This window comes from Festucalex cinctus, chromosome 1, assembly GCF_051991245.1.
Source record: "Festucalex cinctus isolate MCC-2025b chromosome 1, RoL_Fcin_1.0, whole genome shotgun sequence".
Taxonomy (NCBI): Eukaryota; Metazoa; Chordata; class Actinopteri; order Syngnathiformes; family Syngnathidae; genus Festucalex; species Festucalex cinctus.
In genome coordinates, this window is record NC_135411.1 from 63,067,893 (window position 1) to 63,212,071 (window position 144,179).

Genomic DNA, 144,179 nt, shown 5'->3' on the forward strand with positions numbered 1-144,179 from the left:
GTGTGTTTTGAAAAGTATTCTCTATACATGTTATGTCAATGGAAAGACTCCCTCTTGGATGATGACCCATTTGCCAAGAAGGTGCAATAATCAGTGTGGCCTAGCCTACAGGCTGTTTACCATATGTTGCGTCCAGCAGCATGTCATGCCAGCATTTTAAGATGATTGAAGGATTTGCAAGAGACGGGACCTTAAAGTAAAGAAGATTATTGTTTGTGTTTGAACTAAATGACCCGTTTGTGCAAGTCACATTTTATGTTGAATATCCGGCTCCTTGCATCATTGTGTGGCCTACACAAGCAAACAAAGTGTTTAAGTTCAAGTTTTCTGTTAGATAGCTTTGTTATTATTATTATTATTATTATTATTATTATTATTATTATTATTATTATTATTATTATTATTATTGGCAGAAAATCTGTATGGAAATTACCTTTTTTCACGTCACTTTTAACAGTTACAACTACAACACAATTATTATTTTTTTTACCTATCCTTTTTCTCATCCTTGTTTTACATTTTCAATAGTTGTTTGTTCTTTACATTCATGTAGTGTTGTCTTTTTGGTTATAACAAATTTTACTTGATTTCTAAGTTTGTGTGCTTTGTGATCCATCCTTCAGCTGTTTTCAAAAATCATGGATGGAGCTGGCAGACTTGAGTTTTTGCAATTAATGGTGTTCCCATTTGTGTGTCAGTCCCAGAGGTGTGCAATGCTAAAGTGTGAACGCAGCTGTGTTATTTGCTGTTGTGTCTTTACTGTTCTCTCAGTTTAGCTCTTATTTTTCAGCCCTGGTTAGTGCTGTTAATCATAAAAGTCAACAGTGAGCTGAAGTTTAACCCTTAGCTACTCTCCCTTGTAATAATATATTAAATCAAAACTAACATCAAATCATAACTAACTATATGTTAATTATTTGGTTTTGCGCTTCCCAGCCACAATGTCACTTATTCATATTTATGAAAGAATTGTATTTTCATTACGTTCAGTAATGTACATTCATTCATCTAGTTCTTAATCCTGACGACAAAGATCAAGCAGGTAAATGTTATTTTTGTTTTTGTTTTTGCAGCTTGCTGTCAATCGGGCGAATGTAGCATACCCAACAAGACGTTCCAGGGTCCCTTGAAAGGTACTATATAAATTCAAGTTATTATCATGTTTTGTATGTGGTGATGATGCTGTATTGTAGGGACTGTACTATCGTCGAATAAAACAAAAGAGAACAACAACAGAGAATAAATAGGCCTACATGCTAATTATTTGATGTAATGTAATGTAACCTAAATACGACGTCTATGCAGAGTAGACAAAATGACATTTTCGAAAACGTGTGCAACTGCTCTGTTGTTCTTGTCTTCCAGATGACGGCTTGTTTTTTTTTCTTCTGGGTTGTACGTAATTGGACTGCCACCTGCTGGTCCTATATTGTATGTGATACAACAACATCAGGCTAGTCTAGTGCGTATATCTTCTTCTTTCAGCTTTTCCCTTCAGGGGTCGCAACAGTGAATCAGTTGCCTCCATCTAACCCTGTCCTCTGCATCCTCTGCTCTCACATCAACTACCTTCATGTCCTCTTGAACTACATCCATAAACCTCCTCTTTGGTCTTCCTCTCAATCTTCTGCCTGGCATTTGGAAACTCAGCATCCTTCTGCCAATATAGTCACTATCTCTCCTCTGGACATGTCCAAACCATCTCAGTCTGGCCTCTCTGACTTTATCTCCAAAGCTTCTAACATGTGCTGTCCCTCTGATTTACTCATTCCTGATCCTATCCAACCTGGTCACTCCCAAAGAGAACCTCAGCATCTTCATCTCTGCCACCTCCAGCTCTGCCTCCTGTCTTTTGCTCAGTGGCACTGTCTCCAGACCAAACAACATCGCTGGTCTCACCACAGTTTTATAAACCTTTCCTTTCATTTTAGCCGAAAGTCTTCTATCACACATCACACCTGACACTTTTCTCCACCCGTTCCAGCCTGCCTGCTTCTTCACTTCTTTTCCACACTCCCCATTGCTCTGGACTGTTGACCCTAAATACTTAAACTCCTCCACCTTCTTGGTCTCTTCTCCCTGTAACCTCACTCTTTCACTTGGGTCCCTCTCATTCACGCACAGATACTCCGTCTTGCTACGGCTAATCTTCATTCCCCTCCTTTCCAGGGCAAACCTCCACGCCTCGAGCTTCCCCTCCACCTGTTCCCTGCTTTCACTACAGATCACTATGTCATCTGCAAACATCATAGTCCATGGGGATTCCTGTCTAACCTCGTCTGTCATCCTGTCCATTAGCATAGCGAACAAGAAGGGGCTCAGAGCTGATCCCTGATGTACCTCCTCCACCTTGAACTCCTCCGTCACACCTATAGCACACCTCACCACTGTCTTACAGTCCTCATACGTCCTGCACCACTTGAAACATACTTCTACGTCACTCCAGACTTCCTCAATATATATATAAACACATAGTAGCCTATGTGATTTAATATTGCAAATACAGTATTACAAATACGATATTTGTCTTTTGACCATTTGATGTTCCGATGCTAAATGTGCGAAGTGAAGCGATACATTTTTTGTGTTATAATGTGCAAACTTGCACTGGTAAAGTAAATAAATTACCATTATTACAAATACAAACTGATTAACAAATTGTGTTTTGTTTTGTTTTTTCCTCAAGTAGCTTATTTGTGGAATTTCACATTATGAAACACTGCAATCAATGGTGGTCCTTGCTTGAATGACAGACCACATTTGAGTTGACTTTTTTAGTATGTGTTGAAATACAAAAAAAATAAAAAATACACTTGAGATACAGTAGGCAGTAAACACAACTTTTGTATAATTTTATTACCCTCAAAATAAAATATTTTAAATGATAAATAGCTGGGAGTTTCCAATCCATCTGTGACTGAGCAAATGGATTGGCAATATATTTATCACATTATCCATCCATCCATTTTCTTGACCGCTTATTCCTCACAAGGGTCGCGGGGGTGCTGGCGCCTATCTCAGCTGGCTCTGGGCAGTAGGCGGGGGACACCCTGGACTGGTTGCCAACCAATCGCAGGGCACACAGAGATGAACAACCATCCACACTCACACGCACACCTAGGGACAATTCGGAGCGCCCAATTAACCTGCCATGCATGTATTTGGAATGTGGGAGGAGACCGGCGTACCCGGAGAAGACCCACGCGGGCACGGGGAGAACATGCAAACTCCACCCAGGAAGGTCCGAGCCTGGACTCGAACCGGAGACCTCAGAACTGGGAAGCGGACGTGCTAACCACTCGACTACCGTGCCACCCTTATCACATTATATTTTACTTAAATTGGATTAAATGTGGCGGTACGGTGGATGACTGGTTAGCACGTCTGCCTCCCAGTTCTGAGGACTCTGGTTCGAGTCCAGGCTCCGACCTGCCTGGGTAGAGTTTGTATGTTCTCCCTGTGCCTGCTGGGTCTTCTCCGGCTACTCCGGTCTCCTCCCACATTCCAAAGACATGCATGGCAGGTTAATTGGGTGCTCCGAATTGTCCCAAGGTGTGCTTGTGAGTGTGGATGTTTGTTTGTCTCTGTGTGCCCTGCGATTGGCTGGCAACCAGTTTAGTGTATACCTTGGGCCCTGGCATTTTGACTTAGGCCCGTTGGCCCAGCCCAATTTTTGACCAATCTTGGCTACCACATAGCTCTACCATTGATGTTTATTGGTTCAGTTTGCACTCTATATTGTAAATGGTTTAATGGGCTGTTCCCTCTAAGCTGTGAGCCGGTCGCTGGGTAAAATGGAGGAAAATAATAATTGAATAGCACCACATCAGCCCCAAAAGACACCGGCCCGCCGGGCATCTGCCCTGTATGCCAGATGGCCAGTCCAGCCCTGGGTGTATCTTGCCTACTGTCCGAAACCAGCTACGATAGGCTCCAGCACCCCTGCGACCCTTGTGAGGAGTAAGCGGTTAAGAAAATGGATGGATGGATTAAATGTGCCATTTGTACCATCTTTCTTTGTTGTTTGGTTGTATACAAAGTGACACGTTTTGTGTATATGTTATATAACTCAACTCAACTCAACTCAACTTTGTTTATAAAGCGCTTTAAGAACAGGCATTGCTGTATACAAAGTGCTGTACATAAACATCGGTTGTGCAATAAAGAAGGTAATAAAACAAGAACAAAGCAAACATTTCAAAGTGCGTATATAAGTTTGTTTTTAATTTTATTTTATTTACAAGTAAATTTCACATCAGTAAATTAATAAGTAGGCCGGTGAATAAATAAAAAATAAATAAATAAATAAATAAAAAATAAATAAATGCATTATTAAGTAGACTAAGCATCAAACTCATATACACCACAAAACATCAAGAACAAGTCTCATGGTGCGCCAAAAACCAAAGAATACAGATGTGTTTTAAGACGTGTTTAAAAAAAAAAAAAAAAAGAGGATAAAAAGGAGGATTGCCTATTATTTAGTGGAAGGTCATTCCAAAGGGAGGGACTGGCAAGACCAAAGGCTCAATCTCCTCTAAACCTCCGCTTTGCCCTTGGTACCTCCAATTGAGTCTGGTCTGCTGACCTGAGGCACCGGGCAGGCGTGCAGGGGTGCAAGAGCTCAGCGAGATAAGGTGGGGCAAGACCATTGAGAGATTTGAAAACAAATAGAAGAATCTTAAAGTGGACTCTAAATTTCACGGGCAGCCAGTGAAGAGTGGCCAGAATAGGGGTTACGTGTTCCCCCTTACGGGCACCGGTAAAGAGACGAGCAGCAGAAGGGAGGACTGGCTGATTCCAAAATAAAGTGCATTAGCCGAGATGTAACAAAGGCATGGATTACAAAATTAATAGAAAAAAAGAGGAAAAACAAATTAAAAATGACATAAGTTGACGTGTAAAAATAGTACTACTAATAATAAAACAATTGTTTTTTCCCCCCCTCCTCGTTTGTTGTTACCACTAGGGAGCTAGTAACTGTACCACGTGACCCGAGTGGTAGGGGCCTGTAGTGTTTGTTGAGCCAGAGACAGAGAGGCAGAAAAGAAAAATGGCGGCTCTTGGCGAACCCGAACGGGACGCCGGGCTAACATTTTGAGCTTTCACACCCGAGGAAACGCACAGGGTTGCGGGCTTGCATGCTCGGTGCTAACCCCGACCGCTGTGGTGCTGCTGGGGGACCGCTTTTCAATCGCTTCCTCGTCGGCTAAGCGGACACAATCACTGGGATTGTAAACGAGTAGCTTTCGCCTATCATGAGAGGGAAAAGGGGCAGGCCGCCCAAACCGCTAGCAACCGAGGAGCAATCGCCAGCTCCGGCTTCCACCAGGGGCTTGCGGCCGAGGAGGAATATCAAGCCCCGCTTCCGAGACAGCGGGGACGAGGACGCGGAAAGTGTCGTTCGGGAAGCAGCCAAGCCGGTCAAGAAAAAGAAAGCTGGATCTGTCATCTCGACGCGAGGCAGGGGACGAGGCAGCGGTGGCCGCGGAGGAAGAGGGGGTCGCGCAGGCAGGAAGACGCCTGGCCACAAAACGGTGGTGTACGACGACCACGAGAGCGACGAGGACGACGACGCTGTCAGTTTGAGGTCGGAGGAGGAAGAGCCGGTCGAGGAGGACCCTCGGTCCGACGAGGACGAGGCCTTCAAGGAGGACTTGGACTGCCTTGATGATGTGCTCGACGAGCAACAGCAGGAGGAGGAGGAGGTGGAGGAGGATGCCAGCTACTGCACGGAAAGTAGCTTTCGGAGTCAGAGTACACACGCCAGCACTCCGGGTAAATTAACTACAAACGTAACCATTATGCGCAAACATGGGCGACGTGCCTCGTAATCCCAACACAAGATCAACAAGCACTGTGCATAGTTTTACACGAAGCAGTAAGGTTATTGTTCAAAATGGAGAATGCACAGTACGGCACACAGGCCGCAGTCTGTGCTTCGTTATCGTAGGCAGGTGGATTGTAAAGTTAACACACTGGAGGGTTCACGTTGCATATTTACATTCCGAACGTGTATCTTGTCTGACCTAATTCAAACCTAATTGTTTTAGGGCATTGTGTTTTCCTCAGGTGAGTGGTAGCTTTGAATGCTAATGTTAGCAAGCACAATTAGCCCATACAAACAAGTTGTTGTCAACCAGAGGTTGCAAAAGTAAGTATTCGCGTTCAACACTTAATTAAAAGTACAGATACCTATGTGTTTATTTATTTATTTAAAAAAAAAAAGGCAATAAAACTGTTCAGTAGACCATTCCACTCGTGTACTTGAGGAAACGAAAAATACACTGAATGATACTGAAGTACAAAAGTGAAATTAGTTTTTACTGTTAGTTATTTATATTACCCATGTTGATAACTTAAAAAAATAAAAAATAATTCTAATGCACACATGCAAGTTTAATAACTATTATTAACGTACACAGTGCTTGTACTAAGAAGAAAAAACAACAATATTTTGCTGTGACGACTCTGAAGCGCAACTCTCCTGTAGTGAATATTTATAGAATAGTTTAATCTATCAGTTATTTAAATCGTTTAATTGACTAATCGGATTAATTTTAATTTTGCATTAAAGTGTATTACAAAAGCATTTTTCCCCTGACTTTATTAACCAGTGATTGGTGTTTATTTTGTACTTTGTAGTAGAGATAGACCGATATGCTTTTTTCAGGGCCGATACCGATTCCGATTATCGGTAGTCAAGGAGGCAGATAACCGATATTTGAAGCCGATATTCATTTGCAGTAAAAGTTAAAATGTTGGCACCAAATTTTTGAATAATGCAAACCCTAACCGTTCTTTACAATGGATTCTCACACTGCACTTTTCATTTTACATCCTTCCATCTGCAATAAGACGTTGGTGGCGGGGGGAGTTAAATGTGGGGGCCAACATGACATTAACTTTTATAGCATTTGGGATACTTGTAGTTTTATTATATAAATGTTATATTTTTATATTTTAAAGTAATAGGAGGAACCCTGTCATTCAAAATGTGCATCAGCTGTGGCATTACTTATTACTACAGCAAAAAAAAAAAAAAAAAATTCCATGAGAAAAATTATTCATCCCTGAACACATACAGTTCTTGTAGACCTTATTATGATTATTGTTATTGTTACCATATAGACAGTATTGATAAGCTTAGGATCTTAAATCGAGAACAGCAATATCATGCTACTCCTCTCTACAAGAGAACTGTCAAAAGACAGCTTCAGGATACAACACACTTCATCATGTAGTTTACTGCCACTTAGGATGCCCCAATCAACGCAGAAAAAGGTCGAGTAAAATAACTTGGTTATAATAATAGTAAGAATAACTTGGTTAAACAGACATCGTTGCGGTGGACCGCTGCCAGTTTCTGCTGTTTAATGTGTTTTACACTTATAGACACGTGTGTGTATATGGGCACACTTTTCTCTCACTACTGTACTGTACTGTATCACTTAATGGCACAGATAACTGGGCTGCAACATTGCTAATTCATATTAACAAGCACTATCTTAGCTGTCCACATGAATAGTTACTAACACACGAGAAAGTTATACAACACACCAAACATGAGCTCATTATTCAAAGTATGATGCACGTAACGAAATTACATCACTGAACATTAATTGCAGCCGACTACGGCCGTAGATGTTACATATTAGTGGCATCCATTGAGAGGATAATGTCCCAACTGACGGCAGACATGACGTGAAAAGAGAGACAAAACGAGCAAATAAGCACACTATACTTTAGTGCACTTCTCTACTAATGCCTAACATACGGAAGAGAACACGTTCGTGTAGTTAAACGGTGTTTGAGACACTTAATTTGTTACGGAGCGGACTTTAACGAGGTGCACAACAAGCTGTCAATCGAATCGACGTAGAAGCTTAAGGCACACAATGGCAAACCAGTGCGACAAATAAACACAATATAAAGTAACTAAACGCTATTTAGTATTTAGTGTCACTGTGGCATCTAACCGCATAATAATCGCTATGCAACAAGTAGTGGACGTGACCCAGAATGCAATGTGTGCGTCACGAGAGGTAAATATAATGACATTACTCTACTCTTAACATGGAACTAGACAATATAATAATGACAACTGTTAATATTTGGAACCTTTCTAACAAACATTGTTTTCTTAATTAAGTGAAAATGTGTGTGATTTCCTCCCCGAGTAGTTCAAGTAGCGAATTAGCTACTGGGTGTTAGCCTACATTCTAAGCTGAACACACCACTGTTAGCTAGCGGGGATTCAATGCAAGGCAATGCAGCTCCATTCATATAGTGCATTTAATACACAACATAATTCAATGTGTTTAGCTTATCATGGTGAAAAGTTCGGCGGAGTCTATTCTCTTTTAACTTACCTTCGAAGCATGTGTCTCGCGTTGTGTCCGTGGGTGCGTGTGACCGGCTACTGTGATACACGGCATACACTACTGATTGGTTCTGGCTCTTGCACGGCTAACCAATCAAATGCTGCTGTGGGCGTTACGTTGCTGGAGTTGGACTCCATAACAGACAGAGACGCTCTGGGCTGCATTCGAAGCAAAAAGACGGAGTTTTAAATGGATCGCTTATATCGGCCGTCAGATTAATAAAACAGGCCGATACCGATATGTACCAATATGTCAAATATCGGCCCCGATTATCGGCCCGGCCGATTATCGGTCTATCTCTACTTTGTAGTCGTATAGTGATTAAAAAAGTGGGGGAGATTGATGTACTATGTTACTATGTACTATGTACTGTTACTGTTTTACAAAGTTAAAAACAAAAACAAAAACAGATATTTGCAATTGTCTTATTTTAATTAAACACCATAGATAATCAGTCTTCTTTCATAACAGACTACAGAAATCAGTGAACAATTAGTGTTGATATGCTGAAATCAGACGATTTGGACAACTTTAAATTAAAAAAAAAATTGGTTCCAAACAATTACTCGATTACTAAAATATTTGTCGATTAGTTTTGCTAATCAATTAATTGATTAATTTTGACAACTCTACTCTCCTGCTAGCCCTATTTTACCATTAACGGCTCTGATTGGTCAATCGCTGGACCGAGTCATGCACTGGGCGTGGTTCAGTCTCGCATCACCCCCTTCAGTGTGTTTTCACAAAGTTTTCATTCCATTTTGCCACCAAAGATGCTGCCATCGGTAGTACCAGCCAAACATAACCCTCAGATTCAGGCTGTTGTCAAGAAACTGGAGTAAGAATAAAAAAAATTAAATAAAAAATGTATTGAGCAGGATTCAAACCCAAATCCAAATTCGAACACTTCACACTTGGGTGACCGATCAAAGTGCACAGAAGCTTCCACCCATGCGAAATATCAATTTCTGGGTTGTAAGACTTAGTCATTTGTGTGGCATGGCCCTTGAATTGACTATTATTTTATTAATGTAATCATATTTGTGTGAGTTAACTAGCTTGATAACTTATCTATGCTAATGTGCCAGAAACTGCCACTACATTAGCTTATTGCATCTTGTAGAAATACTGTCAAACTCTTTTCAAATGTACAAATGAGCGGGTTTAGTTGGATAACTAGCTTTAGGAAGTCAAATATTGCATTTGAACTGTTGGTTATACCAAGATGGCAGTTGGTGATAATGGTAATGATACTGCCTGGAAGTAGCAGTTATATTTTTACCTCTACGTAACCTATCCAAGATGTCCATAAGGTCTATTGACAATTTACAAATTTATCATAAAATGAAAATTAATTGGTGAAATGGAAAGGCATGCTGATAATACACAGCAAAATCACCAGTGTTAAATCTTACACTATAAAAGTGTTTATACTGTATGTGTCAACACAAATGAATATAAATCTGACACTTTTCATTGTGTTACTTTTTTCACCCATAACCAGTGTTACTCAAACACTGTAAAAATCTACACTGGCAAACATAGTGTTGAACGTACGCTACACTAGTGTCAATGTTAAACATTTAACTCAAAACTACACTTTATTTTGGTAAATGGTACTTCATATAGCGTTTTTCATCCTTAGAAGGCCCTCAAAGCGCTTTATATTTTGACTACTGATGGCACAACATCAGGACCAACTGGGAGTTCAGTATCTTGCTCAAGGAATACTTTGACATAGTCACACTAGCCTGGGATCGAACCCACGCTCTCAGGGTCAGGAGATGACCACCCCAATAATAACATTTACTGTGACAGTGTAACTTTTTATCCTAGCAGTGTTAAAATAACACCGCTTACTACATATTTGATTGAACACTAACAATTTAACTGACCGATTTGCTGTGTCCCACCGTGTGTCCAACAGGGAAGAAACGGGCCCTGGCCCCCCGACCTCGCACCCCCATCCTGGAGGAGAAAAACATTCCCCCCCTTGAGCTCCCCGGATCTTCGGAGGATCTCCTGGTGCCAAGCGAAGAGCTGCTAAACGCCACCTCCATCTACGAGGTGCTTCGGAACTTCAGCACGGTGCTGCGACTGTCCCCCTTCCGCTTTGAGGACTTTTGCGCGGCGCTCATCGGCCAGGAACAATGCACTTTAATCGCCGAGACCCACATTTCTCTGCTGAAGGCCATCCTGCATGAAGAGGAAACGTCCAACACTAGCTTTGGACCTGCTGACCTCAAGGACAGCGTCAACTCCACTCTGTACTTCATTGACGGCATGACGTGGCCTGAGGTGTTGCGTGCTTACTGTGAGAGTGACACCGAGTACCACTACGTCCTGCCCTATCAAGAACTCGATGACTATCCTTACGGTCCTGTTGAAAGTAAAATCAAGGTGCTTCAGTTCTTGGTGAACCAGTTTCTTACCACCAACGTCGCTCGTGAAGAGCTGATGTCGGACGGCGTCATGCAGTATGACGACCACTGTCGTGTGTGTCACCGCCTGGGTGACCTGCTCTGCTGCGAGACCTGCGCCGCAGTTTACCACTTGGAGTGCGTGAAGCCACCACTCAAGGAGGTTCCGGAAGACGAGTGGCAATGTGAGATCTGTGTGGCGCATAAAGTACCCGGCGTGACGGACTGTGTGACGGAAGCGCAGAAGAGCCGGCCCTACATACGCCAGGAGCCCATTGGGTATGACCGCCACCAGAGGAAATACTGGTTTCTCAGCAGAAGGATTATTGTGTAAGTCACGACCTCTCTAGTCAAAAGTTTGGACGGTTACTGGCATTTAATGCTACACTGTGGTGTCTTGAAGTGTTTGATTCGTGCCTTGACCCTGCTCATAACTCAAAACGCACTCAAATCATCATTTGCCACTGAAATTACATGTCAATAGTCTGTTCCAGTCTCTCAAATTTTTTTTTAATCTGCAATAGGGGTGTGAATTGCCTAGTATCCGGCGATTTGATCTATATCACGATTCATAGGTCATGATTCGATTCGATACTCATTAATCCCGATACGAGTCTATATGTCGATTATTGTGATTTTTTTTTAAAATATTTTTTTTTTTTTACTCAAATTTAGAAAATTCTAATCAGTAGGGGTGTTAAAAAAATTGATTCGGCAATATATTGCGATATTACAGCACGCAATTCTCGAATCGATTCAATAGGCGGCCGAATTGATTTTGTGTCGTTGGGGCGTCGTAATAAACAGCCTGAAAGAAGGTAGTGACTTAAGTTATATATATATATATATATATATATATATATATGACGTTGTTAAAGCAACGCTAAGGAACTTTCAGTTTACGTTGATTATGGCTGAACCATATGGACAAAAACAAAAGAGGCAATGTTATGTCTGAAGGAAGACCACATTTCCCATAAGGACAAGTGCATTGCATTGTTTTTTAGCTCATGCCAGCGAGTGAAAGTCGGGCCAGTGTTGATCCTTCACTGTCCTTTTAGCCAGGTAGCTTTAGCTTCCCTTTTTCGTTTTTCTTTTTTGTCTCCTCAGACAAAACTTTTCAGTCGTTTTGCAGCTTCTGCCAGGAAAGCAGTAATCATGTGTTGATATTCAAATTGACTTCCGTCTTTGTAACTAATGGGGAAATGGGGAAGTGATGTATGCCATAAAGCAGTCGGCACATTTGTAGTTTTTTATGTGGCAGTGTTCCTACCATCCTCCTCAAAGTTGTTTAGTGCTGGTAAAAATGATATTCTGTCTTTTTCTCCATTTCAAAAGGAAAGGAATTGTCTTGCAAACCTGATAAAAGGACATCAAAGTTTATTGAAAAAATAAAAATAAAAAATAATAGCAACTGTCAGTGAATAGGGCGATCAAACATTGCCAACAGCCTCTCAAAGTGTTCACGTTCTTTCCTATATTGTAGCCTCCATCCTGTCCTTTCTGTGGGCTGCAGTATTTCCGTTATAGTGCACTGATAGATGTCTGGTGCGAAATCGCTTGGTGTGTTGCACACACTGGTCCATTTCAGACACGTTTGACAACGTTGCTCAGTTTGGGGTGGCTCTAAAAAAAAAATCTATAGTCTTTACAAGTCACCTTGATTTGACAATCTCTAAATGCAAAATTGTCACATGACCAACTGTTGAATGCTTCAGTACTTTTTCTACAACTTGTTACCTAATAAGAAGATGTAGCTGAACTGCAAAATTCATAACAGGAATTTGTCGTAGCACTGTGAGAGAAGTGGTTTGCACATCTGATCAACAGTTGAGGTCCCGAGTTTGCATGCCGGGTTAGGCCCTCTTGTGTTTGCCAGGTTTAACGTGGCGCTCTGGCTTCCTCCACCATTCCGTAAACATGTTGGCTTTACTGAACATTCGAAATTGTCCATACGCCGTAGGTCTTTGACTTTGAATAGTTATTTGTATTTATGTGCTATCCAATTGGCTGGTGACTAGCGACACATGTACTGTTAATAGTTAATCATTCACCTGTATTGGTTTGCATTTATATTTACCAGCCCATCTCATGTCATTTCCTTGCCAGCGAAGAGGATGGAGAACACGAGAAGAAAAAGATCTGGTACTATAGCAGCAGAGTCCAGTTTGAAGAACTCCTTGAGTGTCTGGATAAGGAGTACTGGGAGATGGACCTTTGTGCCAGTCTGGAGGAGATGAAGGAGGAAGTTCAAACTCACATGGACATCACAGAGGACCTTACCAATAAAGCTCGTGGAAACAATAAAGCCTTCCTCACTGCTGCCAACGGTACGGAATTGATATGAAGTGTAACCATGGATAGACATGTGCCTATTGATTATTTAGTGAAGGCGACTTGGTCAACAAGTTGTGTTGTGTTAATATGATGTGTTTGCACTATGCTCCATTTGTCTGAACCTCTGAGCTGAGTTATGATGGAATGTTGAAATACTGACTCATAGTCAGCTTTATTTTTTAAATGACAGAAGCTCAAAATCATTATACATCCTCATGCTGGGGCTGCGTTAATAGTAGGGATGTTACGATAAGGGCAATATCGTGATATTGTGATATTAAAACTGCCATAATATCGTCGTCGTCGTGTTCACAATATTTAAAAGGACCACATCTGTTAAAAAAAGTCAGGTTGATTTCCATTTGTGAAGTTCTAGCACCCTGTAGTGGCTAGTTTATTAGTGCAATTTAAATTTCATTAGGAATGTTTTGGCCTTCTATGTTTAAAATCTATGCTAATTGTCAAATGAAGGGGAACCTAATTTGCTTGTGAAGCGATCAATGTGTGCTTGCATTAGCAAGTAAGTGCCTCAATATTGTTATTAGAGATTGTAGGTGGTTTATATTCATTGCTGTAATGTACAAAAGCACAATATTGTACTTTTTTTTTAGTATGAGCTTTTTTTTTTTTTTTTAAACCATATGGTGATCTTTTTTAAATATCACCAACCCCCCCACACAATATCGTGATAATTATCGTATCGTGACCTTCATATCGTGATAATATCAGATCGTGATGTTTGGATATCGTTACATCCCAAGTTAATAGTAGAGAAGGCCTTAATAATTGAGAATTCTATCTGCAATTGGGTCAAGGTGAAGTACACGACAGTATTTGGTTACTACCTGCACAGGTGCTACAAATTCAGTTGTATCAGATGTACTGTCTAGTCTAACAAAGAACAACCAGCATGAAGTCAAAATTTAGTCTTAACTACCGTGTGCACCAAAGAAAAAAATTTGGGCACACTTGTGCAACCAGGGTGAAAAGTTGGTCTAAAGCCCTGGTATGTAGGCTTTACCCAACGATTGCTGTTTACAGGCCAAAATACACACAAACACAATAGACTAAGACTATTAAGATTGATTCTCAAGCTTGTATAAAAATGAATTCTCACTGAATTCACTCTTTATTTTTAGGACTCAATATTCTGATTGTTTACACGTGTCCAAATAGTTCAATCACATATCGATTTGTCTGTGCCCGTTTTATGATAGAGACGGTCACGGAGCGTTTAAAGATCAGACGGGAAGCACGGAAAGCAAAGAAGCAAGCAGAGGAAGTGAATCCGGCAGAAGAAACCAGTTGTGAGCAGACAGTGGGGGATTCTGCCGAAGTCGCTTCACAGCTTGGCGATGGAGAGCACAAAGACACTGAGCCCAAGGAGGCCATTACTTCATCAGGTAAACTGAATCATTGTATGCACATCACTTTGTTTACTCACTCAGGTGCAGTCTATGGAAAGAACACGTTTTATATACGGTATATAAAAACCCGTACATATATTCTTACGTGCGGCAGCAGCCATCATTCCAGTTGATGTCCGGGAGAGCTGCATGTCTGATTCTAAGTCCAGCTCAGCCCCCCAGGACTCAACTGAATTTCCTGATTCAAACATAGAAGCCAAGGAGAGAGGGGAATCCCCTCCAGGGGCAAAGCAGGAAAGGACAGGTACTCTCCAGTCAAAGATTGACTTGTGTGGCTATCTGCTGCATCTTCAGCCTTTCAGAGCATTTCCTCCACCTACACAAATCACTGGAGACATACCCGACAGCTCACCTGGCTGATGTAGGGCATCACCTGCCAACTAAACCCTTCCCAATTCATAATCTTAGCAACTTACCCCATTAAGCTTATTCTACACTGTTGATTACACTGCTAACAGGACTGTCTGCACATCGGTACACTAAACATACCCGAGCCTTTTCATTCACCTGTCAGCTCATTCAACCATATTCTAACCCACTCATCAGCCATACCTCACTGTACCCTATCATCAATCCTCCCCTTCCCTGCTCATCAGTCCATATGCTGTCTTGCTTATCAGCCACCTTAATGCTAACCATTGCCATCATTGCTCAATAGTCTTGGGCGAGAGAGAGTTTTTTTTTTCTTTTACAGATTTCACAAGACATTTTTTTTGCTCAGTGTACTTTTTCAAATCAGCGGTGTTTTGTGGTATTATATGTTATTACTGTAATTTATGTGATTAGGTCTAAAACGTGTCTAACTCAAAATGAACCACACCTGACTCAAGATGCTACAATTGTGTAATTTACTCTCAAAGTTACACATTAGCCACTGGAAATATTGTCGAACTTTCATCAACGAACAAATTGGTTTACAAACAAAATTTTTGGACAATTATTGCCACATTTTGCAAACAGTCACAACATCCCCATGGAATATTGGGTCTTCTGATACAATGTGAACATCATTCTCATATACTAATGCATACAGATATACATTTCCTTTTGTTTCTAAATTAGCCCTTAGTATATCAATAAAGTGAAAAGCACCATTGATTGTGCTATTAGGACGTACTGGAAAGTGTCGCGCTTCTGGCTTCTCCGAAGAGCTCTCGTTTGAGAGCCTGAACGTGTGTGGCAGTTGGAGGAACAGCCACCAGAGCTGCATTGTGGGAGGGTTGTCAGGCAGCTCATTGCTAGCGTCCGGGCATCTGTGCCCGCTGTGTGTGTAAGCAACGTTGTTCTGTATCTGATTATTTACTTCCATTCATTTTACCGGTAATTGGAAAAAGTACTTTGGTTTGTGGTAGGGCTGTGCAATTAATCGAAATGCAATTACAATTTCAATTATTACACTCTACAATTACAAAATCAGCATACACGTAAGGAAAGATTATTAATACAAATTTTTGAGTTTTTTAAAATTCATCTTTGCAACTTCTTAAATTTTAAAATAACTAATTTAATAAATGTTGTTGATTATAGTGTTTCACATAATGTTGTCTTTATATTTTTTATTTTTTATTTGTTATTTACATTTAAACATTTTCTTGTTTTGTACCAAAACATAAATGATCGTCCTACTGCACGGTGCACATGCTGTACTCCAACTTCAAGTTTTTGCCAACATAAATAAATAAATAAATATTATTAATATAATTATATATAAATTCTGTTTGGTCCAAAAGGAACTTAAATAATTACAGTGTTTCTATTTATTTATTTATTTTTTTTTTAATTGGCCTTAACTCTTTTAGTGCCCCAAAAAAACTTTAATATGACAAGGGCTTTGATTATTTATGTCATCATTGAAAACGTTCTATTGCATCAGATTTCGTCATGTTTCATTGTAATTTCATACACCGGCATCCCATTGAAAAGAGAATACTGCCATCTGCTGACCATAGTTAGTAAGTGTTTTTGATTCCACAACCCATGGACCAGGCAGCGGTGCACTTAGACCAGGGGTCTCCAAAGTTTTTCCTCTGAGAGCCCACATGCAGAAAGCTGCAAGGGCCACTTTGATTTTTATTTTATTTTTTAGTTATGTATTAAACATGGTAAAAATCAATGAAGCAATTATAAATTAATTTTAAAAAAAAAACAATCACAAGGCAAATAGTGACCCCTGTGTGCCACTATAATAGATATGCCTCGCCACTGAATCCCAACTCGACATTCTCAACCACAACAACAACAATTCATTTAATGTGTTGTTTTCACAAATCTGACCTTGACACGAAGCAACAAGTGGATAAAAACATTTTTATTTCTGAAACCGAATTACTAGCTGTAATAAATAAATAAAATAAATAAATAAAATGTGTGTGTCTTTGCTTGAAACATTTAATCCACTTTTGTTTCTTTTTTTTTTTTTTTTTACAGCATTGAAAAATTATTTTTAGTATATGCCGTGGGCCGTAGTTTGGACACCACTGACTTAGATGTTTCACTGCCCATTGATTTAAAAAGGGGAAAAATAAAATAAAATAGTTGACGTCATTTAACGTTTATGGCGGCATACATCATGATTTTACTCATCATTATTAAATATTTTTGGCGGTCAAAGAGTTCATATTTTTAAATGTTTTGTACCATAAAAAAAAATTGTTTGCAAAATCAGGATTTCAAATATTGCAAAAATAATAGTGATTATTAATTTTTCCATAATTGAGCACCCCTAGTTTGAGGCTCTTAACAAATTAAATTTTTCCACACACACTGGATCTTAGTCAAAAGGCTGAGAAGCGATACAAATTGAGTTTTTTCACTGAGATTACCCTGTAGTTGAAACTGGTGTTTTGTTTTGTTTTTAAATTTTTTAGTGCATGATTCCTGTCATGTTGTACAAATTATCTGCGGCGTTGCCGTTTACCATCTTGAAAAAGACGTTAATCAATGGAGACCAATAAGCACAATTGTAGCTCAGTAGAGTACTTTTGGTCACATAAAAGCATGTTTTGATGCCCTACCTGCTTCCTGCTTGCTAAAAGTGGCCTTGTGGCAAGTGCACAGCAAAACACCATCAAATCTTGTTGTCATTATGTACAGTAGTCCTTTCTTTTGCGATAAGTTCTTCTATTATATTGAGCTTTGCACCAGTAATACTTGACTGTAGCTCACTTTACATATTATTTGACTTTATTTTTCAAGATGAGAATACAAAAACCAAGTGGAGCAGTGAATCCATGCAAGCACAAACCCTTGACGAGCAACCAGAAGCAGGTGGTCGGGTCTCCGACAGCGGGACTCCCAGGAAACCAGAGCAGCCGGACCTCTTTGAGAGGTCCTCTCGGTCTTCTTTTACCAGCCAAGATGGGACGGGTAAGTGAAGGAGGAAACCTTTTATGACAAGTCATTTTCACTTTCTGCTGCAGTATTTAAATTTTTTTTTTGTAAGTAAGGGATGGTTTTGGTTTGTTTTTTGCACTAAAGTAATGCAATCTGCTCTCTGATTGACAGAAGAGTATAATGAAAAGCGCAACAGAGCAACTGGATCAGTGCTGGAATCTATTAATCAAATTTCCAGGAAAAGCAAAGAGGTAATGCAAGTGTGGAGAAAAAAAAACTCTTGAAAACAGACAATAGTTGTGTTGTTTTTTTTTTTTAGTGTGTTTCTCAGTTTTGTACTTAGCTTAACATTTTTTTACACAAACACCAAAGCTGCTGCTACTAATGATTAAATCAAATAGAGTATTTGTGACATTATTTAGCCAACAAAAACTTCTCCTGCTGTGTTTCAGTCATCCCCCGTGCACTCTGATGGAGAAACCTCACATTCCAGCTTTTTCAAAAGTGACCTTGCATTGAATTTGAACAACTTGTTCAAACTGGGTCAGGAAGGTAAATATAGGGGTTACCACAACCAGTACAGCACCAACGTCCTGGCTCTCAACAAGCATCAGCACCGGGAGGACCACGACAAAAGGCGCCACCTCTCCCACAAGTTCAGCTTGACGCCTGCGTCTGAGTTCAAGTGGAACGGTGCCATCTATGGATCCCGTAGCCTGACTATCACCACCCTGCGTTTCAACATCATCCAGCTGGAAAGCAACGTGCCACCACCATTTATGCACCTTAACTGGGCATCACACAGGTTAGGCTTGGATGATTTTACATTTGCTTGCTTATAAAAACTAAGTAGGCAAACAAAAACAAGAATTTGAGAAGATGACATTGTATGTGGATACATATTGATGTTCTTCATCAAAGAAGATCGAACTAGCTCTGTTAATCATGAACCATTCGATGAGCTGATCAGCACACACATGGTACATTAAGATAGTCCAACCTTCATGTGAAGCTTTCAGCTGTTGTCTGTATGATTCTTTTTGACAAAATCAGTAAGTGCATGAACAAAACTGTGCTGTTATTCTTTTCTAGAACCAACTGGAACAAAGCAGTGCAAATGTGCAGCAAAGCGAGGGAATTTGCTCTGGCTTTGGCCATACTGGAGTGTGCCATTAAACCAGTTGTCATGCTGCCTGTTTGGAAAGAGTCTCTCGGACACACAAGGTTACATGTGTATTGTTACTACAGGAACTGTGTAACACTCAAATAGTACTACATAATCTGTGACTTGGACTTATTGAGATTTTAAACAGGAACTTCTCCTGTCTCAGGCTACACCGCATGACCGCCATGGAGCGTGAAGAGAAAGAGAAAGTGAAGAAGCGGGAGAAAAAATTGGAGGATGAGGAGTCACTGCAGCAGGCCACGTGGGTGAAGTACAGCGTTAACATCAAACACCAGGTAAGATGGAAACTACTAAAGCATTTTATGCAGTAAATCAAAAGTAAAATTATTATCACCACCTTGTTATATGGCAAAAGGGTCCTTATTTGTCAAAAAGTTGATATATTTGAATTCTGCACTTAATTCCCTTTAAAATTATATATAATACATGGACATACAAAATTGACAAAGTTACAGCAGTTGTAATGTTGCCAGGTTGAAATCCCTAGTTTTGAGAAAATCGAGTTTAAAGTTTTGGTCCTCGCATCTTTCAAATGTCCAGAGCAACCAATGCCTTAAGAAAAATATATGAACCTGAAATTTTCAGGAACTGTTAAAATCAGTGGAAAGTCATTTCCAAACGCAGATAAGGCCATCGTCTGAGATTTGAACCCTTTCCAACAGAACTCAACTCAACTTTGTTTATAAAACGCTTTAAGAACAGGCATTGCTGTATACAAAGTGCTGTACATAAACATAAATATCAGTAAAGAATAAGGTAACAAAACAAGAACATAGCAAGCATTTTGAAGTGCGTATACAAGTTTTTTATTTTTTTTATTTTTTATTTTTTTTATTTTTTATTTTTTTTATTTTTTTTTATAGGTAAATACATTTTACATCAGTAAATGAATAAGAAGTGGGCGAGTGAATAAATAAATAAATACATGCATAAATAAGTAGACTAAACATCAAATGCATACACACCACAAAACACCAAAATAAGTCTCATGTTGCGCCAAAATCCAAAGAATACAGATGTGTTTTAAGATGCGTTTTAAAAGAGGATAAAGAGGGGGATTGCCTAGTATTTTGATACCCAAGTCTGGTACTCGAGAGCCCCTATCCAGTCTTTTTTCCATGTCTCTCGCCTCCAAAGCAGATGAATCTAATAATTATCTCATCAGCAAGCTCTGGAGAGGCTTGATAATGACCCTGATCATGAATCAGGTGTGTTGGTGGAGAGAAACATGGAACCAGGCTGGATAGGGGCTCTCGAGGACCGGACTTGAGCAATCCTGCTTTAAATCTTTAGAGAGTTTGACCTCTCAACAGATGACATCAGCCTCAACTTTGAATATCACATTATGCTTACAACTCATCTTCTGAGGCCAACGTTTGGTTATTTTATGTTTGGTCCTTGTAGTATTTTCTTGCGTAAATGAGGTCATATTACCGCAGTGGAAAATATGATTTAATAATTTTATGTCAATTAAAATTATTTGCCATTGTTGTGGCCTGGGACTTTGTTGATAACTTACTATGGAAGTAGGAGTTGGTGATATGGCCTAACAATTATATTACGATATTTCAAAGAAATTTGCGGTGACGATATTTTTGACCATATTGGTAATAATTACTGAACAATAGATTTGTGATTGGCACTTCGGAATAATAGCACTTTTTATTGCAGCAACAATATTTAAGCCAACCTTTTTGCCCCACAATTGAAATATAAACAAAGTGCAAATATAGCAACTGTAATGGAATAAAATCTAAATAAAAACAGGCCAGATAGTGTTTACACTGCGAATTGTAATATAATTGCTGAAAGCACATTTACTTAGCAAATACAATGAAAGCACATACCTTCAGAAGTCAGTGGCAAATTGCATGAGTCAAAAAAGTCCATTATTTTCTCCTGTGTGGTTGAGCCTCGTGTTGTAGGAAGGGATCGCCAATGATGCGGTAGCAGCTAGTTTGTGGTGTTATGCTTTGTACACCGCAGGCAAGTGTATTGTTAAAAAATGTTTTCCCTCTTTGATTCTTTTGGCAGTGGTTATTTTTTGCCGCAACCGGCATCCCTCCTGCGAGCGTTATTTTGTCGTGAATGTCTCTGATTGGTTAATCAGAGGAGCGATAAAATGCCGTGATTGCTTGTAGACATTACTACTAGCGGGTCTAAAAAACACAAATGTGCATGTTTACGCCACTGTGCGACAGCATCGCACATGCTGTCTCATTGAGAGTACGCTAGCTTAGTGGTCAGTTAGCATCACAAACTCACGTGAACTAGCTGGCGAGTTACCGGTCACAGTAAAATAAACACCGCGGATTGTTTGTCTTGGCCAAATAATATGCGACCGCTTCAATATTAAGCAACCACCGTCTGTTTTTTTTTTTTGTTTTTGTTTTTTTATTTATTTATTTATTTATTTATTTAGGTATTTATTTTTCCTTAAGGAGTGTGTTTAATCGAGTGCTCCAGTAATTAATGAACTTTTGTTCACCCCCAACACCATGAGCTGCTTCTATGTCATCCTCGTCTTTAGTCTCCGCATACTCTTAACTTTACGGCAACAGTTTTCCTGCACAATTTACAAATGATTGTTTTTTTTTTTTTGTTTTTTTTATGTATTTATTTATTATTATTATTATTATTATTAGCATTATATCTGACCTCTTGTAGCAAAACGAACGGCGTGTGTACTTCCAAATTGACACAAAGATGCATTATGTCATCACCTCAATTTCGCGATATTTCAAATTCTTATAACCCAAAAAAATACACCGGTAATATCGTAGACGATATGATATGGAACACCCCTAATGGATGTTATATTTCAAATGCTTTTGGTCACATAAAGAAAATGAAAATGTTATGATGGTTCAACAGTTTTTGTTGTTGTTTTGTTTTCACATTATGGTGTCTTTCAACTTCTTTGGTTGCTCCATCCATCCATCCATCCATCCATCCATCCAACCAGTATCAGAACCGCATATCCAAAAACATTTCTATAAATCATTTTTGAATGACGTTGGAGCCGAGGAAATCCATGTTGTTTTTAATAAACAGGTTCTCAAGACGTGGCGCTAGCTAGCAGCTAGGCTAAAAACACTCCCTAGTTACGATGCATACTGTCTAATAATTGCTTATTTTCATACACTTCTATTACAATTTTAACTTTTGTGCTGCTGGGAAATAAAACTAGAGACCTCAACGAGGCTATAATCTCAAGATCAACATTTATGTCCAATAACTCAAAATTAATCCTTCCGACATGCGGACCCATATGTGTGGTAATCTAGTTTCCACTGTGAAAGAAAAAGAAATGGCTGGATGAATGTCTCTGTATCGTTTTCATCTGTGATGTCCGAATGATCCTAATGGATGTCTATACATATTCAAATTATATTTGCACACAATAAACATATGCTTCATCATAGTATTTTGTACTATTGTTGTTCTGATTAGGTGTGGAAGCAGAAGGGTGAGGAGTACAGAGTGACTGGGTATGGTGGCTGGAGCTGGGTCAGTAAGACTCGCGTAACACGTTTTGTTCCTAAATTACCAGGAAACACAAATGCAAACTACAGAAAAGAACTGAAAGGTAAGGAATGAAATGAAGTGTTCTTATGAAAAACAACAGTACTGTGTGCCCTACAGATGCCAGTTGCATATCTAATTCTGTCTTCACAACAGCCAAAATAAGCAAGGAAAGGAAAAAATCAGAAGATGAAATGGAGACCACTCAAAGCACGGCAGAGGTCAAGCAGCAGGTTGCCATTAGTATGCCAGCTCAAAATACCTCACCAGAACAAGAACAGGCATCAAAAGAGGAAGTAAAGTCTGCAGAAGAGGAGGAAGAAAATGAAGAAGACAGCAAAATGGAGGTTGAACCCAGTTTGAATGCTGCAGCTGCAGCTTCAGATGAAGAAAAAGGTAAGCGTCTAATTTGACCAATTTCAACACCCTTGTCATTTGAAGAGGAAGATTGAAGAGTGTTTTGTGGTTTTAACGTATTATTACAGTGGTTATCTTATTTTTACACTTGTATGGGCATTAAGTTGTCAGGATGTTGTTCAAAAAAATTGCCTTGGATTAAATTCCCCTATACTATTTTGTAAAACATTATCACTCTTCAGACATTACATTATCTTACTGTCCTGTTTATTCTAGAAAATGTTGTAAACGAAGGCTCTTCCTCACCTACTGTGCAACCTGTGAAAACGGAGCCAATCCAGAAAGCTGACTTCCCCAATGAGGAGACAACTGCACTGAATCCTTCATATGACGTTGTCAATGTCAGCGAAGGATTTCATTTGCGAACAGCTTATAAACAGAAGGTAAGGCCTTCCAAACTGGATGGACTCTTGGAGCGGCGTGTCAAACAGTTCACTTTGGAGGAGAAGGAGAGACTGGAGCGGTTGAGACAGGCAGCCTTGCTGTCAAAAATGGCTTCCGCAAGGTCCACTTCAGTAGTCAAGACTGAAGCTAAACAACTGCCTGCTGTGGGTACGTGTGTGAAAGTTGAAGAAAAGGAAGGTGGCATGCAGGGGAAGGACCCCGTCGTTAAAAAACTTGACTTTGATCAGGAAAATAATGAGCTTAAATTAAACTCGGAAATCAGATTGGACTCCACAGCAGTCAATCACAGCATGCAGAGAGAAGGCAGTCATGCTCATGAGAGTAGCGGATGTGCTGCAGCGCACAACAAATTGAATGGAGGATCCGCAGGCAGCACTGGGCGCAATGGTAAAAATAATTTTAAATCCAAAGCAATAGAAAGCCAGGAAAAATCTGAGAAGCAAGAGGTGGCACCAGTGGGAGAGAACACAAAGAAACGTAGCTATGAGGAAATGGAGCAAAGCAGTAGGCAGACTGATGGGGCCATCATGGAAGCTGAGCAAAGCAAGACCCATCCAGAGCAGGTGAATGGAGAAACTGTTCCTTCAAATTCAAATATCAACTCAAACCTAAGCAATCCAGTCCAAGTTGATGACAAAGAGCCTGTCAAGCCGCTAATGAATGGAAGTCTGTCCCAAAATGATGCTTCCTATGACGCTCATCCACCTCCCCCAAAGATCCCCAAATTAGAAAATCATGCCACTGATACAGGGGAGCCTCAAAATGCTGTAAATAATGATGCACTCGTAGGTTTTAAAACTTCAACCGCCTCTTGTCTTAGTACTGACAACGGCAGTAGTACAGATGATGTAAAGACATCCACGCAAAATGTCTTACAGTCTCAAAATGCCCAAACTTCTGCAGCAAATAACATAGTCGCTCCCACTCCAACCCCCACCAATAAACCAGTGTCGGAAGTCACCCAAAGGTCAAAGCCTGTCAGTGCAGATGTTACTAGTACAAAGCTGGCCACCGCAGCCTCACCCACAAGCAGTTCCATGAAGATAAGCACAGAGTATACCACCAGCGACAGAGTCAGTCTTCTCAAGTTCACCAAATGTAAGAAGGCACGATCAGGCACAGCCCTGCCATCCTATCGCAAATTTGTCACCAAAAGCAGCAAAAAGAGCATCTTTGTCCTGCCTAATGATGACCTGAAGAGGCTGGCGAGGCGAGGAGGCTTCCGAGAGGTTCCCATCTTCAACTACAATGCCAAGCCAGCACCGGATATTTGGCCCTACCCTTCACCTCGGCCTACATTTGGAATCTCATGGAGGTTGGCATCACAGCAACATCTTTTTCTTCTTCATTTTGACATTTGAGATGTTTACAGTGTTCCCTCGCTATGACGCGGTTAGTTTTTCGCGGCAGATTATTTCTTTTTGGTGCAATTTTACACGCTTTTTTTTTATTTATTTTTTTAACAGTAATATATATAATGCGTTGTTGTTGTTGTTGTTATTATCATCATTATTATTATCATTATTATCATTATTACATGCCCCGATAAGTGTATAAACTGTGTGGTGAGGGGTTTTAGAGCCTTAAAACATATATGATAAATGTAAATCATTATACTAACTACTTCGCGGATTTCATTTATTGCGGGTATGTTTTGGAATATAACCCCAGAGGAAAACGAGGGAACACTATATCGCAATGCATATTCTCTAAGGCTATAAATATAAATGTATTTTATATTTATAGTCTCTTAAATATGCAGATTCTCCTAATTGTTCCCTGTTTAGGTACCGTCTTCAGACTGTGAGATCGCTGGCAGGAGTTAGCCTGATGCTCAGGTTACTCTGGGCCTGTCTAAGGTGGGACGACATGGCTGTGAAGCCCTCTGTTGCTGTTGGACTAACACGCAAAGGTGGGAAGTCAACCCCGGTTTATCTTTATTTGAGAATGGCTCATTTGTTTTTCCTTTCAAGGTTGGATTGTGGTCAGCATGCCTGCCTCAAAATTGACAGAGAGGACAAGTGCTATATATGGATGGATGGATACTGTGTTGCAATGTATTTATGCTCCTTTTTTTTTTTTTTTCCCCTCCCCCCAGAAACTACAGACACAGATGTCACCACAACAGAGATCATAAAACGCAGAGATGTGGGGCCTTACGGCATCTACTCAGAATACTGTATCAGGAAGATTATCTGTCCGCTTGGAAACAAGGACACTCCAAAAGGTAACATTTAGAGTAGATGCAGCCCGTTGCACACCAAGCAATGAAAATGAACTGTGGCACACTGCTTGGGGTGCTGCAATTTGTTTTCATGGCCGGTCCACCAGCTTCAGCTGTTTTTGCTGGTGTGTGTTGCTAATTTGTTCGCGTAAACCTCGTTCGGCCATGTTGCTTGGTGTGCTGAAGATGTAGTGAAGGCCAGGATTTGTTATAGTTTTAACAACCCTTTATGAACGTTTTCCCTATCATATCAGCCGAAACTCCGACTCCACAAAGGAAAGGCCTACGATCAAGTGCCTTGAGGCCCAAGAAACAGGAGGCAATCAAGCCAACTGGTCCGATTGCCGTGGAGACGTGGATTCCTGAAGAGGATCTGGAGCTTTGGGAGATCAGAGCCTTTGCTGAAAAGTGAGCGTCAGAGATAAACTTACACAGTTTGGGATACAATTATGGAACAGCATTTTACAAATGTAGCACAATTTACCCTTTTCCTTGTGCTTATAGAATGGAGAAGGAGAAATCACAGGGACTAGATTCCCCTAAGACGGTCAGTACCCTGAAGAGTGCGGAGGATGTCAAAGCGCATTTGGAGAATCAGCTTAAACAGACTAGAATGGCTGCACAGCAGGTGAGAAGACAGCACAAGTCAGCAGTTGGCTTCTTTTGAGCGGTTTTAGAAAACCTTGATCAGATTGGTAGTAAAATATAAAAGTAAAGTTTCACTCCATGTGTCGTTTTAGAAACGCTTTGAGCACCATGCCATTACCACAGCTGCAACAGCAGCAACAACAAGCATCACAACCACCACGACCTCATCATCCAGCACTTCATGTTCTGTTAGTACACCTATGTCCACGGGCCAGAGAACCGGTCAGGTCACATCAGGAACCAAGATGGTTTTGGCCTCCAAATTGAGCTCTCCAGTCTCTTTGCAGCAAGACAAGAACTTCCACCAGTCTTTTGCCACCTGGGTCAGACAGGGGCAGACCAGTAGTAATAAAGGTAAACTTGTGTATACAACCCATCTATCAAAAATGCCAATTGCGAGACTATTTGATTAAAATGTAAAATTACAATTGTTTTTGCATTTCTGACCAGTTTTAGTAGTTTAATACTGACTCTTGGTTTCTTACTGGAAGTCTGTTAAGCTTAAAATTTAACCATTAGATTTTTTCCCCTCTTTAGGAATGCAAGTAAATAAATGTAATATCTAATCGTAATGAGGATTTTTTATTTATTTATTTATTTATTTTAATAAACAAACTGGAAAAAATAATCACAAATAATCATAATATTTGAGTTATATTTTAACTGTTTTATATATGTAATTTTGGTTGGAATCAAAACCATGCATTTAAGTATGTTGCGTTGATATACTATACATACTTATTTCACGTCGTTATTTTTTTAACAGCAACTTAAAATCAAATACATGAGTATAATTTGCAAGTTATTTATTCTCTCACTTTGCAGTGCACCACTGTTCATGTCATTTCTATTGACAGATGAGCAGAAATGTACAAGCATATTCCCATCTGGGCCACCCGCAAACTTGAGGACATACAGTACACTCCATCCTACAACTGGCAATATCAACCTTAGAGCTACCAACTCTGCTTCATCTGCGCAACAACAGGTATTTTGTCTTCTACACTTGAACCTTGTTCAAGCTTACCTAATGCAAGACATGCACAATGATTACTATTGTTTTTGCTCCAGATGATGAAAGCAGGAAGTCAAACACAACCTGGAGCAAGCCCTAAATTGGCTCCACAAAGTATTCTTTCAATTTGAAATCACACTTAGCCATTGGGGCTCATGCCTTAAAAAATAAAATCTGTTTTTATTTCCTCTCGATTAGGCCATTCCCAACAGGTCCAGATGGGTCAAGGTCAAGTTGGATATGCAGCGGTGTCTGGCTCTACTCCCGTGCAGACAACGGAAGCTCTGAGAGCTGCAGTTCCTGCGCCTTGCGCAACCACCACAGCGCCTGGGCAGCGTCCTGTGACTCCTTCTCAGCCCAGTAGACCACAGCAGGGCCAAGTCAAGCTCACGATGGCGCAGCTCATGCAGTTAACACAGAGTGCTGAGGTGAGTGCGGGGCCCGTTTTAAAACGCTGAAAGTTCTACAATGGCACAAATTGATTTACGAATATTTTTGAATAAATATTGTTTAAGTTTATGAACACATACGGTATCCACTAGGGGTGTCACGATTCGCCAACTCCACGATTCGATTTAAATTTCGATTTTGGGGTCACGATTCGATTTTTTTTTCGATTTTTTTTTCGATTTTTTTTTTTTTTTTTTTTTTTTCGCTCCCCCACTTTATAACACAGAGGCATATGCTTCTGTAGGCTAAGGCTAGTCTATGATCATTGGTTCTATTCATTGTACAGTAAATCTTATTTCAAAAGATCGGCTACATATAGGTGATGCAATTTCCATATTATTTTTGTGTAAATTTATGTAATATATGATAATTGACATTAGGCAGGAATGATCAAATTCAAAGAATTTATTTACAATATAAAGTTAACCGTCTTGTTCTTACTGAAGTGTAAAATAAAAAATAAAAAAACAAAAACAAAAAGTCACAGTGGGTGCCTGCCATCTATTGACTGTTTTTGGTTACAACAGTGTGCTGTGCGTTCCTCTTAAAATAATGTGCAATGTGCAACAACAACAAAAAATATATTGTATCCAAAGTCATGGAACAAATACAGCCTGAACAAACTATATCCCAACATTTACAGTTGCTGGGCATACTGTAGCGTGGTTCAAGTACACTAATTAAATGTTTGAATCCAGCGTTTTCCAAGGTTGCAGGTCTGCTGCTATAAATAGACCTATGGATCTGGCGTTTCGCGCGAGCTGAAGTGTGTGGAAGTTTCACTGTAAATGAGGATGAAATAGTTGGTTGGACCGTTGTTTTCCCACTTCTAGTTGAATTTGATAAATCTAAATCTTTGTGATGCCTGCGTAAATGTCCCGCCGCCGGCTCCGCTCCCCTAGTATGTATGTGTGTGTTTGTGTCGGCTGGTGCCCGTATAATGGTACTTCAGTTTGAATGCGCCAGCGCGACACTCTGATTGGAGGACTGTGCCAGCGCGACACTCCGATTGGACGACTGTGCCAGCGCGACACTCCGATTGGACGACTGTGCCAGCGCGACGCTATTGTGTATCCGTGTATTATACCCCTATTGGTTAGTGTTGTTTCTCCTCCGTTCTGTCAGTTCTGTCAAATGCGGTTATTATTTGTTCACCTTCCACTTTCACTCCCTTGTCAAACCCCTGCCTGAAATTTCAATTAAAACTACTCAGATGTTAAAGTCGACCCGTGTTTATCTACTCTATATTTTCTGTTATTGTGTTACTTCCCTTCCCCTTGACGAGCCGGGCGTAACACCGTGGCCGAGTACAGTACGCGCACATAGCATATCTTGCAACTGTGGTCTTTTTATCGACAACGTGAACGTTGTCGACATAACTCACCGGGAACGCAAAATGTTTCCAAACTGGTGACGAGAGAAGCGGGAGCGGCTTGAAGCACCATTGCTGTGTCTGTCCGCGCTTGCCATCATGACTGCAGGAGAAGTCAGCTAACAAGTGCCGTTAGCTAGTAGCTGAATGGCTGCGTCTCATTTGCTTTCCTGGGAGGTGGCGGTGGCGGCGGTGGCGGCGGGCGCGGGGGGGGCATCGAATCGTGTGTCCTCTCTTCTATTTCGATGCTCGAAATCGTGACGTAATTTCGATCGATTTCGATAAAAAATCGAAATCGTGACACCCTTAGTATCCACGTGGAACACTCTGTTCTACTTTGTTTTGCACAGTCGAGTATTTTGCAACGGAAATTTGCTTTTTAAATGTATGAGTTTCAGAACGAAATCTCAGAATGAATTAAGTTTGGGAACGGAGGTTCACACACACTAGCTTCTTTCATTTACCCCATATTTTAAGAACCTCTTAGAATGTCTCAAAGATTGCATTTTGATGTACACATGCCAAGGGAGTTTACCCACCTTGCGTATAATGTGATATTTTATTTGTTCACCATCTCAGGAAGGAAATCCCGGTCTGACGGTGGTGATCCAGGGTCAAGGCCAGACCGAGGGCCAACTGCAAATTGTCCCACAGGGTGTAACCGTCATCCCTTCCCCTGGTCAGCAACTGATGCAGGCGGCTATGCCCAATGGCCAAGTCCATCGCTTCCTCTTCACGCCCATGTCGGCGTCTTCAGTTTCAACTTCAGCGCCCGCTGCAGCTGTTCCCACAAAGCCTGCTGCACCACAGAGCCCGCAAACCCAAATATCAACTACTGCTATGTCTAATGTCCAAACGACTCCTTCAACCTTGACCCAGACGCAAATGGTAGCCCCTATTCCTGCTCCAACGCAACCCATTTCACCTCTTTCTTCAAAACCTAGTCCAGATTTGGTTTCAACACCAGCCTCTGTCCCTATACATCCCCAACCGACAGCTTCTGTTCCTACAACAGTGCAAGTTCCTCCACAAGCTCCAGTACAACCCCACATTGTAGCGCCACCATCACAATTATCCCCTGTTGCAGCCCAGGCTTTGTCACAAACACTAGTTTCATCCTCCTTAATAGTCTCGACCCCAGCACAACCTGAAGTGGCAAAGTCTGTGCCTGCCTCCCAACATAATGCAGGGCAAACTATGATCCAAACCCAAATATCAGACCAAAATCGAACGGTAATGTCTGTAGCTGTCGCAGGACAAGTTGCACCCCAGTCCCAGGTCCCACCACAAACTTTGACTACTTCCTCAACCTTCACATCAACTCCAGTCCAGATGCATGTTACTGCCCCTGCCTCTGCTTTTGTCCCTCTCTCAGGCGCTTCTGCTGTCCAGTATGGTAGCGCGACCCAAATGCAATGTGTTTCTACATCTCGCCCCTCACCTGTTCAACAACAAGTTCCAACATCTGCTGTCACTCCCACCTCTGGTCCTGTCATCGCTGGGGCATCCAATCAAATTGGCATCCTGTCCCCCGCTAAAGCACTAACCCAAATTCAAGCCGTAGCTCCTCCTCCTCCTCCTCTTCATGCTGCCGCAGGAAATGCTGTGGTCACACCAGTCACGGCCACGTATACAACACCTTCAGTGCCAGGTAATAAGCCTGCAACGTTGTGGCACCACAATCTGCATTTTTTTTGATTAACTCATTTGCTCCCAAAAATATATAAATACATTCTATTTTAAATGATTTAAGTGTCCCAAATATGCAGCCACTCAACTGCAGAGAATGTGTGAAAGAAATGGTAATAATCACAAAAACGGCCAGCAGGTGGCAGCAAAGTATAAGAGATCAACCAGGGCCATGATGAAAACAAGCTGTTTCCCCACAATTCTAAGCAGATTTGGGAATAATGATGAAACATCTATATTCTAATGCTAAGTGCTGCAAAACGGAAACAGATAGAAATATACTTTTTTGTGATGAAAGAAGAGATTCTAATCTTTATTTTCGTAGGTTCCATGTTTTTATAGCAATAAAACACAATGTTCTGTTGGCCTTCCAAATCAATCAAAATCCAGTAAAACAGCCGGGAGCAAAGGGGATTGCTTCATTGAAAATGGCTGGGAGTGAATGAGTTCACGTTATTGACTTGAATATTTTGTACATTAATTTGTTCATCTTTTTTTCCTGTCCTGCTGTAGCGCTAATAGAGCAGAGGGCTGCTCAGCCCCAGGTTTGGAAACCAGCTTCATGTGAAGCCCAGATTCCAGTTCATTCTGTTCAACAGGCAACCATTCCCAGTCCACCTGCCCTAACTGCGGTTCCTGCCTGCACCCTGGCATCAGGTTCCACACCCGTTTCCCCACTGCCTCAGGCGTCTCTTTCCTTGCAGTCTCAAGTCCAACACCCAGCAGTAGTGTCTGTGCAGCAGGTGTCTCAGATTCCTCTCTCTGCTGTGCAGCTTCAAATGAAGGCATTGCCAGTCTCCTCTGTCGTGACTACAGTTAGACAACCCCAAGCATTCAATCAACTGCAGCCCCGCCCGCAAACCCAAATCTGTGCACAGATTCAAGTCCAGCCTTGTGGCCAAGTCCAAAAAATGCAACACATTCAGTCGCCATCTCATCTCCAGGCGCAGGCGCAAATACACCCCCAGATCCGAGTTCAGTTTCAGCCACAATCTCAGCCAGCGTCCCAACCCCAAGTGCAGCAGCTTCCTCAAATTCAACCCCAGGTGCAGTTTCAGTCCCCAAAGCCAACATTGGCACAGGTTCAGGTACAACACCAACCAAGAGTCCAACCCCAGTTCCAGTCCCAGGTACAAGGTGCACTTCAAACACAAATGCAAACTCAGGCTCAGCAACAGCCTCAGACTCCAATCCAGATCCAAACCCATTTGCATCCCCAGGTTCAGGTTCAGTTCCAGCAACAGAACCAGATTCAGCCTCAACCTCAGATTCAGAGTCACTCACCAATTAAAAGTCAAATTCCAACCCAAACTCAATTCAAAGCGCAGTCGCAAACCCAAGTTTCAGTACAGACTCAACCACAATTACAAGCGCAGGTTCAAGTCCAGTTCCAATCTCCAAACCAAACCCATGTTCAAGCTCAGCCTCAGCTTCATGTCCAGCCCTCAATCAGGCATCAGCTTATCACTGTTCCTGGAATTCAGCAGCCAGTCCAACTGCTGTCAGCGCTTCCAGCTCATGTCGCGGCCCAAATCCAAGCTCAGATCCAAGCACAGGCACAACAGCAAGGTGGTGCGGTTCCCCAGCAGATCAAACTGCAACTGCCTATCCAGATCCAGCAGACTGGGGGTCAAATTCAGGCCCACCAAATCCAAAATATGGTGACGATACAGGCACCAACGAGCCTGCAGGACCAACTTCAGAGGATGCAGCAACACAGAGACCAGCAGCAACAACATCAACAACAACAACAGCAGCCACAGCAACAACCACCACCAAAGAAGAAAAAACACCAAGAGAATAAAAAGGAGCATAAGGATCATAATCAGTTGGCTGGGAGCCCAGGAGATGGTTTTCATAAACAGGTGAGACTGTCAAACAATGACTGGTCTGTTACAGCACATTTCAGCACTGATGGTGTTTTTATGGCGCTCTCAGGTTGGAGCGAAGCAGAGCGTTACAGCGGAACAGCTCAAACAGAGGAAAACTCAAGCTGCTGCTGAGCGAGAGGAGAACCAGAGGTTTGGGACTTTGTCATCATCATCATCATCATTATTCTTGTGTTAAATATTGTTTCTGGTGAACAGCTGTGCTCACGACCTTCTTAATTGTTGTTTAAAAACAGTCTTTCACTTCACAGCCGCTGCAAAACTTCTCCAAGTGTACCAAAATAATCTGGTCTTGTCTACTTTCTCCAGAATGATCGTATGCAACCAGGTAATGAAGTACATTCTCGATAAGATTGAGAAGGACGAGAAGCAGGCGGCTAAGAAGAGAAAGAAAGACGAGGTGGTGGAGCAGAAACGCTCCAAGCAGAATGCCACCAAGCTGACGGCACTGTTGTACAAGCACAAAGAACACCTGAAGGCTGAGATTCTAAAAAAGAGGGCTCTGCTGGACAAGGACCTTCAGCTGCAAGTGCAGGTTAGCATGCATTCAACTCGTTTCAAAGTAAGCTGAATGAATGGGTCAAAATAAAGAGACTTCTGGCCTTAAATATTACAGGAATTGCTAATGGAAGGAAAACATTTTGTTCTTATAATCAACTTGTGCCAAATTGTACTTTGCTGCACTACGTTACTGCTACATTGCAATAAGCAGAATTACAGCATCTATGAATGGAGGACCAAAACTACCAAAATAAAAAATAAATAAATGATTAAATAAATAAATCAAAGTGAACTAAAAACGATATTAAAATATAATTTAAAAAATGTAATACAAAAAATAAATATGACTGGAAATAAAAATAACAAAAATAAATACAAAAATAAAAAACAAGCTTCTAAAAATATAAAAATAAATGTTGAAATAAATACAAAAAAATATATAAAAACGCAAAATATCAATCAATAAATGAACGCACTGCTCTCACATTTATTTATTTCATGCTGCAGACGCTGTCAGGTCGAAATATTATTCAAATGAGGCAGCGATCCTTACCATGTCTTGCCTTGGGCTTCGCCGTTGCAAACTGCCTATCAGTGATAGTCGTCCATTGCAGAGCTCTCCATGCAAGCCGGCGAGACTTCCTTGTTCACCGACCCGCTCACTCAGGCAGTTTGCAACAGCAGAGCCCAAGGCAAGACACTCTTAGGACCGCCCCCTCATTTCAATAATATTTCGACCTGATGCTGAGTTCCCACCAAAACCGAAAAGGTGACCTGAAACGCTTACTTCGCGAGCGTTTCACCGCGTATAATTTTTTTTTGAACGATTGCCGCTCATTCGTGCTTTCGCGCGCACTGGAGCGGAGGAGGCGTGTCCCTTCGTGAACAACGACCGTAGAGCACTTTAGCGAGTCAACAAAAAGTGAGCACTGCCAGCTATTTCCACTTCTTTCCTGGGACTGCACAGCCGTGGCACTATTTTCTCCATTTTTGAGGTACGTTAGAGCACTTTCGCTTTTTTAGTGGCAATCTGGCGGCTGGCAATTGCGCTAAAAATAGCTTTTGCATGGATGATAAACACTGCTGCTGCTTCGGTACAATTCAACAGCAAGTAAATACACTTACCAGCACTTGTATACTACTTCCTTGCTCACCATTCTTTCCCGGCTGGCCGTGATGTTGCGCTCGGGGTGACAACAGAGAGGATGCTGTGTGTGACGTAGCCAGTACTCAAATCTTATTGGCTACCGCGAGGTGAAATGCGAAAAAAAGTTGTTGTTTTTTTGTTTTTTTTGTTTTTTTTTACTTTGGCGAATATGCGAGTGTGCGGATTTTCGCTGCTGCGCACCAATCACGTCCTCTGCGCCGCCCCACGCACTTTCACGCCGCCGAAACGCCTTTCTCCACTTTTGGTGTGAATACAGCATGACAATGACTGCAGCACTAAATAAATATATGTGAGAGCAAAGCGTTTATTTATTGATCGATATTTAATTCTATTTTTATATATTTCTTTTTGTATTTATTTAAACATTTATTGTTATATTCATTTTTTAAGCTTGTTTTTTATATTTATTTTATTTTATTTCCATTTATATTTAGTTTTTGTATTTAATTTTTTAATTGTATTTTATGTCCCTTTTTATTTTCACTTTTATTTATTTAGTCATTTTTATTTATTGATTGTTATGTAATTCTATTTATATACTTATTTTTGTTTATTTCGACATGTTATTTAATTTTTAATCTTTTTTTTTAGTTTTATATTTTTAGTATTGTATTTTTATTTAAGGATGGATATATATATATATATATATATATATATATATATATATATATATATATATATATATATATATATATATATATATATATATATATATATATATATATATATAGAGAGAGAGATTGATTTATAATTGGTTTATTTCATTAAATTTTTGAATTATATTTTATATATGTTTTTATTTTCACTTTTATTCATTCAGTTATTTATTTATTTAGTCATTTATTTATTTTTTAATTTTGGTCCTCCATATCTGTGGTCAATTGGATGCTCCTTGTAAAGCTGGCTCATTAAAATGAAGGGGAACCAAATTTCCAAATGCAATTATGGACGGACTAATTCTCTGTCATATCATGATGGTTCTTCTCATTACACTCAGGAGGAGCTCAGGCGGGACATTGCCAGGCTACAGAAAGAAAAGGAGAAAGCCCGAGCTGCCATCGCCCAGGCCGCGGCTGCGGCGGTCAAGTCGTCCTCCCACTCCTCCCACTCTTCCCACTCCTCACATTCTTCTCAACCCTCTCGCTCAACACATTCCTCTCACAGCAACCGCACAGCAGGACCCCCTTGCTCATCCCATAAACGAAAGCGCGAAGAGGAGCGAGACAGAGACAGAAACAGGGATAAGGAGCGGCATCATGACAAGAAACGGGAACGAGAACGGGACAAAGACCGGGATCGGTACAAAGACCGAGAACGTGATCGAGACAAGGAGAGGATGAGAGAACAAGAGCATTCTCAACCTCAGGACAGGGAGAAGGGCAGAGAAAGGGACAGAGACAAGGACAGAGAGCTCTTCTCGTTAAAACACAAGAAAAAGAAGAAGCTCTCCTCTACCTCAAAGGATCACAAGAAGGACAATAAACTGTACTGTATCTGTAAAACACCCTACGATGAGTCCAAGTAAGCTCTACTGTACATCAGACCAAGCGACATTGAAAGCTCATGTTTATTTAATTCCGGTGTTGTCGAGACAAATCTGTCTTTGCTCTCAGATTTTACATAGGGTGTGACCTGTGCTCCAACTGGTTCCATGGCGCCTGTGTGGGCATCACTGAGAAGGAAGCCAAGAAGTTGGAGGACTTTGTGTGTAATGATTGTAAACGGGGCCATGAAGGAGCAAACAAGGAGGAGCTCTACTGCATCTGCCGGACGCCATATGACGAATCACAGTACGGTCTTTTACACGCTCTACCTGTCCGATGTTAATGAACAATTCCTGATTTTTTTTTTTTACCCCCAAACGACCCCCATTCAGGTTTTACATCGGCTGTGACCGTTGCCAAAACTGGTACCACGGGCGCTGTGTGGGCATCCTGCAGAGTGAGGCCAATCACATCGACGTGTACGTTTGCCCGCAGTGTCAGTCGACAGAAGACGCCATGACTGTTCTCACGCCACTAACTGACAAAGACTACGAGGGCTTGAAAAGAATTTTACGTTCCTTACAGGTATGCAGCCTACTCTATGCTCACGACAAACAAGATGAAAAAGGGAACAAATGAATCACAGTCAAAGTAGGCCTGCTCGATTCTGAAGAAAATATTAATCATGATTATTTTGGTAATAATTGAAATCATGATTACTGGAGAGCTCCAGCAATGGACGACTATCTTGTCCACTGTCACATTAACTTGCAACTTGAGTTGAGCTCGACAACAAGTGAGAGCAGACAGTGGACAATATAGTCGTCCGTTGCTGGAGCTCTCTGTTGCAAGCCGGCGAGACTTCCTTGTTCGCCGAGCTGCTCACTCGACCAATGACAGGCAGTTTGCAACGGTGGAGTCCAACCCAAGATACGCTTAGGACCGCCCCCTCATTTGAATAACATTTCAACTTGGCAGTACAGCCCATAACTGCCAAAATTTAAAATAAGTAAATGACTAAATAATTAAATAAATAAATGACAAGAAGTGAAAATAAAAACTGATATAAAAAATATAATTCAAAAATTAAATACAAATGTATTTATGTATATATTTTTTGCTCTTTTTATTTCCATTTATATTTATTTTTAGGGATATAATTTTCGAATTATATTCGTTTTATATCCATTTTTATTTTCACTTTTAGTCATGTATTTATTTATTTATTTAGTCATTTATTTATTTTGAATTTTGGCAGTTTTGGTCCACCATAGTGCTCCCCCTATAGCGGCCCACCTAGTAATTGCTCATTAAGTAATGAACAATGGAGCCGTTATAGTGGCTGTATATTAACTACACATATCTCGATACTTGCTTAGGCCTATCAATAATCTATGGGGAGACAAAATATCACGATTTATCACAATATTGCTATATCATCACACTCCTATTAGAATGGCTGGTTAATTTTTCATATGTCTTGTGTTCCTTTCAGGAAAAAAAAAAAACCAAAATACACATATGTTTAAAAAAAAAAAAGTCACATTCTTGCGTTCTTATGGGCGTAGCTACAGTCTGTAATTTGCAGTGGAATGCGTGACATGACGTCACACTTGATCCACATCCATGTCAACTTGGCAACTCCTGTAGGCATTATTATTCTGTTGATTACGGTGAACCTTCACGTTTTCGACAACCACCCCCATCCACCACCTCTCCATGGTTCCAGTCACAAAACACATTTGTGTGACTTTGTATCATATTCCCATTGTAACAGTCTCACAAGATGGCGTGGCCTTTCCTCGAACCAGTGGATCCGCATGATGCACCTGATTATTATCGCGTCATCAAGGAACCAATGGGTAAGAACAAGTGCGCCCACCGATCGTGTTTTTGGCATCCAATTTGGCCCGTGTGAAACACGCCCAATGGCTGATCTAATCCTTCTCCCTCGCAGACTTTTCCACAATGGAAAGCCGTTTACACAAGCGCCATTACCACAAGGTCACAGAGTTTGTGGCCGACGTGACCAAAATATTTGACAACTGCCGCTACTACAACCCCAACGACACGCCCTTCTTCCAGTGTGCGGAGGTGCTTGAAGGCTTCTTTGTACAGAAGCTCAAATGTTTCAAAGCTGGCAGGTAAGCCCACGTTGTGTTTTTGTTTTTGCACCATTCGTTTGCTTGCTGTAATGTGTTGGTCCGACCACTTGCTTTCTTCTATTGCATCAGTTTCACTCATGTTTGCAATTGTATGATTGGCTTGCATGAATTCACAGTAGGAGATGCTTTCCTTGCTGCGTTTGGCTTGGATGAAGAACTAACTGAGATAAACAAAAAAAAAAAAGTTGACATGATGCTCACGATGTGCTCGTTTACAACATCCACCATGTCTGGGTTTGTTCACCTTTGCTGCATGCCTTTGATTTATGCCATCCCATTTTCTTCTGTCTTGCAGATTGTCAGATTCTTAAATGGGCCAGTCTAGCTGGAGTCTGGACTGGATGCTTGACTCTAATAATCATGGCAAGAATGTTCAATAATCACCATAACGTGGCAGCCATGTTGACATTACTCCATCAGTTCAATGATGACAATGCATTTTGTCCAACCCGCATTAAGTTATTAGTCTTAATCAACACGCGGTGGTTCGCGTTTTTGCGGGGGATTTTAATTACGTTTTACCCATTTTATGTTCATTCCTGATGTGTACTGTACATTTTGGTTGAATAAGATTGGGTTTGAGTCAGCATATTGTCTGCATATTTTATTCGACTTATTTATGAGAAGTATCATTTGGCTCCACCTCTTTGGTTTGATCAGTGTTTAAGGTTAATGTATATTGTTGTACAGTTGGTTGTAATATATTGTTTTTAAGCAAATGTTTATATGAGAGTAAATGTTAGCAACATCAGTCGTCATTCTGTTCTGCTGCGTCCCAAAAATAATCGTTGGCAAAAAAGTTGTCATCAAGGAAAAAGGCATTAGCAGTACATAACATCCAACATGGCTGTAGGATCATCTTCCAAGGGAGGCCTTTTTGTGTGTTTGTGTGTGCACGTGATCATTGTCCACATTTTACAGCAACTGAGAACATGTGAAGGCCTCTCAACTTCGCCCTCTCTCCACATGTTGTAGGTCTCATAACAACAAGCTACAGTCTTCATCCTCTTAGAGAGCGTGGCACAATGGTGAAACGCTGAAAAGCAAAATGCACTTGCCAAGACGTTTGAGTTTTCTCAACTGGCTCTCTGTGACGCACGTCCTGTGTTGGGGATGCGCTCACAAAAGTGCGCAACCAAGTACTGTTCCTTTCACAGAGTTGGTCAGGTGCACCATTTCAGCTTCAAGGGACCGTTTTTGGACCTGTTTTCATGAGCGGAACTGTACGGACGAGTTGGCATTTCACAAGAAACTTTACCTCGGAGAAAAGACTCAATGAGCGCTTCTGTTTCCATGTACTTTTTTTTTTTTTTTTTTTTTTTTTTTTTTTAAATCATGTTTGGCTCTTTTTCTTTGTACTTGTTAAAGTCTCTCTGGCCATGCAAATGGTCGCCTTGTTCAATGAGAAGTAGGAAATTGAAGATAATGGCTGAGTTTTACTGAGCATACTAAAATATTTTGTGTCTACATCCTTTTTGTATTCCATTGTTCAGGCTGAAGTGGCATCATGGCATGAGAAGACAGTTCAGTACTACGTGTCTGGACAACAGTAGATGCTCTTTAGGCTTCTTACCATGCTCTGCAATAGTGACTGACTTAAGAATGATGAGTCTGTGTATTTGAAGTTTACTGTTCTGTTTGTAAAAAAAAAAAAACAAAAAAAAAAGTTGTCACATTTTGACTTGATTTTTTTTGTATTACAGCCGAGGAAATATGGATGTATATGGAAGTTAATAAAATGCAGAAATATTGTCATTCCTATTTTTGATGATAGCTGTCAATAAGCTATAGCAGCATCTGGCAAATAATTCTGTAATCTGGCCCCTTGAGCGTTTACATTGTCAAAAGTTGTGTAATGTCTTGCATTAGTTCCACTTATTTGTTTTTATTTATTTTTATGCTGAAGTTTGTTAGTTAAAATGTTTTTTTTTCTTTTTTCTATTTTAACAAATGTCTTTTAAAAATAAAAGAATGTTACATACAGATTTAACATTGATACCTTAAATACTTGGTTCATTATAACTTTGAACGAGCACAAAAGTTTGCCCATTTTTGGTCTGTCAAAATGTTGAAGGTTACAGTAATTAAGAAAAACTTGCCACTAGGTGGCGCTATCAGTAGGTGAAATATAAGTTCGTAGATGTCTTAAGGACTGGACTCTCATCAAATGTGTAAAATTTTGAGAAGATAGGATCATCTGGGTCAAGTTAAAGCAGCTTTTATTGTCACGAAAAATCATCAGACTTTGCGGCACCGTAACGGCCAATAGGATCATCTGGGTCAAGTTAAAGCAGCTTTTATTGTCACGAAAAATCATCAGACTTTGCGGCACCGTAACGGCCACGCCCCTTGGCGAAAAGTTACAATATTTGGTATGGGGCATGATCAACATCTTTAACATCTTAAGGTTTTCTGACCAATTTTCAACTGGATCCCTTCAACGAGCTTGGCGCAGTAGCTAAAAACGTAAAAGTATGACATTTAAGTGACTATTAAGTTGCATGAGAAGTTTGAGATTTTTTGAAGCTTGAACATGGGAGTTATTAAGCATTTGCTCTTTCTGGACAAAATGAAATTTTAAAGGCAATATTTGACCCCCCAACCCCCAACCCCCGTCATATAGCATTTCTCTAAGTCAAGATTTTTTTGCCCAGTTATCTCAGGTCTTGAGATGATACATGCCAAGTTTGAAGTCAATTGGATGAAAAATGTTTGCAAAGGGGAAAAAAAGCATGACCACCTGGAAGTAGAAAATCTTGCACCGGACGTGCAGCGGAGGACTCTTGCTGCAGTTTTCGTACAGTGTATTTCATCTGATTGTTTTAACATTACATTATGTAATCTAGGGATAGGCAAAGTATGACCATTTTTTTTCCAACGGCAACATATATTTGCTTTCATTTTACAGTTGTACATAATTTTTTAATTTATATACAAGGGTCAGATTATATTGTTGTAGCATTTAAAGTAGGTTTGCGCTTAAAATTAGTTGCGCTTGACAAATATAATGTAATAAATGTTGAATCGTTGCTTCCATAACTATGGACGCCATGGCCACATGGATGGACTGAAGATAGCGGCCACTTTCACAAATCTCGCGATAATTGAGGCGGTGGTGCGATAACAGCTTCCGGTGCGCTTGCTGTTTCTTTTCAAACTGTCCAATGACGGGAGGCGGCTGGATGCTTGTGCTCAAACTGTCCAATCAGAACGCTTTGCTCCAGGAATTTAAAGGTCTGTGCAGCGTTTTTCGCACAGTTTGATCCATTTCGTAAGAAGCAGGTAAGCTCGTACTCCATTCTCCTGACATTATTAAAAATTTGAGTTTTATTTTATTAGTTGTTATCCCCCTCATTGGTTTATTTTTAGCTTCATATGTTCGATATTATTATTGTTTAATCGGTCAATGAAATGTTAATGTTTAATACGTGTTCTGTCGTCATGCTAAAGTGTCACGAGGCGTCGCTAAGCGGGTATGACTTAACAAATTTTGTACGACAGGAACTCCACAAAACAACTTTTTCTCACTGCCGCCCAGTTTTATTGACGTAAAATGTCCGAGAACGTCGCCCGTCTGAACAAGTTCAAGAACAAAGGCAAGGATGCGAATGTAAGTGGTCATGTCAAAAGTAAAGTCGAGCACTCTCTTATTTTTTTTATTTTTATTTATTATTATTTTTTTGGACAATGGTGAATTCGTGACACTTTTATGTGTACAAAACGCACACAGGAGCTTCGACGCAGGCGAGTGGAGGTGAACGTCGAGCTCCGCAAAGCCAAGAAAGATGATCAGATGTTCAAAAGAAGGAACGTGGCTGCATTTCCCGAGGTGCCCACCTCTCCTCTACAAGAGAAAAATCAAAACGGCCAGGTAAGCAAATTGTATTTTTTTTTTTGTTTTAACGTGCCCCCATTCAACGTTAGCAGATGTGCTGGGCCAACGTCGTTATCGGTACTTTTTAATTAACTGCGAAACGTCACGTGCGATTGACAACTTTATGGCGAGTTATAGAGTTGTGGTTTTCTTACCAAATCTTGCTCTTTAGAAGTCTCAAAATAAAGATCAACGCAATTTTGACGTCTCTTGCGTAAAAGGACTTTTACGGTGGCCACCAGACAACGTAAATGCGAAACAAAATGAAAACTTTGTGAAGGGACACGTGTTGCAAATTAAGAATGGACTTAAAATACATATGTATATATATATTTTTTTTTTACTCTGAATAAAATGGAGCCCATTGTTGAAATTAGTTGGTGTGTGTAAAAGTTCTAAATATTGTAGATGTGCACTTGAAAGCCATTTATAAATAAAGAGACCTGACATTTGGTTAAGTTACACTTTATCACGTTTAGATTTGGGGCCATATATTCATTATGACAAATTACAGGGAAACCTGTTACAATACATTCACTGGTACCATGAAAAATTGGCTTTATTAAGTAACATGCAGGAGATAAAGCAAATACATGTAACCAGATCTTATTTGAACGTGTGTTGCATATGAACACACTGAAACATTTCCAGCATTCACAGCGTTGAAAGTCAAAATCCATGTACAATAAAAATATACCATATACTGCACTAGTAATAGACTGTATCATACACGCAGTGTTACTCCTTATATTATCAACTTGTCAAATACAGCAAAGATAAAATAAAGGCCATTAAAAAAACAACAAAAAACCTTTACACCTAATTTGTGAAAGAAATGTTGTGCGCTCATGCGCATGTTTGCGCGCACGGCCCCCCCCTGTGGCTGAGGGTAACATGCCGTCTGTGTTTTCATTTGGCCAGACTCTATATACAGCTCTGACATCAATGATCTGAATTCTTAGCCGCTTATCCGTAATACCTCAAAATGAAAATTTTGAATGGGTTTATTTTTGTGAAAAAAAAAGTTGTTGCACATAATGTGGTTTAAATTTTGTTTTCCTTGAGTAGTTTTTTTTTCTTTTCTTTTTTTTATGCAAGAGTCCTCTGCAACTTGTGTATTAAAAAAAAAAAAAAAAAGTATATTTATCATCCATCCATTTTCTGAACCGCCTACTCACAAGGGTCGCCGGGGTGCTGGAGCCTATCCCAGCTGGCTATGGGCAGTAGGCAGGGAACACCCTGAACTGGTCTCCAGCCAATCGCAGATTAATCACAGAATGACAATAAAAAGACAGTTATTTTGTTTCAAAATCTCTCTTTGGGTTGGCTTGGTGTATCTGTTATGCATACAGTGAGAAATATCAAATTAAATATGCTCTATTTTGTCCATATATAAACTTTTTTTTTTTTTTTGCCATACAACTGGTTAGAAAAATGTGTTCCTTGGTAGCAGATTTAAAAATAAACAAAAATTAAATTGACCTCCTCCAGCATTGAAGTTGCTGTTATGACAATATGCAAAAAAAATATTGCAAGTTTTCAGTTAGGGGAATAAACTGAATGTCTAATTTGGCAAAACCCTGGTACAGTGTTATAATGAATTCAACATTTATTAAAGAAATAAACAAGTCTGGGGGGGAAAAATATGTGAAGGGGTGGATTTTATTTATTTTTTTAATTTGGTCTTACTCCACCCTTTTCAGATACTGTCCTGTCTACATAAATTTCTTAATCTATACTTAGAGCTTTTACTATTTTACAAACTTTCATCAACAGGGTACCTGAAGTGTACAATGAATAAATAAAAAATTAGTCGCTGAGCATGTTGACCAAATTTGATTTTTGCTTTTTGTGTGTGTGTGTGTGGTTTTTTTTCTTTTTTTTTTTTCTTTAAATAAAGATGCATTGTGCACCTTGTATGTTTTGGTGGCTCACTGTGAGATTCCTATTTCCCAAAAATATAAGCCTTGATAGTGTCTTGGATGTAATGTATCTATGTTGTCAATTTTAGACTTCCAGCCAATGGACAGTTGCAGAGATTCTCACTGGGGTTAACAGTGGTAACATTGAGTCCCAGCTGCAGGCAACTCAGGCAGCACGGTACGTATAACATTTACATGTAATCTAATATTTGGTGTTAAAATCTTTGCTCTGCTGGGGTTTGTGTTGCATTGTCTTTGGATGCTTCCTTCCATGTTCCAAAATGTGGGTTAAGGCTCTAAAATGTTCATAGGCTCCAGCACAAGTGCTATAGAAAATGGATGGATGAGTATTCTCTTGACTATTTGTGTATTCTGAATACAGGAAACTGCTATCCCGAGAGAGGCATCCCCCCATTGACCACATCATCAGTGCTGGTCTGATCCCCAAATTTGTGGCCTTCTTGGGACTGTCCGACTGCCCTCCCATCCAGTTTGAGGCATCTTGGGCATTGACCAACATCGCCTCGGGGACATCTGATCAGACGGACGCTGTGGTCCAGGGCGGGGCCATTCCTTCCTTTATTCGGTTGGTCACGTCCCCCCACCAGCACATCAGCGAGCAAGCTGTCTGGGCTCTTGGAAACATTGCTGGTAATGAACACATTGTTTTGTATGATAAACCGATGATTTGCATTGGTAATGTGACGTGACTTCCCCCCCCCCCCCCCCCCCAATTCTGTTTTTGAGGTGATGGATCGGCTCTGAGGGACAAGGTGATCAAGCATGGAGCTGTGGCCGCCCTGCTCAATCTCCTCACAGTGGAACTCTCTGTATTACCCGTGAGTACCTATTAAGGCCAGCCTAGAATGTTGTTCATACAAATCTACTTTAATTAGGATTCCTCCCCCCACCACCATGACATATGATCATGATTGACTGTTGTTGTACCTCTTATAGCCACTATGGGGCAGCCCAACTGCAAATTAAGTATAATTTATTTGTATTAATTTTTTCTTCACAGCCTGGTTTCCTGAGAAACTTGACCTGGACTGTGTCCAACCTCTGTCGCAACAAGAACCCCTCGCCGCCTCTAAGTGCCGTGGAGCAGCTCCTACCTGCTCTCATACGACTCATTTACCACCACGACAAAGAAGTGGTGGCAGATGCCTGTTGGGGGGTTTCGTACCTGACTGACGGTTCGAATGATCGCATCGAAGTGGTGGTGCAGGCGGGCCTGGTGCCTCGCCTGGTCGAACTTCTCTGCAGCCCAGAACTGTCAGTGTTGGTAAGTTTTTGGCGCACCCAGAATAATGTCAATTACCGTAATTGATTGATTTGGTCATTTTTTTCCTTTCGGACAGCATTGTGCCAATCAAACATTTCATCATACAATTTCAACATATAACCGAAAAGAAAAACGGCTGGCAGGAAGAAGTATGAAGCTTATAAATTCCCGCCCCCATACTATACTAGGCCGCAGAAAATCAAACGACTAATAGTTAAAAGTCAGCAGGGATATTAAATGTTCACTCAGTTCATAATTTCCATGATATTAGTTATCCAGTTGATTGCGTTCGGAGTCTTTTAGTTCATGCAAATAGATTATTAAAAGTTCAGTCAGCTCATCTTCACCAATGATTTAATCTCATATAGTTTGCGTTCCAAACAGTAAATTCGTTCCAATAGCTTGTAGATTGACTCCGTCCAGTAGCTTTAGATAACTGAGCATAATGAAAGCCATGTGTCGGACCACACCTTCAGTCAGATCCATCTTCATCATGATTCCGGTTCATCGCAGTTTCCAGTCCAGCTTTTCTCTCCAAGTCAAGCAACCTTGTGGCCATGTCTCTCCTCATTCTGTTCATGGCAAGGTTAAGTGCTGCAAGGTTGTTTTTCACCAGAGAAGTGTTGTCACAGGCCTTATTTCGGTCAGCTTGCACGCCAGTGATGGCGCGCAGAATGGCCGCAGCCATTTCCTCTGCATTCTTCTGACGATCAGACAATTGCTGGACTATAAGGCGCACCTGATTATAAGCCGCACCCACTACATTTCTAAAGGAAAAAGCATTTTGGGTATACATAAGCCGCACCTGACTATAAGCCGCATGTTTCCCACATTGAAAATGAGATATTTACAAAGAAAGATGGTACTATGTAAGTGAGGACCAGTGACCACTTTGATTATTGTAAGCAGAAAATCTCGCTTACCCACTTTCAACTCGCAGAATGCAGGCAAGTAATTATTCCCTGTCATGTACAATCACGGTGTCACGGCAAAATTAAATCACCATGTAGCAACAAACTAGAAAGCACTAACAAAACCCATACAACTAGACCACTAACTAGCAGAATAATTAACACAGAACATGCATTTTAAACGCCCTTTCAATTGCCAGTGCCACAAAGCATGATGGGAGCGCCTCCCAGCGATACTACACATGGTAGCATGCCATTAGCAGTACGCTAAAACATGCGCTAGCACATGTTTTTAAAAAGGCAGAGCAATAACAATGTACTCGCGTTGCTTTTGATCAATCACAAATCCCTCAAAGTCCTCGTCTTCTGTATCCGAAACGAACTGGGCAGGATCTCCATCAAACACACCAGGCTGAGGCGCCGTCTCATTGTCAGTCAGTCTCATTGACGTGCGCTCCTCAGAAATCATGCCAGCTTTTGCGTTCGCCCAAGCATTCACGATCCATTGATAAATTGTGGCGTAACTCTCACGGCACTGCCTCCCAGTCTTGGTAAAGCTGTGTTCGCCATGTCATCCAGACCAATTTGAACACCTTGTTGACACGATGTCCAGCGGCTGAAGAAAAGTTCCTTCCTCGTTGAAAGTCACGGACACAGCGGCCCCCCCCTCTCTCTCTCTCTCTCTCTCTTCCTCCCCATGTTCGCTGATAGTCATCCTAGCATATTAGTGTCAATCAAACATTAACTTTAAGTGGCTCGTTAAGTTCTAAAACAAGCAAAAAAACAACAAAAACCAAACATGCTCATTGAACATGCACGCTTTAGATCCATGGCAGACGTTGCTAGTACACAATCACGGAGAGGAGAAAACACCTCCCTTCTTTTCATGTATCCTTCCGCCAATGGCCTTATTCACATTACAAAATAGATGCCCAAAGATATCAATGTGAAAATAAATCAATTTGTCAGTGGGAAATCCTCCCACAGAGAGAGAAAAAGATGAAATATTCTTTCGCTTCCAGTATTAATTTTATGACTACAAATGCTTGTTACGGTTCAGGATGAAAAATTGATATATAAGCCGCAGGGTTGAAAGTGTGGGGGGTGGAGTCGCGGCTTATAGTCAATCAATTACGGTAAGTTGTTTATAAAATGTGCTCTAGAAATGGTGTATTGGATTTGTGTACCCTCAGACCCCCTGTCTGCGCGCCGTCGGTAACATTGTGACTGGCACCGACGAGCAGACTCAGACAGTGCTTGACGCTGGGGCCCTGAGCATGTTCGCCCGTTTACTGTGCCACAACAAGACCAACATTCAGAAGGAGGCCGCCTGGACTTTGTCCAACATCACGGCGGGAAGAGACACCCAGATCCAGGAAGTCATCAACGCTGGCCTTGTTCCACATTTGGTCAATGTGCTTGTGAGGGTATGCCATCGTTTGTTTGTGCCCTTTTCAAAGATTGATTCCAGGGATGTGCTGAGCTCCACTCATTCGCTGGCTTTCGTGGCCTCTTTACAGGGCGACTACAAAACCCAGAAGGAGGCTGTATGGGCTGTGACAAACTTCACCAGCGGGGGCACTGTGGAGCAAGTGGTGTACCTGGTGCAGTGCAACGTGGTCGAACCTCTTCTTAATCTTCTGTCCTCAAAGGACAGCAAAACTGTTCTTGTCATCTTGGATGCCATCACCAACATATTTTTGGTTGGTGCAATACATTTTTCAATTACCTAAAAAGGAATTGGTGTGGTTGTGACTTAGTTTCTTCCCACTTCCTTTTTTTAGGCTGGTGACAAAATCGGGGAGTCACACAAGTTGGCCCTGATGATTGAAGAATGTGGTGGTCTGGATCGGATTGAATCGCTACAGTCTCATGAGAATGAGACAGTCTACAAAGCGGCTCTCAACCTGATTGAGAAGTACTTCTCTGAAGAGGTAATGGCCTTTTTGAAGCGGGGGGGAAGATCTATCTCCAACATTCTCACGTTTTGTCTCCATTTGAATTCCTAGAATGAGGAGTTGGAGTGCATTGCCCCCGAAGCAATGGCTGATGGTTATGAATTCCAAATCAGTGAGAGCCAGAGCACTTTCAGTTTCTAACACTTGGCTCTACTGTATCCTTACTACTATGGTTTGTCCTTGTCCTTGTTCATGTCAATGGTCTATTCTATGATCTGTTTGTTGTATGTAGTGTACATACAGTTTTAAACACTTGATGAACCACTCATGTAAATAAAGCTTATACACTGTGTATGCGTGTGGGGAATTATTTTTTCTAACTGCTATTATGTATTTGAAGATTAACTTAATGGATGGCTGCCTGTAATCCTGGTGTTTCTTTTTAAAATTCTGAAAGAGGCTCCCAGTAGAGTAGATCATGCACAAACTAATCTGAGTATGACGGTAGGTGATAATTCAATGTAAGTGCAGTTGCTTCACCCATTCTGCCTTTTGACACTCTTGGATGTGTTTTGCCATTTTAATAACAGCTACAGTATCAAAGTATGTCCAATTGTAAGTTAGAAACAAAGTAATTAACATTGTAAAATTAATGATTGGACAATGGCATCTTTTCCTGCATTCATGAATGAGAACTGAAAACAAACAGGATAGCAACCTGAGCAGCCAAATTCTTGAGGGAACTTGTTGCTTCCACGCATGGGCAAAAAACAAACAAAAAAAACAAACTCCACACTCCCTTCTCACGAACATGCCACAGTGTGGGAACTTCAACCCTGAAACCTATTGGCCAGAGGCTTGTGGGAGCACTAATTGTGAATAGATGTTGAGTCATAAATGGTCAAATGAGAAGGCTGTTGTAATATTTTTGGACAAATTAAGGTAGGCTTCCAAGTACTAACGATGGAGAAAATGCTAACAGATGACAAATTGACTAAAGCACCAAGACGTGCATGAGAATTTTACACGAAGTCCAATGCTTTTTAGTGATTGAGAGCTCCTTTTCACCGCGTAAGCCCCCCATTTTGACTCGTGACGTAAGCTCGGAATTGGAATTGCTATAGTAATTTTTTGAGCACCACTGCTTTCTCATGGTCTCCCTAGTTGGAATGAGTATGATCTACAGCTGCTAAAATATCACAAGCAACGATTAAAGGCGTTTGATAAAGGTTTACAACTTGCCATTCTTGTAAATGCCTATTTGGAATGAGTGTACAGTAATGATGAAATGCACACATTCGTTTATAAACGAAAGGGGGCGTGAAGTGAGCTCTTAAAGAGCCAGTAAATCAGGAATCACCAATCTTGAGGACACGCTGAAGGGGCGTTCGTGCGAGCGCGAGAAGGTTGGAGGTGCTGTGCCACATGTGAGGGGAAATGTTTAGAGAGTCGTCACTGGTCAGCTCCCCGCAGCCCAGGCAGAGGCAGAGACAGGGGCAGCCTCAAGTGGGCTACATGCCGGAGGACTCCGCACTTCAACTCCCCGCCAGAGGATAGGAGAGTACTGCTCCCAGGATGTAACACCGCCTTGAGGAGAACGCGTCTCTTTAAACCAAACAGCGCTCCATTCACGAATTTTCAAATTGATTTATTTTTCTTTTCCCTTTTTTTTCAATGGCAGTCCTGTGCACATCCGGGCCACAATGCCTTGACTCCATTAATGTGTAAAACTGGCGGAGAGACTGATAAATCTTGTTCTTTCCCCCCCACCTAACGACTCCTTTTGTACGCGCCGTGAAGGCTGGAACAAAGAGGGGATGTCAAACCAAGGAGTTCGGCGGAATGGACCCGTGAAGCTGCGATTAACAGGTAGCTAGCGATGTTGTTCTAAGCCCCCGCAAAGTAATGCTTGTATTCCGTCGCACACTGGCTCAGTGTATTTCCTGGATTGAAGGAACAGTTCCCATGGGCCACGGAGTTGGCTCGTCGCCGCTGCACTCTTCCTTCAGTATTTTCTACCACTGCCCTTTACATTTTATATCTAAAATACATTTTAAACCACACCATTCGTCCCACTCCTCTGACATTCGCGGACCTTCTTTGCCTGTCGATACATTGTGCTGAAAGTGCTGGTAATTGTTCATGGAAATTGTGATTGTCGCCTCTTAAAATTAACCAGCCATAAGTCGGGTCCCTCCGGAGTAAAGCTATGATTGTGTTGTCACTCTAATTAAGTCAGTCGTTATTTGGCGAACCGTGTATATGTGACAATATAAATTTGAATTAACACCCCTACTTGACACATTATTCTCTTGTCCAGCCAGGCCAGCCGACTATCATCACAATCGCGCTGTCAGACGAGCTCATTTAAAGTTGACTAGCCGGCGTTAGCTCGCTAGTTAGCCCTTCAACGGATCAGTCTTGATAGGTTTCTACATGACATTTAAAAACAGACTTTTGTCACCCTGGAACCCGCATTTTCATAGTGTTGCAAAGTTGCAACCCGTTATATATCGAAGTTATGATTAGGAATAATAAAGAAAAATAGCTAAGGAAACGAATACCATTTTTAAACCAAACTAACTTAACTAGTTTAAATTATTATAAGCCCACAAGTCTAAACTCGGCATTCTGAGTAATATTGTGTTTGTGGAGTAAAGGGATTCTTGATTCATTGAGCCATATTCAACAGTAGAAGATATTTTGTCAATAATTAATGTTATAACTTAAGTATTTTTCATGAAAATTCATATCTTTGAAAGCACACTTTCCATTTGCTGTAGACTGAATATGACGTGCTGAGGAATCAGGTAACGACCAATCATGGCTCACCTGTTTTCTGGGATTGGTCAGCAAACTGAGCCATAATTGGCCGTTACTTCTTTCCTCAGCACGCTATATTCAGTCAACAGCAGGTGGAAAAATATGTTTTAAAGCTATTAATTGTACATGGAAAAATAATGAAGTTAACAAATTACTTCTCGACAAAATTATAACTGTTTACTGGTGAAAATGGCTCAATGAGTCAAGTATCACTTTAAGCAGCAAAATCCACCACTTTTTATCCATCTCGGGGGATGGCCATTTTGCCTCTTGCTGTTGACCAAAAATGACATCACAGTTGCTCAAGGGTCGGGTCATGACCAGTCACAGCTCTGCTTGGATATATCACATGACCAAACTCAGAAAACAGGTGAGCAGTGATTGGTGGTTGCCTGATCCCTCAGCATGTGCGTTATCATTTTCGGTCGATAGCAAGTGACAAAATGTCTTTTGGATTGACTTCTCCTTTAAGAACTGAGGATAAACGTGAACACAACTTTTCACTTATCTTGGCATTGATCTCTTCTTTTTAAGAAAGTGCAACATAACAAATTGTTTGTCCTTTTTTTTTTTTTTTTTTTTTTTTTTAATTATTATTAGTATTTTTTTTTGTAATTAATCCATTAGATGCTTTTGGCTAGCTCTTGTGATTGTTTTGCCTTTTTTAGATTTTTTTTTTTTTACTGAGTAAAAAAAAATCAAAACATTTTCCCCCATATTTCCTAATTGAACACAATGTAAGCTTAAATAAATGTTAACATGCTTATCTATTTTAATTACCGGTATTCTTAGTCACTGGTGAGCTATTTTTAGAACATACCTGTGGGCTACTCATGTTGTCCTTGAGGCTAACCTGCACCCACTGGCAATTTTTTTTTATGTTTAATTTTTTTTAAATTTATTTATTTATTTTTAGGACAGTGTATTTTAATCAACACCAGAGCAAAAAAAACACACAAAAAACACACCTGTGTTTGCTTAGTGTCTCTTTCGTATTGCTTCCTGCCTTCACACTTACAGTGACTGCTGGTATTAGCTTTTATTGAAACCTTGATTTAAAAAAAAAAAAAAAAAAAAAAGTATTTAATTGTACAACTTAGACGCACAGTTGTTTTCCTCTAAGATGTCATGACGCCATGCACTTCCACTCACAACACTCTTGATTACCAAATAACCAAAATGTTGAGACTTTTCAGCTTGCTGTTGATGTTGTTGTAATTCCCCCTGCACGCTTTCCCTAAGCTGTTTGGTTTGTGCCGTTTCAACACAAACAGCAATGAGTTTACATGAGAGCTCGGTGTTTTGACTGTGAGAAGGGGGCTGACGGCCTGCCCTTTTTTTGATCTACTTCCAGAATCTGACCTGCATCACATTCCCAGGGAACTGTGTGTATATGCGTGCAAGTGCCAAGTGAAATATTTAAGCGATGGTGTTTTCTGATAGGCGTAAGTGGAGACAACAAGGGCTGATTTTAATGAGGTGGATTAATGACCTGCACGCGTTTGATTGCCAAGTTAACTGCAAGCTTTCACAGATGTTTATGGTTGTCATAAATCACACATGCATATCGAGAGAGGTAACTCAAGTATTTGTCACATAATAAGTAGTTTGGACTCAATGCCTTGTTGTGTTGATACAGTAGAACGTCGAGTAAGGAAATTAATATGAAAATAATCTATTCCAGGGTGGAGCGGTCTCCATCAAAAAACCCTAAAACTCACTTTGCTAGTTTGCTATATTATGTTTATTGTTTTAAAGGCTGGGTTTACACTACATGGTTGAAGTGGCACAATTTGGAGGTGTGTCATTGGTAGTGTTTAAAAAACAACAACAACAACAACAACAAAAAACTGGTGGGAGTCATTGTCACATTGGACTGAGGCCTCTTGCAAATCTGGAACAAAATGTGTCAAATACCTAGATAAATGGCATATATAGTGTGATATATATTGTCAAGGCAAGCTTGATGTCATCAAAATACACTGATTGACATATTCAAATCCAAACCTTTGTTGAAATCTTGTGTGATTGATAATGTGTATGCAGTAGTGTGTTTTTAAGTTGTCACACAGCTGAGAGAATAAGTTGGCACTGTTAAGAATCGCTATGTGGTGTTTAGTGTTGCTCCGATACCAATACCAGTATCAGGGGAGGCCCTGATACTGCATTGAAACAGTGGTATCGGCAAGTACTAACAAGTAATGAGCCGATACCGTTATTTCCGACACTAATATAGGACTTTGGATGCAGCATCTTGCGTTTTGCTTGTGCACGACATTCACTGATGTGTGACGTGCTCACTGCATGCCGATCTAACCCCGGGTTTACACCGGATGCGGTTGCGGTGCGGTTGCGGTGCGGTCCGGCGACGCAAGCAATTAGATTCCATTCATTCGAATGGTGCAGTTTACACCGCTTGCGGGTGCGTTGCGTGTCGACTGCGGAAGGCCTGCGGCGTGCTGCAAGCCTTCCGCAAGGATAGACCTATTTTCTATTTTTGCCGGACGCCGCAGCGGTAGGCCTCCGGCAAATGGCAAGCTTGCACAAAACACATCGAGCGGGACAGGAAGACCGAGGCAGTTTCAAAATAAATTTCCGGTTACCTTTCAGAATAAAACACTCGCCAGCTCCTATTTCGCAAGTTTTTCAGCAAAACGTGACGTGGGCGTCGCCGGGCCATGTGCTCATTCACGGTTTAGACACCAGCGAACATGGACGAGGAGAGGTTTATATTGGAGGTGGAAAACCACAAAATAATATATGACACGGCACATCCTTTTTATAAGGACTGTAATGTATTGTGAGTTTGATGTTCGCGATTGCTTGTTGTGCCCGTCTCGCTTGCCGTACTGAGCGGCAGCCGGACCCGGAAGACAGAAATAAAGAGTGGACCCGCACTGACCCGACTCTCGTTATTAATATACTTTACAAGGACAACCAAAAAAAGGATGCTGCATGGAATCTCATATCTTTCTGCTTCTCTGTTGAGCAGACTTTCTGTATGTTTGTCGTTGTGAAATGCCACATGATCGCGCGCGCGCGGTACCGCGAGACACGTTGGGAAGTGGGCGGCGACGGAGCTGCCGGACCGCAGCTGTGCGGAGCCGGTGTGGATTGACAAAAAAATTGACCCGTCCGGAGCACGCAGTCAAGACGCACCGCACCGCAACCGCCCCCCAACCGCATCCGGTGAAAACCCGGGGTAAGATATCCCCTTGGCTCTTGAATGCTCTGAACCAATGACAGGGCATCTTTTTCATGTTTAAAAAACAAACTAGTGTATCGGTACAGTATCGGCCGATACTGCAAAGCTGGGTATCCAGGGCCAAAAAAAAATGGTATCGGACTAACACTAGTGGTATTGAATGTTCATTGATCTTGACTTAAAGCAAACTGCAGTGTGCTATTTGACTGCAACCAGCACAGATGCTGTTGATTGTGTCTCACCTGTCACATCATCAGTGTGATCTGCATCCATGCAGACCTCTTCTATGGCAACATGTGGCTTTTTTGTTCATGTGGAAATGCCGTTTTGGTGACTAGGCGATATGATTTTGTTTGACATATTTCTGGTTCTGCACGCAGAAAGTAATCCATAGTTCAGTACTGTTTCCTTTTGTATTGTGGTGTCACTTTCAGGCACTTCAGCACAATATTCCAGCCGTATTTTAGCCATTTTACAAGTCTATTAGACTGTGAATTAGTTTGTCACCATGGTTGGAGACTGCAGTGGTCTCCTGGAATGTCAGGAATGTGAGCCCGCTGTGGAAAATGGAGCGAGCCGGACTTTATAGACCAGCTCTCATCCTTTTCCTCTTCGTAACGCTGAGTAACACTGTACACGCCGTCACTCTGAAAGCAACAATAGCAACTCAATCAACCGAGTCCTTTCTCCTTTGATAAGTCTTTTTCCTGCCCCGGTCCGTGTCATGCCAATGGTGAGCAGCGTGTTGCCTCTGTGTAGAAATGCAGTGCAGGTAAGGAAGCGCAGTAGGACACCGGTGCTATAACCCAAACCTTCACTGCACACTGTCATTATGTGTGTCTTTGTTTAGTGCTGCACAGCTGTGTATATACAGGCTGGATCACACTTATGCGATGCTTCACATGCAGTCATGGGCCTCGTAGAGTGTCACTGGGGCATTGTGGCTGAATGTTGATGACTCACACGGACCTGAATTTGTTTCCAGCCCTCTTGTGAAGGATGTCTTGCTCCATCCAAACAAGCCCGGAGCTATGTGCGCTGGAGGCGTCCCTCCTTGTTGACAACCACCTCCCACGTGTCCATTTCAGCCAGATGTGTCAGATGCTTGTCAACTATTAAAGTGGGGTAATATGGCAGGCAAGCTGCTAAGGCTACACTTGGGGTGGGAATTGCCCCTTGAACACACGCCTGCCGAATGTAATGGATATAAAAACCTGTATAGTCCACTGAGTCAAATGTGATAACTCTTCATGAACCATTGGCTTCTTTTACAGTTGTGCCACAGGTTTTAGCCAGGAATTAACAGTATTTGTGAAGGATAAATGGTTTACAGATGGTTTAGGAAACAAAATGTAGCAGAAGTGCACATGTATGTATCCTGTGCAGCCCATACAATATTGTCAAGTGATAACAAGACCTTTATAAGCGATGTGCGCGTCTTGAATTCAAGGTGCATTATGGGTAGTAGCGTGGTGCAGTGTGGTTAGGCGAAATATACCAAACGGTCATTGAAAATGAATTGGATCCAATGGAATCTGCTCTGAAAGAAACGTTTCAGCCGCTGGAAAGTTGCTGTTTTTTATGAACATGCATAGCATGTGGTTTACTGATCACGGGGAAGTTGACTTGCAAGCTTTAAAGTGTACAGTTACGCAAAGATTGTCACCACTCTAATCTCCACCATTTAAATTGATAGGGTAGTTGGTAGCCTCGTTTTTTTTCCCCCACATATGCGCAAACTTAATGCGCACATCGCTTATTGTTTAATTTTGAGGTTTTCCACACGTTTGGAAAAATTTGTTGCGATCCGATGAGACCAAGATAGAACTTTTTAGTCCTAATTCCAAAAGGTATCTTTGTCGTAAACACATCCATCCATCCATCCATCCATTTTCTGAACCGCTTGCTCCTCACAAGACTCCAGCTCAACTGGAGACAGGAGGGATGTAACTTTTTTTTTTTTTTTTTTTTTTTTTGTCTGCGCAGCCGTATCTCACGAACCCTACGACTGACCAGCGGACATACGGGCATCTGTGGATTCGTCTCTGTGGATTCGTCTTTTTAGCGGTGTCTGTCCCGTCGCTCCACGACATTGCATTTTGGAGATAGAAAACCTTATACTGTGCTTTTAATGGGGGAAAAATGACTGTAGATGGAGGAAAGAAAAACATAAATGAAAAAAACGTATATAATAAATGAAATTAAATATACTCTGCTTCATAATAAGTAATTAAAAAAAATACTTTTGTTGGGAAAACAAATGTAAATGATAAAAGAACATATGTGATGAATGAAAAAGCATTTATAATAAAGTATAAATCATACCAAAATGAAAAAAAAACATATATAATAAAATAGAGCTGTCAAACGATTCAAATTTTTAATCAGATTAATCACATCTTAGAATTTTGATTAGTCATGACTGGCTAAATTTAAAAGGCTTTTAATCAACATTTTTGCCCGCCAAATTTAAATTCTTGTGTTAATTTTTTCGGCATTTAATGTTAAGAAGAGGACGTTGTCAATTTGTTTGTTTTTTGATCCACTAAACATGCTCATCCTCCTCTTTTTCTAATCAGTTAATTACTTGCATAAATTAAGTGGGAAAAAAAATGACCCCAACAGTTTGACCTGAACAAATATTTTAAATGTCACAGGCAAACATTTATTAAATGCTTCACTTAATGCATGTTACCTTTATTGTTCAAACACAACCTGTGCTACCTTTAACATAGCCATAAAGGATCATCTGCAGTCAAAATTAATAGTGCGATTAATCTGCGTTAATACATGATTAATGCAATAATTTTTTGTGATTAATTAATTAGTTAACGCTTTAACTTTGACAGCACTAATAATAAATGGCAAAAAAATATAGAATTAATGGGCTTTTTTTTTTTTTTTTTGGTTAAAACGTGGCTTTCCATTATCGCAGATAGCTTATGGAACGTAACACCCGTGATAGACGAGGGAACACTGTAATTGCATTTCTTTATTTTGAAGGATGACATTTTCCGCTGATTCAATATTTGTCTGTTAGCGAGGAATAACCACGTGACTTGTCGGCATATGTTTTGCTCATCTGAATTCTTTGGTGTGGTGTGGATGAGCGCGCAGGGCTCGAATCTCAGTGGGATTCCCTCGTATTCTCCACTCGCATTCCCACCTCTTCCTCTCTGAGTCACTCCTGTTCTTTCCGATTCCAGGCTTCTCCCCTCCTCTGACCACGTCCAAAGCGCTTTTCCCACCCACCCGCGTCACAAATGTCTAAACTGCTGCAAGAATGTCCAAGTTGGTTTTACGTGGTTTCACTCGGTGCTTGGTACGTTCATGTGCTCTCAGTCACAGTTGCTTGGAAGTGGTTTGGGTTTATCATCTGGTTGTTCAGTCAGGGTACATGTGCAATGACTGCACTGAGCTGGCAAACATTTCCACATTTGGCTTTAACAAGTGTATTGTGCGTGAGATGAAAAAGGCGAAAAGAGCGGAATAATAAAACGGGACAGTAATGAGCGCTTATTGCCCGCCATTTGTAAACATTTTCCCTCTTCCTGCTGAGACTCCCATAACTTTTAACATTGTTCCGTCAATTAATTGACTTGCTTTCCTGTTGGTTCAGCTACTGCTCAGTGAGGACAAAAGCCTCCTGCCTTTGCTTTCCCCTCAAATGTGGCCGGCAGGAGCCCAGAGGTGGCCAGATGTCGCAGTAGGAAGCAAGCGGGCAAGCCGTCAGAGAGGAAATGCAACCTGGACCCTAACGCTTATCCAAACGTCACCCCTCGCAGGTGGGGAGCAAGAACAGTAAGCCCCCACCACAGTCAACACCGACCCCTCTTGAGGTTCCCCTGTCATAATAAAGTCGAGCCTTGCATTCATATTATTCAGCAGGCTGCTCAATAACCTGAGACTGTCCTTCGACACCAAGTACCACCTAAAAAAAAATCACTGAGCGCTCCAAGTACCACCATCATGACCAACATTGAAATACAATGTCGTAGTAGCTGTAAATAGTTTATTGAAAGTCACGTCACTCACATCATAACAAAGTTTGAACATTAACACCAAAATGTGAAAACAAATCTAATACAAAGCTAAATACAACTGAACTGTGCTAGGTCAGTGATTCTTTCATGGAACAAGTATCATAAGTGGTATTTGTACCACATTGCCCTAATAGTCCATAATTTGTGGATTTTCTGCACTTTCAATTTGAAATCATGTCCTGTTTTGAATAATGGGATGGGGTTTAAAAATGCTTATTATAAATAATGACAGATTCATCGATTATTGAAAAGATTGTTAGTTCCAGTCGTACTATTTATTTATTTTTTTAATGGGGTAGAAAGGGTGACATACAAGCCATCATCTTCACACGACTGTTGCCGAATGATGTAAACTCCTGCACTCAAACTACAGTTGCCCTCTAATGTGCCCATTTTTATTATACATATATTGACCCAGAGTGCTTATAAACTCCTTTAATTACAGCCTACAAAGAATGTAAATGAGTAATGGTACAGTGAGTCAAAGAAGAGTAGTTATATCTCTGTTTAATGGTTGACTGCTGATTTACTTGCTGTCACACAGTGAGGGGAAGGAAGTAAAATATTTTCTTTTTTTAATATCAGTTGAGTTTTTGAGTTGATGATTTTATCGCTTCTGGGGTGTATTTCACAAAGGAGGTTCAACACATTGTGAGATGAACCCTGAACAACGAGTTGACATACCCTCAGATAGGAAATTCTGCGTTGGTTCCAGTCCAGATGATTTCAGTGAGTTATATCAACACTTGAGTAGTCTCACCTGGACTTTAAAAGACCGCCTCAATGGAGCCCCGATTCGTCGAGTCACCATGGCAACGGGGAAGCCGAGCACAGCGCCACCCTCTGCTTCTGTGTTGCTTTTGTATTTTTTTGCCCCTTTCAACCAAAAATCTTAATGTGACCATATGTCGAATTTGAACATGTCTTTCTGTAAAAAAGAAAAAAGAAAAAGAAAAAGTGAAACACTACAACGGCTCCCCATAGAGGAAGGCGGCGTGGGAGAACATTTGCTGCTCGGTTCAATGCGTAAATTTAAATGTATAGTCCTTTGCGATCACCATATTACATTCAATATTATTGAATGATAGCTCATTAATTCATTTCATTTAGGTGCAATCCTGCAAGGGAGAAGCGCACTTGATGTAAGATGAAATATAAAAAAAATACATGCTGCGATGTGAGTGCATATGACTACGTCTAATAATGTTGCAAATGACGGATTAAGTTGTGCATGTAGATGATGGACTGTGATGTGAAACTGTACCGCTCAAAAAGGTAACTGTGCGGAAATGCCAGATATACGCTGTCTGATAACATTCTCGCAACAAATATTTAATTCCCTGCACAATTAATCGGCACCTTCATCAATAGGTTCATTGTCCAAATGACATGCCATTTTCGTGACAAAAGTGGACTTTATGCTATAGACTACAGGCGTATTTACGCAAAAAGTCGCCGCAGCCGAATGTATGAATGAGGAAATGAATTGTCGTGTGTGGCTGAAAGGAGGGGGGTACAGGGGACAAACCTGCTACCGACCAGGTTAGGTTGATGGACCATGTTACTATGCTAACTGACCCAGAGCTGAAATGACCTCTTTTCATGAAACAGGCTAGAGTTCCCTCTTATCCTCTGGTTTCAGTTACCGCACTTTCTGAAACGAGTTTCCCACTTTTCAGGGTTTCTTTACCCAGGTTTCTCACTAAACCTGCTTTGTGAAATACACACCCGGGCTGCAACTAGAACAGTTTCATCTAGCTTGCCGTCTAAAGAAGCACAACATGGTGTCACTGTGAGAGGGAAGAAGCTTGTTGGTAACTGCCTGTGGAGAGCTAATCGATTGAAATTCTTTTTTACATCAGGTGTATTTCATTAATGCAGACATTTGCCTGTCACCGTTGACCAGTGATTAATTCCTTCCTTTGTGTGTACAGACACATCTGATTATTGTTATCTCTTCGCACTGTTCTCATTAGTCTAGCTAGGTTGTTTCAGGAACTGTAACTCGTTGGCAATATAGGTGGGAACTGGGCAGGGTTTCAGTTTGCCAGAGTCCACTTTGACGAAGGAGTGAAACGTGATATAAATACTTTAGTGTGCCAGCGCGGCCTCAAATCTGCACAGACAGAGATTGATACAATTAACTCTGACTTGAGTCAAGCAGACGGGGGTCTCCCACGTCTCCAGTGTTACTTACTGGAAAGTGTGTTCGCGTACGTGTGTGTAGTTGGCACGGAAGCCGCAAAAACGCCAACAGCTGACTGGAGACGTCTGTCTATGTCTGGGCCCGACGTTTGAGCCCCTTCAGTCGCCAAAGGAGACGGGATCAGAAGAGACTTGTTTATATTCACACCAGATCACCTTTCAAATGGCATCTGCGCTCAAGTTGAACAAATACACCAGCGGATTCCTGCGCACACAGGCAAACGTTACAAGCCCAGGTCTTTTTGCTCCAGATGTGCAAGAATCACAAATAAGCACCGCAACTCCTTGCTCGCTACTCTTGATGAATATGAGGACTGACTTGACACTGTCTCATTCAATGTGCTTCGCTTCTCGGGAAGTTCAGAGACTGTAAGTTGTTTGGTGACACGCATGTTTTTTCTGCTATAAAACACATCTTGCAGGGGGAAAAAAACCTCTGGTGAGAATGATTTCGTACCAAAAATCTAATATTGTCATGACTGTTTTGTTTGGGTCAAGTGTCTGATTTGAACTGATGCAGTCAGCATGTAACCAGCAACTAGTTTCAACTGGTCAGAAAGCTATGTGAAGTCAGAAGCTATGTGATGTCAGGAATCTTTAATCTCTTTATCTGGTCAGAAGCCAATCAGAGAAATCCATGTCAGTCCTGTTGTCAGCAACCTATTAGGGTTACCCACATGTCTGGCCACAGCCAATCTGATCCATTCGCTGTCTATATAGGTCTGACAGAGAAGTGTGTTTTCGCCGGATTATTCTTCTGTTCCTCTGTGCACCTCCACAACCCAAATTAGGTGTCTCTTGATTCTTGATACATTCTCGTTGTTTCTGGTCTCGTCGTGAATGCGTTCCGCGTATACAAGGATTGTTATGCGAATAAAGTGTTAAAATCTTATTTGTGTCTGCGTTTTTGGGATCCAATTCCAGAGCCTAACAAATATCGTCATTTATTTTGCCAAAAATATATATTTTTGCTTTAATCATCTCCTCATCATGCAAATGGTTCAATTTTTTGTGTGTTTCCTGATAAATCAGAAAAAAACATGACTTGTACAGTTATTTTAAGAAGGCGTCGATATCGAAGTGTTTTGAACCCCAAAACCGCAGATATGTCAAACTTTCCAATTTCAGTATAGCACGTCTGTCATTATGATAGCTCGTTCTGATTTAGAAAATAAATGTGCCCTCTCACCTCACGCAACATTTCTCGCGGCTACACCAACACCTGCCATGTGAGGTGATAAGTGTGCACATTAATTGACAATTTACACTAGCATAGTTATCAGCGCATACAAGCAGGCTGTAGAAGCATACCTTGTGATATTACTTGGTTATGTGAAGCCTTATAGCACAAATACATGCTATAGCCAGTAAATTTAAATTGCTATTTAAATTGCCTTTTGTGCCATATAGTCATAAATTGTATTTCATTGTTTTCTAAATCTAAATAATTTAAGACTATATGCGCTTGATGATGAATAAATAGGACCGTGAAATCTGATGGTTGACCTCTGCCCAGGCCTGCAATCCCAATTGCTTTTCAAATGCCCATCCTGAGTATTCCTAAATGTTTGGAATACACCAAAATGTACGGCGATCTTAATTGGCCCACGCCACAATATTCCACCATGTTTTTAGAAAATGATTGTAGTAACTTATTGCTCAACCAACAAACGACAATGCTCATCTTCGCAATCAGCACGTTGTGTGCTTGAACCCAGGATCAGTGGAAGTCATACCGCGCTTTGAGGACCCATGCCAAGGGATGATGTCATTGTTGTTTGGTCAGTTAGAGCACATGCATGATGTCATGTCTTGTAGCTGTGTGCAGTCTGCTCCTTCACGCATGGCTGAAAAAGACGCTCATGATGTGCACCTGCACACTGTAGCGCCACCAGTGAGACGTCAACTCCTAACTGATGTTGACTGCTGCTGATGAACCCCTCTCACGTCACACAATGACAGGAAGGCGCAATGGACAAAGTCGTCCAGGCGTTCGCTCCCCGTGCCATTTGTTTCTTCATCCATTTTCCATTTGAAGGATTTCTGAAGCTTTCATCTACGATTATGACATAACTGTCCTGATTCTTAAAGTCTAACACATTCGATGTTGATTGTAGGAAAGGTGGGGGGAAATGGAATGATGTAACTTTAGTTGCTTGAAGCTGTGAAATCATTCTTCGAAACCTAAACTTCCCAGCACTGGCTCCAGACAGGGCAGTGGCGTGCTCCTCAGCTTCTGTGCGAGCCACCCTGGCTCCATGACATCAGCGGGGGCAGCGGAGCCAAGAGGCGAGGAGAGGAGAGCCGTGCAGCCACTCGGCTTGGGCCCCCAACCAGTAGCAGTGCGAGCTTGCAGAAGCCCTCAGCCCGGCTTGCTTCTGCTCAATGTTTTGACTTCTCACTTTAGCGGCAGCGCTGACGCCACTGTGGAAGACTTTACTCGCCTGGCTGACTCCCTGTTAGGCACGTTGTCGCGCGCAGAGTGGAAAGAGAGATTGATGTACTCTGCAGGGCCAAAAAGAATGCTTCTTCAATTTGCCAATGTGGCATGCTTTCCCACTATTTGGAGCTGAAAATAGTTGGGGCGGACTCCTCGGTTATGCAATTGCACAGGACTGAATCACAGAGGGAAAAGGTGACGTGAGACGGGTGAAATGTTCTCACACTAAAAATGTTGCCAGTCTCGACTCCTCTCGCGCATGTGTGTGTGGTGAATTTCCTCATGTCGTCAAACTGGTTCCTGTTGAACTCCTCAAATGCCACCGTTGTTATACTTGTTTCACTAATGCACCACTTTGAAAACGGGTTTTCTTAGAACGACATATTTACCAAAAGGAATGTCATGAAAATGTAACAGCTTCCCGATAATGTTAGAAACTGTAGGTATAATTCTAAATAATAATGAAAAAATATCCACCTTAAGCTGGACAAAATTGCTTTTCAATGAAGTGAAACTTTTTGTTTTGTGACCTAGAACAATATCTAGAACTGTTTACTATGTGGAAAATTGTAATTTGAAAAAATGTAAGGTTTGTCAGCGGAGTAAGTTTGAATTGAGATTCGGGATAAGCGAATACTGATACCGACCTTATTTTAAGTTAGCGGGTACTCGTAGAGGCTGGCGATACCAAGCCAACCACTGATACTCTGTCGGCAGTAGTTGATGCTATACTGCATTAGAAGGAAAATTGTTCACTATTTTTCATCATTGTGTTAAATGGATAGTATGTACAGTATTATTTAGCACCATATAGTGGTGAACTACTAATTCATTGATTTTAAAAACGACAGTTACGAATGTAACTACGGTTCTATTTCGTCCCTCCTGAACCGTCAAGTGGCGGTGCTGAAACAGCATGGAAATCCCCTACGTGCATGCGTCACTCGAGAACGAATGCGTAAAAGTACATGTAGTCCATAGTTCCGGTTAATGACATCCCCATGTATAAGAGGGAAAGGGAACCGGAACACGGTCTCTCAGAACCTTATTGCGCAAAAAGCACGAGGGGTCTTGAGTTGCAAGAAATGTTGGCGGTCGTTCAGGACCCATAGAACCGTAGTTCGTAACTGTCGTTCTATTTCATCGCTCCTGACCGCCTGGTGGCGGTGCTGAATCAGCATGGAATGCTGAATACCAGCGATGTCACGAGGACCCTGGAAACCAAACCTCACAGAGGAACCTCCAAAGGGCCGAGAACCACATCCAGTGGACGAGGAGAGGTGACATCAAGGTGTAGAATTTGGAGAACGTGCAAAGTGACGACCAGGAAGCAGCAGCACAGACGTCCTTCAAGGGCATGTCTTTCAACATGGACCATGACGTGGAAACAGTCCTGGTAGAGTGACTTAGTATAAAAGGAGGCGGATGACCACAGACCCGGTACAACTGCCGAATCACATCCCAGATCCACTGAGAGAGGCGTAGCTTGGATAAATAGCAGTACCTCTCGCCAGGCCTTTGTAAGACACAAAGAGTTGGGTGGATTTATGGAAACACACCGTAGCATCCAAAGAAAAGCACAGCGCCCGTACAGGACAACAAAGACATGGAGCGACATCCCCGTCCATCGACGGAGGATCAAAACGAGCGAGACGACTAGTGGGGTCGGCTTGAGAGCCAGACAAAACCTTGGGGAAAAAAAAGTGGCATTTGACCACATTGTGACCCCCACCCCGACGGGGTGCCAATGAAGCCACGTGAGGCTAACAGAGAGTGGAGCTCCTCCATCCGCTTAGCGGATGTGATCGCCAATAGAAACTCCATCTCACGAGACAACCAACGAAGTTCCACTCCGGTCGACGGCTCGAAAGGGAACCTGCACAGAGAAGATCCCAGGCGGGGCCACGAGGTGGGTTCTTGGAACGAAGCCGAATGGTCCCTCTGAGGAAGGAGGCCACAAGGCTATGGCATCCTACAGACCTGCCATCTACAGCAACATGGCGGACCGAAATGGCCACCACGTAAACCTTGAGCGTAGAAGGGGTACGCCCCTTAACTAAATCAGATTGAAGGAATTCTAAAACGTAGGAATTGGGCACATTATGGGATCCACTCCACAGCCGGCACACCACTCTGAAAACAACCTCCACCTGTTAGCATACAGCAACCAAGTGGAAAGATCCCTGGCATTAAGGATCGTATGCCTGAAAATAAATTTGTATCACATCAGTATTCATATTTTTATATAATCGTAGGTCTAGTAATCCCTAATAATATTACATAAGTCGCACCGTGACTTATAGGATGCATGTTTCGCCGATCTTTCTGCTACCGATATCTGAAAGAGAAGAACTTTGCGACCGTAGTTAGCCTCTAGTGGTGCATGCAGCTAGTGTCGGACCCAATGGGTCGACCACTTACCTTCCACAGCTGGGGCTACAGGTGGTTGTTGCTGAATCTCGTGATTTGGTCTCCCACCACTTGTTTCCCTCACGAGCTTCTCCAAGCTTCTTCCTGATGACGTAGCTTCTAGGCGACACTCAGTAGGGCAACTACCGTCCATTAACCAAGCGATTTAAAACAACATCAATGTTCATTGTTACACGCAGGGTTGGGGAATCCAGATCCAGAAAGTCAAACCATGAAATAGTTTGACTTTAACCAGTGGTGCTTCTACTCAACAGGTGTAGATGAGTTTGTTTACCTGCCAGTTGAGTAGAGGCATCTGTGGCTAAAACCAATCTGTGGCAGGATTTGTACTTTCTGGACCTGGATTCCCCAACCTTGTTTACATAGCCAGGAAACAGTTCAAGTAAATGTAACACAATTTACAGCAGATGGCAAAAATTGTGGTCAAATCAGTTGCAGTGGGCCTGCTGCAACTAGTGAACATCTCGGGACAGGTGTCATGTCTGCTGTTTGGAAGTATTTTAATTAGGAAAGCGATGGCAGTGCAACAGTAACTTGTAATGTGCCTCAGGTTTCTGTTGTTAATTTCAATTTTACACTAGTTGGTCTATATTCTGCATTACTCTGAAATGGGTTTTTATTGGTGTCTTAATGTGAAGCTACCTCTTAGAATTAGAGTTAAGTGCTCTAGTTTTACTTATACAATGTTGCGCAATTCAAGAAGATCTTTATTTTGTTTCTGCACTAAATGGAGCTAATATTTTATGGGTTTTTTTGTTCTTGTTTTTAAGACAGGATATTTAAACGTAATTTCTGCATTGATACGTTGTGATGCACCACTGATGTCCTATAAAAACATTTTATTTGTTTACTTGGTTTGAACCACTGCAGCACTAGACTTTGTAAAACGGTATCAGGTTTTACTCTTCTGCATGTATTTGTTTAATCAATGGAAATTCCAACAATTTCTCTTCATACCTCAATGTATTGCTTGAGGTGTCAGATCGTGTCAAGGTATCAGCAGATGCTCAAAATCAGGTAACTTGGATTCAGCCTCGATTGAAAAAAATAAAATGTGATAAAAACATCCTTAGTTTACTAAAATTTAGACTTTTATACTGTACTGAGGTAGGGTGGGGCGGTAGACTACCATGGACTCTGACTTCCACATTTGTGTTATGCTGCCGCGGTTGGAACAGACCTCTGTCGTAAACCTTTTGTATATTCTGAATGATGGATGAACTGAAACAAAATCTCGACGTGGGATCAAGCTTTCTCTCGTCAGTTGTTTTCCTCCACACGAACTGCAGCGTCTTCTACTCGATTCACAGACGCAGATCTCATCCCCCCCCCCCCCCCCCTGTTTTTGAGGGACTCTCCACAGAACTGCTGAATGACAGGAAGTGAGGCCCACAAACCATCAAAACAACTGCGTTTATCGGCAATAGCCACCAAAAATAACCACAGAAAATGGAGAACTTTTAATTGTGGAGCTATGTCGTAGCTGTTTGACCATCAAGTTATTATTATGAGCATTTCGGTTGACATTTGAAACTTGATTAAAAATAAATAAATAAATAGCAGCACCACGACTGCACAATAGACATTAGAATTAACTTCTGTCTGATGTGCAAGTATGTGACTGGATGTGCTTCCAGAGGTCTTTCACCACTCCAGCAGGTGCAGAGTATAATGGATGATGATTTATGGCTTCCCTGAGTCATGGCCTTTTGCCCTTTATCCTGATGAGAAGCAATGTGAGGATATGATATGTTTTTTTTTCTGCATGACTAGTCACTCTGCTTGTGCTGCAGTTGTCTTTTACCCAAGTGTGTGGTTTAAAAAAAAAAAAATCTGTTGCATTGCCAAATTCGATACACATCACCAAATCTCTTCTGCTTTCTTATTCATACCTGGTTTTTCGACAGAATAGTTTTTTTCCTCTGTCATGCTGGTGTTCCCTTACATCAGTCTCGGAACGTGTGAGATAAAGCCGGAGCGCGGCTTTGAATACCTAAGTAATTGTTTGAAACTCAAGATAGTTTCCTTTCATTTAAAAATGATTCTCCCTGTTTTCCTCTTTGAACAAAATGATGCATTGGAAGAGTGTGTTACTGTTTCCTACCTAAATCTTGGAAATGGCTGATTTTTAGAGGCATTAGACAAGTTTCCTGGCACTTTAAAGTTCCATGATGACTTGTTATATACTGTGTATATGCTGGGACCAAAGCAGATCTTATCAGAGTTGCACATTTACATAAGAGGATCTGTGAAGAAAGCTAGGTTATTTCCCAGTTTGCCACAACCACATTTCTACAGTCCAGTAAAAATCTGGACAAAGTTCTTGAAATTCTACCCTGTGTCCTTATGCTCAGCCCGTTAAATGCAGACAGAATAGCATAAGTGGTGTAGGCAGGTCTTTAAAAAGCAACCCACTTTTGTCATGAGCAGTGAGTGCACTTAGTCAACGGGTGGTGTGCTAACCTCAGTGGCACTTGGACTGGACTGCACCACCAGTCTTTTTAGGTCGGTCAGTCATGATATTGTGATGCATGTAGAAATGTCATGTACATGCAGTAGATAAACCTTTTTAGTATTAATCAGTCACATTTACATTAAAGGGATTACACCACTGTATTTTAAGCCTTTCCAACAGTTAACTATAGGCATATAATGATTAAATCTTACCTTTGACACCATCCATCCATCCATCCATCCATCCACCGCTTATCCGGGGTCGAGTTGCGGGGGCAGCAGCTTTAGCAGGGAAGCCCAGACTTCCCTCTCCCCCAGCCACTTCAACCAGCTCCTCCGGCGGGATCCCAAGGCGTTCCCAGGCCAGCCGAGAGACATAGTCTCTCCAGCGTGTCCTGGGTCGTCCCCGGGGCCTCCCGCCGGTGGGACATGCCTGGAACACCTTTGACACCATGGCAATGTAATTTTTTTTAATGAAATATTAAGTGTTTTGCTGGTTATTTTTGTAACACGGAAGTAAAACGCCCACTTCAGTAAAACTCCGCTTCTCCCTGTATAATTGCCGCGCCGCCAGCGAGTCGACTCCAGTCTGCTGTTGGAGCTCTGCGTTTGAGCACGCCTCTGAATGCAAGCCATTTATTCTCCAATTTTGAAACAAAATTGGAAACAAAATGGCTCTTTGCCGCAAGAAATTGTGGAGGAGGAGGGGAGTAGAGGAAAGAAGAGAGACAAAAGAAGAACGAAGGGAAAACAGCAATGACAAACTAACATGAGCTGGTGTTGAACCGGGTAATTGCTGCTTACAGGTCAAGCGCACTCCCCACTATCACTCAGTTTGGTTCAACAGTGAAAAAGTGTCAGCCAGAACCTTGCATTTTAAGACAGCCATTTGTCATTGCACTTTGCCATTGCAAATGTAAAGGATAATTGATTGCTTTGAATTCATTTGGACAGAATGTTTACTGATAAAGGTTACTTTTGTCATCATCCCATCAAGGTCTCAGAGAATGTCGGTGTGCGTTTAGTAGGTGGTGGGTCCACACCGTATGACATCATAAAGTGCCAACAGCTCATTTTCTCAGGTTGGGTAGGGCTTCTGCTTGGAGAGCAGAATGACCTAGAATTTCTCATAGAGGGGCGAATGGAGGAAACTAACACTTAGGTGATGTTTTGGGTGAGGAATTAGCATTTTAATATGGCTAAAAGTTCTGAAAAGTTGATTTTTCATGTTGCTGTCCCTTTAATACAAACTTTTAATTCCACTCCATTTTAATAATCATCTGACATTTTGGACTAAGTCTGTGCTTTCAACATTGTGGGAACCTTTGCTGGAATTCCACATCAAATGAGTTTGGTATGGAAAAACTTGAAAGGCCTTACTTCAACCCCATAACACAAGAATGAACTCGGACGGAGAACTTGAGCAAGGCCCTCTTGTTCGACATCAGTGAAATCTGTCCTAAAAATATATCAAACGCCCAGACAAAGTTTCAAATTTTTTAAAATACTATTTATAAAAAAATACTATTATGATTTATTTTTATTTATTATAATTTTTTGAGTGGAATACATTTCTGCCATTTACATTATTCTACTGCACCAGCAGCTTTGCTCGTCTCTGCTCCACTCACCTTCTTTTGGAGGAAGTCTGCTTTTAACTTCAAAACATGTCAGTCAAACGAACAGCAATAATGGAGAAGAACGAATGTGAAGAGGTGACTTTAGGGCAGCAAGAAAGTAAACCACACAAGCACAGTGGACACTGGAGTATGATATTTTAGAAGCCAACATTAGCGTATAAGTACGTGTTGTATTTTTGACCTTTCTACCTAAGCATGGGACAGTTTTTTTTTTTTTTATGTTTGTTTTTTAGCCACTGTTATGTATGTGTTTTGTGCATATTTTCCTGTTCATGCTTCGGTAAATTTCTTATGCTCTGCCTTCCTGCGCACTTTCAAGGTGACCCACAACTGAGACATAATAATCCAGAAAATTCCTCGAAGTTATGGATTGTGGAGTTTTCTTGTGACATTTAAAACATATGTGACACTTTTAATGTGCAATTATAGTAAAAATTGAAATTAACCTCGTAGCTTCAGACGCTATACTGATCAGAGCGAGTGACTTGTGTGTTTCATCTACAGGCTAAATTGAAGGCGCATGTGTTTTTGCATTCACTTTGTACTAAATCTAATGAAAGCAATTTAATCAGAATAGTAATACCATACTCATGACTGAACGCTTAGGAAATGGTGCAAGGGTAAAAAAAAATCACAACAATCCACTTGTAAATTCATTTCGGGATTAATCGATATATATATATATATATATATACATTAGGGGTGTGAATTGCCTAGTACCTGACGATTCGATTCGTATCACGATTCACAGGTCACGATTCGATTCGATACCGATTAATCCCGATACGAATGGTCACGATTCGATACCGATTAATCCCGATACGAATTTATAAGTCGATTGTTGCGATTTTTTTCCATTCAAATTTAGAAAATACTATCAGTAAATTTGTACATGTACACTGTAAGATTTGTATGAATATATTTATCTAAAACTTGAGGCTTATAACCGTGAGCCACTGTACACAAACAGTTTGCAATCTGTTTCACATTTGAACAGCATTAAAATAAAAATATTAAGGCTTAATGTGCCGTTCATATAACATTCTTCCATGCTCAAGGTGTGAATCCTAAAAAAAAAAAAAAAAGAAAAAAAAAAAAAATCGATTCTGCCGTTTATTGAATCGATTCGAGAATCGCGCGATGTAGTATCGCGATATATCGCCGAATCTATTTTTTTTTAACACCCCTAATATACATATATATATATATATATATATATATATATATATATATATATATATATATATATATATATATATATATATATACACACATCAAATTTATTTTTTTCTGCACCACAGCACAAGCATTATCGAAAAACGTGTCTTCATTTATTTCCACTCTAATGAAAATGTGAATATGAGCTGCAGATTGTGGTATTAAATTTAATTTAGGTTTGAGAGCTCTTGACAGGTACTTTGACAGATACTTTTCCAAGTATTACAGTTTACGTTTTAGTGGGTTCAGTGTGAGTCAGCCCTACTTCTACTGCGGTCCCAGGGGTTGAGAGTTTACATATGCAGCTTTCAGGACTGAACATTACTCAACATACTGTCATAGGAAATATATTAAAGGATAGTTTGGAGACAGCTGATAAAGAACAGGTTCACTCACACAACCATCACTCTACCTCCATTTAGTTGTTGGAAAGCCTCGCGGTGGCTAGGGAGGAGTCTGAAAGGGAAAGGGAAGCCTTTTGTTTATAGGTGAACAATGCTCGGCATGAAGGTGCCTGGTCCAAGGATTGGAGTCAAAACATGGTTGTCAGACAGACGGGGGTGTGGGGGGTCAGGAGAAAGTAGCGAGAGTGTGAAGGAGGTGTTATCCAAAGGTGTTATTCAAAGATATGTCAGACTGTCTGGGGTGTTGGGTCAACTCACTTGCCTGGAGAACCCAGGTGGTCAGGAGGTTCAAAAGGGGTTCACCCTGAATTTGTGGTCCTGCAGAGATTTGTATAGTCTTACACCTTAATGGTTCCCCGCAAACAGGAGGAATGTCTGATATTTCTAAAAGCCCCACTACTCTCCCTTTTCCTCCTATTAAACATTTGACAGGGATGGGAATGGTGGAACTTAACCAGACGGGTGTCTCAGTTCCCACACACCCCATTTCCTCCCCCTCACAGTCTCCCGTGTAATGGTTAACCACAGAGCAAGAGACTGGAGGCACTTTGAGCCCACTTTTCCTCCCCACTGTGCTCCTTTCTTTTTCCCATGCTTCAATGTTTTTGTGCGTGAATATGATTCTCCTGTCTGCTTATATGATGAAAAGACCTACAGCTGACTTTTCATCCCTCCGTTTGATTGTTACCATGGCGACGCTCCCTCCTTACCCTCCCCCAGACGTCACATGACCTCTCGCTTCCCAGGTGTTTGGCTTGCGTCTGGCGGAGCACATTGATTTGCCCGCACAGTGGAGCTCTTTGTGTGCCCGTCTCGGGGTGGGGAACTCAGCCCACCCTTTCCCCACAGGTGGAACTCAAACATTAGCCCAAAAGCCTTGGTCTGCCCGCACAACACTACTGTTGCTACCCAGAGGAATCCATTTGTGTTAAGCCGCAGGTTGGTAACGCACTGGCAAATCTGTTGTGTGTGTGTGTGTGGTCACGGGGATTGTTTGGCTTGCCCTGATTCCTTGGTGGGGGCAACCATGGCATGTGTAAAGTCGCTGAATGACTGATGAAGTGGCATACTGTCAAACAGCCACCAAGATCATACACGTGACACCCCTACTTGTTATATTTTCACTTAAGCCCTGATAAATTTGCCAAGAATCTGAGGGTATCAGTGGTTGTTTGATGTTGATGCATTTGAGCAATGGTTCATCAAGTCTTTCCATGTCTTACTTTCTTTCTTCCACAGCCTATCATAAAAAGTATACTTGTGTGATGTAATCTACAGTAGTTAAATGAATTGCTATGTACAACTCTAGTCCCAGTGTGAGTTATTGCTGTGTTGTATTGATGGATTACATAACAGGCACCAGTAAAAAACAAACTTTGCACTGACTTATCAATCACACTGTCTATTTATTCAGGTTTAATTTGCTACAAAGGGGAAATGGCTCCCGTGCTCATTTTTTATTGCCTTATCTCTCATTGTGAATTTGCCGCTGGTGCTCATCCCGTCTGTCCTGCCTGCGTTTCGCTGCCTCTTCCCGTCCCTAAAGCCCAGTCATTAGTCGGAGCTGCAGTGCGACCGGAATGAGAAACACAGGCAGCACAGAGACACCCTTCTCTCAGTTTTGCTTCAATACTCGCCGTCGCTATGACGACAGGGGATTTCAGATGGGCCAAGATACGAAAGGGTTATTTGATGCTTTTCCGGAGTGTGTGTCTGTGTGTTTTTGTGTGAAAGATGGGTACGGTAGAATGAAAACAGTCAGTGATTTAGAACGTCTCTTTCTGAATTTTAGCAACCAATAAACATAAGGAAAAAGCAAGAAAAGGCCAAGTTCAGATTCGTGTTTGTTGAATGGGTATCAGGGACTGACATTAAGCGACATTAAGCGGCCACCATGAGCCAAGTTATGGTGGCACTGGCCCCGTGTATTTTCATATTTAATGTCTTTATACTGTGCAGTTGCATTCATGGCTGTGGCCCAGTACTAAATGGACTGACAAATACAACCAAATATTAGTCACCATTAGCTATAACTCAATGAGACTAGTTGTTTGCTGTGTTCTGACAAGTGTTAAGACAGCAATGGCACAGTTGTTGTCCGCACATTATTGAACGTAATAATCTGGTGACGAAAGTGTCACTGACACTTTGCATTGCCGCCCTTGTTCATCACTGTCATTCCATGGTCCCGTAGCCACTTGTATGAATATGTATTAGTAGCTAGTGGCGATCGAGCTCGTCGAAGCTAGTGACAATAATCTAACCCTGACTCAAGCCCCTTTTTCCAGTTATGTGCGCACTGGTAGTATTTCTTTCTTGCATCATCACATCATTTTCTGTTCCTGCCTGGTTAATTTTGTGCTGTCATGTTTTTTTCCGTCTGTAACAAAAAAAATATATATATACAAATGCACACAAAAATTGCTGCAATGATAAGTAAGATTTATTGTAAAATAATCTCAAACTTCAAGATAGATTAAGATTTAAGTAATTTACCGAATGTCTTTTGTGATAGTGTAACCACCAAAACAGTGATGTGCTTTTAATTGTGAGTCCGAAGAGCAAATGCATGTCTATAATTGACTGTAGCAAGCAACAACTTTATACAACATGAGATGCTGGGAACATTGTGAGGTTGGTCTTTAATAATTTCAAATGGAATTTAAAAAGTATCTCTTGAATTGAACTTGCTATAAGCTGTTGGAACCATGCCTCAAGAGAACAAGGGGGAGAGAAAATGGGTGAATGTCTTAATTCAAATCTTAACTGTCATAAATTTATCACAGTTAACACTCATTCAATCCCAGCCATTTTCGGCTGTTTTACTGAATTTTGACTGATTTTGCAAGGCCCACAGAATATTGTGTTCAATTGCTATAAAAGCATGGAACCTACCAAAAGAAAGATAAAAGTCTCTTCTTTCATCAGGAAAAAAAGTATTTTTCTATCTGTTACCGTTTTGCAGCAATTAGCATTAGAAGAGAGCTAAGTTTCATAAGTTTTCACAAATCTATTTAAAATTGTAAGTAATTTAGCTTTTTTTCTAGATGGCCCTGGTTGATTTCATTTGCTCTGCTGCCACCTGCTGGCCGTTTGTGTAATAACTACCACTTCTGCAACCGTTCTTTGCAGTCGAGAGGCTGCATCAAAGCCTTCTGTATACTTTAGCATAAAAAAAAACAAAAAAACAACAACGTATAAATACGTCTTTGGGACACTTAAAACATAAAAAAAAACATATTTACATGTTATTGGGAGCAAATGAGTTAATGTTAAAGCGATTTGCTGGTGTCCAATGCTCAATCGCCGTAAAAGGATTATCCACATAATTTGATGAATTGGGATTCCTGCTGTTCAGGCACATTGGACCTTGGAACAGTTTTGGTTGGACACACTCAAGCATTTCTTCAGTCAACCCCTATCGCATGACGTCACAAAAACGAAGAGCCGATATACTTCTTGATGTCTGGGGAACCGACTTTTATACATAACGTGGCAGGCGTTGAACTTGAATTATGGCCGTTTCCTTGTTCTTTACCCAGACTCATTTGCAGGAGAAATCCACCTGCGAGGTTTGATGAACAGCGAAAGTCCTATTAGTTACTGTGTATATACATTTGTCACATTAGTCATTACTCATTACATATTATATTATATTGTAATGAAAGTGCACCTTTTTCTGAATCCCTAGTACCAGTAAAGCCCGTATCCCACTGAGTGGCAAATGTTTGCAAGTTTTTCCAAAAGAAGTGAATGCTGATATTCAGGGCTCGTTCAAGGTTGCAAAGACGTTCGCCAACAGTTTTAATGGTTGGCAACATTTTTTTTTGGAATATTCAAAATTTCTTTGTGTAAAGAAAAAGCATTAAAACTGTTGGCAAACATCTCGTGAACGTTTGTGACTTTAACAAACTGACGAGAAATCCACATTTGCTACCTTCGCAAATATTCGCAAACTTTCGTAAACTCAGTGTGATACATGCTTAAAGTTAAACGTTGGTATAATGTGCCAAATTTCCATAATTTCGTGAAAATGCTTGTTATATTCAGGAAATTACGGTATGTCGAGTACCGTACTTGCAGACCTCCACACTCAGAGACGTAAAGACTGACAACAAATGAAGGCATTACCTTTACGAGAAGTTGTGTCAATATTAGGGTGAGACAGACTTTTGTAGACATGATGACTTTCTTATTTAGCTTGGCAACTTTAGAAGTCAGAATTTGCCCTGTGCTGATTATGCCAAGGTGCATGCAAGCTAAATGGTACATTTCCCTATAATGTTTTGCTGCCATACATGCATGTACAAATTATCAGAATTTAAATTAAATACATGAAGAATTACTTTTAATCAGTTTGTATTTTCACTGCATGCGAATTTGAACTGAAAGCCACATTCTCAGGCATTTTTTTTATTAAATGTTCCCACTGTCTCCTCTCATTTTCTGTTTCTGCAGTATTATTCTTGCGCTGCATGCCCAGACTGGTCACATGTTGATGCTGTAACTGAACTAGACACATTTTTATAATGGATTGGCCCCTTAACATATCACTCATGGCATGCTCCATTACCAAGGGATATATGAGGGAGCACCTTCAAGGCTTTCCCATGCAACGTAGTTTTTTTTTTTTTTTTTTTAAATGATTTGCCTTCTTGTCACTTTGCGTTTGAATCACACTCTTGATACCATGCTAAACAATATTCTGATGATGCCTAATATTGTTATAGTTAAAAATAAATAAATTAATTAATTTAAAAAAAAACATCTACAACATGTATGCATCTTTCTTTAGCCTAACATTTTGGCAAATTCTTGTAAACTTAGCCACTGTCTGGGACAATAGAACATCACCCCACTCCTCACTGCAGGCAAAAATGTGCAGCCAGTAAATCACACAGCAAGAGGCATGGATACTGGCTGAGTTGTCTGTGTTTTCATTTTTCCTAGATTTCACTCAGCAATTTCTTCTAGTTTAATGTCATTCTTGCATTGTAAACTTGAAAGTTGATGCTCATCTGCCACATATGGTCTTAGCCATTTTTTTTTCATGGTCTATTATGCTCAAGTGGTGGAGCAAAGTAAAATAATCTGAAGAAATATGGATAAAGAAGATAAAGATACTTTGCTAACTTGCTCCCAGCTGGTCACTGGCTTCAGTTTGGCCTTGGTGGAATGGGGCAGATGTTCAAATCACCTCAGTATTAGCCTTCAACCAGCGTGCTACAAAGTTTGATTTATCGAGGAGATCTCTGTGTATAATGGAAAAATATGTTGCTTTTCCTTTGCTATTAAGATCATATGAAAACTGTAGAAACGTGACAAAATGGCTTCAGTGGCCTTGCCAACTTCAAAGTTGCTATAATCAGTCTGGTGGTTGAGGTGGTTTCTCGAATGTCTGAGGGCTATTTTCTAATGGACGGAATTCCTGATTGCTGTCCTTGCACTTTTCTTGAACGGCTCTGAAGTTTCAGACTCCCAATTGGCTTCCCTGCTGCCACTGTCTTCCTGTGTTGCCCAGTCCATTGGTTTGCTCTCCAGCTTCTGTTTTCAGTTGTAATTCAGCCGTATATGATCCTATATAGGTATAATTTGAGTGTTCATTTCCTGCAACGTGGCTTGCAGAAGACTGCATATGCTTTTATTGTAGAGTGCAGCTTTTCTTCAGCATGGCTGATGGTAGCTCATTGTGTGGGCCTGGCCATACTCCCTCCACCTGTCACTTAGACAATTAGTCCTGACACTGTAGACATACATCTCATGGATCCTTTCAATTTCAAAATAACAATGCTGCTTGCATTATGATCTGCCATAAAACAAGGAAAAACCATGACATTTTGGTCTATCTGTTTAAAGGGTTTAAAGTCAAGCCAATTTTTTCTATGTTCTATGCAGCCCCACTAGTCCAACCATGGTATTGTGATTAATATTGTTGGTGGAATATAAATTAAGCAACAAAATCCAAATCCACCCATTTTATCCATCTTAGGGGGCGGCCATTTTGCCACTTGCTGTCATCTGAAAATAACATCACAGTTGCTCAGGAACTGACCAATCACCTAGGCTCACCTCGTCATGTGACCTCTGCAAGCTGAGACATGATTGGTCGTTATCTGAGCCCTGAGCAACTTATACTTATCAGAAAGCTGTGTATAGATTAATGGGGGCACATATTGTTGGAAAGGAAGTGTTTGGGTTGACTTCCCCTTTAAATGGAATGTATTTTCACTGGAACTATGCACAACCCAGAATCATAATTTCACAGTCCTTCAGTTATGATGAGTTTACATTATATTCCTAGTGGCAGACGCTTTTGAAATAGTGTGCTGAATGACTTGGGCCATTTTTGGCTCCATGTTCAAGTTTGTCAGGTCTTGAGTTTTCACATCCTTGATTCGGCCATGGTCTTCCACTAATGTCATAATGTCAACGTGTTCCCTCCTGGCCTATCACGTTCGAATGAGGGCCTTCAAGTTTTTCACATTCTGTCAAGGCTTTCTTGGTTGAAATGTGGATGCTCGGGAATGTATGAGCACGTGTATGACCAGGGCGGACTTGAAGCTCCTTTGCTGGGTCGGCTTTATATCCCCTGTTGAGTTGGCGTCAGAGCACTTTCATCCTGGGAGCATTAGGTCATTGCCTGGGAGGAGCATACTCTCAATAAATATTTCATAATATTAGTTTACTGCCAACAAATTAATTCAGTAATGCAGCCCTCGTACCAAAACAGGCAAAAAAAAAGTGCACACTGCAGTGTGTTCCCATTTACATTGCAACAAAAATAGTCTATGGCAATATTTAACAATGAATAATTTCAAGTTATGTTCAAGTTGTGTATAAATGGCAAATCAGGGTTTTTCCTGGCTCAAACTGAGGCAGCTGTGATGACTGATAGCATTATGCGCCGCCCTCCTGCAGCCATTTTATGATCAGAGACTAGAAATGAGAAATGATACGAATACAAAGTTGCCATTAATTTTTTTCCATTTTTTAAAGTACAATCATTAAAAATTAATCCACTAGTACATATTAAATTGCAAATATAGTTCAGTGCTGATGGAAAACACTATTATGTTTGTTGTATATACTGTGTTTTTATGACTTTGGCGATGGCTGGAGCGCGCCACCTCTGCCTCGCAACCAGGAAAAGGGCGTGCACAACGGTTGCTCCATGATCTGTTTCTTCTTCGGTACATTAAAGTTTTTTTTGTTGTTTTTTTTTCTAATTTAAAGAGAGCTGTTTCTTCTTCGGTTGGTGCTTCAGGTCTTTCCGGTGCACTGCTGTTGATATAGCGCCTCCATAATGGCGCAACACTGCAACTGCAGTTCCTGCCGAGCTCAATCAACACAGCTGGAGTGCTTTGTTGAGCGATATGAGTGGCTCAGGCTGGAGGTGAGGAGCAAATTAAGAGGAGGTGGCCACCTCTGAATTTTGTACACAGGAAAAACCCTGCAAATGACAAGTGAGAATATGACAAATTAGGTTTGCTCAATAGTATCTTAGTTAAGCTTTTGTAAAAATATGTAAACGAAAGCAAATATTAAATTAAGATGGCATCAAAATGTAACTTAAATATTTGAAACCAAATAGACATGTTCGTCACAACAGCACAAACTGACTGAATACAAATTCAGTTAATTCTCTGCAGAAAGAAATGTAGGTTATTTTGATCGACATCAGTCTTGTCAAACCCGTATCACTCTCAGGCTACAGACATGAACCCACATGTTGCTATTAAATTAGGGTGGCAAAACGCCCTCTTTTGCCTGGAAGCGGACATTTCTGTTTTTCATTTTTTATGGATTCATGAAAATGTCCTTTATTTTCATTATACGGCAAATAGGAGGTGGAGTGCACCAAGTTACCGAGAGTAGTAGACTACTGGCTGCTCCCAACTTGATCATGAGGGTTGTCGGAAAAAAAAAGAGAGGCAGGTTTTGCCTGAATGTGTTATTTATAGTTATACAGTATAGCGAAAGGTGATGTGGCAGCGGTTCACTTTACTGACAATGTGCCTAAATTAGTCTCTTTTGAGTTGGCTGGTGTTCTGTGTTATGCTGGATGACATGTCACAATTTACATAGCTGAGTCAGCTATTGCCATCCAGCCGACACACAAACATAAGCCAGATCAGATCTTGACATTATGATTCCAAATAAAATGTACTGCTTGATGTCAGTTTACAGTAGTGGGATAGAGAAACTAAAATCTGCCACCTGTTACCTTATCTGCCACCCCTTTTGCTCCCCTCTCACAGAATCCAAGTGGTGCATGTTTACATCTGCAGACAATCTTCTACGTGCCTGGTAAAAATTTGTTAGATAGATGGCTTAGGATTGAACAAGCCCGTGTGCTTGAGCACGTGCATGGCTGTGTGTTCAGGCCGACTGGAAGCAATGTATACCAGATGTTGCAGAAATGAGTGGCTTTCTATGGAACGTCACACATTCCCAGGGATGTTTGCGGAAAGAAATTCTTCCTCATCTGTCGAGCATGTTCTGCACCCCCCCTTCAACGGCAAGAGGTTATGCGTCTAGTTTAACTTTGCTTTTCTGTTAATATATTCTCCGCCTGTCTTTCAATGTAGCTGTTGAACTTAACCTTTTAGTGTATGTCTGCACGACACGCAGTCAGTCAATATTTCTTTAATTTTTTTAATGCATCAAAAAGATGGCACATGCACCTCCGTCTATTTCTTGGTGAGCCAAAAAAAAATATGTCAACCTCATATAATGCCAGGTGATCTATATTTGTGTGTGTGTCTGAGTATGTGCGGAATGGGATGGAGCGGTAGATAAATATGCAGACTGCAGTCTGGCGCTATAGGTGTGCCCTTGTCTATTTGTGTGAATAAAGTCTGAATACTCCCACCTGCACATGAGTCGAGCCAAAGAAAAAAAAAAAGTGCACGTAGAATCAAATCACGGAGCTAGACCTCACATCAGGCGTCTTGTGTCGTTGAGGCAGAATTGTGAAATGGACTCGTGTGAAATCATGATGCTCGTCACATCACACAGTCTTGATGTAATATGTTTGTATTATTATAAAATAAATAGCTGTCAAAAAATTGATAATAGCTAAATTTTTGAATGTTTTTGTAATGTAATTCTTTTTGGGTTTAAATATCAAACAGCATTTGCTCCACGCTGCATCCAGAACAACTTTCTATTTTAACTGCCGCATGTACTAATCCCATTTGGTACAAGGCCGCACAGAGCGGCTTGACAAAAAATATTTTATTGATCATCAGAGTCTGAAAATTTTTATTTTCAAAATCGCTTGTCTATCCCTCCGTTCATAAGTCAAATTGCCCGTCTCAGCCATGTGATATTGTAGTAAAAAAGTAGGCCCGCCGCACAAGCTGACAAAAAAAAAAGCAGTTAAAAACAAAACAAAAAAAAAACACGAAGAGAGCTTCTTTGGAAATGGGGAAAAGGCCAAATGATGAGACAGAAATGAGAGCGTACAACTTGCAAGAAAACAAACAGCATTTAACTCACACTATCAGCAGTCCTACTTAAAATATGGGTTTATTGCTACAGGTGATTATCACGCAGGTGACAGGCTTGCAAATGAGTCAAAGAAACCTTCCAAACTGCCACACAAAGCACTGAATACCTTGCTTCCATTTCCCAAGTCCTGTCTCTTTGAAGTAGGATTTTAACAATGAGGCTAACCAAAACAAAATTGCAAAGTCGTCTGCTCATCAGCCATGCGCATATAGATTGAGACATACCCCAAGATCGGACCATATAATAAATAAAGTGCATGGCTCCCGCTAATTAAAACAACTACATTCAATCTAATGATGAATTAAAATGATGTATTTTAGTTTTTATTTGTTGCTGTATTTCTCTGTCGAACTTTTGATTAATGAAAAACTGGTTCTTCACGCGGTGGTATCATACGTCGTAGTCCAGTGGTGAGTAGGGATGTAACGATATCCAAACATCACGATACGATATCACGATATGAAGGTCACAATATGTTAATTATCACGATATTGTGGGGAAGTTGGTGATACAAAAAGAGGTCACAATAGTGTAAAAAAAAAAAAAAAAAAGTCAATATTGTGCTTTTGTACATAACAGCAATGCTTATAAACAACCTTCAATCTCTAATAAAACTTAATATTGAGGCAATTACTTGTACAAGCACACATTGAGTTCCTCCACATATTGACTCGGTTCACAAGCATAATTACGTTCCCCTTCATCTAACCATTAGCGTGGATTTTAAATATATAAAGGCCAAAAGATGCCTTGTGAAAATTAAACTGCACAAAACCTAGCCACCAGAGGGTGCTAGAACTGCACAAATGGAAATTAACCAGACTTTTTTAACACATGCTGCTTTTTATATCGTGACATGACGATGATGATATATTGTTGCAGTTTTAATATCACGATATTGCCGTTACCGTTACATATTTGTCACTACAGTATGTCCGCTCTAAAAGGTCACCGCTCACCACTGCGTCATACTAAAGTTAATTTTCTGCCAGGTAGCAGAAGCATCTGTTGTGGAAGTGCAGGTGTTTATTTATTTATGTGGATAATGATTCATTGGGGCAGTGCACCTCAGAGTGGAGGCCAGTACTTGAGGAAGTGCAGTCATTTACGCTCTGTTCACACTTTACATTTGCTTTGGTTAAAACAAACTGTAGTCCTCTTAGTGTGGTTTGTTTGGACAAGTGTGAATGCTATCATTCGCACCCTGGTGTGAACCAAACAAGCTGAGTTGAGTCTTGGTGAGGCACTTTCAAAATAGATTTTAGAATGTTTCCGTGATCTTGGCAGGTCAAAATAAGATGACAGACCTGTTTAATAGAACATTTTCTTATGCGTTTCATCAAGTAATACATCCAAATAATGGCCCAAAACGTTGGGATTCGTATTTATTTATTTAGTTTTTTAAGTTAATGGTCTTCGCTCCAATGAATTTGAAAAGTCTATTCATGGTGCTGTACGGGATGTGACATCATATAATATTGTGTGTAACATTGCTTTGGAAAGGCCGTCTTGTTGCTATCGTGAATAATATTTAGTGCAAGGAAATAAATCTCAATCATGCCCTCAAATGTTATCAGCTCTTTGCTCTTTACAGCACAAAATCCCATTAGTTTTCCGGACCAAACCCATTCATCATTCGAACAGAAACTAAGCTTGACTCACTGCCCGTAGCTGTTAATCCAGATGCCCAGGTGGTGACGGAGCTTCCTCATCCGTACACACGCGCGTGCACGCTCGCGTACACGCACACATGCACACTTCCATCATCACATGTTCCGCCTTCATTTTCCGAGGAGTCATTGATTTGCGTCAATAGCCCAAGTTCATGGTGACGTTAGCCATTGAAGTCCCTTTATTTTTGGGGGGCATTATGCCAATCTTGTCTGTGTGGTTCTGTTTTCCTGAAGTCTATAAATGTAATTGAAAATATTTTTGACTCATTTTATTGTCGTTAACTGTGATTGGCTGGCGACCATTCCAGTATGTAGCGCGCCTCTTACAAGTGAGCTGGGATAGGCTGTTTTTCAACTCACAATTTGAGTTTGCCCTTTATCAACGATGACGTTTTTAGAGCAACTATGAACACTTCCAGTACACAAGTTACTCACTGGGGATTTTACCAATTCAATTGTTATTCTTCAAACCCTGTTGTTAGTGTTAGAATATTACCAAAAAACTCAACAATTGGCTTTGTCGTTTGATACATTGGACTTTAGTAATTAATACGCAACCCTCCCTTTTTTCTTTTCAGTACTCTGTGCCAAAAACCTCGTCAAGAAGGACTTCTTCCGTAAGTATGAACCAAACACGTTTTTTTGTTTTTTTTTCCCCTCACAGTGTATTGGGTGTTTGTTTTTAACTGTACTGTCAAGGTATTTTGAGATGAGCAAATGTGGGTCATGCTGGTCTGATAAAATTCCTGCTGTCAGATTGTAGCAGACATTAGCATGCCATTGGCACAGATGTGAATGATTTACAACAAATGATTCCTTGGAATCGAGAGGGTTGTCTGCTCCCTCATGTATCACACAAAAACAAGTGTTACATTTGTTTTATTTTTGACTGTGTCTTGTAAGCAAGGGGAGGGAAAAATATCCCTTTATCCTGGGAAATTTTGCATGTGTTGTTTTGTTTTGGTGTGTTTAGGTCAGGCTGTCATGGTGAATGCGCATGTCATGGTCTAGTGCTCACTCAGGTGGTTTCTGTGGTGCCCATTCCTGCCATTCCAATGCTCCAGAGCTGAGCAAACATTGTGTTTGCTGGAATCGGGAGAGAGCAGCACTGAGCCCATTGATAAGACTGACAAATGTGTCATTACTTGCACTGTGACTGCGTGTCCTGCTTTTTCATCATTCATGTCATCGAGGGACATTTAACTCATTTGCTCCCAATAACGTGTAAATCCGTTTTTTTTTCAATGTTGTAAGTGTCCCAAAGACGTATTTATACATTTTTGTTGTTGTTGTTTTTTATGCTAGAGACTTTTTTATGCCTCTCAACTGCAAAGAACGGTTGCAGAAATTGTAGTTATTACACAAACGGCCAGCAGGTGGCAGCAGAGCAAAGGAGATCAACCAGGGCCATCTAGGAAAAAAAGCTAAATTACTTACAATTTTAAATAGATTTGTGAAAACTGATGAAACTTAGGTCTCTTCTAATGCTAATTGCTGCAAAACGGAAACAGATAGAAACATACTTTTTTTTTCTGATGAAAGAAGAGACTTTAATCTTTCTTTTGGTAGGTTCCATGCTTTTATAGAACACAATATTCTGTGGGCCATGCAAAATCAGTCAAAATCCAGTAAAACAGCCGGGAGCGAACAAGATTGCTTATGTGAAAATGGCTGGGAGTGAATGAGTTAAATGACGGAAAAATAACTTTGGCTCCTCCTCCTGTGATGTCAAGCAAAAATTGTTTCTTACATTGGTGTGGTAATCAGTGCACAAATAAGAATATGAAATCAAATTATATATGTCCTCGGGTCCCTTGTACGGCACTGTATAATTAATCTATGTTTAATATTAAATAGTTTGGCACCTTCAAAGCTGAGCACATTTGTTTCTCTGGTTGACTTCGAATTTCCTCTAATTAAAAAAAAAAAAAAAAAAGGTAATAATACATAAATAAATGTATTGACAATGTTTTATGTTAGAACATACAGCATACAACTTTTGCGCTTGTTTCAACAATATACAAGATATGTCACAACAGTTCCAGGACTGGTCACAAAAGATGTTTGGACCCCAAAATACAAAAGTGCAAGTTTCCACTTGAATGTAGACCGGACGATCAAACAGCACATCTGCATAGAGATCCTGTTTCATTCCGTGCACAAGAAAAGGCGACATGGTGTTGTGGCAGGACAATTTGTGGCTGCTTCACCATGACAACGGGCCTGCTCACAATTCGCGTTGTGCCGATACCGATACCAGTACTGGGAGGGGCTCCGATACTGCATTAAAGCACTGGCATCGGTCTTGGCGAGTACTAACAAATAATGGACCGATGCCATTTACCGATACTAGTATGGGAATTTGAACGAAGCACACACTCACTGATGTACGGTGCATGCACAAAGGTTTTTAAGCAGTGCCTGACAAAGATAGTAATAATTTTACACCCAAGTGAGTATGCAGTTGTTAAGAATAAGAAACAAACAAACTTGTTTTTCCAAACAGCATGGTTTCGGTACGGTATCGGACTCGGTATCAGGAGCCAGAAAGTATTGTTGGAACAACATTACTCATACTGCCTTGAGCGTCCACTTCCTGGCCGAGAAGATCGACATACAGACAACCCATATACTTTATGCCATGTTTATTTTATTTTATTTTATTTTTTTACCTAACTAATAACTGAAGGAACAGAAAGCTTGAAGATAAACCAAATGAAGTACTCAGTTTAATGTGGTGGCATTTTCTCTTCCTGTAGGCCTCCCTGATCCTTTTGCTAAGGTGGTCGTGGATGGTTCAGGGCAATGCCACTCGACAGATACTGTGAGGAATACACTTGACCCCAAATGGAATCAACACTATGACCTGTGAGTTACTTACTGTGTTTGAATGTTCCCGACCCAAATGAAGCTGTAATTTGATGACGAATGAAAGTGTAATACTGTGTATCCCTGTTTAACCTTAGCAAATGTCAGGATTGAAACAGTACCAGCTGTAAAAGCTCACACTTTTCGAGACACACATATGACATGACCTGTCAATGCGAGCAAACGGTCTAAAAATGTCCCTTGGAGCAGTAATTCATATACAGAAATAGACTGTAGTAGTATTTTCTTCCAATGACTGGAACACGTGCATGTCCAGTACATTTACCCTCATCTCCTTTTCCAAAGATGGCTTGTCCTGTGAAAGTAACCTGGAAAAAATAGACAGAGTGCCTGAGTGAATGTGAGTTTCCAATGTTTATCCAATCGACGATCATAGCCAACTATAGAAGAAGCGCAACGAAGTTTGTTTGGTTGCTCGGGATACCGACTCTCTCTTTTTAAGTTGCCGATGTATTATCTGTTCATGTCACATTTGACTTTGGCAGGAGTCGTGTGTGTGTATTTACATTTTAAGTATTTGATGGAGACAGACTCAATCTTAGAATTAATCCCTTGGGATTTGCTGTGAATGTTATAAATTAGGTTGAATATACATGCTCTTAACTCTTAGATTTAATCGCAATTTAATGGAGGAGCGGTTTTATTTGACGGATCAACCCAACAAGCTCTCTGACCTTAAATTATACTCCACCTGTTGTCCTACTGCAGTCTGTCATAAACCGACTGGCACAGTTCAATCTGGCATAAGTACACCTTGTAGTCTTGTTGTATAACTGTCAGTCCCTACAGCTGCGAGTTAACTCAAATCAGTAATTCACAACAAGTTGTAATCTGTCACTAATGTAGTATTTCATCATAATTGCAAATAAATGTGTTAAAACAGTTTTAGGCCATAAATATAAAACAAAGAAATGAAAAACTGCAAGTATTGCAGTAATACAGAACTGTACAGTAGGCCGCTGTGCAGATTAGATGACACGTAGTGCATCATGTGCCATTCATAACCTCATAAAACTTGGGACTATCATCTAGAGAGGACTCCATACAAGCGAATGAGGTTAGTGCGTTAGGTGCCTGCGACCAGGAGAGGTGACGCTGAGTCAATATGAACTATTTAGTAGGGCTAGGTATTGCCGCGAACCTCACGATACGATAAGTATCACGATACAGGGGTCACGATACGATACGATGCGTATCGCGATATATATGTATCCCAATACATGATCTTCAAGGCGATATGTATCCCGATATTTTACATTAATTTACTTACATTTTATAATAACAGTCATATGTATACCTAAAGGATATGTTTATTATGCTGGATGACAAACATGTTTTTGTTAGTAGCTCTTCTGATTTACCACCAAGCAGCATGCCTCATCTAAATGTGTACACACTGCAGAGCAAGGAGCAGTTTTCACAGACACACCGGGAAAAATTATTAATAGGCATGAGCTGATATGAATAAAAATATCAAAGTATTAACATTACAGCTCTAAAATGTGCTTATTTGAAATATTTGGGGAAATAAAAACATTTTTTTCATGTACCACATTTTTTTTTTTTTTTAACAAAATATAGGAACATTGGTACAATGAGACACGTGCCATGTTAAGTTTATAAGTAAATAAATGTTAATATTCTTCCTCTGCTTTAATTTTTCTTAGCAAGACACAGTGTCCAATCACTGGTGAGCTATTTTTGCATTAACTGAAGGCAATTAACTTCAAAGACGCTGCTGGTTTTTATTTTTTAGGTACAATGCAAGCTGCAAAGGCAAAAGTTAACGAGCAATATCGATTCTGATGCCTGCGTATTGATACGAGTATTGTAATGAGGCCCGCAACGATATATTGCCGTATCGATTTTTTGAGCACACCCATACTATTTAGTGTTCTAAAAACAACTAGATGACCTCAGCAATGGGAAGATGAGCTGCATCCATGCAGACAGCATTATTGTGTAATACTATGAGATAATGCAGTTTTTTTCCATGGTTATGTTGTGCCGGTATTTGTTATCGTTTTTAGACATTTTGATGCTGTTATTTAACATGTCAGATACAATTCAAAGGATGTCATAACAACACTGTTGTTAAAAACAACAAACATAGCAAATCTTAAAAGACCTTTCAAAAGGTTTGGCATGATCCTACAGTATAACATCAGTATACAATTGATTTATATTTTTTGAAAACGACAATTGGCAGGCATTACAACCATGTACAACAAGACATACTGTAACATTTGTATGTTTTCCTCCTTAGCTGTTCATCTCTTTTTAGCATAATATAATTGTATTTTTGCATGGACGACTGTGCATGTTACTGGGCAGAGTCGTCTTAAAAGATCATAGCCAGGCTAATTGATTTCAAAGATATGGCGGGTGTTGTAGATGACAAGACTTTACAGTACTTTTCCCTCCCACCACGTCTGTCTGACCTCGCCGCACTCTCACATCGCACCCCAGACAGGCATTTGGCATTGACTCAAAATGTCCAGACGTCTTACTCACAGACCATTGTTTCATATCCCTTTTGGTAACTGCTATGATAATTACAGTGGGATCCCCTTGTGTCAGTTCTCCAGAGTTGTATTTAGAAGGACCAAGTCCACCCAAAGTACATGTGTCAAAACATGTGGCCATGTTTTAATCACATTCATAGCGTCACCTGTTATAAAGTGGCTTGAGGGATGCTAATACAAATTAGACACTACAGTATATGGAAAGACATTTGTGATGTGCTGCTTTGACTTTCTTTTTTTAACCTTTTAATAAGAAACAAACAAAACCAACTTGTGTCTGTGAGCGTATCATGAATATTCATGTAACTTTATTTCTCTCAGATACATTGGGAAATCAGATTCTATCACTATCAGTGTGTGGAACCACAAGAAGATTCACAAGAAACAAGGGGCTGGCTTCCTGGGATGCATTCGCCTTTTGTCCAATGCTATCAACCGCCTTAAAGACACGGGCTGTAAGTCATACTCAACCTTCATTTGCACTGTGCCATTTAAAAAGTATATTGTTATCATTGGAAGACCACTCAAAAAGACCAGCATAATGGCAATGATGTCTTATTGTTGGAATTTAAAATGACCATAAACTTGTGAAAGTACAAGCAATGGCCATATGTGCTCTATGTTGAAGACACAAAATATTTTTGGTAATGTCATTCATTTGTGCTACACAGCAAATTCCTTCTTGCACCCTCACCAATGAACCCACTCCATTATTAGCTCATCAGGGCTGCGGGAGTGCGGTGCTAAAATAAGTCTATAGCGGTTAAGGACGTAGTTGTCATTACCACTAAAGTCAAATAACAACCACAGGTTAAATGCTACATAGGGTAGTCTCATGTCTCACTTATTAGGTCAGACACAAACCAGACAAGGGTGTAAGTGGGGTCACCTTCAAACCACATCACCCTGTCATTGCACTAAAAATGTAAAAACATGACAGTAATGGTGTTTTCCTTCATTCGCTCCTCTATGAGAAATTTTAGGTAATTCTGCTCTCCAAGCACCAGCCCTTCCCAAACTGAGAAAACAAGCTTTTGGCACTTTATGATGTCATAAGGTGCAGACCCACCCCCGCACTGCCTCTGCGGACTAAACGCACGCCCACTTTCTCTGAGACCTTCATGGGATAGTGACAAAAGTAGCTTTAGCATTATCCTTCACATTTGTAATGCCAAAGTGCAAAGACAATTGGCTGTCTTAGTGGTTCTGGCTGACACTTGTGTAAACTACAAGTAAAACTTTTGCACTGCTGAACCTTACTAAACGAATAGTATAGTGGTTAGTGCGCTCGCTCAGTAAACAGCAAGTCCCTGGTTCGAAACCCTCTTTTTCTCTCTCCTCCCCTCCTCCACGATTCCTTGCGGCAAGGAGCTGTTTTGTTTCAGATGTTTATTGAAGAATTGGCTTGCGTCATGTTGCGTGGCGGGACTCAGTGCTCAAACGCAGAGTTACAATAGCAAACTGCAATCGGCTAGCGGGGGGTGTGGCAATCACACGGGGAGAGGCGGGGTTTTACTGAACCCGGCGTTTTACTTCCGCTTTAGAAAACTAACCAGCAAAACTCTAAAAATTTCATTAAAAATTAAGTAAGTTTTAATCATATGGCTATAGTTAACTTTTGGAAGGGCTTAAAATAACTATATTCATGTTTTATGAAATTATTTTATTTGCCTTTGAATTGTTTTGTCTAAGAAATGTGCTCCACAAATACGCTTGTCTTGCTTCGCCTAACGAAAGTCTGCTAGCTATGCTAAATTATAATTTAATAGACGGGCTAACGCAAATTGTATAGATGGTAATTAATAAACCTTCAAACAATTGCTACTTACCCAAATTTTATTGTACCCTGTACAATGAAAATATAGATTATAATTCAAATTCTTAAACACACATTAAGCAGCAACACTGTGGGAACAACAAATAACACTGTTGGGAGTAGATTATGATTTAAAATAAATTAAAAATAAATAAATAAGAGTGACAACCACATTATGGCGGTGTTTGACTGTAGTCTCCAGCTTCAATTGAAGATTTGTTTTCCTGGAGTGACAGATGAAACCTGAATCTTGTGCCGCAGCTGTGAGTGCTTTTACCTCTGCATTTCCTTCTCCTGGCCTCACCCTCACCCCTCAGTGTCCCCCATGAGTTTCCTCCACAGACGTGCAACATCGAAAGAGACAACAAGAGTGTGCCTTTGGGGACTAGCCTCTCTCCATATCTGTCTGCTGATCCAGACAACCGCTCATTTCACGCAGACATGTATCATAGTACAACTTAAGACTAGCTCCATTGTCGTTTGTCTTTTGCTGTCCATGCATTTAAATGAATGGTAGGTTTGTCCCATCTGTCCGCCCTATACTGAGCATTGGCTTCAACTCAACATTTGTGTCTAACTCTAATTGTGTAGCGTCTTGGCTCGTCCTTTTACACTTGTGTATAATTGCAAAGGGTTCTGTACTACTTGCCTTTGTTTATAAGGCTGCCCATGTACTTAAATGAAATGCAGCAATGTGAGTGAGCACATTCCTGCAGACATCTATGTGTGTTTTGTGTTTGTGTCTCTGTGGCTGCTGACCTCCCGCCAGCCTTGTAATGGTTTGACCATTGCCTGTTTTGGTCCCTGTTTAGTCTAGACAGACATCCTGGGCTGATCTGCATGACATCCAGACAACAGAGAAGAGATAGTGGCCATTTACATGTCTGCAGGCAACATGGGCTTTTTGTTTGTTTGTTTTCTTCCTCCCTGATGTGTCTGTTTGTCTGTCTGTCTGTCTGTATCTCTCTCTTTCGCTCTCGCTCTCTCTCTCTCGCTTGCTCTCTGTCTCTCTTTCTCTTTCAAATTCCAGTCTTTAAGAACTTCAGACAGTTTCCAGACTTGGCAATAGTTCATGTCCATTCTAAGACAGAGCGGAATAGGGCAGGCTTTGTACTGACATTTGTCAAATGTTTGAGCTTTGCATTTTCATTGAAGCCTGCTCTGGCGATATTCGGACAGATTTTACAGCCTGTGGCCATTGCATGGATCTGTTCAGGGACACCCTCTCTCAATATGTGGCCTGCAAACAGCTGTAGAGAACAGTTATCATAAGCATATGCGCCAGTCACTGAGGTAGTGGGAGCTGGTGCAGAAGAATATGACTTCCCCAATGAGAAGAATGTGTCCCACTTGTTCATTTATTGTTGTTTACACAGACGTAGCTGTATGAAATTGATGAAGCGTCTGTTCTCCCATCTGATCTTTCCAACTCAGTTCTCATTTCCTGTTTGTCTCTCCACTTTTTTTTTGTTGCATCTGTATTCCCCCACAGACCAGAGACTAGACTTGAACAAGCTGAGTCCAAATGACAGTGACACAGTCAGAGGCCAGATCGTGGGTATGTTCACAAGGACACACAAGGATCACATTTCCTCAAGCAATAATCGCTTGGACAGGAAATTATGAACCAGTTAAAAAAAAAAAAAAAATCTTATTGATGAGTGTTCCAGTTGTTTATCACCTGCGCTGTATATTACATCATCGTCTAAAAACAGTGGTGTCCAAACTACGGCCCGGGGCCATTTGTGGCCCGCCTTTTTTTTTTTTTTTTTTAAGTGGCCCCCGCGGGATATAGTAAGTCACATCTGCTACTCATACATCTGTTTTATAAACTGAGGTCTGCAGGTGTTAGATGTTTCCGCCTACCAACACACCCGATACTAAAGATCAAAATCGTTTCAGGCATGCTGATCAGCTGATTATATAACTTAGGTGTGAAACATCTAAAACCTGCAGGATTCGGACCTCAATGACCAGAATTGGTGAACCCTGCTGGAGACCTTTTGTAAATGTGCAAATGAACTACTTCTCTTCAGAACACTTTAGTGAATAAAGTTAATGAATTTTTACAAGCAAAATGGGTTGATCTACTTTCTGCTCTGTGTAAAGGTCCAAATAGTCAAAATATCACATGAAAGACTCCCAAGAAACTGCTTTAAAACAGATTGATTGTCCTTTCCTTCCGAATGTCGGGATGGGATTCGGCAGCTGTTCAGCGCAGGGTCTGACATTTTCTGATGAGTTACAGCCAGGGTCTCGACAATCCCCAAACCTTGTAAAATCCTAAACTAATTTGCCTTATAGAAAGCTGTCCAAGTAGCAGTTTAAAAAAAACAAAAAAAAAACACTGTAATATATAAACAATTTGTGATTTTTTTTTTTTGGCTGATTTTGCTGTGCTTGATCAGTTAAAGTAAAAAAAATAAAATAAATAAATAAATAAAAAATCAAAATGGCCCTAGCATCCTATTTTTCTATATTTGGCCCTCGGAGAATAAAGTTTGGACACCCCTGTTCTGAACTGTGTTGAATTTCGAAACAGCAGACCATACACCAAAATATATGGCTCTACTCTGTGCCAATAGAACATTACTAGTCTTCCTTTATCATGTTTTGTATAGTAATTCGAGTGTGTGCATCTGTCTGCCATGTGTTCCTTCAGTGAGCTTGCAATCCAGAGACCGGATCGGCACAGGAGGCCCAGTAGTGGACTGCAGTCGACTGTTTGACAATGATCTTCCAGACGGGTGAGTCTGTTGGGTCTAATCTCTTATCATCTGAGGGGGAGCTATTGTAGATGGTGTTGCAGGTCGTAAACAACACATATCACTATATGAAAATTTAGACAGCGCCACGAGGCAGATCACTGCTGAGTCCTGTGGTCATGTAACTATGTCCGCTCACTGCTGTGCATGTGTATATACCCGTATGTTTGTGATGGCAGCTGGGAGGAGAGGAGAACTGCATCTGGACGAATCCAGTACTTGAACCACATCACACGCACCACACAGTGGGAGAGGCCGACCAGGTGAGTCCGCTATGCAGAAACGCAACAAAAGACCTCATCACCAATCATACAATATTCAATCTGGCGAACCGTGAACAAGAACTATTGTGTCTCTCAGACCTGCATCAGAGTACTCAAGCCCTGGGCGGCCACTTAGCTGCATCGTGGATGAGAACACGCCAATTAGCACGAACGGTGCCACGCCTACCACAGCTTTGCCACCAAATGACGGTGACCAGCGGGCCCAGGAGAGGCGCGTTCGCTCCCAGAGGCACCGCAACTACATGAGCAGAACACACCTGCACACGCCGCCAGACCTCCCGGAGGGCTATGGTTAGTGGCCTCACAATTAGAAGTGCAACAATTAATCTAATGGGAATCATTAAGGCTACGTTCACACTGCGGGTCTTAATGCTCAATTCTGATTTTCTGTGGAAAGCCAATTTTTTTTGAGTAAGCGTTCACATTACCTGTTAATTGCGACACCAGTCTGTCTGCTGTGTCAATGTTTATGCGTTCGCAAAGTGAGCTGCATGCACAGAAGAAGATACGTCACTCACAACGTTGTTTGCCGAAGTGGTCCAGCATGTCAAAGTCTGTCGTCGGGGCTTATATTTTTGCCATCTCATATCGACAGAGAAGTGATACGGGAGGAGGTAGAAATAATATTTTGTGAAAATGAGGGAAGCATGTTCGAACTCATCATCTCACGGAGACTCCTTTTTTTTCGCTGTGAAATGCAGACTATCTCTGTGTTTAGTCAGGCCAACTTTACTAATTATTTTCCTGTCATGTTGCAGACAAAACCAGTAACCCTGCACTGTCAGTTTGAAAGAAAAGGGGCAGGAATTTAAATAAATAAATAAATGTTGAACCATTTAGCAGCAGCGTTATTATGCAAAACATTATGCAGACATTGGTTTGTCCTGTTTTCTCTTGTAAAAAGCATAAAATGTCTAGACATTTGTAACATGATTGGGGTGATGATGAAGCGCTCTCTCATTCTATATATTCTTATGCTCCGGTATTTCTTTTGCACTTCTACACTCCATGATGAATCCCGTCATCACTGTAATTATATTGCGCTAATTGCTGCGCTCCTCCCTACTGAACACTGGGCTCAGTAAAGCAGCTAGTCTGAGGCCTCATTCAGTCCACAAGCTCTCTGTGATGCCGTAGCCCCACACAAGGAGCCTGTAATACTGGCTCCGTTTTAGACAATCTAATTGAATTGATCTAGCTGTTAAAGTCTGGCTGCTGCCATTTGCCCCCCTCCCCACCTCTTTCTCTTTTCTGCACGCACTCAAACAATCAGACACATTCATGTCAAAAGTAAACACACACACACACACCAGCTGCAGTCCTCCACACATGTTTGGGAGTTTTGTTTATTCTCACAGGATTTTTCTTCACCGGCGTTTTGGAACCAGAGCTGTAGAAGAATATCTTGTCTCAGATTTAGGAGGCTTCTATCCTCTCTCGGTTCTCCCTCCTCCCTCTGGCCTTCATTTCTTTCTTTCTTTTCCCTTTTTTTTTAGGTGATACTTTTAAAATCTGTCAGCAGATCTGATTCTTCTCATGTTAGCACACACACACCAAGAATTGTCACTTCAAATTCATATGTGTAAAACGGGGTGATAATCCGAAGAGTTAGCAGGACCTTGAAAAACACATTCTGGCAGGCTGAGCTATTCAAAAAAGAAAAAAGAAAAAAAAAAAAAAAAAGCCCTCTCCTTCCTCTCTGATATTTACTACATTGTAAATCTCCAATGAGTCTTGAATTGAACTCATTTTGTATTGAAATTATTTCATTACATCTCATGTTGACTTGACCCAGTTTTTTAAATCATTTTACAGAACAGAGGACCACGCAACAAGGCCAAGTGTACTTCCTTCACACTCAAACAGGTGTCAGCACATGGCACGACCCCAGAGTACCAAGGTATGTGACCTCCAGGATTTGTGACATCATCACGACAGCGCATGACATAATGAAAGTGTTGTGGAAATATGCACTGCTTTTCCACCTCATCACAAACCTTATGATTTTATATCTGGCACTGATGTACAATATGTTAATTATATATGTGTGTATGTAACTGTATATCTGTATGTATTAGTGCTGCCAAAGTTAAAGCGTTGATTAATTGATTAATCACAAAAATTAACGCATTAATCACACTATTAATTTTGACCGCAGATGACCCTTTAGCTTGACAGCGGATGGTCACGTTAAAGGTAGCATAGGTTGTGTTTGAGCAATAAACATAACTGCATGCATTTGATTTGATCTGATCTTTATTCATCTCGCACAAGTACAATAAATATTAAGAAGAAAATAAAGCTCATACAAAGTGTTCTGCTCGAGAAGGGGCAGAAGAGCTAAAGCGTTACAGTAAAGCATTTAATAAATGTTTGCATATGACATTCAGAATATTTTTTCTAGTCAAAATATTGGAGTCATTTTTTCCCATTTTAAATTATGCAAGTAATTACCTGGTTGGAAAAAGAGGATGAGAGCATGCAGTGGATCAAAAAAAAATGTGGAAGACATCCTCATAACATTAATTGTAGAAAGAATTAACACATAACAGGTGCTCTTCAAATTCGGTGTGCAAAACATGTTGATAAAAAAGCCTTCTTAATTGATTAGTCATGATTCATCACAATTTTAAGATAATTAAGTTAATCTGATTAAAATTGTAAATATTTGACAGCTCTAATATGCTGTATGTGTATATGTACTGTATGTATATGTATAAGGTATGTTTAACTCATTCAATCCCAAAAACGTGTTTATACGTTTTATGTTTTTTGTTTTTGTTTTTTGTTTTTTTTTAAATGCAAGAGCATACAGAAGGCTTTGATGCAGATTCTGACATGAAGAGGTGGCTTAAAGCAATGGTAGTTATTGCGCTCGGCAGGTGGCAGTAGAGTATAAGAGATCAGCCAGGGCCATGTTGCGGCAAGCTCTTTTTGTCAGTGTTTTTACCAGGAATGTGAATATGGACGAAACTTAGCCATATTCTAATGCTAATTGCTGTAAAATGGAAACCGATACAAAGACACTTTTTTTTCCCTGATGAAAACAGCCTCAAATCTTTCTTGTGGTTCCATATTTTTATAGCAATAGAACAGAATATTCTGTGGGCCTTGCAAAATCAGTCAAAATCCAACAAAACAGCTGGGAGCAAAGGGATTTGCTTCAGTGAAAATGGCTGGGATTGAATGAGTTAATGTGCTCTATCTACATGTGTACTGTATGTATGAAGTAGAAATAATATACTGTATTGTATTTGTTTGTTTGTTTCCTCTGATACATGCCAGAGATCTTAGCAATGTGAACTGTGAGGAACTAGGTCCGCTACCTCCTGGATGGGAGATACGAAACACTGCCACAGGGAGAGTCTACTTTGTGGACCACAACAACCGAACCACACAGTTCACCGACCCGCGCCTCTCTGCCAACCTGCATCGAGTCCTTAAGTGAGTTGGGACCTTTTGTAGTATATTGTCATGAAATAATTAAATAGGATAAGCAAAGGATTTTTTTTAATGTGCTTTTGTTTTATTTCCTGGACTCAATTGTCTTTGTTTTGCATTTACAGTCCAAGCCCAAATGGCTCACGAGGAGGCATTGAAAGTCAGAATGTGAGGTAAGATTTGTTTTTCATTCCAGGAAGCCCCTGTTGCACACAGCTACACATTTATTTCCACTTTTTCCTCACATGCTTCAAGCCTTGTAGAGTTTCGGCTTGTTTGAGCATTTTAGTACACTATTCATCACGTAGCTGCTGTTGGCTAGACATCTGACGGGAGAATGGGTGACGAGGACTATAGCTTACATCCAGGAAATATCATATGAATGTAATGCCCAAGCCCGTTAATGAATTGTGTGTTTTGAGTCAATCTGTGGAGGTTTATGCTTCGGTTTATGTATCTGCGCATGGTCCAAGCCTTTGAGCATGGTCCAAACACATGTTCAGAATGTCTTTGTCTATGCAGCTGTTCAAACACCTACTGTGCTCTTAATGGCCATAGAGTTACCCATAGGCCTTTGCTTCACGAAGATGGAGCTGTGGACGGACGGGCCTCCTCTGCCTGACCTCATTCCTCCTCTGTGCAGGGAGATCTGGTTTCTTCTTTTCACATTCACATGGATCAAATATGCTGGCATTCTCGACTCGTTTTTCTTTTTCTCATCTGTGGCCCACTGTAAAGTCTTAAAAACTTATCTTAGCACGCCACTTTTTTTTTTTTTTTCCTTAAGATGCTTTTTCAGAAACAAGATTATGTAGGAAAATTGTTTTGGTTATTCCGGTGAATTACAATGCCTTTAGGTGGGTGAGGGCACAGCAGTTGCGGTTGGTTACCTTTTTTCCCCATTGTGAATGTTTTTGGTTTAAAAAAAAAAGAAGAAAAAAAAGAAAGAAAAAGATTTCACTGTTTACATATTTTTATAAGTAATAGAATTGTGCAGTTGAATACCACAAGGTTATCGCATTCTTGCTTACTATTTGTAATATGTTGAACTGCCAAATCACGGATTTGTATCTGACTACTTAAAGACTTTTTAGTATGCTTGATGCAAATGTTAGAAATGTTATGATGTTCAGAAATATGTGGCTATCTGGAAAAGATATCAAGCATCGTGGAGTTCCGTCACGACATCTGCCTTTTATCAAATCAGGGATTTCACCCCCTCTGTTCCATCATACCACAAAAATGTTTGATATACTGTCCGAGTCTGTCAAATTTATCATTTCTTTAATGCTGATTTTTATTTCATCGAGACTTTGTCTGAACATCCAGCAAGCACTTTTTGCGACAGCATGGATGGTCAGGGTCACTTTTCAGTAACTGAATCCTTGATTTCAGACCTGTTTTGAATATCCCGCGACATGAGTTAAGTCATACTGTAAAACGTGCGTTCATTTTGCTGATGTGTGGCAGCAGTGAATGTCTGTAGGTTACAGAGTTCTGCTCACGAAAGAAAGGTGAACTCTGCTGCATTTTGTTTGTGATGATGAGAATGTAGGGGAGGGATATTTTATGGGTGAAAGTGCAGGGGGAGATGCTTTGTGCCTGTTCTCATCCTTCCCCTCCCACCCTCCGACTTGTCTGCTGGATTTGGATGCTGTCAGGCGGGTGCCCTTCCTACTTCCCATCCCTCCCTCAGAGTCTAGTCTGCAGGAAATAAAGGGATTGAAGAGGAGTTCCTGAGAGTCCTTTGGGGCCCTGTGGCTTTCTGGGCTAACAGGAAGTGATTGGAAAGCCTAACACGATTCCACTTGGCAGACACTACAAACTAAGCAAAGTTGTCAATGTGATTATAGACAATGCAGGCCATTAGAAGGATACTTGAGAGCAATTGTGGTCTAATTTAACCTCTGTCAACTGCAGCTTGCCTGAGTCTGCTGCCTGTTTTGCCTCTGCCTTTGTTTGTCCTTTCATAAAAGTTGGTCTTTTCTCAGATTAACTGACTTGAACTTCTATTAAAATACTTTTTTCTTTTTACTACTTTCGTAATCGCAATAGGTACGTGTGCTTCCTCCATTCCCTTCGCTTTGCTTCTGTTTCCGTCCCAGCTCACAGCTCAGCTTGCCTGCTGAGAATTTTTAATGCAGAAGAATTATTTTATCAAATGGATTATTACCGTTGGTCCACAGCTAAACTTAGGCTTGGGGAAAGCATTTTGTTGTTTTTGCTGTAGCTTTGTCTCCATTGTATAGTGGGTGCTTTTATATTCTTGCATATGTTTAATGTAATAGCTTGTTTATATTTAACATATTCAAAAATAATTTTCTGTATTACACCACTTTGTGTCCATCTATCTAAAGTCAGCCATATTGACATGATAAAAACAAACAAACAATGAAAGAAATAATTACATATGTCCATTATAGTATTGCAGAAACAACCAGTTGTTTCCTTATAGTACCACATCTTGTTTCAACATGCAATTAATGTTGCCATATATCAAAGATGTCCCTAAAATGTATTTGAAATACTTGCTTGTGTGGGAATAGAAAAATATTGACAAAAAGGGAAAAAACTATTACCGGTATATGTTTGTGCATGTCTTACATTTATCCCAGTCCCCTCTGTCTGTTGCTAAAATTATATCTAAAATGTGGATTGGATGACCAACAATACACAAGCGTAAAAGCTTATATTTATTCTTTAGCTATTCTGAGTAGAATATTGATAACCTGAGGCCTAGTTAATTATTATATGTGTATCTTATTTTCTGATCTTTCCCATCTTTTTTTATGTTTTTATTTTTATTTTTTTGCCCATCAGTCGTCAGAACCAGTTGAAGGATCAGGTCCAGCAGGCTCTGGTGTCCACAGGTCAGCTCCCAGAGGAGGCTGAGTGTCTCACAGTGCCCAAGTACAAGCGAGACTTAGTCCAGAAGCTCAAGATCCTTCGACAGGAACTGTCTCAGCAGCAACCGCAGGCTGGGCATTGTCGCATCGAGGTGTCCCGTGAGGAAATATTTGAGGTGAGGAAAGGGTAACATAAATAAAGTATCACAACATCTATGTCTCTCCGAGGTACCCCAATTAATTGTTAGAAAGAAACAGTAGTAAACTTTGACTATTATTAGCTTTGTTGAACAAACTGCCGAATTCTTGTAGTTATGAGCTATTTCTGGGTCGATGGTTTTGTGTTGTGAGCCAGAATTCAAGTTTTTTTTTAGCACGCTTCAATTAGACCACCGCTAAAGTAAGGTAGAAAAAAACATTAAAGCCCTTGTATGTGGGAAAGGAGAGCACAAAACAGTGCTGTTTTTCTTAATAAGAAACATAACAAAAATGTTATGAGGAGGCTGAAATACATTCATGGCATTTCAGTTCCTCTAAATGGGGTAAATTGATTTGAACTTACTTTAAATAAGGGTCTGCGAGGCAGACAACACAAGATCTGCTGTTAGTTAACTGTTCCAAGTTATTTTTAGATTCACTCAAGCAATGTGAATGTGAACCTTTTATCTCTATTTCTTGTGTACTCCCATAAACATTGCCCCCTGGCAGTTTGACAGTGAGACACGCACATGTGGAAGCTTTTCTGTTTCCAATCCAAAGCAGACCTCTCCCTCATGTTAGGGGAGTGTTTCTGCTTCTGCGAGGTGCAGGGAGGGCCTTTATCAGCGCAACAACACCTGCAGCAGACTGCACGACCCTCATAAAATATGCAACGGAATGTGCTGGAACAGCCATGTCTGTTAATCTGAAGGAAGACATTTTTGTTGGCTGATCTCACTGTGAGAGAGAGAGAGACAGACAGACAGGCGGTAGGGCAAAGGATGCCTTCAGGTTGTGCGAGACTCCAAACCATCTGAAGCATTAACTCAAGACTGAATGGGGCAAGCGTGAGCCCGTGGGCTGTCCCAGCCTTCTAAATGTGCACTTTTTGCTGTAGATAAGACCTTCCCTTTTCCCCTCACAGCACCTCTAAGTTGTCTGCCTCATCTGAAAGGGAAGGGTGGAACGTGGTGGTGAAAGAGGCTGTGTTATTATAGCCTTATGACTGCGTTTATTATAACTGGCCCTAATCCACTTTTAATGAACCCTGCCCTTAATACGCAAGCAGTCTGCACATGGGATGAACCCTTCTTGAGCTGGAGAATGACAGCAATGAACCAGAATCAATTGGTCTGAACTAGGGAAGGGGCACACTGCAGCATTTCACTTTCATTTTTTTGTACTGTGTAATGTAACATTTTCATATCTAACTCTTGTTAAAAGGTAGCGTGCATCGCTATTTCTGCTATACACAATTTAATGGCAGTAATTTTACATTGCAAATAGGGTTGAACAATGAATCAAATTCAAATGAGCATCGCAGTGTAGTGGAATGCAGTTTTTAAATTGAAAAAGATGGAATTTGAATGGGGGAAAAACTGCTTCATTCACTGCCATTGTTTCATGAAACATGAAAAGTTAAATTAAGCCACAGATTTGTTTGCATTATTGTTGATTTGTGACATAATGATTTATTTTATAATCCATTCATTTTGTGAATTTGTCAAAGTGAATTCTTCAAATACTGCAAGACGGTGTTTAGTAAATTAACTTACTGTTTAATTGAAGTATATAAATGCACTGTCGTACTGCACTGCAGGAATCCTATCGACAAGTGATGAAGATGAGGCCAAAGGACTTATGGAAAAGGCTAATGGTGAAGTTTCGTGGAGAAGAAGGACTTGATTATGGAGGAGTGGCCAGGTAGGGAAGTGCATTACCGACGGTGCCTTGCCGCAAATAGCGAACAATCGAAAGTAATTGACACCACCTCCAAACGGTTAATGCTTTGATTTAGATGCCACAAGTTGCTTGTAATAATAATATCATAATAATAATAATAATAATAAATAAACAATAATAAATAAAATCTGCAAAAAGGTTCATTTGAGATTGCTGAACTGTTGATATGCATGAGGTCATTGTACAGTACAGTAATTTGGTCAACTTTTTTTTTTTGTCTCTCTGTCTAGGGAGTGGCTCTATCTGCTATCACATGAGATGTTGAACCCGTACTATGGCCTGTTCCAGTACTCGCGTGATGACATCTACACGCTGCAGATTAACCCGGACTCTGCAGTCAACCCTGTGAGTCATGCACAATGCAGCAATCAGATGTGATGGCAGCGCAACCGATTCAAACCAAAGGCATTCTACTCCTAGTTTCCTAATCTTGTTTACTTCATTTCAGCTTTCTAGAGAATAAATCATTTGGAAAACAAATAGTAGTTTTGAGATTCCATTTGTTTTTAACTTGTTTTATTTTAAAGTACATGTATTTGCAAAATATTAATAGATTTCCACTTTCCAACAATAACAGACTGTAATATTTGTAGTGTTGTTATTAAAAAAAAATATATATTGTCATAGTGTAACTTCTACAAATATTTAAATGCAACACATCAGCAAGTTCCATATATAAATCAAATCATTTATTAAAGATGCACGTGTCGTCTATGTTTAGGAGCACTTGTCGTACTTCCACTTTGTGGGCCGTATCATGGGGATGGCAGTGTTCCACGGCCACTATATTGATGGAGGCTTTACCTTACCCTTCTACAAACAACTGCTCGGCAAACCCATCACCCTGGACGACATGGAGTCTGTAGACCCGGACCTGCACAACAGTCTCGTCTGGATCCTGTACGTACAAGACACATTTTTGTTGGGAAAGAGAAAAAAAATTGCTCTGTGAGGCTTTTTACATATCATTGTGATATTATAACTCACTGCAATGAGCACGTTTAATTGAAAGAAAAGCCTTGACTAGACCTGGTTGCTTGATGACAGCACCCCCTAGTGTTTATTATTGAGCAAAGCTGAAAGGTTCAGGTGATGGATTTTTTTTTTGATGTTCTTTTTTTTTCTAGTTGATTGATTCTTTCTTTTGTTTGATTGTTTCCCCCAATTGTAAAATCCTGTGATTGACTTCAAATGACTCCTCAGGGACAATGACATCACAGGCGTGTTGGACCACACCTTCTGCGTCGAACACAATGCCTACGGAGAGATCATCCAGCATGAACTGAAGCCAAATGGAAAGAGTATCCCCGTCACGCAGGACACAAAGAAAGAGTATGTCCGCCTGTACGTCAACTGGCGCTTCCTGCGGGGCATAGAGGCGCAGTTCCTCGCTCTCCAGAAGGGCTTCAATGAAGTCATCCCCCAACACCTGTTGAAGTCTTTTGACGAGAAAGAGCTTGAGGTACTTTCCCTTTGGCATGTCGTCAAATCAAACTTGATTCAGGGATGGAAATACGCAGTATAAAAATAAACATGTTGCTGTCTTCCTTACGCAGCTGATCGTGTGCGGCCTGGGTAAAATCGACATCAATGACTGGAAGTCCAACACGCGGCTCAAACACTGCACTCCGGACAGCAATATCGTCAAGTGGTTCTGGAAAGCTGTGGAGTCTTTCGATGAGGAGCGAAGAGCCCGTCTATTGCAGTTTGTCACAGGTTCTTCAAGGGTTCCGCTGCAGGGCTTCAAGGCCCTCCAAGGTAAAGAAAGACCAAAAGATGAGAAGATGGGAGTCCTCGCTTGCATTGGTTGTGATAAATGGACATATTGCTACCATCAAGAGTCAAGTTTAATGGCAGGCAGCTTCTGCTCATCTGGTTTTAGTGTTGCAGCCAACTAATGAATTTTTGTAGGACTCCTGTCCATGAATGACTGAAAGCGATACTTGACTCATTGAGCCATTTTCAGCAGTAAAACGTTAATATTTTGCCCAGAATTAATTTGATAACTTTATTATTTTTCATGAAGAATTAACTCATTCAATCCCAGCCATTTTCACAAAAGAAATCCCCTTCACTGGTTTTACTGGATTTTGGCTAGTTTTGCAGGGGCCACAGAATATTGTGTTCTATTGCTGTAAAAACATGGAACCTACCAAAAGAAAGATTAAAGTCTCTTCTTTCATCGGGAAAAAACATGTATATTTCTGTTTTTTTTTTTCAGCAATTAGCATTAGAATATAGCTAAGTTTCATCATTATTAACAAATCTATTTAGAATTGCGAGTAATTGAGCTTTTTCCCCCCCCCATCGTGGCCCTGGTTGATCTCCTTTGCTCTGCTGCCACCTGCTGGCCATTTGTGTAATTTTTTTCAACCATTCTTTGCAGTTAAGAGGCTGCATCAAAGCCTTCTGTATGCGCTAGCATAAAAAACATAAAAACGTAAAAATACGTCTTTGGGACACTAAAGCATTTCAAATAGAACGTATTAATACGTTTTTGGGAGCAAATGAGTTAATACTTTAAAAACAAATGTTTCCACTTGTTGTCGACTAAATATGACATCACCTGTGCTGACGAAGTCGGTAGCAGCCAATCATACCTCAGTTTGCTGACCAAACCCAGAAAACAGGCGAGTCGTGATTGGTCATTAGCGACTTCCTCAGCACAGGTGATATCATATTCAGTTGACAGCAAGTGGGAAATTTAGTTTTTAAAGGTGTTAATTGAACATGAAAAGTAATTAACTTATCAAATTCATTCTGGACAAAATGTTAACTTTTTACTGTTGAAAATAGCTCGACGAGTCGAGTATCCCTCTAACATTCATCATGGCATAATGTCAAACATTTATGAAGCTTTTTGTCTCGTGTATGCCAGCTTCACGAAGGGCCCACATCAAAACTGATAAATTGACAATTTACAATCAAAAATGCAACATTTGTTTGCCAATGCTTTGTAATGGTGCAAATGTACCCTGTAAAATCAAGTGTCCGCTGGTCCATTTTTACAGGTGCTGCTGGCCCACGGCTATTCACTATCCATCAGATTGATGCCAACACCAACAACCTCCCCAAAGCCCACACATGGTGAGAAAAATGTTTGGGAATTATTTTTTTGGGGCATTGTGACATGAGCAGCTTCTGCAGCTAAAGGAAAAAAAAAAAAAAAAAGACAACTTCCTTTGTGTTTATTCAATCAGTCTTTTCCAACTGAGAAAGTTGTCAATTGGTTGTGTGTTAAATGTTTCTTTCTGTAATTTGTCAGTATTTACTGTTACTGTCCAACTGGGTGGGAGACATTTGTTTTTGAAACAGTTCATAATTCACTCCCTCCACCTTGATTAAAGGCCCAGACGATTAAAAGCCACAACGCACGATGCAGACACTACCATACATAGATATGGTGTTCTTTGGATGATCAAATGATCAGCAATGTGGGCAGAGATACACACCTTTTGGAATTATGACGTAAAAAGTTGCAACTTGGTCTCACCAGACATAACAAAATCACCCAAACTCATGTCGGGGAAAAAAAAAAAAGTGTTAGTTTTGGTGGGGAAGAAATGCTACTAATCAGTTAGACATAGCTGTTCAATGAGTGCGTCCTAATCATTCTACTAGTGTGCTTAATTGTCTTTTTTAATTTAAGTTAATCAAAAATATGGAAGAAATGCTCATATGAATTTTCTGCCAGTGTCTCTCAAAAGTGTCACGGCACGACATGACCTTACTAATGTTTCTCGTACTGCCTTCACTTAAAATCATCGTCTCCTATTTTTTACAGTTTCAATCGGATCGACATTCCTCCCTATGAAAGCTATGACAAACTATATGACAAGTTGCTGACTGCCATTGAGGAGACATGTGGCTTTGCTGTGGAGTGACTGTGTGATGGGGCATGGCGGAATAACTATCAGAAGTCAACACCCCTCCACTCCCCCCCTTTTTTTTTTTTTACACACGCATCGAACACTCTATGATCTGTTCTGTTGTTGAAAAAAAATCTCTGCAGCTGCTAATGACTATTTACTAACTTGAGGAACATGCAGGATTCACTGTTTCTTCCTCTTTTTCTATGTTCATGCAAGCATTTTACAATGGCGACTATTCCATGTAGCAAGGATCTTTCTGAACCAACAAGGGTGGATTGTTAAGCGAAAGTACAGGGTAATTTAATTGGTTACCGTAACCACGTGGAAACGTGAATTCTCGATATGGAAGCGTGCCTTTCGACTGATCACATGGGAGCAAGCGGGAACGCCCGGCCAACGGGTACTGCATGTGCGGATGCAACGATGAGACTGAGAATTTGGCAGACAGATTTCCATCGCTCTCCAAAGACGGCAGCAAGGACCCCAATGTGTCGCTGCACAAGCTGCATTCCCATTGTCACTTCGTGTCAACCAGTTTGTATGAACATGTATACATGAAGTGCGTGCAATGTGTTATTTTTATATAGTAATGGGGAAAATGGAAGACAAATTGGTACAGTTAGTTATAATATATCTAATTTATTGCTGATATCCTATTTAGGTTATATATATATATATATATATATATATATATATATATATATATATATATATATATATATATATATATATATATATATATATATTACATCTCCCCATTTCCATTGTTTCAGAAAATAGAGTTACCGTTTAAATCATAAAAGGAATTTGAAATAAGTTGATTTTCACTCAAATACAGTATTTTGGTTTAACGAACTTCTGTTTAATGGGAAATGTTTCTTCAAGGCCGGCAAATCACACGCTCACAGTTAGCCATTGCTGAATAGTAATCAAACTGAGCAGACCCCTTTAAAATCTAATAGAATTCTGAAGCCACTTAAACAACAGGTTTTGAGTGTGTGCGCGTTTTGTTTTGTTCCCCCCAAATCTTTAGTCAACATGCACTCATTGACAGGGCTTTTGCATGAATTGAATGTTTCCTTTAGTTCCTAGACTCCAAAGTCCTTGGATACCATGCGGTATTAAATATTAGTGTATCAACATTTGTCCGACTTTGGCACCCATATACCTGTACGTATATTGATTGATTGATTGATTGATTGAGTGATTTCTTTTTAAAGTCCACATACACTATCGATGCCTTTTGTGGCCAAAAATAAATCAAAATGTGCACGAATAATTCTCAATGGCCACATTCTCAGGGGTTAGAATACAAACCTTGTTATTTATGACAATAGAAGCAAATTGGCCATTGTACCTTATTTTCTAAATAATGAATATCCACTTTCATTGTTTTGGCATCGACTATTTGTTGCATGTCTGAGCACTTGGTTGGACGGGAGTTGACTGAGATGGCCTCCTGCTGTTGATAATGTTCCATATGTGAGATTGTTTTCTACCATTGAACATAAAATTGTTGAATGTTTTCTAAAAGATGCTGCCTGTTTAGCAATCTCTCTGACCGTGGACTGTTCTGAACATTTGCATACACTAAGAAAAATGAACTGTTATGTTGCTCTTTAATGTAAACAAGTGTATGCAAAGTGACAAGTGTCCTCACATGGTGCTTTGTACAGTAAAGATATATCGTTCATATATGTGGCTCAAACAACATGTAATTTATGTTTAACTTAATTAGAAACTGATTTTGTCTAATGTGGGATGGGGGGCAGGGGGGGGTGCATTGGGTAAGAAATGGTGACCTAAAGGGCATATTCATCCACTTAGAAGTCCAGTGCACAAGCAGATAGATCACACTTCCTACAGTACGTTATTCAATGTCGCCTCATTGCTGCCTCTCACTGAAGAATTGAAGAAAAAGTTTGGGATGCAGCTCTTGCCTTTTCAGATTTGTTTTTTAAGCATGATCCACTAGGCCTATTAGCTCTCCTAGCTGACTGATGCAATTTGATGTATGTTAACACTACCATTTTGTAAGAGTATTTTATTTTTGTGTGTAATTAGTTCTAATTAAACTTGCCTTTGTCTAACAATGTAAGGCCTTGTACAAATAACAGGATTGTCTTTCTTCATTTTCCCTTTTCCCCCATTTTTAATTTAAATCTGAAAATTTACAGCACAGCAGTGTGTCTGCTTAAACATAAGCCTTAATTATTTACATTTGAATGGCATATTGTGTGGAAGATTACTCTGCGGGGGGGACACTGAGGGCTGAATGGGAAAGTCCAAAGTATCAAGTACAGTTTCATTATGTAGATGTGAAAACAGTAGACAGACATGACCTGGAAACTATTTCTTTACATTGTGATTCTGGTTGATATTCTAACATGAGGCATGTGAAACACATTTAGAAAAGAAGTTAACGTACCGGTATTTCAAAATTTCTCTTATATTTGGCTTGAGTTGCTCTTGGTGCATTTTACACTTTACTGTGTACTTGCAGCATTATACATCTACTACATATATGTATGTACAAAATGTAGGGCATACATGGCCCTACATTTGTGCTCATAAGTTTATGTAATGTATGGCAGTTAAAAAGGCTTAATGCCCATAAAATCCAAAATGCTGTGGCAATTGTTTTGATATTTTCCAAAGCTGAAGTGGACACAAGAAGAGATGTGCATGTATTCAATTCAGCATTTTGTCATTGAGTGACATTAAGCTTTTCTACATGTACAGTTGGGCTCATTAGTTTACATACTCTGGGGCATATGTAAATTTATCAGCACAACTGTATACTGTGTCTTTGTGAGTTCACGACTGCCACTATTTAAAGTCCCTCTGATTAACCCAGAATAAAGTTCAGCTCTTGTAGTACGCGTTTCTTGACTTTTTTTTTTTTTTTTTTTTTTTTGGTAATGCTAACTGGTATTTTAGAACTGTTCATCATTCCCAATTCCAGCTGAAGAAAAACAGCCGCAAAGCTAGATGCTGACACCAGCATGCTTGACTCGAGTTATATGGTCTTTTGGTGATGAGCAGTGTAGTGTTTGCATGCTTTGTTTTGAAAGTTTTGAAAGTATTTAAGTATTTTTAACAGCAAAAACGTGGCATTTGTACAGGGGCATGTCGATTTTACTAAGAGTAGAAAATTAGAAAGAAATTAATTGCCATCAACATATTAATTTAAACTGAAACTAACGATAAAAGGAAGTGAAGATTGCAGTGACGTTCACTTTTGGGTTGGTCCAAAAGACGTCATTTGTGGTATTTGACGAGGAACCGTTTTACCGGCTTTGTTTGGAACATATTCATCCGCTATTTTTCAAGTTCTAGTTAACACGAGGCCAAGAGGACATTTTATTTTTTAATCTTTGTATATATTAAACACACGTTTAAAAGAAATGTTTAAACGTCAAGACGTTAATTTACTATTTGCTGCTTTTTCTTAGTGCCGTTGAAGTGAAAGGGGTGGGGGGGTGTATAGCGGATGAATACGGCGGAAGTCAAACTTCCGCTTGCTATATAAGCCGGACCTCCTTTTTCTTGAACCGGCATTTCAGCACAGCTGCCGAGTTTGACTTAATTCGGCGGCCCAATAAGTCTATTTATATTTTCTTTTAGATTTAACCTTACACAAATACCAAGAAACATGCCAGGATATTCCGATAGAGATCGTGGCCGAGACAGGGACAGAGATCGAGGGTAAGTACATTTTTTTTCCCGTTTGTTGAAGGCGGTTTTCCCCTCGTGGAAAATGGCCGACCGGGCTTAACCATGAAAATAATTGAGGATACGGCGTGCCATTCTCTATTTTGACGAAATTAAACTATTGGTGTTGATACTGGCAAAAAAAGTAGGCTAAATAACAATCGCCTGATGTATTTGACAAAAGCCGGCAAATGGCAGTCTGGTGTTTTTTGGCTCGAGTCCTCGCCTGGCCTCGTGCCTGACATGGCGGCTGTTCGTTAGCTTCAAGCTAGTACTTTGTTAGCTTGTTCGACGGTAGGCTTTGTCCGGCGAAGTTGGGGATAAAGACGTGTATACGTATTGAAAGGTAACTTAACATAAACAAATATTGAGTCGCATTGAGCAGATATTGACCGTCATTGTTACGTTTTGCTATCTGCTTTTCCGCCATGTGGCAATGGTGAAGCACATACAAAATGCCGGCTGTTTCCATTGTTCCTCTACAGGCTGGAAAGTATATAGCAGCGGGACATTTTCCACCAATGACTCAATTCAAACGCGTTTCTTGTTTGGCCGTCTAGGCCATCGCCCGATTTGCTTTAGTGTGCATTTTTCTTTTTCTTTTTTCTTTTTTTGAGCGACTTGTTGTATTTTAGTTATGGTGGCGGCCCTCATCGTTTTGGTGGCAGTCGCGGCGGTGGTGGCGGAGGAGGTGGAGGAAAGTTCGGCAACCCCGGCGAACGCCTGCGGAAGAAACACTGGAATCTGGACGAGCTTCCCAAGTTTGAGAAAAACTTTTACCAGGAGCACCCAGACGTATCGAGGAGGCCTCTGGTGGGTCCCGCATGGTGCAACTGTTATGCAACACGTGTGCGAGTGTGCTACACGTGTGCGAGTGTGCTGCACGTGTTGGCGTTATGCAATTGGCATGGCCGCTGTTGTAAATCTTTTTTTTTTTTTTTTTTTTTTTTTTTTTTTTTTTTTTTTACATTATTCCCAACTGTAGCAAGAAGTTGAAAATTATAGAAGGACCAAAACGATCACGGTGAAGGGGAGAAACTGTCCAAACCCAATTGTAAAGTTCCACGAGGCAAGCTTTCCATGTAAGTACTGCTGGAGTTGATGACTTTTGAACTTGTTGCATTCTGAAACATGTCTTTAAATGTTTATTCAAAACAGCTTACGTTATGGATGTGATCAACAAGCAAAACTGGACAGAGCCAACCCCCATTCAGGCTCAGGGCTGGCCTTTAGCACTGAGTGGCCATGACATGGTTGGCATTGCACAGACTGGTTCTGGCAAAACTCTATCTGTAAGCTGGAACGATTTGAGATAAAATGATGGCATTGTTGTATTTGAAAGTCTTTAATTGTTATGCATCTCCTGTACAGTATTTGTTGCCAGCAATCGTTCACATCAACCACCAGCCTTTCTTGGAGCGTGGTGATGGACCTATTGTAAGTTTTGGTTTTGATTAGAACATATTTGACAAATTAATTGGATATTAATTTTACAGTAAAGTGTTTATTTGTACATGCATGTTCTGTGTTGCTTGTCCAACTTGTAATACAAACATTTCCATTGTCAGTGCTTGGTGCTGGCCCCAACTCGTGAACTGGCACAGCAAGTGCAACAGGTGGCTGCAGAGTATGGTAGAGCTTCTCGCCTCAAGACAACCTGTATCTATGGAGGAGCACCCAAGGGACCACAAATCCGTGACCTTGAAAGAGGTAAGCTGTTTAAATTGGAAGTTAATTTTTTTTTTTTGTATTTCGTTCATTCAACTAAACTTTATATAGCACTTTTAAACAGCCTGAGCTGTCACAAAGCGCTTTACAGAAACATAAAAAAAAACTAACAACACAGAACATTAACACCAATACAATACAATCACAACAAATAAACTTTCTTCCATTCCTACATACGCTTTGATGTTTGGAGCAGTTAACGATGAAAGAGGACAGAATCAGTCTCCTTTCAGCAGCTGATCAGAGACATGATCTCAATGTATATGACATTACATATGTTTGCTACAAGCTAAGTTTGCTTATAAGCTAGCTCATAAACAAGCAGCTGCTGCAGTCGTGATGAGCATCATGCACACAAAAATGGTCAGATTTTCCAGTCTCATCCAAACTGCCTCTCCTCCAAGCGCCGAACTTCCATCTAGTCCACGTCCCGCGCACACCGCCGTTTACTCTTTTTGGAATGTTTCCTTTCCAAGGTGTGGAGATCTGCATCGCAACACCAGGCAGACTAATTGACTTCCTCGAAGCAGGAAAAACCAACCTGCGCCGTTGCACCTATCTTGTATTGGATGAGGCCGACAGAATGCTGGACATGGGATTTGAACCACAGATCAGGAAAATTGTTGACCAGATCAGAGTAAGTTTTTCTAATTGTCATTCAGTTACAGAATCTCATTTTGCCTGTTGGAGATTGATCAGCATTTTATGTCTTCATTGCAGCCTGATCGTCAGACGCTGATGTGGAGTGCTACCTGGCCTAAAGAGGTGCGTCAACTGGCTGAAGACTTCCTTAAAGACTATGTGCAGATCAATGTTGGCGCCCTGCAGCTCAGTGCAAACCACAACATCCTTCAGATTGTTGATGTGTGCAGTGATGGAGAGAAGGAGAACAAGTTAGTACATCACATCGTGCCATTTAGTCACAAGCTCAACTGTTGGTGGCAATTGTGCATAACCTGAATTTTCTGTTTTGTATTTTCAAAAGACTCATCCGCCTGTTGGAGGAAATCATGAGCGAGAAGGAGAACAAGACTATCATCTTTGTCGAGACTAAGAGGAGATGTGATGACCTGACAAGGAGGATGAGGCGAGACGGGTAAGTTATGACACAACCAGAAAGCACTACTACTGTCGGACAGCACATTTAATGAAATGCTTTTGAAATGTTTAGATGGCCAGCTATGGGAATCCATGGAGATAAGAGCCAACAAGAGAGAGACTGGGTTCTTAATGGTGAGTTTACTGTCCCCACTCCCACATTTCACAATTTACAAGCTGAAGGTTGGAACATAATTTTTGTTTTTCAGAGTTTAAATATGGAAAGGCTCCCATTCTGATCGCTACAGATGTTGCGTCTCGTGGTCTAGGTCAGTGTCCCCCGTAAAGCACTTGAAATGTTTGAATTTTTTTATTTAGAAGAAAGTATATTTGCTTTCTTTAACTCTTCTGCTTCTCTCTGAGTCTCTCCCATGGGCCAAAGGAGCAGTGTGTATGGCAGGGCCTTGGCATGACAAGCCCAGGTGTCCAGAGGGGGAAGGAGGATTCTTGGATGTCCTGACTGGCGAGGCACGGGTCTCCCAGTCGCGCACATAAGCAGAGGTGTCAAGGTCCGAGTGCAGCATACAACGCGCTGGCCTATCTAAAAGTGGGGGAAGTCCACAGTTGCTCCCCTACACGCTCGACTGTTGTCTGGCAACGGTTTGGACTGTGTCACACACCCAGGCTCTGTAACTGTCCCAGCTGAAAGCCCCGTCGCATTGTTTGGACACACGCAAGTCCCGAGTCATTCCTAAGGTGCTTTCGGTTGCATGGACGGGTTGTAAAGCATGGGTGGCGTCGCCGTTGCGGTTCAACTTGTCGGATGAGCAGCTTGTAAGATCGATTGGAATCTCACCTCTGCAGTAACATGGCTACTGGCGCTTTTGGTGACAGTGGGACATGCTAGTTGGACACATTCCAAGCTCACACTCCTCCCTCGCCTGCGTTACAAAAGTCATGTCGAGACCTGCCAACGAGAGACTTTGATCACTGGGATAAACTTGCCCTGGCGACTGGGGTGCGCCGTTTGTAGGCATCCTGCAAACTGGTTCACATCTCCACTTTGGTGGCTAAAGACTGCCGTGTGAACTTTTTAGTAGCACCTTCTCACCAGTGTGCGTTGACAAGTGGACCTTGAGTCGATCAGTGACACTAGGAGGCAGTAGTGTGCATAGTAGCCCTACTGTGTAGACAATGTGGGGGGGTGCGCTGCGATGGGAATGGACTAGTGAATGCACGCTCCAATGAAGGGTAAGGCTTGTGGTAGTTTTTTTTTTTTTATGCTTTGGTCACAACTTGGAGGACTTTATTTTTACTTTTATTTTATCCCTCCTAACTCCCCTCAATTAGAAGCGGCTGGAGTGTGCATTGTTTCTCTCTTCCCACTGTAGTCTCCCCATATGTTCAAATGCGGTTGTCTAATGCCAGTTTTTGCAGCCTTTGCCAACCCTGTGACGCTACTAACAGTGCTTTGTTTGATCTGGTTGTTGTTGTGGTGGCGCTGGCGCACGTCTTTGTGTGCTGTCCTACTCTTCCCTTTTGCCACACCGCACCACAATCTTACAGATGTTGAGGACGTGAAATTTGTCATCAACTTTGACTACCCCAACAACTCTGAGGACTATATCCACCGCATTGGCAGAACGGCCCGTAGCCAAAAGACTGGCACGGCCTACACCTTCTTCACTCCCAACAACGTGAGACAGGCCAGCGACCTCATCTCTGTTCTGCGCGAGGCCAACCAGGCCATCAACCCCAAGCTCCTCCAAATGGGTGAAATCAGAGGAGGTAAATCAAATTGGTGAGATACGGAAACTGTGCTGTCAAACACAGCCACTTCTCTGCTAAAGTTTTTTTTTTTTTTTTTTTTTATTTATTTGTTTTTGGTACATTTGGTTGTTGAATTCACCATACCCCAAGGGTGCCATTAATACTGTTCTGCTCTCTTTGCAGGTCGTTCAAGGGGAGGCAGAGGTGGTGATTATGACCGCAGGGATCGGTTTTCTTCTGGAAGGCGAGATTTTGACAGTTTTAGGGACAGGGATAGCAGTAGAGGCTACGACAATGGACCCGGACCAAACAAAAGCTTTAGCACAACTACTCAAAACGGCGGCTTTGCAGGGAACAGTGGTGGTGGTGGTGGTGGTCCTAATGGCTTTAGCGGAGGCTACAATGGCAATGGACAGTCCTTTAATAACCAGGCAGCATCCTTCCCCCCTCAGAACAACTTCCAACCCCAGCAGAATGGTGCAAGTCACCCCCCATTCCCCTTCCCCCAAGCACAGCCTGCCCAGCAGCATCCACCCCCGTTGACGCCGTACCCCATACCCCCGCAGTTCCCTCAGTAAACAAAGTAATTTATTGCTTCTTTTGACTTCAGTTAACTTACCAAATTTTTTTTTTAATTTTTTTTTTTTTTTTTTTTTTTTTTTTTTTTTCACACAACAGGGTTACAAATACCTTTAGCCTAGTGAGCATTTTAAGATCTGCAGTGTTGCACATTTCCTCTCGCCACTCTATTGCTATTTAATTTGTTACATTCCTCGGTAATGTTTAGTTATGTTTTCTATGTAATTTCAGGAGTACTGTCTTGTGTATCCTTGAAAGTGATGTTACCTCCTGCCATGGAAGTGCACTGCATGATCTTTACAATAAAAACAAAAACATTTGCCTTTGTGTGCTCTTTTGTGGCTGAGATTTAGAAATGGTTGTGCTGCCATCTCTAGCCACTGGATGGCGTTAGATGTTCAGCTTTGGCTAATGCAGTGCAAACTCGAATATCAAAGATGCGATTGGGTATTAGCCATGCTCTACTGCAGCACAAGTATCAAATGTGGTAGACGTTTTGCACATAACCTTGCTAAAAACAATTACCATTTTGCATGGTACCACAAAGGTTTATTCATACACGAAGCCCCAAAAATTAAAAGCCAGATACGGTGAGATCACCTTAAAATATATATATATATTTTTTTTTTTTAAGAGTAGAAGTGATTCAACGATTGGTTTGGTAAATACGCGATGGAAGTTGCTGGTAATTTATTTTTTTCGTGAGTTTAGCAAGACGTCTTATTTCTACCCCCACCCCATTACCTTGTGCGTGCGTGACGTCACCAGCTTTTTTTTTTTTTTTTTTATAAACTGAAGCAGTCTCACAGTACACATAAGGACGTCTACTCAGCAAAACAACCTTCGTAATTTGGCCGGTCTTGGAAACATATTACACAGGGTGTGTGTGTGTAATTTTTATTTTTTTACTCTTTTTTTTTTTTTTTTTTTTTTTTTTTTTTTTTTTTCAGCTACACTTCACACCTAATGGCCAAAGTCATTATTACATAGTGTGTCCATTTGCTACGCACTATTAAAATGCATATAACGGTACCAATTTTGGAACTGTAAACATTGTCAATACAGCTGTCCCTTTTTGTGGGTTTATTTGCTACAATTGCGTTCAACTACGTATCCTGGAGGAATTACTCAAAATGTTTAATACAGTGAGTGGGCATAACTTGAACCCCCCCCCCAAAAAAAATCTATTCACTCCTACACTTTTTTTTTTTTTTTTTCCTCATACCCACTCACACACGTGGCCTACTTCTTTTAGGCCACATACATGGGCCTCCCCCTCATGCGGAGGGTCGAGGCCCACGCCAACCGGCACCACAGGTAAGTGACGGTTCCGCTCCTCCACCTGGAGCCCCCACTCTCCTACACTATGGTGTACTGCTTAACTTTTGGCATCATCTTGCATCATCGTTTAAGCCCCACCCCCTTTTGTGCTGCCACTCATTCCTGTTAACCCCTGCTCTTCCTATTTTATCTCCTTCCCCCTCCCCCTGGAAGGTATGAGGGTGTTGGTTAGGAGAGTTCATTGCGTGGGTGTGCACTGCGCAGTGAGACACACCTACAGCAAGCATGAGCCGGAGCAGCATGCTCCAGTCGACGCACTTCCATTTGCAATGAGCCATGAAGTCACATTACGGTGACGACGCTTCCACATGCCCCCTGCCCACTTGAGAAACACCGTGCGTATTTGTGCCTTTACATTCGCTATTTATTTCATATGCCTTGTAAAGGCCATTTGAATGTAAATAAATGAACCGAGTCTTTGCATATCTTAAAGGGTGAGCTACTGAGCTTGACTCATATTGAGAAATACATAGTGACTGTTGTCGTGCCAAGAAATCTTGCTACTCGTTTATTGCAAAATGACAGTTAATTAGACATACCAGGCTTGTTAAAAGTATTTGAGATACCTTTTATTCACTTAGTCAAGGAATAGTTGACGGTTGTATTACTCGAACCATTTGCTTCCACATGAACATTACTGATCACGAGTGTGCAAAATATGAGTTTGTTGTGGAAGAAAATAAGCAGGTGATGGAAATAGAACAGATTGTGAACCAAAATCCCTGTCCCAGACCCCCCCCCCCCTCCAAAAAAATAAAAACATAAATAAATAAATAAAATCTCCACTACTGTGTTCAGCGTAGTAAACTGACAATAGCCAGACTGATATTTGTGATTCACTCGAATCCTCCACAATCAATCTAGAACTGCTCCACAGTGATTTGCTTGGGAAAGGCTTGGGTTGAATCTGTTATGCCTCATCATGCGCTTTTCATTTAATACACACAACACTTCATTTGCTACTAATAAGCCAATGGAAAAAATATATATACAATATGTCACAATGTAGTTAGTGTACAGCTTGTATTAAAGTGTAAATTTACGGTCCCCAAATTGCCCCATGAAAAGGTATCAAATCTCTAAAAACGCGGAGTGTGTTCACTTTTGTTGCCAGATGTTTAAGACATGAATGACTTCATGTTAAATTAAGAAGAAGGAGAAAATGAGGAAGGAGGTGGTCATGGATGGAGGACCAAAAACTGGCAAAATAAAAAAAAAATAAAAAAATGACATTCGGTACACTAACTTCGAGCTGAATCGACAATGCGGCATCGTGCACATTTGTTTTGACCAATCACGGCCACGGATTAAAATGTCTTCGTTCTCGTCGGGGGTGGGGGGTAGAGACTAAACATCTTTACCAGGTAAAAATGCACAAAGCGACTCTCGCTGTTCAAAATTCAACAAGTAAATGGTGAGTAATTCTGCGAGAACAGAATTAATTGCAGGGTCCATTTGTCATGTGTATTAATTTTTTTTATTAACACAATCTGATGTACATACATTCAAATTAACAGATCATAATATCAGTAATACATACAACAATCAAAACACAAACAACAACAACAAAAACTTGCAATCAACTCACCATTCAAACAAACTTCCAAGTCTATCAGGGGTTACATGAAAAGCTTCACTCAAATACAATTATATATATATATATTTTTAATAATGGACAGTATATTAATATATGATTTAAGCTCGATTAAAGAAAGAAAAACAAGTAAAAAAAAAAATACTAAATACTAGCCTTATGTATATGGAATTTACCCAAAAGCAATCTAAGATTTACCACATGGGTAAGCACAAAATTTTCATTTTCAAAACCAGAAATGATATCTCTGGGCTCAATCATTACACGATGACCAGTATTACAAAAAAATAAACTCCTTAACATCATTCCTAAACTTAGATGAAACAGAACATTGACAAAATAATGGATAATGGTTTCAGGTTCATTGTTACAAAACAAACAATTCACATCAATATCGACAAAATTGGAGATTGTGACATGACAAGGATAAATATTCTGCAAAATTTTGAAATGAATTTCTTTACAGTTATTTGCACTTATAATTTCAGCTAGATTTCTCTTTAAACGCTGTGCATATAACCAAAGCAATAATTTTATAGTTTCTGTTTAACCCTTGATTCATCATTGTGGTCATTTCTTTTCTATTTAAGCATTCCTTATTACGCAAGAAACAAAATATCTTTCATTATATCCATCCATCCATCCATCCATTTTCTTGACCGCCTATTCCTCACAAGGGTCGCGGGGGGTGCTGGCGCCTATCGCAGCGGGCTCTGGGCAGTATTGCGGGGGACACCCTGGACCCGTTGCCAGCCAATCGCGAAAACAAAAAATATAGAATTCTCACGTGAGACTATCATTTCCAGGTGACTTCTTCATTTTCGTTGAACGTACAGCCTGTGTAATTTCTGCACAAGTAAGCTCGCTATCACAATGTACCTTGAATTTGTCAGAAATGTTTGGAATAAATCTTTCAATTTTCTTCGAGAATGTGTCACATTTTGTTTGTTCAAACACTGATGGATACAAGTTTCCATAAAAAGAGGACACAAATTTAGAAATCTCAATGGGGTCCTTATTGATTATACCATTCATTTTAAGAAATGCATTGTTATTCCTTTTCCTATTGCTTTTTTTTCCCAGACCAAAGAAATAATTGTAGTTTCCTTTCACCCTTTCCTAACTATCTAGCCCTAGATCCGATAAAGGCACCTGTGGCTAAATGAACAGATCCAATTCTTCACTTTGGACCCGCTGGAGATCTTCAGTCAGTATCTGTTTGGCATTTCACTCTTGCAGCTGGCTCAACAAATTAACTTCCTTGCTCGTGTTTACGTTCTTAATTTCCTTGTTCCTCTTAATTGCAACATCTCTCAATTTAAATGGAGAGAATTCCCATTTCTGAATTGGATCCATTTCTTTCACATTGAAAATATCCCTGGCAAACAATTCCACACTCGCTTTAAAAAGTTTATCTTCCAAAATATTATGATTTAACTTAGGTTTGTTTGACGTCAGCGCTTCCTGGTTTTGTCACAGCTGCATATCCCGCCCCAAAAGCAATGATGATCACAGTGATTAGTCTGAACCAATGGTGGAAATCAACGGGCTCGGTACAAGATGTATTCTCCGGTTTGTGAACTCACAAATTCATCTTGCAGAGCACGGTTAGTAGCATATTTGGGAATACATAAATCCAAATCCACAAATGAGCTTTCCATAAATACAAGTTCCTTCACATGCTCATTCCAATGAATATAAAAATACTAATGCCACACAATACCAGTGAGTTGTCATAATTGCTGATAGTAATCTGTTTACACAGCTGCCAAGTTAACTCGTTCTTCTACATTCCACCGCGTTTGTGTGCGTGCATGCAAGCCCACATCTTTGTAAATGTGTCACATTTTGACTTGAACTCGTTATTAGGGGCATGTTTAGTCATTTGGGCAAATATTGTCATGGTGACCCGCACATCTTTGTACTGCAAATACTTTGGATATTAAAATGTAGCAAATAAAATGCAAATTTGAGGAAATTCTTCAGTTGGCTCGGATAGAGTTCATCCTTGATCCTTAAAATCAACAAGCGAATCATTTTAACTCTTTTACTGTAAATGATAAGCTCATTAATCAGCATTTGATATGACTTACCATTTCAACCATTTTAATACACATCTTTGTTATGAAACGTGTCTGTCGCTCTCCATTTCAACTCCACTGCATTCTCTTCACTCAGCAGTTGCATGCTACTTGACAAGAACATCTGTCACAGTTAGAAAGGTTGAACCCTTTTGTAGTTTTGCAAGGAGCGGGACTCATCTTCAGGCCTGGAGTCTCATAGTTCAGACTGACCCACTTTAGTTTACAACGTATTCATGAAGATCATTTTACACACATTTACATTACACAATTTAATATTCATTTTGTGTTTGATCAAAAATCGCAAATACAATTGAATGTGTTTACAAGATCATGATGACAAACATAAATAGTTGAAATGGACAAAAAGACAAATAAAGGATCAATTACTTTAATTGTAAAGTGTAAATTTACATTTCACAATTAAAGGTAGATTGATCAAACGCTGTCAAGGTAACAAGATATAGGCAGCTAATTTGTCACTTCCTGTTTCCTGAAACCTATTCACACCGCTTCCAGTGGACTGATGAGCAGACTGACGTTAATTATACAATTGCACGGAAACTTTCCCAGAATGCGTTGTTACAAGCCTAACTATTTAATGTGTTGTTTTGTAGACAGGGTGTCATATAGTTAAAGTGGCGTGCTTACCTGGATGGGTGCTAATCATGTACTAAATTATTGCTACGAAATTATTGTGGCACAAAAGCGAAATTATCAGAATTTTGCTCCTCTCTTCCATAATCAACTCTGCACATGTGCAGTAAAATGGACTAATCCATTCCAAGAGAAGTGAAGGGCGAAGCAATCGAAACGATGATGATAGCATAAGACTAAAACATGAATACAACACAAGTTCAAACTTCTGGGGGCTCCTGGAAACCCCGCCTCTAGAACTCTTAACAGGTTCAAACCAAACCTACTTTACTTTTGTTTCACCACAGTGTCGAATCAGAAACATTTGACGTGCGGTTTAGAAGGGAAAAGTGGGAATTACTGTATGTGACAGGTTGAGGAGCGTGGAACAGGTCTGCCCGGTCTGCCCCCTCGCTACTGACAACTTTTTATTGGCGACACACCTGCTGGCCTGGGCGGAGCCGAGAGACGCACCTTAACTGAGGGAAGACGTCGTCAGAGACACGGACTGACGGACGGACGGAGCGAGAGGAAGGAAGGAGGAGCGCGTCGAGACACACTCATACTCCGGTTACACAAGCCGGCCCGAACAAGCTTCCCGTCATGTCGAAGAATCAAGAAAGCGGCCCTGTGAAGATCAGCAAGTGAGTTAATTGGGTCTCCAAGGCGTGGAGTGTTGCTGCGGATGTGTGTGCGTGTGTCAGGTGTCTCACTCTGCTTTACTGGTCTAACCTGTCACATTTTCCAGTGCATGCATCCGCTCTTTCATGTTAATACAATGCGCACATGCAAACTATACAGTGGTAATGAATCAACAGTTGTGTGTTATGAATGAACGATCTCACATGCTAATATTGTAATTGTGTGTCGTCATGCCAACAAACCAGTTATTAAGTGGTCAGGTAGCATGCCTTAACATCATCAAGTTAGTAGAGATGGACACGTGTGTGCAAGTGCCACGTTTGATTTTGAAATGGGCAGATGGGTCAGGTCATTACATGAGGTAAAAAAAATAAAAATAAAAATGTGACTGTAAAATATGTACTATATTTTTATTATTATTATTATTATTATTATTATTATTATTATTATTATTATTATTATTATTATTATTATTATTATTATTATACTATATATTATTATTACTATATTATATATTATTATTATTCTATATTTTATTTTTTATTATATACTGAACTAAAAAATAATTATTATGTTTTAATTATGCAATTATTTGATCAAATAAATGAAAGATTTTTTTTTCATTTTTAATTTTTTTCCCCCCCACAAATCAATTATCCAACTATTTAATAGGACATGAGTTAAAAAATAATAGTTTTCAACCCGTACATGCAAATGTTTTTGTATTTTGTTTTATTTTAGCATTTATGTTTACAAAAAAGGATGACGAATTACAGTATTACTAGCCACTTTTATTCCCCCCCCCCCAAAAAAAAAAAAAAAAAAAGAGAAAAAAAAAAGTTATTGTTCAACAGTGATGTTGACAATGCACAGCTGCCTCACAATTCTGGATGCATGTTCAAATTCTGGCATTTATTGTATTATTTTTTATTTGTAATTTAAAAACTTACAAATATTGCAGGACTCATGATAATGTAAATGCTTAAATACTGCTTATCCTGTAAAAAAAGAAAGAAAGAAAGAAAGAAAGAAAGAAAGAACTATCGCTGTCAAAGGATTATTTTTAAATCACATTACTCACATCTTAGAATTTTGATTAATCATGATTAATCACTTAATTTAAAAGGCTTTTTAATCAACATTTGTTTCCCCGTCAAATTTAAAGAGCACCTGTTATGTGTTAATTCTTTCTACATTTAACTCATTTACTGCCATTGACGGAAAAAGACGTGATGCATTTCTGCTGGGCTGGCAATGAATGTGTTAATGTTATGAGGACGACTTCAACATTTTTTTATCCACTGCACGGTTTTCATCTTCATCTCTTTCTAATCAGTTCATTACTTGCGTAATTAAAAATGAAAAAAAAAATGACCCCAATATTTTGACTAGAACAAATATTCGGAATGTCATACACAAACATTTATTAAATGCATTCATTTATTTTATCGCTCAACACAACCTGTGCGACATTTAACGTAACCATCCACTGTCAAGTTAAAGGATCATCTGTGGTCAAAATTAATAGAGTGATTAATTTGAGTTAACATAGTTGTAACATCTTCATAGCGATAAGTGCGATGGGTTGCCATTGTGCAAAGAGCCTTTTTCTTGCGCCAGAAGACGCCATGCCGTTAATCTCAGTGTGACCTGTTACTTGATCAGGTCAGGGGTGGGTGCACACCGGAGGTGGGTGTGGCTTAAGATTGTGAAAAGAGAGGCCCAGGGAGTGCGTCGGGGTCTCCAATGGAAGATTATTAACAGTATTCCATTTCTGTTCATCGACAATAGCGCTAATGTTTAAATGTAGAAAGAATGAACTCTTTGACTACCAAACGTTATCCAAAAAAAAACCAACGGTGCCAGCCGATTTGGAGCATTGTCACTCATCTTTCAAAGCAAACAGAATATTGTGCGGTATGAGGACATAAATATGGTGGGAACCATATGAAAGATTGGATTCCATTCTTTCATGAGAAAAAAAAAGTATGTTTCTACCTTATTCCGTTCTTTAGTAATTATCATTTGAAATTAGGTCATTTGAGTGACATAAGCGAAAATACAAAAAAAAACAAGCTTTTTTGAAATATATATATTTTTTGCACAATAGTGACTTGGACACTAATATTTTTTGTTTAGTGACAAGGCAGCGCTGCACAAGACGTTGAGAGAGAAGAAAAAACGTAATAAATGTAAATTAAAGTTTTTGGCGGCATTCATTAGGATTTTAGAATACGTCATTAAACGTGGTCAAAGAGTTAAAAGGCTGCATGAAAACTTGTGCACATGTTGGACTTTTGCAGCACAGATAAGCGATTGAAGAGCAATAAAAAAAGGGAATGCACCACAGGAAGGGAAGTATAATTAGCACACTGTAGTATTATTTGAACGTGTGCATTTCAGTGGGCGTGGTCTAGAATGAGATTGGACTGGCCATTCATCATGTAGTTAGTTCAGTGTTAGCTTCTTCTACATGCTCCTTGTGAGTAGTTTCACTTCGTATTTGAGTGCATAAATATTTGTCACAGTTATTAGTAAGCAACTGAAAGTTCAAAAGGTGATGAATGCGCTTTTTTTCCTTGAGCGCATCCGCTTGCAAGTCATTGAAAAGTTGCCTCACAACACAAAGCAAATAAAAAGTTGAACAAATACATTTATACTGTATAATCTGATATAATGTTTCAAATGTATGGCACAAGATGTTGAATTTAGCTTACATTCACAGAATGATAAATTGCACAGATGGAGGAATAACGAGAATACTACTACAAAGTATGACAGTAAGTCAGCAGGTGCTCATTCAGTTCAGCGTTGCTGCACATGAATGCTGCCATTCATGTACATTTCGGTCTGACAGCATTCCGGCAGGTGACTTAAGTGACGGGGGCAGCGATGTCATACTCCCCCTGTGTCCTGCTTGCGGGTGTGTCAGGACACATAGTTGCTTTTCATTATCGCAGAGGTGAGGGAACGACAGAGCAAACACGCCGAGAGCAACAACAGGTCACCGCTTTGTGAGTGACATGCTGATAAAGATTTCTTTGTGTATGGTGAACATTAATCTAATCTCATATAGATACAAAAATGCATAGTGTACCTACAAAACAAACAGCAGTGCATTTCTATATTACCACAGACTACATACTACATTTATTGTTCAATTCATAACATTGTGATAATCGATGATTATTAACATCATAAATCAGGCAGCTTTATGGTGTGTCATTATATTTTATTTCTATTAATTGTTTAAAAACGGTGCACTTTCTTTGTTAAGGTGTTCAAAATATCTAACCGAACAGACTGGTTAATCCTGATGCTGTAATATACTGTAATTCGTACCTTCCAGCACATTTATTTCAAGTTAATTGCCAGCATGCCAGTGGCACACAACAGCTTTTGTAAGGTGTTCATTGAAATACGTTGGGGAACATTACGTGTTATTTTTACTTGACTCAAATTGTGTACACTGTATTAAGAGTTATGAAAAAAAGCTAGCATACATTAGTTGGACCTACTACAGCATGCTAAAGGCCCAAATATGGCTCCTAATCTTAGCTACACGCTAACGTGGCCGCCAGTAAATTGGTTTTCTGTGTCCTTCAGTTATGTTTATGAGAATGTTTCACATGTATGTTTGGATGAATTTCAGTACTGTTTATAAGAGCAATTCAGTTATGTTTATGAGAATGTTTCACATGTATGTTTGGATGAATTTCAGCGTTTATAAGAGCAATTGAGTTGTATTTATGAACGGATTTCACCAGTGTGTGTGAGCAAAAACGTTTCAGTAGTGTTTCTAAAAGCATTTCAGTGGTGTTTATGAGCGTATTTCACTAGTACGTATGAACACATTTGACTAGTGTGTATAAGCAGCAAACATTACAGTGGTGTTTATAAGAGCTTTTCAGTTATACGTGTGAGAGCTAATCCTGAATTATGGCCCAGACGGCACCTCATAATCATTAATGGTTCACGCTCCTCCAGCTTGCTGCTGCCCCTGTTTTTTGTTTGTTTCCAAGATCTCAACCGTGCCTCTATTACTTAGTTCTTTTTTTACATTGCGTCATCCACAAAGACTGAGAATGTAAGCGAGCCTATCAAAAAATGAGCAGTAAGAGAACAGATACGTTAAGTACAAGAACCTGTAGAAATCAAGTTCACGGTAAGTCCTATTACAGCTTGTCAACATGATTTGGGCCGTCATTTTGGTTTGTTGTGTTCTCCACAGGAGTCAAGCCCACGACCTGACTCTGCTCATTGCTCGCATGCAGAAGAATGCGGACCGAGTGGAGAAGGACATCCTGAGCGCAGAAGAGTTGCTGGCTGTGGTATGAATGGCTCAATCACATTCAGCATTGTGAAAACAGACTTGTGAGATTAAAACCGGCTGCTGTGCAGGACACCAACCGGGAAGCAAAGAAGCAGACTCTGATCCACCAGAAGGAGAACTCAGACAACCTGGCAGAGGCCGAAGGATTGCTGAAGGATCTCTTCATGGACGTGGGCAAGGCCAAACGTCTGCAGCACCCGCAGGCCAACGACATCGACCGAGAGTGAGTTGACTGGCGTCGACTAATGTTTCTTTGGAACGTGATGACGTGTGCATGCACGGCAGACACGCCTCACATTCCGTCACATCAAGATAAACCATCACTTCCACATTCCCTTCCATTGCTGTCCGCCCACCTTGTCACTACCGAGGAAACAATTTCTTGTTACCTTAGTTCATATATATATATATATATATATAAAATTCTGCACTTAATTCCCTTTAAAATTATATGTAATACATGGATGTAGCTCGAAAATTGACAAAGTTACAGCAGTTTTATAAATAAACCTGAGTTGAGTTGAGTTGGAAGGTAGAAATCCCTCGTAAAATGGGTTTAAAGGTTTGATACTTGCATCTTTCAAATGTCCATAGCAACCAGTACCTTAGGAAAAAGATATGAACCTGAAATTTTCAGGAACTGTTCAAATATCAGTGGGAAGTCAGTTTTATAGCAGGCAAGGTCATCATCCGAGATCTGAACCCTTTAAACGTTTTGGAAGTTTGACCTCTCAAGAGATCAAGAAATCAGCCTCAACTTTGAAGATCACTTTTAGCTTACAATTCATCTTCTGAGACATCAGCCAAAGTTTGCTTATTTTATTGTTGCTCCTTGTGTTATTTTCTTGCGTAAATGAGGTCATATTACCACAGTGGGAAATTTGATTTCATAATTTTGTGTCAATTAAAAGATTATTTGCCATTTTTGTGGCCTGTGATAAGTGCTTTATTGATAACTTATGGACTCATCATGTCTCAAATGCTTTTGGTCACATGAAGAAAATGAAAATGTTTGTTTGTTCGTTTGTTTTTGTTTTGTCCCACCACACCACTACACTCTCCCTCTCTCTCTCTCTCTCTCTCTCTCTCTCTCTCTCTCTCTCTCTCTCTCTCTCTCTCCCTCTCTCTCTCGCTCTCATTTTTATGTTCATGTCATCCCATTTAAAAGAGCCTAAGTGAAAATATGTAGTGATATTTGCGATGTATGTAGGCAGACGGTTCATTTTTGACGCATGGAAGAAGCGACGTGTCTGGTGTCGTATGGAATATAGAAAAGAGCATCGACAAGCGATCAAAACATTACACTTCTACAACAACACTTCTTCAATAAACACTTCTAGCTGACATCACTGCTTAGCTCCTGCTGCGCCTCCCGGAGGGCAAGCCCCCCATAACAAATAAATGTAGAGACTTTGATTTTCGGCGAGTGTTTTCGTTAAAAGGTGGGAAATATGTGTAACAGTAATAAGTGTCACAAAAAACGTCCCGAGTAGGAAACTACATTACTGCGACTCCTTGAAAACAGCCGTTTGGAGCTGCTAGCTATAAAAATTGGATTGGAGGGCAAAGTGGAAGTGGAAACTTAAGGTATGCTGTTTTAGGTTGAAACAGTATATCGGTCACTACTTTCATGGTGTAAATATTCATTAAATCGTTTGTGTCTGGATACACTCGTCTTGCTGTATATCGAAGTCTTCAGGTTGTATTAGCTTGCTAGCTGCTAACAAACAGACCGCACGTTTACAACACAAAGATTAAGCCAGTGTTAGAGTGTTGTGATAATCATGTTAAATCGTTAATTTTTTGTTCAAAATTACTTGAATATTTATGCAAAAAAAGTATGAATGATTGTTTTACTAAAGATGATATGGCACATTCATCACGTCTGCCTCGAATTTACAATCAGAAGATAATGTTATGACTAGTGTTGTTCCGATACCGTTTTTTGGCTCCCGATACCGATACCCAGCTTTGCAGTATCGGCCGATAACGATAGGTTTTTTTTCCTCATCATGAAAAAGCTGTCCTTCCATTGGTTCAGAGCATTCAAGGGCCAGTAGGATATCTTAGATCAGCATGCAGTGAACATGTCACATACCAGTGAATGTCCTGCACCAGCAAGATACAAGATGCTGCATCCAAAATCCTATATTAGCGTTGGAATTAATGGTATCGGCATGTTACTTGTGAGTAGTCACCGATACCGATACCACTGTTTTAATGCAGTATCGGCACCTCTGCCGATACCAGTATCGGTATCGGAACAACACTAGTTATGACTAGTGCTGTCAAAGTTAAAGCGTTCACTAATTTTAATTAATCACAAAAAATTATCGCATTAATCATGTATTAACGCAGATTAATCGCACTAATTTTGACTGCAAATGATCCTTTAGCTTTACAGTGGATGACTACGTTAAAGGTAGCACAGGTTGTGTTTGAACAATAAACATAACGCATTAAAGTGAAGCATTTAATAAATGTTTGCGTGTGACATTCAGAATATTTGTTCATGTCAAACTGTTGGGGTCATTTTTTTCCTCTTTAAAGTACGCAAGTAATTAACTGATTAGAAAAAGAGGATGAGATGTCCTCTTAACGTTAAATACCGAAAAAATTAACATACAAGAGGTGCATTTTAAATTTGGCGGGCAAAAAATGTTGATAAAAAGTCTTTTTAATTAAGCGATTAATCGTGATTAATCAAAATTTTAAGATGTGATTAATCTGATTAAAAAATTTAATCGTTTGACAGCTCTTGTTATGACCCACTGTATATAAAAAAGAGAAAAACTACCTGATATAAAATGATATGAGCGTATCCTCGTACTTTTTGTGGGTGTAAACAGTTGCATCATAGTTTTACACTAGCCCCCATGCTCGTCTATCATTCCTTACTCATGTCTTCCGCCTGGTTTAGAATCCCTGCTGGCAGCCGAAAGAACGATCTCATTTATCTTTGAGCCATTAGAGCATCCGCCGGCTGCACACAAGTTCACCAGAGCATTGGTCGCTGATTTGTCAACCGTTTGACCTATTTTCTAGCTCACGCCGATTGTTTTCTAATTCACTCGCATTGACGCCCTGCCCTCCACCTCAAGGGGCATACTTAAACGTGATATCACACTAGAAGGGTCTATTTACATTACATTATTATATTAGTCTACATTACATAGGGCGGCACGGTGTTCGGGTGGTTAGCACGTCTGCCTCCCAGTTCTGAGGACTCCGGTTCGAGTCCAGGCTCCGGCCTTCCTGGGTGGAGTTTGCATGTTCTCCCCGTGCCCGCGTGGGTCTTCTCCGGGTACTCCGGTCTCCTCCCACATTCCAAAGACATGCATGGTAAGTTAATTGGGCGCTCCGAATTGTCCCTAGGTGTGCTTGTGAGTGTGGATGGTTGTTCGTCTCTGTGTGCCCTGCGATTGGCTGGCAGCAGTCCAGGGTGTACCCCGCCTACTGCCCAGAGCCAGCTGAGATAGGCGCCAGCACCCCCCGCAACCCTTGTGAGGAATAAGCGGTCAAGAAATGGATGGATGGATGGATACATTACATACAAGGCATTGGCACATGTGACAACTTTTAATTCTCGACTCGGTCTGAGTGAAGGAGCAGAGTGACAGCCTGTCAATTACTCTGCTCCGCTGGGGCATAGCGACTGCTCCCCTGCTAGAGTTCGACATGGTTTAGTGTGCGAATGTATTTGAATTAAAAGTAGAAATCAATTCATTAAGAAAGACATCCTGGAGAATATCTCGATCTGTTTGGATGACAATTCGCCGGTATCCGGACCGATGACAACATACCGTAGCTTCTGCATCAAGGCTCTGTTCTGTTCACTTTCATGCTGAATGGTGTATTTCAACTTTATTTTGGTTGATAATATCAACTTGATATATAAATCATTTGTGAATTACATTTGAAGCTAGGAAATTTGGGTTGTTTTAAACAGTTGCGCAAGATGCGGTGCTAGATAGCAGCTAGGCTAAAAACACTCCGCCTAGTTGCGATGCATACTGTCATAATTGCTTATTTTAATGCACTTCTATTACAGTTTTGACTTTTGTGCTGCTTGGAAATTAAACTAGAGCTTCAAGGGGGCTATTTGTGGTGAAATCTCAAAATGGACAAATAATGTCCAACTGTCTAATATCGTCCATATCGCTAGATTGATCCTCCCGAAGTGGACCATTTTGCCGGAGCAGGTAATTATATTATTATTTTTCTCTTTCTATTCTCAGTGTAAAAAACCTGCATGACCGCTGGGTGAAGGACTGTGCCACCTATAGGGAACTGTACGAACAGGTGCAAGACGTGATACCCGTGTCGAGGATAGACTGGGCTTCTGCGCTAGATGATAAACAGGTTTGCTGATGAACTTTCAACCCCACGCCAGATACTGCCCGCGACATTGTGAAAAAGTCCCAATTCCCCTTCTGTGTCTTGACGTGTTCCAGAGGCGTTTAGACACCGAAGGATACAGTCTCAGACTTTCGGATGTCGAGAAACAGATCGCAGCTCACAATATCCTGCATAAAGAGATTGAGGCCTACAGTGAGCAGCTCACGCCCAGCTCGACCTCTTCGCAGGTAGCCTTATATCATATTCATGATTTGAATCTATTTTGGAATAATGCTGTAACATAAACAAATATGTGAATGCGTGTACTGTCTGTGCTCATTTGACTTCTTTGCAATCCTTTTCCAACAGGGCCAATATGCCGCACTTAAAGAGAAGTACAATAAACTGTTGGTGAGTGCCACTGGTCCACTCTCTGTTTCAGTACGAGGGACTTGTCATCTGACGTTTTGTTCTGCACCTTTGCAGGAGAGCTCCAGGAAGAGGCGCACCCACCTGGCCTCTCTGTACGAGTACATGCAAAGCTGCAGAAAGGAGCTGGACTACCTGTCTCAGCAGAAAGACAGGATCCTGCAGAGAGACTGGAGTAATCGCATGGTTGACCCGCCCAGCGTCCGCATGGAGTATGAGGTCAGTCCTCTTTTCCTCTGGATCATACAGACAACGTATGGGAAAAAATATTGCCATCATGCCATCAGAAAGGCACATTGTAATGGAGTTGATCTAACACTGCATTTGCATCCATGCCTTTATGGGTCTTATTTTGTCCACTGGCACACTGAAAAGGGCCTCCCCTTAAACAGGACGTCAACCCAAAAGTTTTCTCTACAATTATATGTTCTATGTGCACCCACTAGTCTAACCATGACATTGTGATTAATATTGAGTTTCTGGAATATGAAGTAATCAGCAAGATCCACCTATTTTTATCTATCTCGGCCATTTTGTCACCCGTTGTCGACTGAAAGTGAAATCACAGTTTCTCGGGACTCAGGTAACAACAAATCACGGTTCACCTGTTTTCTGAGTTGAGTTTGATCATGTGACGTTCGCAAGCTGAGCTGTGATTGGTCGCTACCTGAGCCCTGTGATGTCACTTTCAATCAACAGCTAGTTGTAAAATGGCCGCGCTCTGAGATGGATAAAAACAAGTAGATTTTGCTGATTAATTCACATTCTACTAAGGCAATATTAATCCGAATACTGTGTTTAGACTAGCGGCGCTTCATGAACAGAAAATGTTTGGGTTGACTTCCTCTTTAACGATCATCACAAACTTGTTTGCACAGAATTTTACTCAAAGTCTCTGTGAGATAAAAAAAAAACAAAAAAACAAAAAACTTTAAGGTATCATCAAAACCGCTAATTGACTCATTTATTGAGTATGAGGTATTATTGATCCTCTATACTCTATCCTGCCCTGCGATTGGCAGGCAACCAGTCCAGGGTGTCCCCCGCCTACTGCCCAGAGCCAGCTGAGATAGGCGCCAGCACCCCCCGCGACCCTTGTGAGGAATAAGCGGTCAAGAAAATGGATGGATGGATATACTCTATCCATCCCCATACTGTTGTACTTGTCCTAGTTTAATTAGGATTAGGATGAGGTGGCTAGAGGAGCCAAAAATTGAACTCAACAAGATTACTGTTGATTACAATGACTCAAGTAAAAGTAAAAAGTTGTGTATAAATAGTATAAATAGTAAAAGTAATTATTCAAGCACTAAGTAACTGGTGAGTAATTCTTTTCTTTTCTTTTTTTTATAGTGTAGGACCACAAATACACAAAAATATAAAACAGGAATATGCAAATCCCTATATTACAAATTAGCATAAACATGACTTCTTTGACTCCTTGTTAACAACTGTTTGCTAGACAGCATTGTTTAAAACAATATATATATATATATATATATATATATATATATATAAAATTAGCATAAACTACAACAAATTCAGCCACAATAAATAGTCTTAATTTAATTTTCTTTGTTTACACTCATGAAACAGCACAATAGGCTCAGTAGGCAGAGAGGATTAATTCTATAATTATATTGGATTATAATAAAGTTTGACATGTGATACACCTCCATTTATCAGCAATCCTGACGTCTGTTTTATTACGCAAAAGCTGCCAACTTACATCTTTGTCTTCGGTGCTATGGTGGACTGATTTTAATATCCCTTTTTCTTTTGAAGTTTTTTTTGGGGGGGCATCTGAAGTTTGGACATGAAACTGGAGAGAGTTTGTTTTGGAATGTGCACAACCTTTTCTACTGCATGAAATACAGCAGAGGAATCCAACAGTGCAACCAGCGGCTTTTATTAAATGTACTTCTTGTATGCTGATATTTTTAGGAAGACATAAATGCCAGCCCTTCTTTTTCAAGTCCATCCATCCATTTCCTGTCGCAATTATCCTCACTTGCTCGTGGCTGAGCTGGAATCTGTCTTTAAATGTAGACTTCGGCCATGTTCCATGCAAATTAGTCATTTTGAAAATGTTGCTTCTGTGTGCGGTTACTTCAAAAAATGTAACAGACCGACATCTGGTTAGCTTAGACGCAGGAGTTAACAGGCAAACATTCACTCACATTCATGTCGATGCCCAATTTCGAATGTTGACTGAACCTAACAAGCATGTTTTTGGAATGTGGGAGGAAGCCGGAGTATGTGGAGAAACTTCCAAACTGTGCGGCAGACGTTTTAATAACTACCCAGCGTTTTGCTGGCAATACCGAGATACTTCACTGGAATTGTCGCACCTGAGCTCCCGAAGAATGTGTCTCTTTTGTTTGTCAGTTTGCCTCGGAGCCCTGCTGCAAACACGTACAACCAGTGACTAAATTAGCAGCTGCCGCTGGCTATGAACATGACGTGACTTCTTCTTTACATATCTTCTTGCTCTTTGTTTGCGTGCAGAAATTCAAAAGCAATGGGCTGCTGTCACACGAGGGGGAAGTCAACCAGCTGCTGGAGGAAGGAGATCGTCTGGCCGACATGAAACATCCTGGCGACGCCGCAATAATGGTACGCCTCTGCTCTCGACGTTCCTGATATTCCTCCACTTGTTGTGATTCTTCACACGATGACTGTAAATGTTGACAGGCGCACAAAGACGCGGTGCAGAGCGGATGGCAATCATTCCTCAACTTGTGTCTGGCTCAGGAAATCCACCTGGACAACGTTGAAGACTACAAGAAGGTAAGCCAGCGTCTTGTGACTTCTTTGACTCCTTGTTAACAACTGTTTGCTACAGTTCCAGTTGGATGCGGAGACCTTGTCTGAGTCTCTGGACAGACTCGTTTCCAATCTGGATCCAAATCTATTGGTTGGCAAGAGCAACTCGGAGGCCCTCTTGGAACTTCAGGTACTCTGGCTTCCAATACAATGGATGTTGTAAAGAATGGAATTAATAAGATCATCGAAGACCATCTTGACAAGGATTTCAACCTTCAGTAGCCCTTTAAAAGAAATTGTGTGAAACAATGCACTAATCATGAAAGAATATAACAAAATTAAACTGCAGAACCAGGGCTACGAGAATATATAAGCCATTTTCACATGCCCCAAACACAGCTCAAAGGCCAACTAATTTAATTATCAAATATAGAAAACGGTCTTGCGCCACAAAGAGAAATAACTGCTCTCCCGCTGTGCTACTTCATGTAAAACACAAAAGTGTTTTTCTGTTTTGTTTTTCCCACATTTGTGCTGTGTGCCATCTTCATTTACTTTTAACCAGTAACACATGTTACACATATATTTAAACATCTGAACAAATCTAACAAGTATTCCCTTTTTACTATGACACACAAGAATTATTCAAATAGACCTTGTGAAAATATCCTCTTTTTATTTTGGGTATGTAATTTTCGAGTAAAAGTCTGAAAAATAGCTTAGGACTTAAAGCGTTCTTGTAGAATTTGGCATGTTACACGATGGATACTCATTTACCCCATCAAACAGGCAAAAAGTAAACAAAAACAAATACACTACATCAATTATTTATTTATTTTAAATGACACAATAAAATATAGTGATGTAAACAGTAGTAACTATAATACTTCAAATAGTATTATAATATCAAAATGTTAGTAGCACTATAGCAATAATAATAATAATAATAATGATAATAATAATAATAATAATAATAATAATATGTCAAATGAAATTATTACTTTAGATGAAAGAAATAAAACAAAAGAATAGTGACATTTACAGTAATAACAATGACACTACATAGATAAAAATAAAAAATAATAATAATACAGTAATGTTTATAGTCATTCCAACAAGGACAATACAACTATTCATTATAATAACGATATCAACAATAATAATCATTTAATTATTAGTCTTGATTTTAACTACTATCATTACTTCTACTATTGCTACTACTACAACTGCTACTGCTACTACTAATAATAAGAATGATGGTGATGATGATGATGATGATGATAGTTACAATTCTGTTTTAGTATATTTTAGTCTATCCCATCCCAACTGACTGTGAAAGGAAGTATACACCCTGACTGGTCACCAGTAATTTGCATAATAATGATAATAATAATAATAATAATAATAATAATAATAATAATAATAATAATAATAATAATAATAATAATGAACAATAACACCAATCTGAAGAACTACTCATAAAGTTGGTTAGTTTGCCAGTCTTCTTGAGTGAAAGCAAGTTGGGAGTCCTAATATTCAGGTTTTGGCCCGTGTTGACATCCAGTATTTGTTGAGTCGCATGTGTTTGCAGAGGTCTGTTTTAAGAAGGAGCTTTGCTCTGGATTATCTCCTCCGTCCAACCCATAGCAGATGCTTTCTTTTTTGTCCGTGTGCCAGATTTTCCAGTCTCACCAAACAAAGTTGAGCTATGCGAAGCTGACTGAACAAGTGTGCGGATGTTGGAGTGTGATTTCAAGTATTGTTCCCCCCCCTCTGAGATCCTTGTGACATGTACATTCTTCCCCCAGGGGGACGAGCCAGCGGTAAAGAGGAACGAGCAGCGCCTGGCGGCTCTCAGAGAGCTCAGTCGCAACATTGCGCCTCTGAAGCTACGTCGGAGCAATCCCACAAAACCCACCAAAGTCGTAGCTCTGTGTGACTGGGACGATGAAAACGTGAGAACTTTTAGGATTTTACAATCATGTCAAATTGAGCAAACTCCATTTACTGTCTTTTATTTAGGGTTGTAGAGGGTTAGAATATTTTCTAGACATACTCGGATATATTTCAAACCTACACAGTAAATTCTGGAGACTAAATTTGACTCTATTTAGATAGGAACCAAATATACTCCGTTTTAGAATAGGCTAAGATTCATACTAGGAAGAGAGTAAAATAAAGAATTGAAAAAAAAAAAAAAAAGTCACTCAAGGTTTGAGGAATGAACTCACGACCTACATCTTTGGATACTGCCACACTACCACCTTGTCCCTCCTACTGTTTGTTTATCTCCAAGAGACCACAAGAGAACTCTTGGAGTTATGAAGATTCCAGCTGACATGAGTGATATACTAACACACAGAATTTACTGTGTAATTTAAAATTGATGCATTTTTTGACATGACAAATTCCCATTTACTTTTTTTTAAAGATAAAGTTAAACACAAACCTACCAAATAAACCTTATATGATACATATTTATTAGTCTAATAAAGCCTAATAATTTGAAGTGCATGATCCTCAGGTTTTTGTCTTTAGTATTAATAAAGTATGATTACTCTAAATTAATAATAATGAGAGTATTTATTTAAAATGCATAATGTGTATTATTTGAATTGCATAATAATGTTACCTATACACGATAAATATACTGCTCTGTGAAAAACACATATGTCCATTTTTTATTTTTTTATTTTTTTTCATGTTTTACATTTTTGGGATGAAACTGAATGCAGATGTCCCAAAAACGTAAAAATAAAAAAAAAGTAATTATACTTTATTAATGCAAAATACATAAACCTCAGGATTATGCATTTCAAATAAATTGGCTTTATTAGACTAATGAATATGTATCAAATAAGTTTTATTTGGTAGGTCTGTTAAAATTATCTAAAAGAAGTAAATGGGTATTTGTTATATAATTTTTATTTACATAATGCAGTTTCCAGTACATCTCAGTTTAGATGGAGGAATTGTATTTCCTGTTAATTTCCATAGTGTGTATGCCTACTTTAGGGAGCTGTGAGGCGAGGTGATGAGCTAACATTAAAGTCCATTTCTGACCATGAGAAGTGGGAGCTGGAGGACAGCAGCAGGAGAACCAAAAGGCTCCCTGGGGCGTGTTTCATGGTGCCACCACCTGACACTGAATCTCTGGAAAAAGTAAACAGGTACATGTTGAATGTTGTTGTCATTATGTTGTCCAAGACCAAGATCAGTTATTGATGGATTCAAATGGAAAGCGTCTTTTAATGTTCAGTTTTGAGAAAACGCTGCTAAACTTGAAGAGCCAAAGATCAGCTAAAATGGCTGCACTGAAGACCCCAACCGTGGAGGTCGACCGTCCTCAGCGTACAGGTGGGAAAAAATGTCTTTCTTCCAGCCTTTTATTTTTTTGTTTGGCCAAACAATTTGATGTAATTGTTGCAACCTAGTGTCTGTACAAAGAGCTCCAGAAAATTCCAAAGCTCCATTGCTGACCAAACAAATAGACGAGCTCAACAACAATCTGGATCTTTGCAAAATGGACGTACAGAAACGACTGAGGGCCCCTCTGGACAACCGCGACCCAGCACTAGACCTGGAAAACAGGCTGCAGGAGCTCAAGGTTGGTGTTCAGCATGTCATTGGTTTGGGCGGCTTGTTTGTGCACCCCTGGGCAAAGTAAGGCTGGCGGAATTATAACGGCCCGCTCAATACTTTAATTTGCTGGCTCACATTCAGCGTAAGTGTTAAATTCAAGGCGTTTTATGTAAACTGAAACAAATACAGTAGTGTGTCTACAAGTGCTTGAATAACTTGTTTTTTATTTTCGTTGTTAAGGTCTTGATAGTCGAGTCGACTTTGACTAATTGAGGACGTCATTTGCTCGCTCAATTTCCCCGCTACCCTTGTTTGCACAGGCCCCGCCTCCTCTCTTATGCATCCAATCACATTTCAAATACTCTCATGGCCTCGCAGACAGTCGGAACTTATAATGGATACTCTAACGCCGATTCACATACGTAGCACACAACTGCAGGGTCACTGCTCGATACTGTACAAAGTCAAAATTTGTAGAAAAACAGTTACGTGGATTGTGGCAAGAATTTTATAAGCTTTGACCGTCTGCGAGGTCATGAAGGTATCTTAGTGTGATTTATAATTGGATGGGTGAGTCACCACTTTGAGCAAAATGCGAGTTGATCAACCACTGCTTCATGTCACAATTTATTATAAATAATTACACATTATTAAATATATTGGTAGAAATACAGCATATATACACGATACATTCATTTTAAAAGTACATATTAAATGTAATTATAATTAAATAGACAATTTTACGTATGATATGATATGATATGATATGATATGATATGATATGACATATTACCCACCCCTTCTTTGTTTATACTGTACACGTCATATGCTTCCACTGTAGAACTTGACCCAGACGGCAAGGAGGCTGGAGTCGGAGAAGGCTGCCATCCAGAGAGATATGGAACCCGTTCTGGCTAAGAAACCACTTGGACCCAATGCGTCAATGTTGCCGCTGCAACTCACTGCTGCCAATGCCAAATTGGATGACATCTACAGTCTGATTGATCTTTATGATAAAAAGTAAGAGGAGCAATGTGAAGCCTTTGAGCTCCAAGTGCACATTTTGCATAAGAAACGTCTCAGTTACAGGCTGTTCTTCTGCTCCTTTTCACTCAGAGCTTCGGCCTCTATGTTCTTGGAGAGGCAGATGCAGAAGGTAGAAGGTGTGGTCTCCGGGTTCGAACAGCAGCTCGCGAAAGATGGCGTCATTCCGAATAAAAAAAACGCCCTGATGAATCGCAGCCGTCAGTTGCAGGTGAGCAAAACTTTGACATAATGAATTTCAGGCTAACAGCACAAACCAAGTTACTGCAGAGGAATTTAATCAGTTGTGCTTTTTAAATGAAACTACAGCACTTTATATTTATGTCACCACACAGGACCTGCGTCAGGAGGTTTCCTCAAAGAAGGATGAGTTGAACACATTAGGCAGAGACTTGGACCTGACCAAGCAAGCGTGCAGCTCCCTGCAGCAGAATTTCAATGAATACTGCCCTGAAGTTCGCCGGCAGGAAAGTGCAGTGAAACATCTGAAGAACCGCTTCACTAACGTCAGTAATCAGCTGCAGGACAGGTGAGCGTTACAAATTCTGTGAAAGTCAACCAAAACTTACGGGCAAATACAACATTTCGAGATTATGAATGACACGCAATGAATTAATTTTTGCGAGAGTATGCTCATTTATGTGTGTCTATTCAACAATGCAATTTTGAGCTTCTGCATAATTGAAAGGCAGACATGATGTTAGGTATAACATACATGCGTCAGATATGATGCAACTCCACAATGTTTCGTTAATGTCGTTGGTAAGTGCATGTGTGATTGATGACATCTTCAAAATGCTGTTAGTAATAATGGGTGTGTTTCCTGCTGCGTTGCTGTAGGTCTACCCTAGTACAGGAAGCCAGCAATAAAAACCAAGACTTCCAGAATGCTGCTCAGTTGCTGGATTTCTTTTTGGTCAATTTGCCAAATAACACAATCAGTCCTACTGATAACGTGGCCGAGATAACGACCAAGCACAACTCTCAGAAGGTGAGTACAAATGTCCTTGACGCCATGACTGTGAATTTGTGAACCCACCTGGTCTTATCACTTGGTCTGAAATGCTTTTTAATGTTTAGAAAGTGATGGAGGACATTAACAGAAAGTCAGGTGATGTGCGCCGGATCAAGGATCTCTCCCAAGAACTCCAAAACACATTAAATGTAAGTCGGGATTATTGTCATCCACATTTTGCATGAGACGTATGGTCCTTCTTAAACAAGTGTGCTTTCAGGAATACGAGATGAAATCAAACACATACCGCGGCGTTTTATATGAAGACGAGGATGAAGATGAAGATGATGAAGATGATGACGACGACAAACCCGTTCTGAAAAAGCGCCAATCTACTACAATGGCTCAGGCAGTGCAGAAGAAGGTACAATGACATCAAGCATTAATTTCATCATAAATGCGACTTCTTCTATGCTTCATGTTGTCTAAGCTTGAGATTTGTTTTTCATGCAGGAAAAAGATTTACTAAACCGTTTCGCTGAGGTGTCTGCGGCGAACGAGCAGCTTCTCATCCAGATGGGGACCGCCAAGAACATCATTCTCAAGGTAAGATGGCAAATCATTTAATCTTTAAGGTCTTATCTGGCTTTTTGACAAGAATGACATGGTCAATTGAAAGCCAAAAGTTGACTCATTTGGTGTTGAGATAACAATTGTTCAGTTTGGTACAATACAGAATTTAGGGTATGCCTTTGTCTAAAGTATGTCTTATGGTTCAGTACTGGAGCGGCACAGTGGACAAGTGGTTAGCATGTATGCGTCACTGTTGAAAAGTCAACTGCGATAGACCCCTGCTTAGCTATGACCCAAATGAAGACTACTACGAAAAATGGATGGATGGATGGATGGGTTCAGTACTGAAAGGGGAAGCTCGACATGCTGCTGTTCATTGATTGGTAGAGGCAATTTGGGCTGGATGCAGAGAAATCTCAATTAAGAGCAGGTCAGAATGCAACCCCAAGTACATGGAAGAACAACTTGTATGGAAGAAAACTTGCATTGAAGAGTAGGGATAGGAACTCTTGACGTACTGACAAAAGTGTCACTCAGATACTCTCGCTAGTGCAAGTGCGAGGTACAATTCTGTATGACAGAAAAAAGCCTATATGACAAAATAAAAGTGCCAAGACAAACTAACAGTGACTAATCGCATAGCAACTGACAATATTCTGACCATTTGTATAAGACAAGCTAAAAGTTGCTAACACATCATCATTAAACATTATCATAAGAGTCAGACATAGCAACTACAAAATGTAAATGACTAGACAAAATCAGATTGACAAAGGGCCAAGATAATATAAGACCATACCCAAAACACAGTCATAACAGTCCTACAGGCATGTCACACTTCTCAAATAGCTGCTGACTGAGCTATCTTCATTCAGACATTCCACTGAACTGTACCTATTCACAGAAACATGCTTTTCTGTCTGAAATGTAATGAACCCCAGAGTTCTGGGGGGGAAAAAAATCTCAATTTCTCTCTCTGTTCTCTGATATGTTGACAGAACAACGACAAAGTCAGTAGTGTGGTTGTCAGTCAGCAGCTGCAACTACAGAGCCAGAAGAAGGACATGGAGGAGTCAGAGACACTGACGAAAGAATTGAACGAGGAGTCGGCCCGTCGCTTACATGCTGAAAATGACTTGGAAACGTACAGACAGAGATACTTGTCTTTGAAGAGCAGAAGAGGAGTGGAGAGGTTGGAGGAGAAAGAGGTGGTGCAGTATTACCGCGATCCCAAAGTGGAAGCAGAACTAAAGACTCTAAAAAGTAGGATCCAAGATGAAGGATTTAAGCGTTCAAGAGCCAATTCTGATATAGAGCTAATTAATGAGAAAATAATCAAAATGGAAAAGCAGCTGTCTGGTGTTGAACCTAAACTATTAACCAAAGTAGTAACGGAATATGAAAGAGACCCGCAGCTGGATAAAGAAATGGCCAGGATCCGAAGTGAGATGCAGAAGATACGACTAGAGATCCAAACCAAAGAGTCTGAGACCATTCATGTGAAAAAGCAGCTCAGTCTCCTGGCTCAACAGAAACCCAAAACCAGGGAGAGACTTGTGAAGAAGGACGTGGTGAAGGTTGAAAAGGATCCCGAGATGATAAAAGCTGTTTTCACGTTCAAGAATGACATTGCAGCAGAAGAAGCCCAATGTCTGTCCATCAATGACAACATTTTCAGCATTCGAAGTCAGATAAACACACTGGAGAGGATCATTCCTACCATTGAACCAAAGATTGTCACCAAGATGGTGAAGCAAGTACAACAAGATTCAGAATTGGTCAATGAGAAAAAGAAACTACAAATGGCTTTGGAAGAGGAGAAGGACGAGAATGTTATTTTACAGAAGGACCTGACCTCTCTTAAACTGAAATACGGAGAAGTGGAGAAACTGCGGCCTAAATTTGAAGTCAAAGAGGTGATCAATGAGATTTTCCGAGTTGACCCTGAGACAGAAGTCCAGCATCAGCGTCTGAGGAATGAGCTGCAGGACTGTGGACGAAAACGCACAGCAATCGAGCATGAAACCGACGTAGTGATGACCACGCTGACCACGCTGCGTACTCAGAAACCCAAAGTTGAGTACAAGGAAGTGACCCAGGAGGTTATCAAAGAAGAGAGAAGTCCAGAGGTCATTAGGGAGTTACAACGGCTGGGAAACCACGTTTCACGTCTTAAAGTCAACTATGACACCACTCTTGAGCTGCTGACGCATCTGCGCAAAGAAAGAGATGATCTGAAAGCTAAAAAATCTAAAGTCGAGACCCAACTTGTCAACAAAGAGGTGATCAAATATGAGAATGACCCCCTGCTGGAAAAAGAGGTTAACCGACTTCGGAGGACTGTTCGAGACGAGACTCAACAACGTCGCACTTTGGAAGAATGTCTCTTTGACCTTCAGAACCAGTACATTGTCCTTGAGCGTCAGAAGCCAGAGGAGAAAACGGTGGTACAGGAAGTGGTGCGTCTTCAGAAGGACCCCAAGCAGATTTTAGAGCACGAGAGGTTAAACAAGTCTCTAGATGATGAAGTCAAATCCCGTCGAAGGCTCGAAATCGAAGTGAGACAGCTGAGAGCCCTGATTCAAGAAAAGGAGAACACGGTTGCTCAGATGGATGAACGCCACAAGAAAATTCAAATTGAATCAGAGCTGCGACAGATCAAGGCTCAGATTCATGAGCTGGAGACGTCTCCAAAACCTGTTGAGGAGAAGATCGTCATTGAGGAAGTCTTGAAAGTGGAGAGGGACCCGAAGCTGGACCAACTCATGGTTGACATACGTGTTGAGATGGAAGGAGAGGCAAACCAACTCATTCGCCTACAGAGAGAAATCAGCAACCTGAAGGTGAAGTTGGAAATTCTGGAAAAGGAAAAGACAACGGAAAAGATTGTTTACAGAGAAGTCGTCCGCGTGGAGAAAGACCCGGGATTGGAAGCCGAGAGAGACCACTTGAGAGATCTTGTTGCACAGGAGAGGAATATGAGGCGTGACAAAGAAGACAACCTTCAAAGCTATAGAATAAAAATTTCCCATCTGGAGACATCCATATCTGTTATTTCTCAAGAGGAGACAACTCTGGGTTTCAACAGAACTAACCTCCAGAGGGAGAAGGAAGACCTTCTCAAACAGCTCAGAATGCTTGAGTCTCAAAGACAGAACATCAGCGTCACCTTCCAGCAACAGTCCAAGCTTATGAGCGAGAGAACCCAGATAGCCAAGCAGAGGAGTTTCAAGGCATCTACTGAAATACAACTCCTGGAGAAGGAGATCCTGAATGAAAAAGACAAACAGCACCAAAAGGAGGCACTCATCATGGAGCTGAAAGAAGCCCTTAGGAACGAGGACCAGGCTGAAACTCACACGAGAGAGACAAACCTTTCGACAAGGGTCACCATCATGGATCCCGACACAGGTAAAGACATGTCCCCTTATGACGCCTATGTGAAAGGACTAATAGACCGCAATCAGTACATCCATCTGTCAGAACTGGAGTGCGACTGGGAAGAAATCACATCCACCGGTCCGGATGGCGATTCAACAATTCTGCAGGATCGTAAAAGTGGGATGCAATACGCTGTCAAAGACGCCCTGAGAGACGGCCGCTTGACCCAGTATGATGTGATGCGCTACAAGGAGGGCCACATGCCCATTTCGGAATTTGCTCTCCTTGTGGTAGGGGAATCTCGAAGACCTTTTGTTCAACCGCCACCCATTACAAGCCCCAAATCCCCCATCAAATCGATCCCAAGCTCTCCCTTAAACTCTACGTCCACGTCCATGACGTCCTCCTTTACCAGGCTCAACAGCCACAGTGATAGTGTGAGCAACCTCTTTGCTGTAGGTGATGAGCAATTCCCAATCTCTGGTATTTTTGACACGACCACGGAGAGCCGCATGTCCGTGAGAAGCGCTTTAACCCGGAAGCTCATCGATGCCGACACGGCTCTGAAGCTGCTGGAAGCCCAGGCGGCCTCTGGTGGAATTGTCGATCTCAACAAGAAGGACAAACTGTCCGTCCACAAAGCGGCCGAACACGGCCTAATCGACAACGCTCACATGTACAAGCTTCTTAACGCTCAGAAGGCCTTCACCGGGATTGAGGATCCTCTGACCAAAGAGCGTCTCTCCGTGGGGAAGGCGGCACAAAAAGGGTACTTACCCGAGGAAAACGCCAGGTGGTATATTGAGGCGCAGTACCTAACTGGAGGGTTGGTCGATCCCACCAAAGCTGGCCGCATTACTCTCCAAGAAGCCGAAGCAACCAACGTGATCGACAGCAAGACGGCCCAAGAGCTGCAGAACGAGTTCTCCTACCCGAAAGTTCTGGTCGACCCCATCAGCAAAGAGAAGATCTCATACAAGCAAGCCATGGATAAGTGTAAGACTGACAAGAGCACGGGACTGTTGCTTCTTCCTGCTGCCTCGGGTGATGAAACCGATTCACCGTCGTACTCCAACTTTCGGTTCATTTCTGCTCACAAAGAATCTAGATGGTGAGTTTAAGACGTGTGAAATGTTTGACACAGACACCGGTGCTAGAGGCTTAATGGTATTACTAATTAGAAGATTACATTAACACATAATTAATTATATCGATGACCCTATTGTGGATCTGGTGCGAATATGATTTGGGGATTTGCTGTAAAAATCAGGGTCACCTTTGTTGTTCCATTCAGCATCAAAGTCAAATCCAAGAACCCACACAACTTGTTTTGCTATTTACAGACCTGTTTTTGTTGTTGTTTTTTTAAACAATAGTATTTGCATTTTCAAAACATATGCATGTATATTGCATAAATGTGAATCAGACTTTATACGTACGTAATAATAAATGACAATCTTAATTATGTCTGCATCTTTTTGTCTATCACAGCAAGTTAATATTTGTTCTACACAACATGAGCATGCAAATTACTGTCTTGTTACTTGAATTTAATTCAACTGTCAGTACACAACTATTATCAATTAACTGCAAAACAGATGAATTACAAATTTGGGATTTTTACTGTTAAACTCTCAAAAGCCTTACACCTTACCATGGACATGTTTTTAAAAATACAAATTTTGCTTACTTGATGTAATGTCCATTTATTTGAACTACAGAAAGTAGAGAACATAAATCGTTACGTTACGTTACGTTACGTTACGTTACATTACGTTACGTTACGTTACGTTACGTTACGTTACGTTACGTTACGTTACGTTACGTTACGTTACATTACGTTACGTTACACTACGCAGCTGTGACACGCTCAGTCACTTTTGACCAACAAACTTACCTTCCCCCCAAATACAGAGATCACAGATGTCAGGAGAAATTAAATGAAACTTTTCATGTGACGTCAGCATTAATTCGCAAATTGCTAATGTCACAACAAGGGGGTGCATTCAAATGTCACTGATTGACACTGACATGATGCTAGGTGAACTCTAGTAATGTGACTTTGTGTGGCTGCACATACTGCACATATCAAAAACCGCAACTGCATATAGAATTAGCATGAATGTAGCACAGGAACATAAATTACTTTTTCTTGCTTTGTTTTTAATGAAGGGAAAGAACACAGCAAATATTTTGTTGCTATACTTTTTATGTAATAAAGAGCACTGGAATTTATGGCATTAACACAGATGAAGTAAGGAAATAATTTGATGTTATAGGTAACAAGATTTAATAATAATATTTAAAATGTAGTAATAAGATTTGTGCCAAATACATTTTCTTGCGGCAGCCTTAAAAATTGGTTTATCTTCTTGTGCTAACTCATCTAAAGAGTCTTTACTTTTTCCACTTTTCCTTAAGGAAAGGAGTATTAAGCCGTACTTGTACTTTTACCAGATTATTGTTTTACTCACGTGTTGACGTTTTACTTAAGAACACAGTGTGAGCTCATTTGCCACCTCTTGTCAGCTGCATCAAAAATATTTGATTTGAATGTGTGTGTTAGTTGGTGCCAGTCAGTCTGTGAAGCGTCTCTGAAGCAACCAGTTTGATGAGATTTTCGCAGTTGTTATCATCAGTTTGACAATCATTCCAGGCTGATTGACTCTTTTCAAAAGCACATCTCACAGCAAAACGACTCTTAATAGCAGATGCTCGTTAACACGGGTGAGTCATACGCTTTGAGGAATGGATTCAGCATACAGATTAGATATGACTCATGTACTGTGTTAACGTTTACAAGGTCAAATTCTACAGCAAGGGTGGAGAACCTTTTCCCTGTCAGAGGCCAGTTTAGCTCTAAAAGTGCTCCCGGGGGCCATATTGATGCAACATAACAAATGTGAGATTACTGTCAGCATTTGTGGAATAATTGTTTGGGGCTATTTTTAATAATTCCATTTCTTCCGAGGTTCTCTTTGTTATGTCCCTCATCCCATGGTGGCCCTCATCAAAATAAATACAAATGTGTCAAAACCATCAGCTGTAACTGGAGGCAGTTGTTTTAAGTATGCACCTTTCAACGGAAATGAGGATAAAATGAGATAATATCGAAATAATTAGCAGAGTTTCAAACAAGATAAAAGGGCCTGCTGGGCCTGCACAAGCATTTGATGTGGCCCCATGATGCAGTTTTGTATTTATTTATTTTATTATGTATTTATTTAAAAAAAAAATATTTATTTATTTATTTAAAAAAGCCTGAAATGAACTTAATCTTGTGAAAAATAGCTGTGCAA

General features: G+C 40.5%; 5 protein-coding genes across 9 annotated transcripts; all 5 read left to right on the forward strand.

Moving 5' to 3' along the window:
* Positions 1-4,989: 4,989 nt before the first annotated feature.
* bptf (bromodomain PHD finger transcription factor) lies at positions 4,990-39,794 on the forward strand. Of its 3 annotated transcripts, none has more exons than XM_077500962.1 (31): positions 4,990-5,778; positions 10,312-11,134; positions 12,914-13,134; positions 14,359-14,544; positions 14,666-14,812; positions 17,764-17,934; positions 18,073-18,152; positions 18,354-18,706; positions 18,994-19,125; positions 19,233-19,362; positions 22,541-22,676; positions 22,769-23,008; positions 23,246-24,749; positions 25,222-25,346; positions 25,533-25,661; positions 25,913-26,066; positions 26,163-26,286; positions 26,399-26,660; positions 27,164-27,294; positions 27,378-27,435; positions 27,520-27,749; positions 29,723-30,794; positions 31,346-32,697; positions 32,771-32,853; positions 33,031-33,256; positions 35,388-35,911; positions 36,004-36,180; positions 36,267-36,459; positions 37,652-37,736; positions 37,832-38,018; positions 39,015-39,794. In XM_077500962.1, the coding sequence occupies exons 1-31, from the start codon at positions 5,259-5,261 to the stop codon at positions 39,049-39,051; spliced, it is 9,792 nt and encodes a 3,263-aa protein (XP_077357088.1). In that variant the 5' UTR covers positions 4,990-5,258; the 3' UTR covers positions 39,052-39,794. The 3 variants fall into 3 exon arrangements, with proteins under 3 accessions (XP_077357088.1, XP_077357097.1, XP_077357106.1); XM_077500971.1 differs by having other exon boundaries at positions 4,991-5,778; positions 38,335-39,794; XM_077500980.1 differs by lacking the exon at positions 14,666-14,812 and having other exon boundaries at positions 4,991-5,778.
* A 1,446-nt stretch (positions 39,795-41,240) lies between these two features.
* kpna2 (karyopherin alpha 2 (RAG cohort 1, importin alpha 1)) lies at positions 41,241-48,281 on the forward strand. Its single transcript, XM_077501017.1, has 11 exons — positions 41,241-41,321; positions 41,541-41,649; positions 41,770-41,910; positions 43,925-44,013; positions 44,218-44,486; positions 44,583-44,674; positions 44,857-45,120; positions 47,225-47,458; positions 47,552-47,734; positions 47,816-47,965; positions 48,041-48,281. Exons 2-11 carry the CDS (start codon positions 41,593-41,595, stop codon positions 48,128-48,130), a joined length of 1,569 nt encoding a protein of 522 aa, XP_077357143.1. The 5' UTR covers positions 41,241-41,321; positions 41,541-41,592; the 3' UTR covers positions 48,131-48,281.
* A 1,021-nt stretch (positions 48,282-49,302) lies between these two features.
* On the forward strand, positions 49,303-105,061 carry smurf2 (SMAD specific E3 ubiquitin protein ligase 2). 2 transcript variants are annotated; one of them, XM_077500993.1, is made up of 19 exons: positions 49,303-49,798; positions 82,556-82,594; positions 84,737-84,845; positions 87,713-87,846; positions 90,700-90,765; positions 91,870-91,954; positions 92,152-92,235; positions 92,333-92,547; positions 94,072-94,156; positions 95,542-95,700; positions 95,823-95,870; positions 98,518-98,719; positions 100,342-100,445; positions 100,715-100,829; positions 101,206-101,384; positions 101,688-101,946; positions 102,041-102,242; positions 103,496-103,571; positions 104,269-105,061. In XM_077500993.1, the coding sequence occupies exons 1-19, from the start codon at positions 49,747-49,749 to the stop codon at positions 104,366-104,368; spliced, it is 2,313 nt and encodes a 770-aa protein (XP_077357119.1). In that variant the 5' UTR covers positions 49,303-49,746; the 3' UTR covers positions 104,369-105,061. The 2 variants fall into 2 exon arrangements, with proteins under 2 accessions (XP_077357119.1, XP_077357129.1); XM_077501003.1 differs by lacking the exon at positions 90,700-90,765.
* A 2,821-nt stretch (positions 105,062-107,882) lies between these two features.
* ddx5 (DEAD (Asp-Glu-Ala-Asp) box helicase 5) lies at positions 107,883-113,505 on the forward strand. Of its 2 annotated transcripts, none has more exons than XM_077501034.1 (13): positions 107,883-108,064; positions 108,706-108,883; positions 109,056-109,152; positions 109,229-109,362; positions 109,442-109,507; positions 109,639-109,780; positions 110,275-110,435; positions 110,519-110,691; positions 110,784-110,894; positions 110,970-111,031; positions 111,106-111,165; positions 112,403-112,637; positions 112,790-112,968. In XM_077501034.1, exons 1-13 carry the CDS (start codon positions 108,012-108,014, stop codon positions 112,815-112,817), a joined length of 1,500 nt encoding a protein of 499 aa, XP_077357160.1. In that variant the 5' UTR covers positions 107,883-108,011; the 3' UTR covers positions 112,818-112,968. The 2 variants fall into 2 exon arrangements, with proteins under 2 accessions (XP_077357160.1, XP_077357150.1); XM_077501024.1 differs by having other exon boundaries at positions 107,885-108,064; positions 112,403-112,624; positions 112,790-113,505.
* A 5,811-nt stretch (positions 113,506-119,316) lies between these two features.
* Positions 119,317-142,345, forward strand: LOC144004095 (envoplakin-like). The gene is made up of 22 exons (XM_077501047.1): positions 119,317-119,481; positions 123,711-123,810; positions 123,881-124,035; positions 128,051-128,174; positions 128,267-128,398; positions 128,520-128,561; positions 128,637-128,798; positions 131,088-131,195; positions 131,274-131,369; positions 131,425-131,535; positions 133,154-133,300; positions 134,361-134,515; positions 134,605-134,702; positions 134,780-134,952; positions 135,769-135,947; positions 136,044-136,182; positions 136,307-136,500; positions 136,812-136,962; positions 137,052-137,135; positions 137,207-137,350; positions 137,440-137,532; positions 138,498-142,345. The coding sequence occupies exons 1-22, from the start codon at positions 119,441-119,443 to the stop codon at positions 141,993-141,995; spliced, it is 6,126 nt and encodes a 2,041-aa protein (XP_077357173.1). The 5' UTR covers positions 119,317-119,440; the 3' UTR covers positions 141,996-142,345.
* Positions 142,346-144,179: the final 1,834 nt, after the last annotated feature.

Coding starts and splice junctions, on each gene's coding strand:
- kpna2 (XM_077501017.1), top strand. CDS start 41,593: ATGTCCGAGAACGTCGCCCGTCTGAACAAGTTCAAGAACAAAGGCAAG. Junction 41,650..41,769: donor ACAAAGGCAAGGATGCGAAT/GTAAGTGGTCAT, acceptor AAACGCACACAG/GAGCTTCGACGCAGGCGAGT. Junction 44,014..44,217: donor CAGGCAACTCAGGCAGCACG/GTACGTATAACA, acceptor TTCTGAATACAG/GAAACTGCTATCCCGAGAGA.
- bptf (XM_077500962.1), top strand. CDS start 5,259: ATGAGAGGGAAAAGGGGCAGGCCGCCCAAACCGCTAGCAACCGAGGAG. Junction 27,295..27,377: donor CTTCATCTGCGCAACAACAG/GTATTTTGTCTT, acceptor TTTTTGCTCCAG/ATGATGAAAGCAGGAAGTCA. Junction 38,019..39,014: donor AAATGTTTCAAAGCTGGCAG/GTAAGCCCACGT, acceptor CACATGTTGTAG/GTCTCATAACAACAAGCTAC.
- ddx5 (XM_077501024.1), top strand. CDS start 108,012: ATGCCAGGATATTCCGATAGAGATCGTGGCCGAGACAGGGACAGAGAT. Junction 109,781..110,274: donor AATCCGTGACCTTGAAAGAG/GTAAGCTGTTTA, acceptor TTCCTTTCCAAG/GTGTGGAGATCTGCATCGCA. Junction 111,166..112,402: donor TGTTGCGTCTCGTGGTCTAG/GTCAGTGTCCCC, acceptor ACAATCTTACAG/ATGTTGAGGACGTGAAATTT.
- smurf2 (XM_077500993.1), top strand. CDS start 49,747: ATGTCAAACCAAGGAGTTCGGCGGAATGGACCCGTGAAGCTGCGATTA. Junction 91,955..92,151: donor GACAATGATCTTCCAGACGG/GTGAGTCTGTTG, acceptor TTGTGATGGCAG/CTGGGAGGAGAGGAGAACTG. Junction 103,572..104,268: donor CTCCCCAAAGCCCACACATG/GTGAGAAAAATG, acceptor TATTTTTTACAG/TTTCAATCGGATCGACATTC.
- LOC144004095 (XM_077501047.1), top strand. CDS start 119,441: ATGTCGAAGAATCAAGAAAGCGGCCCTGTGAAGATCAGCAA. Junction 135,948..136,043: donor ATTGATCTTTATGATAAAAA/GTAAGAGGAGCA, acceptor CTTTTCACTCAG/AGCTTCGGCCTCTATGTTCT. Junction 136,501..136,811: donor AGTAATCAGCTGCAGGACAG/GTGAGCGTTACA, acceptor GCGTTGCTGTAG/GTCTACCCTAGTACAGGAAG.